At 41.4% G+C, this 118,370-nt stretch overlaps 1 protein-coding gene across 1 annotated transcript; it reads left to right on the top strand.

Moving 5' to 3' along the window:
* The first annotated feature begins 11,143 nt into the window (after positions 1 to 11,143).
* Positions 11,144 to 108,401, top strand: pcm1 (pericentriolar material 1). Its single transcript, XM_055635315.1, is given in 41 exon segments — positions 11,144 to 11,333; positions 12,262 to 12,375; positions 16,270 to 16,342; positions 16,345 to 16,514; positions 19,044 to 19,313; positions 24,972 to 25,142; positions 26,256 to 26,372; positions 26,612 to 26,785; positions 32,263 to 32,440; positions 33,712 to 33,821; positions 34,307 to 34,523; positions 35,833 to 36,028; positions 41,358 to 41,540; positions 41,844 to 42,028; positions 43,093 to 43,307; positions 43,433 to 43,578; positions 53,789 to 53,918; positions 54,801 to 54,935; positions 59,304 to 59,494; positions 61,928 to 62,179; positions 67,037 to 67,232; positions 67,941 to 68,086; positions 70,379 to 70,566; positions 71,383 to 71,560; positions 73,818 to 74,170; positions 77,288 to 77,449; positions 80,110 to 80,282; positions 80,363 to 80,497; positions 82,988 to 83,129; positions 83,275 to 83,397; positions 84,850 to 84,986; positions 89,354 to 89,488; positions 91,506 to 91,706; positions 92,325 to 92,384; positions 93,553 to 93,700; positions 95,074 to 95,228; positions 96,860 to 96,923; positions 97,049 to 97,275; positions 97,438 to 97,530; positions 101,036 to 101,153; positions 107,461 to 108,401. Coding segments are annotated over 40 exon segments (6,378 nt in total). The 5' UTR covers positions 11,144 to 11,333; positions 12,262 to 12,270; the 3' UTR covers positions 107,487 to 108,401.
* The last annotated feature ends 9,969 nt before the right edge of the window (positions 108,402 to 118,370 follow it).

The raw sequence follows: 118,370 nt of genomic DNA, 5'->3' as shown, positions 1-118,370 counted from the left end.
GTGGGCAATTATTAAGGATCCTTTAAACATTGTTTAAGAAGGTACTGCAGATGATAGACCTTTGACTAACTTCCTGTTATTTGGGGGTTTTGTAACTAAAGTTTGTGATCAATATAACCATAGCATGAGAAGTATTGTATTAGTGACAAGCATGCTTTGAATGGGTAGAGCTGTGATTAATATGTTAGACGTCATTGCTGCAACTCTGTATAAATATGTGACTATGTTTCCGAAATACTATAAAAATATGCTTTATGTCTTCATTCATTAGAGTGATGGCCTTGGAGGAGTTAAGTATCTGCTGTATGCTTGACCTTGTATCTCCTAGCACTCTCGCAGGCTAAATGATCAGTAAAGCTTGTGTTGGTTTTACCTAACTTATTGTAAGTTGTCTGTTTTAAGAAAATGAACCTTAACACATCCAATGTTTGGATGATTTTGTGGAGCCAGCTTGATATCTTTCATTCCTTAAGTACCCGTTTCTGTAGTGTCTCATGTAAAATGGGCAGGTCATGCTCTTCAAACACCCCTTTCCTTAATAGATCAAAGATTCATCTGATGTATTGAAGTCCAAGGTCCTGGCTCTTGAAATGAACATTCAAATAAAAGTTAAATGTTTTTGTTAGATATTTAACTTTATAGTAATTGTAAATGGTGTATTTAATGTGTTACCTCTTGCTATTTCAGCATTTTAACAATATCAAGTTAAATGCATGAGAAGCAGTACAACTAGCTTTACTTTGAAAATAACCTATTTTGTCAAGATATACATTGAAAAGTCAGTTTTACACAAAATATATCCGTCATTAAAGCTATAGTTTGGGAATTACACGGGTAAATAAATTGTTTGAGGTTAAAGCCTATGGAATATGTTTACACAGTACATAGGAGTCAGTATCCAGTGAGTACGTCCTATATGGGCCTGTCCCACTTAGGCGATTATTTCGACGATTGCCATTGTCGTAGCAGGTCACTGAAAAACCGGCGACTGGACCCCCCTACGACAATGTCTACGACAATGTCTACAATAACCTAGTCAACGTCAAGCCAAGACAAGCTACCGAAAACCGGCGACCCATTTGGACGTCCACCTACAACCACACCTACGACAAACTACGTCCACCTGCAACAAGCTACAACAAGGTAAGACAATTCAGTCGCCGGTACCTGTCATGGGTTGACGTAAGTTGAGGTAAGTATTGGATTTCACCGACGTCAGCGCCGGCGACAGCCTACGTCATCCTGGTGACAGCACCTAAGTCAGGCTATGAGCGTTGACGTCAAGCCCCCGGGCGCCGACTGTCGTCAATAAGTTTTGAACAATTCAAAATCCAGCGCCGACCAGATAAAAGGTACAACTCTTTGGGCGACTGAGGAAACCATACAGGCGACACCCCGGCGACCATGTGGCGATAGCCTAGTCGCCTGTAGTCGTCTAAAAAATCACCTAAATGTAGCGTTGTTACAAATTCCTGCCATCAGTGGCGCTCCAGATCTGCCCACTGCCTGTGCGTGCGACTCAAGAGGCTGTGGGAGGGGTGATTAAATTGCAGGTTTTTATTGGTTGTGGGAACGGGATTTGCTCATACGACAAGCTCATGAAGAAACTTTGTTCTGTTATCCCGTTCGCAATTTAAAAAAAAAAAGTTGCTGGTCTGTTGAATCCCAATCGCTGGATGAATGTTAGCCCTGACTTCAAAATCACGGATCGCAAGTTCAGGACAAAACAAAAGGTATGTACTGTAGGATGTTTATTTAACATCTTATCTAGTTTTTGGTGTAATTTCATTTAATCTGATGATGCGAAATATGACATTTAGGCCCCGTTATCAGCCTTGTCTTGCCTGCCGGCTGTGAGCATGAGTAAAATCATGGCGGCAGCCACAATCCGATCTCTGTATCATAATCCACAAACATCCATTCTCAAGATAATCAAATTCATTATTTTTTGCCCAATCATGTCATGAACATCTAAATTATCTATATTTTGTGTTATTGTCTATCCATGATCAATATTTTCCATACTAAATATCTGACTAAAAACTTCCACAGTACATTATGTACACAGTACATCAGTTTGTTATTTGGATACTTTGGCTATTTAAAAACATATTTTTAGCCTTTTCTTAAGAATGGGATAGATGTTTAGATCTAGTCATTGAATTTAGATGAATTTAATTGATTTGATGACACTGATGAATATGAATTTTTTGTTGCGTGTTTACTATTTGTTTTAACATTTAACTTGTGTTGGGCATTTTGTTGAATAAAATAATAAAACTGCAAATAATAACTTGTTTATACTCAATGCTGTTCAGTGTTTTTTTTTTTCTTTGCATTTTAAACAGATGCCTCCGAAGAAGAAATGCCTCCGAAGAAGAAATTGTCAATCCAAATGCCCAGCCTGGCATAGCTAGAGCTCACCTTGAAGTCAATTTCTGTCATGCCCGAGTCTAAGAGGGATCTTAAAAATGGACACATCTTGTACTTGTATACCTCGTTTCGAAAAAGTCAGTCTAAATGGGAAAGTAGTGGGCAGAAAAGCATGTCATGTATGGTTTGAAGAGCAAAAACTTGTAGTTTACAATGCCAAAATTGAAAGTAAAAACAAGGTGTACAGAGTTGCCTATTGGTCGCAGTCTGAGGATTATGATGATGATGCTGATTATGATATGCCAATGCACCAGCAAGCAGCTGATCTTCTCCATGAAGACTTGGTCTTTTTGCTAAAAATTGTAATTTCTTTACCTGTCTGTTACGGACTTACAGCATATAATACAATAATATTAAAGTTCTGATCTTGAGAATATCACATTTTTGAATTTTCAAGGTTGTCTGGGAGTTTATTACTGTAGATGGTTTATGCATGCAACCTATAATGTAGCTACCTCAACACCACTAACCACGCCCAGCCATACCAGTATAACTGTGATATCCTCCCCTTGTTCCTACCTCTTGGTTCCAGTACGCCTGAAGACTAGATGCAGTCAGTGCTGGGACGTGTGTGACATGTGCTTTAATAAAAGACTAAGTAACGGTCACAGTGTGTCAGACTTGACTCCTTTACAACATCGTGCACCGAAATGACCCAGATGCGGTCAAAGCTTCCCTCCTGCTGAACCTTGCCGGTCCCGACGCTATGAAACGAGCTCAGGCTTTCATCTACAATCCAGCGGTCCTGGATGACAACGACCAGGTCATCGAGCCGGCGGAATCTGCCAATGACCCGGTATGTCTCTTACGCAAGTTTGCGGAGATTTGTGACTTGCCCTCCAACCGCATATTGGAGCGGGCTAGATTTTTTACACGGAAGCAGCAGCCTGATGAGCCTGTTGAATGCTTTATCGCTGACCTGCGCTACCTTGCTCAGCGGTGTCGTTTCGAGACCATGCATGACCAGCTCACCAGAGATATCCTTGTCACCGGCATGCTCGATCAGAAGCTACATGCTGATCTACTGCAAAGACCAGACCTCACCCTGACTCAGGCAATGCATGCATGCCGTATTGCTGAAGTAGTTGCCCCGCCACATGGGCAGAGGGGATCTGACAACTGGGCTATTAATCTGACTGGTGTTGCCATGCCCTGTCACAAACAAGACAACTTTCGCCCTACGCCTCGGCCCATTCATGCTCCTCGGGTCCCGCTTGCCAAGAAGTGCCCCAACTGCAATTATGTCCACTCCATGCAGTCGCAGTGCCCAGCATTTGGCAAAGCTTGTAATTTCTGTAGGAAGATGAACCACTTTGCAGCTGCCTGTCGCTCCCGTGGGAACGTTCCCCCAGCTCCTATACAATTCTTAAACAACCTTCAGCAAGTTGATAATGAACTCGATTCCCAGTCTTCTGTCGACACTGCCCCCCCGACTCTGAGCCCAGCATTTCCATGGGAGATACTAGTGTTTACACTCTCGTTCATAGCCGATCTCGCCTCCCCGATCCTTCTGTGCTCATTACTGTCAACAACAAGTCCTTCTCCGCGAAGCTCGACACGGGGGCGAAGGTGAATGTTATGTTAACATCCCTATTCAAACAGATAAGAAATAATGAGCTGTTGACTGCTGATCGCTCTATATTGTGTGCTTATGGGGGAGAGGAGCTAACACCTGTGGGGAGGGCCACCTTCCATTGTGTGCTGCAGAAATCATCCCGTGACCTGTCGTTTTTTATTCTGGACTGTGACTGTGTAACTCTACTAAGCAATCAAGCCTGCCAGGATCTCGGTCTGGTGTCTTTCGACCGTATGGTCCACAAAGTGCGGGTGATGCTGAATCCACTCTCCGAGTACCCTGACCTCTTCGATGATAAGTTGGGGAAGCTGCCACTTGTATACAAGATCGCAACTGACCCCCTCGGTAGTGCCTGTGATCCGTGCCCCACACAGGGTGTCGTTTGCCATGAAGGGCAAGGTCGAAGCCATGCTGAAAAACATGGTTGACATGGGAGTGCTGGAAGCCGTCAGTGATCCCACCGAGTGGGTCTCCACCATGGTCGCCACCATGAAGAAGGGTAAGAACGAATTACGGGTGTGCATCAACGCCAAGGATTTGAATCTGGCAATAAAACATCCCCACTACCCTATGAGGACTGTAGAAGATGTTGCTGCCCAGGTCGGTCTGGCCACGGTGTTTTCCGTCCTTGATGCCAGGAGCTCGTTCTGGCAAATACCCCTAGACAAACGGTCCTCAGACTTAACCACTTTTGGCACTTCAGACTTAACCATCTTCGGAAGATACAAATTTTTGCGGATGCCGTTCGGCATCAACTCCGCTAGCGAAGTGTTTCAGCGCTCCATGGAGCAACTGTTTGCTGGTCTGCCGTGTGCCATTATAATTTATGGGAGAGATGCTGCTGAGCATGATTGCCACCCCTGACGGATTCTAGACCACGCTCGCCAGATCAACTTAAAGCTAACCCATCAAAATGCAGGTTCCTTGGAGCTGAGGTACCATATGTTGGTCACATATTCTCACGGCCCGCGGGCTGAAACCTGATCCGCAAAAGACAACGCTATCTCTGAGCTGCCTGCCCCGACAGATGTTACCAGCCTGCAGCGTTTCCTGGGCATGGTCAACTACTTGGGGAAGTTTATCCCCGACCTCAGCGAGTTGAGCGCACCCCTGAGGCAACTGACGAAAAAAGACATTGCCTGGTCCTGGTTTCCCCAACACCAGCAGGCTTTCCGATTTCCTCAAAACGCAGCTGATCAGCACGCCGACTCTCAAGTTCTTCGATCTGCAGCGTCCAATTGTGGTTACGTGCGACGCTTCCCGTTTTGGACTAGGTGCTGCCTGCCTGCAGCTCTATGATGATGGCTCGCTGCAGCCAATTTCCTATGCCTCGCGAACCATGACGGACACTGAGCAGCGCTATGCACAAATAGAGAAGGAGCTTCTGGCGGTTGTGTTCGCCTGCTCCAAGTTCAAGGACTTCCTTTTCGGTACCAGGTTCACTGTCGAGACGGATCATCAACCCTTGGTGACGATCCTCAACAAACCTATCCACATCGCTCCAGCCAGACTCCAGCGAATGATGCTACAGCTCCAGCGGTTCGACTTTCAGATCGTTTACAAGAGGGGCACTGAGATGCATGTGGCTGACGCGCTGTCCAGAGTCCCCCGGTCCTCCTGCGACAGACATCCCTACGAACAGGAGGATCTGCAGGTACTCAATGTCAACTTTGTTCCCTCTAAGCAGCTGCAGTGCCTGGTTGAGCACACTGCCAACGACCCCGACCTGCAACAGCTCGCAGCTGTCATCCAGCGCGGGTGGCCAAGCAAACGGACTTCGTTGCCTGCTGGTGTCCACCCTTTCTTTCTGGTTCGCGATGAACTGGTGCTCCGGGACGGGATAATCATCAAGGGTCACAAGGTGGTCGGCCCTGCCTCCCTGTACGACTCGTACTACACCGCTGCCCACATGGGGCACCCCGGAGCCGATGCCACTGTCTCACATGCCCAAGAACAATACTATTGGCCTGGCATGGCAAAGTACATTAAGGCCCGAGTAGCCTCCTGTCCTGATTGCAACACTCTTGCCCCACATCAGCAGCGCCAGCCGCTTCTGCAGCAGCCTGCCCCTGCCATGCCCTGGTCATCGCTGGCTGCGGACATATTTAAATGGCGTGGCAAGCAATATCTAGTGTTGGTCGATTCCTACTCGAACTGGTTCGAAGTAGACCTTCTCCCTGCTATCACCTCTGAAATGGTCATCAGTAAGCTGCGCCGACACTTCGCCACTTTTGAGTCCCCGGTCCGCTTGCAGACCGACAACGGCCGTCAATTCACCAGTGCAGAATTTAAAGCTTTCGCTGTGAAGTGGAACTTCACTCACTACACCAGCAGCCCTGAATACCCGCAGAGCAATGGCCTGGCTGAACGTGCCGTCCGCAGTGCCAAGAACTTGCTCGAGCAGTCTCGTCTCTCCAATGGTGACTTCTACCAGGGTCTGTTAAACCTTCGTAACATTTCCAGGGACACTACCATGCGATCCCCTGCCCAACGTCTGATGTCCCGCGTTCTTCGCCCACCGATGCCGATCGCCCAGCAATCCCTAGTGCCCAAGGTCCTCCAGCCTGCTGCCGTCCAGCAACGGATTGCTCAAAGGCATGAAGTACAGCGCCGCTCTCACGACAAGTCCTGCCGCCCTCTCTCACCACTACTGCCTGGCCAGGTCGTCCGCATTCAGACTGCCACCGGATTCTCCAGACTCGCAACCGTGGTTGGGGTGGACAATTCACCAAGATCCTACTTGGTGGACTTTGAAGGAACTATCTACCGCCGTAGTCGCCAGCACTTGTTGGCTGTCAACGAGCCTAAGCCTCATCCTGCGGCCCCATATGCTCCTCCGTTGCGTTTCGAGCCTCCCACTACTAATTACCCCTCGGCTCGCAGCATGCCCCGTTTAGTCCGTTTGCCGCGGTCTCCTCCGTCTGCTCTTCGGGGGTTCTCCTCCCCTGCCCGCTCTCCTCTTTCTCCCCCGACATCTACTCCTTCTACCCCGTCTCCTTCCCCTGGCTCGCCTGTGCCGGTCGGGTCTCCTTCCGCATTCCCGGCTGGGTCTCCGCCGGCTTTCTCCTTCCTGGCTGTTCCTGCTCCTCCTCCTCTTCTTTCGGGTGGGGAGGTGAGGGTGCCATGCGCACTCGCTCGGGTCGGATTGTCAAACCTCCTGTCCGTTACGGTGATTTCGTTTAGATTGCAGGTGTTGTATAACCACCCTGCCACTGTTATGACTTCAATTTTAAATTTCTAAGGGAAAGGATGTAGATGGTTTATGCATGCCACCTATAATGTAGCTACCTCAACACCACTGACCACGCCCAGCCATATCAGTATAACTGTGATATCCTCCCCTTGTTCCTCCCTCTTGGTTCCAGTACGCCTGAAAACTAGATGCAGTCAGTGCTGGGATGTCTGTGACGTGCTTTAATAAAAGACTAAGTAAAGGTCACAGTGTGTCAAACTTGACTCCTTTACAATTACTATTTCCGTCACAACGGTTAATTTTGTAATTAGTTGCTTAATTAGGTAATTAACTAATTATATACTTTAATTTCAGGTCATCCAAGTAAGATGTATCATGTTTCAGAATGCTTCGATCTATAATAACTGAAAATTTCACAGTTCTCTTAATTTTTAAAAAAGTGATGGGCTTTTATGTTAATTGACTGTCCTCGATCACAGCTTTTGTGTTAAGTCAATGGAAAAGCAATAGGGAACAAGATGCTAATTTCCCAGTATGAAAATGACCATAACGGTTTTAATACTGAAGATATGAAAGTGAACTAGGTATCAAATTAAAGTTCTTTTTATGCTTTATCTGATGGGATAAACTACAGGCTTGATTTTTAAAATCTCAAAATTCTGTAACATTCCTACTAAGTGGGACAGGCCCATAAGTTTGTTAGTTCAGCAGATGTGGTGTATCTGGACTTCCAGGAGGCTTTCAACAAGGTCCCACATAAGAGATTAGTATACAAACTTAAAGTACACGGCATTGGGGGTTCAGTATTGATGTGAATAGAGAACTGGCTGGCAAACAGGAAGCAAAGAGTAGGAGTAAACGGGTCCTTTTCACAATGGCAGGCAGTGACTAGTGGGGTACCGCAAGGCTCAGTGCTGGGACCCCAGCTATTTACAATATATATTAATGATCTGGATGAGGGAATTGAAGGCAATATCTCCAATTTGCGGATGACACTAAGCTGGGGGGCAGTGTTAGCTATGAGGAGGATGCTGGGAGACTGCAAGGTGACTTGGATAGGCTGGGTGAGTGGGCAAATGTTTGGCAGATGCAGTATAATGTGGATAAATGTGAGGTTATCCATTTTGGTGGCAAAAACAGGAAAGCAGACTATTATCTAAATGGTGGCCGACTAGGAAAAGGGGAGATGCAGCGAGACCTGGGTGTCATGGTACACCAGTCATTGAAAGTAGGCATGCAGGTGCAGCAGGCAGTGAAGAAAGCGAATGGTATGTTAGCTTTCATAGCAAAAGGATTTGAGTATAGGAGCAGGGAGGTTCTACTGCAGTTGTACAGGGTCTTGGTGAGACCACACCTGGAGTATTGCGTACAGTTTTGGTCTCCAAATCTGAGGAAGGACATTATTGCCATAGAGGGAGTGCAGAGAAGTTTCACCAGACTGATTCCTGGGATGTCAGGACTGTCTTATGAAGAAAGACTGGATAGACTTGGTTTATACTCTCTAGAATTTAGGAGATTGAGAGGGGATCTTATAGAAACTTACAAAATTCTTAAGGGGTTGGACAGGCTAGATGCAGGAAGATTGCTCCCGATGTTGGGGAAGTCCAGGACAAGGGGTCACAGCTTAAGGATAATTGGACAAAGTCAGCATGGATTTACGAAAGGTAAATCATGTCTGACGAATCTTATAGAATTTTTCGAGGATGTAACTAGTAGCGTGGATAGGGGAGAACCAGTGGATGTGGTGTATCTGGACTTCCAGAAGGCTTTCGACAAGGTCCCACATAAGAGATTAGTATACAAACTTAAAGCACAAGGCATTAGGGGTTCAGTATTGATGTGGATAGAGAACTGGCTGGCAAACAGGAAGCAAAGAGTAGGAGTAAACGGGTCCTTTTCACAATGGCAGGCAGTGACTAGTGGGGTACCCCAAGGCTCAGTACTGGGACCCCAGCTATTTACAATATATATTAATGATCTGGATGAGGGAATTGAAGGCAATATCTCCAAGTTTGCGGATGACATTAAGCTGGGGGGCAGTGTTAGCTGTGAGGAGGATGCTAGGAGACTGCAAGGTGACTTGGATAGGCTGGGTGAGTGGGCAAATGTTTGGCAGATGCAGTATAATGTAGATAAATGTGAGGTTATCCATTTTGGTGGCAAAAACGGGAAAGCAGACTATTATCTAAATGGTGGCCGATTGGGAAAGGGGGAGATGCAGCGTGACCTGGGTGTCATGGTACACCAGTCATTGAAGGTAGGCATGCAGGTGCAGCAGGCAGTAAAGAAAGCGAATGGTATGTTAGCTTTCATTGCAAAAGGATTTGAGTATAGGAGCAGGGAGGTTCTACTGCAGTTGTACAGGGTCTTGGTGAGACCACACCTGGAGTATTGCGTACAGTTTTGGTCTCCAAATCCGAGGAAGGACATTATTGCCATAGAGGTAGTGCAGAGACGGTTCACCAGACTGATTCCTGGGATGTCAGGACTGTCTTATGAAGAAAGACTGGATAGACTTGGTTTATACTCTCTAGAATTTAGGAGATTGAGAGGGGATCTTATAGAAACTTACAAAATTCTTAAGGGGTTGGACAGGCTAGATGCAGGAAGATTGTTCCCGATGTTGGGGAAGTCCAGGTCAAGGGGTCACAGCTTAAGGATAAGGGGGAAATCCTTTAAAACTGAGATGAGAAGAACTTTTTTCACACAGAGAGTGGTGAATCTCTGGAACTCTCTGCCACAGAGGGTAGTTGAGGCCAGTTCATTGGCTATATTTAAGAGGGAGTTAGATGTGGCCCTTGTGGCTAAGGGGATCAGGGGGTATGGAGAGAAGGCAGGTACGGGATACTGAGTTGGATGATCAGCCATGATCATATTGAATGGCGGCAAAGGCTCGAAGGGCCGAATGGCCTACTCCTGCACCTAATTTCTATGTTTCTATAAGGGGGAAACCCTTTAAAACCGAGATGAGAAGAACTTTTTTCACACAGAGTGGTGAATCTCTGGAACTCTCTGCCGCAGAGGGTAGTGGAGGCCAGTTCATTGGCTATAGGGTGATTTCACCAAAGTTAAAATGAGCGTAGATCCCCCCTCACGTGATCGAAAAATGTAACTGGAGGACATATGTCACTTCGGTACGTTAGTGAATGGGGAAACACGCACTTTTGCACCCGTTAAAAACATGGAAAAGGGACGATTTTTGAGCTGGAATTTTCTGTGCTAGTTGGGGTGACCGTGAAGCACAGTGACCTAAATTTTCAGGCAAAAAAAAGATAGAAAGTAAGGTAATGACAAGAGGGAACTGAAGGTGGAAAAACAGCGGAAGTGCTTAGCAGACATTTGCCGTGGAGATTTAAAGGTCCTATTATCGCGTTTCCTCGCTGAATTTCAGCTATGTTCTATGTTCTAGGAGCACAATTAGGCCATACGGCTCATCAAGTCTACTCCGTCATGGCCAAAGATATGAAGGTAGACAAAAATGCTGGAGAAACTCAGCGGGTGGAGCAGCATCTATGGAGCGAAGGAACTAGGTAACGTTTCGGGCCGAAACCCTTCTTCAGACTGGCCAAAGATATCTTTGGTCATGGCTGATCTGTTTCTCCCTCCTAACACCGTTGTCCTCTCTTCTCCCCATGACCCCTGACACCCGTACAAACCAAGAATCTACCTATCTTAAACATGTCTATTGACTTGGCCTCCGCGGCTTTAAAGCACTGTTACGAGGTATTTCGCCAGGAATGGAGCGACATTTACTGTAAACCGCCGCTGAGCTGAGCCGAGCCACCCGCTGACGGCGGCGCCATGGCGGCGAGTGAGTGGGTGCGCTGCTCTTTAATCTTTGCTTTGGAACGTTGCGCTGCACCAGCGGCCGGAAGGGGAAGGGGAACGCAGGCGCATTAAAACCTCGCGCATTATTTGCCGCCTGGCGGAGGCTGCTGATCGCGTTTGTTGTGTCTTTCGGCGCGTCACTTCCGGTCCCATCGCTATGGTTTCAGTAACGGCTCGCGACGGCTGCTCGGCGCTTCGCGGGAGAGTGCGGGAAAGGGCGCGAGCCGGGATTCCGTTGGCGAACCGCCGCCGATCCGCGCGGCCGCTCCGCTCCGGCTCCAGTGGGCGCCGTCTCCTCCCCGGGTGAGACAGACAGACAGACAGACAGACGGTCGGTGGGCCAGTCAGTCCGCCAGCCGCCTTCCCGTTCCCTGAGCCTGGCTGTGCGTATTTCTGCTCCCAGCCCAACCATACGTTGGGCCCGGCCCTCAACCGCTAGGTGTGTGTCCAGCCAGTGGCGGACTTGTGCTTGACCCGCCGGCCGGGTCTGCCTGTCGTCCCATTGCCGGTCAACATCCATCAGCATCTCCGGGGTTGGCCGGCCGGCCGGCGGCAACTCCCACCCTTCTCTTGGATCAGCCGGGGTTGGGGGCACTGGGTGAGGTGAGGTGAGGTCGCCCGCTGTCTGAACCCGTTTCCTAGCGCAGGAAACCATAAATGTTTCTTTTGGCTTTTGATTGTTGAATTCCAACGCTCGGTCCAGTCTCGGGATTAAAACTATATCACTTGCAGCAAATTGATAAGGTTGTAAAATTCTCATGTGATTTAGAAAATCATGTTATTATTTTGTTCATCTGTCAAACTAAATTATTTCTGTTTAACTAGTTGTAATGCATCTTTGCTAACTGTTTTGGCATTTTGATCTACGCATGAGAAGATTTAGTTTAGTTTTATTTAATTTGGGTTCTTTTGTACAGCATTTTCTTAATCTTGGCTGTGAACAGTTATGAACGGCTTTCACCACTGTTGTAGTCAAGGCAGCGTGGCAAACAACAAAGCAACTGAAATGTCTGACCAAGAGCAATAGTGCTTGAGCCATAAATATTGACAGATCTTTAAATACCAGCAGTATTTTACAACAGTCTGGAAGAATCATTTGCCCTATTATCAAAACTGCACCTACATTAAGGCAGAAGTGTGTGGGAATGTATGTCTCCAGATATTTTAGTTAAATAATAAAAATAGACTATGATCTTCAAGTGATGTAAAAACTTCAACTTTTTTTGTCTAGCATCTAAAGATGGCAACTGGTGGTACCCCATTGTTTGAGGAAAGCATTGAAGAACCAGACTTGGCCAACTGTACAGTGAACAATGGAGGTCTGGATGATCAGTTAAATAATCGGGTAGGATGACATTCTAGTTATTGTTGAGAGCATTGGTAATGTCAAACTAGTGATTTGGCATTTGGGGACACTGCTAGTGAAACGCTACGCTTATCTATATGCTTGGCATACCCTTTGAGGATTATGTAGGAACGGGCTATTAATTTGATAGCATAGAGATAAGCTAAACAAATATTTTGAATTCAGGGTAAAAACACATTTGTTCTTTACTTGTTTTCACTTGTGGGTAATGCACTATTTTTAGTGACATTTACAGAGCTTTGGAGGTGAAGGATGCTTTGTGGTAATAATTAGGAATTCTGTTTATTGCAGTCAATTTTATCAGCTTGATACACTGCACTTTCAATGGGAGGAAGGATTTGTGTACGATTTTTATATTTAACGAAGAAACCGAAAATGATAATGAAACCAGAAAATAATGATGTTCACATTAGACACTATCTGTCGAAAAAGAGATTGATTTAATACTCTTTCATAGAATCATAGAACTGTACAGAATTGGGAATGGGAGACTACAGAGGCTGAAATCTGGAGCCAATGGTGAACTTCTGGAATAACTCAGGAGGTCAAACAGCACCGGTGGAAACACGGGGATGGACAATGTTTTCGATCATGTACCTGCATCAGGACTGAGGAGGGGTTAGAGGGAAGACAATCTGTATGATAGGTGGGCACAGGCAAAAGGTGGAGGGGTGGGGGGGGGGGGGGGGGGGGGGGGGGATGGAGATCATTATGCAAATGGAACTGGGTGGGAGAGGGTAGAGACTGCAGTTGTTATTTGATGGCTAGAAACAGGTAGATGAGGGGGAGGGAGATAAGAAAGGTGAACCAATGGTGAGGAAACCCCTGTGGAAAGGTTTGTAGGTGATGGGGAGATAGAACCAAGTGGGGATGGTAGCAAATCTTGGTAATGAGGGTGACAGGAATGATGTAAGTGAACAAAAGGACAGAGAGAAAACTGGTGGGAGTGGGAAGGGAACACCCTGAAATTAGAAAACTCATTCTTCATACTATTCGATTATTGGCTACCCAAGCAGAATATGGTGTTGATTAGGATCTGTGGAGGCTCAGGGATGGTCCATATTTCAAGTCTAAATCTGGCATCAGTCTAGATCCTACATCAGGACTGAGAATGCACACAGAAGATAGCCAATATTAAGATCAGCGAGAGGGCTGAGACAAAGGCTGGTAGGTGATCGTTGAAGTCAGGGATGGTGGGCAAATGGAGTTAGGTGGGGGGGTGAAGGTTAAATATTTGGAATGATGGTACAACACAAAACAGATGATCTTGGAACAAATAAAGAAGATAGGTCCACTGTAACCAACTTAATAAATATCTGATATTATAGTCATTGATGAATTGAGTGGGCTGTTAATGTGCATAGTGCCATGCTGATGTGCCTTTCATTGCCCTTAATTTGAGCTTTCATTAGAACAATTTAGGAGTCATTCATTAGAACAATCAAGGATAGAAAGGTCAGATTGGGAGCAAAATGGCGAATCAAAAATTACAAATAATTGGGAAGTTTGCCATTTTTGTTACATATTGAATGGAGGTGTTTACCATTCATTCAATGGTAATGAATGACTGCATCCTATTTGTATGCAATCAATAGTTCAAAGTTTGCAAAACTTGGATATTTTAAACATAAGCGAGTTTGGTATTCCGATTGTGCATACCCAGGTTATAGGTCACTACAGATAAACATTGGAGGGTGCGTATCTGCTGTGTGTTATTTTTGGTTATCAGACCTTTGTTTCAGTGAGTGCTTTATGTTTTGTGCTTCTCCTTGGGGTCTCCGGCGCCGCCACTGGGCCATCCCTGTCCATCGTCCGGGTATCCCGTTCCCGTCCGGAGGCGGCCGGAGGTGTCGGGCCGGGCACGGGGGGCCTCGGTGCCGACTCCCAGGAGGGATGTTATCCGGTGGGCCGGGAACCGCAGACCGCGGCATTTCTCCCAGTCCAGTGGCCGTCGGTTTGCCTCCTCAATGTAGAGTGTTGTGATTCAGACGGCGAGGTCAAGTCAAGTCAAGTCAAGTTTATTTGTCACATACACATACGAGATGTGCAGTGAAATGAAAGTGGCAATGCTCGCGGATTTTTTGTGCAAAAGACAAACAACAAAACAACCAAACAAATTATAAACACAATCATAACACACATATTCTTTTACATAATAAATAATAGAAGGAAAAACGTTCTGTAGAGTTAGTCCCTGGTGAGATAGGCGTTTACAGTCCGAATTGCCTCTGGGAAGAAACTCCTTCTCAACCTCTCCGTTCTCACCGTATGGCAACGGAGGCGTTTGCCTGACCGTAGCAGCTGGAACAGTCCGTTGCAGGGGTGGAAGGGGTCTCTCATGATTTTGTTTGCTCTGGAGTAGTAGGTGTGGTAGTCATTGATGAATTGAGTGGGCTGTTAATGTGCCTAGTGCCATGCTGATGTGCCTTTCATTGCCCTTAATTTGAGCTTTCATTAAAACAATTTAGGAGTCTGATAGAAAGGTCAGATTGGGAGCAAAATGGAGAATCAAAATTACAAAGAATTGGGAAGTTTGCCATTTTGTTACATATTGAATGGAGGTGTTTACCATTCATTCAATGGTAATGAATGACTGCATCCTATTTGTATGCAGTCAATAGTTCAAAATAGTTCAGATTAAATATATTTTTACACATAAATCAAGAATAAAGATAAAGAATTTACATACAGTTTATGCAGTCAGCGTTTCATTCGCTTTTTCTTTATAGCCAGTGACCTTTGATAAATCCCATGATTCCTTGCGTTTTTCAGAATACCAAACTCTCTTATTGAGCTAGATGGCATCAGAGCGGCATGGGCCGAATAATGAAATGTCCAGGCATAAAATTCTGCATTGAATTGTACTTGATCTTTGCAATCCTGGGTCTTTTAATGTTGTTTTCTTCCCATCTTTCACCATTCTACCGCATTATCTCCCCTCCATCCTTTAAAATATTAACAGTAAATTTCTGTGTTATTCACCATTCGTTATGACAGATTTAGGCAAAAATATATAAAATAAATTGCACGTTGAAAAACCTGAAATAATAACAAACAACTGCTGGAAATATTCAGCAAACGTAGGAGAAACAGAGCTAACATTTCAGGTCAAAGTTTTTCAAATTCTGAGGTGGGGTAAGGTGGATAGGACAGATGGAATATTATGAATATGATCAGTTCAAAGTTGCCATGGGGAAGTAATGTGGTTACTAGATATGATGAGTATTTAGAAATTACACAATGACAGTTGGTTTGAGAGAACTTAACCCAGAAATGAAATGTAGGGAATCCAAGCATATTTAGACTTTGGAGAAACTGCTTAGAAACTGAGTCCACACCGACCAGCGATCACCCCGTAAGCTAGCACTATCCTACACACATGGGGCAATTTACAGTTTACAGAAGCCAATTAACCTCCAAACCTGTACGTCCTTCAATTGTGGGAGGAAACCGGAGCCCCATACCCGTGCGGTCACAGTCCATAGTCAGGCTCGAACCTGGGTCCCTGGTGCTGTAAGGCAGCATGTCTACTGCTGAGCCACTGTGCCTCCCCTCATAGGTAGACACTCATTCATTAATACAAGAAATTCATGAAGATTGCTTTTATTGAGCCTGTATTTCTTCACAGGGTTGGTAATTTTATGAGATTTATCAGAATTAAATTCAATTTACGAATGACACAAGAATAACCTGCTAATAAATTAATCCCCGATCAGACCTGTCGGGACATTGTAAGGCCTTTCGCCTTGAGTATTCAACACCCAAATTATGATATGGTTGCTTTGGTCCTGTATTTTCGATAAATGTGTGTGTTACAGAAGTAATACAAAGCCTTTGCCAACCAGTGTGGAACAATTATACTCTTCTTTATAGGATTGGTGTGTTCAGTTTAAGAAGGCCAACAAGTCATCTGAGAAGAACAAGAAAAGGTTAAGTGGAGGAAGTGAGAGCGACTTACAAATGACATTTCTCCTGAATCCTCGCCGGGTGTTGGGCGCCGAAGGACAAAAACCCCCAAGAGTTACCCTCCCACAAAGCATACTTATCGTTTCTCTGTCTCAGACTCTGCAGAGCTTGAGAGGCTGAAGCAGCGTATAAACTTCAGTGATTTAGATGAGGTAAGGTAGATTTGAACGATCAGTTAAATTACCCTTTTTAAGAATAATAAACAAGCAGTATTTTTCATCAAACTGGATTGCAAGATTTTTAATGCACAGAAAAGTGCTGGGCTTGAGCAATCGCTTGAGACCGTAATGAAGTAATACATGTGTTTTATGTTTAGAAAATAATCACTGTCCTAGTGCTCAAACTGTTTTTAAATACTGGCCTTTACAGCAAAATTCCTGAACCGCAAGAATTGAGTTGAAGTGAACAAATTGAAATATTGTGCACACCTGACAAACTGCAGACCACCTGAGAAAAGTGCTTCAGAAACTTCAGTTGCCCTTTTTCAATCAATCTCAACAGCTGTGCTGGGAATAGTATAGTTTGTATCTTATGGCAGAAGGCAGAAGTTTGGGGGTGGGGGGGGGAGAGATTGCATTTTAGGGTTTAACTTGTGAAGCTGTAATGTGTGCAGAATAACTTAAAATGGCACTGCAGGGACTGGCTTTTGAAAATTAGTTTTGTACAGCAAGAGATTCACATTAAGACAAGATAAGCACGTAGTTATGATAAAACAAATGCTCAAGAGCTGCTGCCAGGAAACTAGCTAGGGCAATGCCATCTAGGTCCATTAAAAAAAAATGTTTACATCTATGGATGAGGTATTTTGCATGTAAATTTTCAGTCTCTTGCCATCTCTCTGACTGAAAAGTAGGAAGGCATCGTCCATCTTTTTAAGAAATAAGTAATGCCAGTCACAGAAGCATACAGCATGGAAACAGGGCCTTCGGCCCAACGAGTCCACAATTACCATAGATCACCCATTCCGATTTATCCTATGTGATCCCACTTTCTTATTCATTCCCTACACACCAGGGGTGATTTTTAGCAGCTAATAAACCTACAACCCCTCATCTTTGGGATCTAGGTGGAAACCGTAGCACCTGGATGAAACCCACATGGTCACAGGAAAAACTTTCAAACTCCACACAGACAGCATCTGAGGTCAGGATTGAATCCGGCTCTCTGGTGTTGTGAGGCCTCTACCAGCCTCGCTACTGTGCTGTCTCATTACTTTCATAAGAACCAGAACAGGCTATTCAGAAGAGATCATGTATCCAGATTACATTTGCAGCTTTGCCCCATATTCCTTAATGTCTTTGGTATCAAAAATGTACTGAAGATAGTTAATTTGCCATTTGGTTAAGGGCATTCCAGACTTGCCTTCTCTGTAAAAAGCTCTTTATAACTATACTTCTGAAAGACTTGACTTGCAACTTTTAAACATGCAAGAGGATAACCTGTTGACTAATAATAATTGATATCTACCCTTTGGGTTCCCCTAATATCTAGTTTAAGTGGTCGTTCAAGCAATTAGATTTCATACATTTGACCCTTGGAATCCAGTTTTAATTTGGATAAATTTGTTGCGCAGCCCCCAAGTTGGTGTATAATCTCCCAATGCTACTCACGCGGTGTAACTGGGGGCTGAATAGTAGTAGAATAATGTTTACCTCTTGTTATCAAGTTTTGAAGTTCAGCAATCCATTTGATTATTTTTGTGTTTGTCCATAAAAATGTACACGGGTCTTCCATCTCCATCCCACACTCCAAAGTTTCTTTGCAATTCTACTTCCAATATTTGACCAACCTGGACATAATTTAATTTCCATTATAATTGTTAATTTGTTTAATGAATAGCTGAAATCAAATAGTTCCTTGCAAGCACCACATGTGTTTACTACAAATCTTACCACTTGCACTGGTAGCTCATTAGTTATATTTTGTCTCTTGCTGATTTTTGACAAAACCAAAACATTAAATAATTTATCTGAACTTCAGCTTTAGCCAATAGCCTCTTAAACCCAGACCGTCCGTCCTTTCAGCTTTGTGTTTTTGGTAGTCTGTGTTATAGAGATCATCCTTATCATTATGGTACATTTTAAAAATTAGTTCATGATAGAACTTAATTGAACCTATACATAGTTGAACCTTGGTTCTGATGTTCAAGACATTTTAGATTATGGAAAAATCAAGCTGTAACGTAGTGTACAAATACAGAATGCAGTAGTGTACAAATGCAATAGTGTACAAATGCAAAAACATACTGTCAACATAAAGTTCCAGAGGAGCCTCCTTTTTTTTGGCCTCCAGATCATTTTCATAATCTGCGCAGTGAATAAAATAGTGTTTGTATATTTCTAAACTTTGATCTTGAGTATTTTGCTGTAGTCTGACCCAACAGTCCACATGCAGAGATTTAGGAAGTGACAAGATAAATTACATTTTTTCCCCCTACATACAATGTCAGATTTGAGCAGGAAAGTTAGCCATGTAAATGTTTGTCTCTTTTATTTGGAGAGTACCTGATTTTTAATGTATTTAAAACTAAAATATTTCTTAATTATTGAGGTACTAGGATTTTGCAAACTTAGGTTTATTCTCTCACAAATTATCCAGGAAATTGATTGATCAAAGTAATGGAATGTCACTTTGAGTATGCATGAGTATTCCTTACACTAAACATTGTGATGTTTGATTAGAGGAGCATTGGGAGTGATTCTCATGGCAGAGCCATGGCTGCAAACAACAAACGTCCACCTGTTGAAAACAGAAAGCCATTCAACTTTCTTCAGCAGCAGATCAATAGCAACAAAAGCAAGGATCCTGATTTAAATCCACAGAGACAAGAAACCAAGTTTGCTGCTTCAGGAGGAGATTTGTTTGCATCTATAATAAACAGAGATTCGTTGCAAAGTGATCAGGTCTTACTTGGAGATATCAGAGGAGAATCTGAAATAGAGAGTAGTCAGGTGAGATTTAAATTTATTCCTTTATCATAACTTTTAATGGCTTAAATATGAGTAATGTTGTATGAAGGCTAATTCTGTAGGCGTTTGAAAACATTGTTAGCTTGCTTATCTGTGAAAATCTGTTGTGATTAACTGGTATAAATTACTATTATCCACTTTAGAATATAAAGCTGCTATGAAGCCATTGGTGTATACATTTGATATATTTCTGTAACTGATTTGTTGTAATAGGTTTGTGCAAATGTGTGAGGCATTGGCCCACAAATAATATTTCTAGGAAAACAGAAATCCTTTTAGGTTTGAAGTAGTTTCTAAGCAGTTGCACACCTTTCTGGCATTATCTTATCTGTTAATGTTCAATAATTCAAAGTCTAATTACATTGATTCAATCATTCTCATTTGTGTATTACATATTTTGTTGTTTTAATAGTTCCCATGCCTGAAAAAACATTGATAAAATGTTGAGTATCATAAAAAACATTGCCAGTAGACAATGCAGTATTTATACATTTCCTAACTTTTTATCAGCATTTTGCAAGAACTACAGTCTCCTTGTGATTCTGGGATACATTTGTTTTGCCCATTTGTCAGTTAAAGTACCAAATCCAGCAGCCAATTTGCACTCGGCTAGCTCTCACAAACAAAACCAGATAATTATCTAAGTGATGTTAGCAGATGGATTAGTTGAGAGATATAGATCAGAGTAAATTATTTTCAAATGCACAAATATGATGAGGTATAGCCACAAAGAAAAGCGTGGTTGTAGGTTTATTATTGTCACTCTACTGGGGTACGGTGAAAAGCTTTGTTTTGCAGCTATCCAAACAGATCCAAACAGGTTGTGTGGGTCGGATCAATAGCTGTTTCCGAACCAAGTGCTGTGAGGTTTCAGGCTTTTGAGTTTTAGGTTTATTATTGTCACTCTACTGAGGTACAGTGAAAAGATTTGTTTTGCAGCTATCCAAACAGATCGAATATACCATACATAAATGCAATCAAGTCAAACCCAAGTACAATAGATAGGGCAAAGGAGAAGGTAGTGAATCTGCCAGCACCCTAGCTTTTGGAAGGATAAGGGGAAAAAAGCTATTCCTGAGTCTGGGGGTACGTTCAATCTTCTGTACCTTTTGTACACAAGCAGGATGAAGGAATGACCGGCTTTGATTATGTCGGCTGCTTTCCCGAGGCACTTATGTAAGAATGCTGTTCATCGATTACAGCTCAGCATTCAACACCATTATTCCATCAAAACTGATCACCAAACTCGGTAACCTGGGCATCGACCCCTCCCTCTGCAACTGGATACTGGACTTTCTAACCAACAGACCCCAGTCTGTGAGGTTAGACAAGCACACCTCTTCAACCCTCACCCTGAACACCGGCGTTCCTCAGGGCTGTGTGCTGAGCCCCCTCCTCTTCTCCCTCTTCACCTATGACTGCACGCCTGTACATGGTACTAACACCATCATCAAGTATGCAGATGATACAACGGTGATTGGCCTCATCAGCAACAACGATGAGCTGCCCTACAGGGAGGAGGTCCAGCACTTAGCAGCATGGTGCGCTGACAACAACCTGGCCCTTAACTCCAAGAAGACCAAGGAGCTCATTGTAGACTTCAGGAAGTCCAGAGGCGGCACGCACACCCCCATCCACATTAACGGGACGGAGGTGGAACGTGTTTCTAGCTTCAGGTTCCTGGGAGTCAACATCTCCGATGACCTCTCTTGGACCCACAATACCTCTACTCTGATCAAGAAGGCTCATCAGCGTCTCTTCTTCCTGAGAAGACTGAAGAAGGTCCATCTGTCTCCTCAGATCCTGGTGAACTTCTACCGCTGCACCATCGAGAGCATCCTTACCAACTGCATCACAGTATGGTATGGCAACTGCTCTGTCTCCGACCGGAAGGCATTGCAGAGGGTGGTGAAAATTGCCCAACGCATCACCGGTTTCACGCTCCCCTCCATTGAGTCTGTCCAAAGCAAGCGCTGTCTGCGGAGGGCGCTCAGCATCGCCAAGGACTGCTCTCACCCCAACCATGGACTGTTTACCCTCCTACCATCCGGGAGGCGCTACAGGTCTCTCCGTTGCCGAACCAGCAGGTCGAGGAACAGCTTCTTTCCGGCCGCTGTCACTCTACTAAACAACGTACCTCGGTGACTGCCAATCACCCCCGGACACTTATTATTTATTTTTTTTAATTCAAAATCGTTTGCTATGTCGCTCTTCAAAGGAGATGCTAAATGCATTTCGTTGTCTCTGTACTGTACACTGACAATGACAATTAAAATTGAATCTGAATCTGAATCTGAATAATGTAGGTGGAGTGGGAAGCCTGGTCGGTGAGATGTTCTGCGCTACATCTACAACTCTACACTTTTATGCGGTCTTAGGCATTTTTTTGCAGTCTTCTCAAATGAAGCTGTGATGAACCCAACAATATGCACATTTGTAGAAGTTTGTAAGTTATTGGAGGCACTTCAGATTATCTCGGTCTCCTCAGGAATTAGAGACATTGTGCCTTTTTGGTTGTTGCATCAATGTGGTTGGTCTACAATAGATCATTGGCAATATTAATGCCTTATATTTATAAGAAAGTAAAAGTGCTGGTAGGCCTTCTTTGTAATTACATCTATGTCCTTGGCCTAGGACTGGTCATCTGAAATGTTGACACCCAGGAATTTGAAACTGCCAACTCTCTTCACCACCGACTAATCAACAGGAGCTGGCACATGACCTCCTGACTTGCTGTTACTGAAGTCATTGATAAGTTCCTTGGTTTTTTTGATGTTAAGTAAGAGGTGGTGGTGCAGCACCTCTAATCCAGATGTTCTCCCTCTCTCCTGTACACCGAGTCATCACCACCTGTGACAGTCAACAACAGTGGTGTTTATCAGCAAATTTGGAAATAGACTATTGGTGCAGGAGTAGGCCATTCGGCCCTTCGGCCTAGCACCGCCATTCAATGTGATCATCCCCAATCAGTACTCCGTTCCTGCCTTCTCCCCATATCCCCGACTGCTATTTTTAAGAGCCCTATCTAGCTCTCTCTTGAAAGCATCCAGAGAACCCGCCTCCACTGCCCTCTGATGGCATTGGATTTTTGCTTTGCAGTACTATCATGGAAGAAAAGAAAGCAGAAGAGGGGACTAAACGTGCAGTCTTGAGATGCACCTGTAATGATGGACAAGGGGGAGGGAGATGTTACTGATCTGCACTGATGTACGTCCGCGATGAAGTCAAGGATCTTGTTGCAAATGGAGATAGAGGCACAAGTTGTTGGAACTTGGCGATGAGCTTGGAGGAGATGATTCTTGGAGGAGATGATTGTTTTGCAGTTATCCAGATGGTCCAGAGCAGAGTGGAGAGCCAGTGAGTGACCTTTTGAGGCCCTGGGCTAATTGAAGTATATCCAGGTCATTGAGGCAGGAATTAATTTGTGCTGTAATCAAATTATCAAAGCAGTTTATTATTGTGGATATAAGTGCAACTGAATGGTAGTCATTGAGGCAGGTCACCATGCTTTTCTTGGGCATATTTTAGATGACCTTCTGTAGCAGGTGTGAACCTCAGATTGTTGAAGCGGGAGATTAAAGTTATCCTTGAATACTCCCGCCAGCTGGTCTGCACAGGTCTTCAGCAGTTGGCTAGTAAACATGAGGTTGGTTGTTGTTCTCCCTTTCAAAGTGTGCATAAAAGACATTGAGCTGGCCCAGAAATGATGTATCATTGCAAATTATGCTACTTGGTTTCAACTTAAAGGAAGTGATAGCATGCAAGTCCTGCTAGAGCTGTTGAGTTTCTGGCCGTGACTACAGTTTAATATGGAATTATCTTTGTGCTCATCGTGACTTGGACGTCATTCCTGGCTTTGTTTTCAGTTTAGTTTAGAGATACAGCGCCTTGGCCCACCGAGACCGTGCCGACCAGCCATTCCGTACACTAACATTATCCTACACACTAGGAACAATTTTCAATTTTTACAGAAGCTAAATGAACCAATAGACCTCTTGTACAACTACAAAAATGACCTAAACAACGCAACGATGGCCTCTCACACATTACCAGCCTTCTGTTTAATCCAGAGCTTCTAGTTGGTGAAAACTCAATGTTTTTGAAGGTACACACTTGTCCACACATTTGTCAATGAAATCAGTGATGACTGGCAAATTCATTCAGGCCCTCTTCAAATTCTTGAACATGGCCCAGTCCATCAATTCCACGTAAATCTGTAACTGCTTCGCTGCCTCTCCTGCTGTCCTCTTTGCTGTTGTCATACTCTTCGGTCTCTGTCTATACATGGGAAGAATAAGCACATTCAGGTTGTCAGATTTTCCAAAGTGTGGGAGAGGGATGGGAGCGATAGGTGTTCCTGATGGTGGTATAACAATGGTCGAATGTGTTGGGTCCTATGGTATTGGCCAAGACTTAAAGCTAACTTGGTTAAGTCCCCAGCGATGCTGAGGAAGCCGTTGGGATAAGACATTTATGCTGACTGATTGTGGGTCTCAATTCCCCAAGTACTAGCTTCATGTTTGCCTGTGATAAGGGTGACAGCGGCTAACTCTCTGGGTAGGAGAATAGTTGCCAATTAACCACCATTTGTTCCAGGTATCAATTGATAAGTTTATATGCATTCATCAACAAATGCAGAGCATTCTACATATGTCCTGTTCAATCTTTATTCCTCAATCAATAGCACTTAAAAAATGGCACTAAGTGCTTGAATAACTAACACTTAAAACAATGTTTCCTGGTTAGTTATCCAGAAACAAACTTACTTTTGCTAAATTTTGCAGGTTGCTTCTTTGCTGTTGTACTTTAATACTTTAAAAACTGAACATTTAAATGTTCGAAAGCATTTAATTTATTCTGATATGATTTGGGACATTCTCATTGCACAGTACTCCAGAAGTATTTTCTGTTCGTCAATCTTTTTTTCCAATTATTACTTTTGTCAGATATGATGTCATTTTAAAACCATGATTTTAGCTCTTGGGTTTTGGTGTGATAGAAAGAATAGAAAACAATTTTTAAATGCCGACAAACTAGTAAAAATTGGTATACTGAAGGGTTGTTGTTTCCCTCAGCTGGAGAGTCCAGAATTGGGGCATTGTCAACTCATTAGAGACTTTACTGAAAGGGTATCTATTTTTGTGGAAATTGGTATCTTGTTAAATATTTCCTGTGCCAAGGAATTTTGTTTGATTAATTGTTCAGTTGAGGGAACTTTTGAATGTCTGAGGGGCTCTAAGATTGACTTTTTTCTATTTGTTCTGATTAATTTGAGTTGCTTAAGGGCCTGTCCCACTTTCACGACCTAATTCACGACCTCTGCCGAGTTTGCCCTTGACTCGTACTCGCAGCATGGTCGGCACGAGGTCGTAGCAGGTCGTGATGCTAGTCGTAGGTACCCGTGGCATCAAGTCGGTCGGGGCGTATTTTCAACATGATGAAAAATGTCCACGACTAGAAAAAGGTTGTGATTTAGGTCGAAAGTGGGACTTGAATCTCTGCCATTCATGGTGACGGACACTAGACAAGGCAGCTAAAACAATTATCTAACATTGTAATGCATCTAGATGTGTTAATTGAATCCATAATAAAGCAGAAATTGTACAGAAAGTGGTTTCCATGTATTTGTTTTAATAATAGGTTGTGAGCAGACTTATCCAGATTCGGGATTACATCAACAAGGCTCGATGCATGCGGGAAGATCTAATGGAGAAAAATGAAAGATCTGCAAATGTTGAGCGTTTGACTCAGCTGATAGATCACTTAAAAGAACAAGAAAAGTCATACATGAAGTTTTTACAAAAAATGCTGGTATGTTTTGGAGCATGCACCTAACTATTATTTGCCGTAATAATAGGTCTTCTGGACTTGAGTACTCAATTTGCCTTTATGTACCATAAAATCCAGAACAGAGCATACATAGTCATACCATTTGTGTGCATCTCTTCTTGAGCCATTTCCTAGTATGGGTGCACTTCATTTCTCTTGTCTAAGTGAAATGATTTTCACTTGGATATGGTTGCCTTGCTTAAAAAAAAGATATCTGAACCAATGGTCTGGTGTACTGATATATTTTCTTGATTGTGGGGTAAATTTATGTTTGCTACTTTTACATTTGCTGAGCAATATATTGTGGCCAAATTCTTTAAATTCATAATGTGTGATTATAGCTGAATGGTTGAATTGAGAAACTTTTAAAATTGGTAATTAGATGAAAAATGGCAGTAAATAAACCCAAGAAAATGTCACAATTTATTGAGTCTGATAAATGGGAGCAGAGTTTGCAAGTAATGGGAAATCATGTTAAGGTAATATTGTAGTGCTCTATCTTTGGCTGAACCATTACTGAAGAGGTTTGAAATTCATAGAGATTTTCAAGGAATATTAAAATTAAGGATGAAAGGCAGAATTTTCATAGTGTTAATATGTCTACTGGAGCAGAGGACATTAGAGGATTCTGAGAGATCTTGATAAATATGAAATGATTTGTTGGAGATAAAAGAAAAGTACTACTTTGGTTGTTTACGATTGGCAGCGATGAATCTAAATTTAATGCCAATACTGACTTGTGAGAGGGATTAAAATAAATGTATTAGCTTGGATTGTTGGAACATGGAACACTGTACCACTATTTGTGGCTCAGGCAAAGATATGTTAAAAGAAGCATCAATTTACTATGCTTTTGTTGTTATTCAGAGAGCATTGGTTGAGAGAGTGGCACAAAGGCATTCTATTTCAACAAAACTGAGCCAGATAATTGATGAACAAATCCATTTAAAATGTTGCATTCCAGTGCTTCTTTTAGTTGACATTATGATTTTTTTCTTAGTTCCTTCAAAGCTGAAGTATTAAATGCATTTTTAAAGGACTGATTTGTTTCTAATAAGTTCTGTATCCACGGCTTTTTTTTTGTTGAATGTTCAGGCCCGGGAGAATGAGGAGGATGAAGTTGGCACAACTGACTCTGCTGTAGGATCTGGTTCTGTCGCCGATAGCACTTCGCTCAACCTAGATGTGCAGTCCGAAGCATCAGATGCAACGGTAAGATAATATAGCAGCAAATATCAAATTGAATACAGAATCTGTCTTTGTAAGTTGAGCTTTAAATCGTACAGATAGAAAAAGTTTAGGTACTGGCTTTTAAGTTTTGAGACGTTGTTGTGAATGTTATTTTTTTTAAAAGGGTATTAACGTTAGAGCAGAATTTGTTTAAAAGCTGTTTGTCTTGGGTATCATTGACATTTTAATCATAAATGTCTTAACTAAACTGTTTGATAAAGGAGGCATCTCGTAGTCTGAGAGTTCGGCCCCGCATTGAGGACAAGCTAGGAAATGCAGCACAGGGCTCTTCAATTACATCAACTCCAAAAGGGGATACTGACAGGCTTGGTCTGAATGACAGGAGAGTCTTTCATAGTGGGAGTAATGGCAAGGAGCATGGAATTTCCTCCAAGGTACCATTTCATTGCATAGTCCTTGAAAACTGTAATCTATTCAATTTCAATTCTGTGATCAAATTTACTTTTTGTAGTGTTTCATATTAGACTGATCCCATATTTCTTTGCTTATTTTGAATCTTGAAAGAATGCATGTTACTATATTATTTGAGTTAAGCATATTTAAGATTTCAATATTTTGTTAAGGAGGAATAATTTAGAACAGCTAAGGTTGTATCGTTCATATGATACGTGAAACCAATCATATGTATCTTTTATTTTGCAATTTTGTTTTGAACTGAGAAACCCATTAATTATTATTATTTATGTACAAGGACTTTTGTGCAAACCAGCATCTGCAGTTCCTTGCATCTACCAGTGATTATTAGGGCCTATTATCAACTCCAGGTCCAACCATAGCATCAATGCTAACCTTGAATTCTGTTAATAAAATATTAATTTGCTGTGTACTGCTTCGGGTACTATTCATTCCCCAGTTTTCCCTTTTGGCAACCGGTCTATTCGTATTAAATTTGTTCAGGAGAATCTGAATATACTGTAAAGTCTTGATCTGTGGCAGATATTCAGCTGTGACCTATAGTTACATGTTTTGATTGCCTGTGCAGTCCAAAGCTTATTGATAGACCCCATTGACATTTTGTTTGATTCTATCTTAAGAATAGCGTTTAAGTGTGTTAATGGATAGCATCCAAGTTGATTTTTAAATTATGTACTTGGCTACTTGAACCCCTTTTGTCAATCTCACAGACTTAATTTGGGACATCAGTTTTGGTATAATAGTGATAAGCACCAACTTGATTTTTGGTGTGTATATTAAAATTTGGACGTGTTGATCCTGTTTTGTACCACAACATTTTTTTAACATTAACGTAAATTTATCATTTGAGAGATGTATATGTTTGTGCAACAAATGCTGAAAGGATTTTTTTCCTGAACCGTAGAATTATACTGTTATAGCCTGAGGATTTTTTTTGTTTTTATAGAAAATTAGGTCGTAGGACTGAAGTTAGAAAATCTTCATTCCAGGTTATGAATCTTTGGAATTCCCTAACCAAGAGAGCATTGGGCACTCAATAATTCAAAACTGTATTATAGATTTTCACATATTGTAAAATTGGATTGCAGTGTTAATTCTGGAATGTAGAAGATGTGCCATGATTTGAATGGGAAGTGAGGATTGGAGGGCTCTATGGAGATTGTTTTTCTTCCTTACAAGGTACAGTTCTTTCTGAAGATGCGTGAAATTGCAATTAGTATAAATCTTAAAAACAAACAGAAAATACTCAGCAGGTCAAGCTGCAACTTCAAAAGAAATAACGGAGTTAACATTTCAGGTGGTAACATTTCAGGAGTTAACTTTGTCAGACCTGAAACATTAACACCATTCTTTGTGTTTTGCTTGAGAACTGACCAATGTACCAAAAACCGCTTTTACCTGTAATCCTTGAATTACAGGGCGTTAGGAAAATTTATGGTGGGGAGCACAGCAGTAATTTTGTTAATCTTGTCAGGTTTTCTTAGGATGTTCTTCACCACAACACAGAAGGCTGCTTCTTGGATTGAAGCTATAAGCAGAAGGGGTTGTTCATTCTGGATAATATATTTAATGACAGTTGAATGCACCAGAAGTGTCCTGACATCTGAACGCCATTTGTGAATTTTTTCTCTTGTTCCGTCACATTTATAATTCAGTATTGTAGTAATTTAATATTGTAATTGGAGCTTAGTTCAACTAACAAGTATAGTTGGAAGGTTTTCAAGCTTTGTGTCTGGGAAACGAAGATTATTTGTTAGAAACATCACCTATTCCTTTTCTCCAGAGATGTTGCCTGACCTGCTGAGTGACCAGCATTTCTGTCTATCTTCGGTATAAATCAGCATCTGCAGTTCCTTCCTACAGTAAAAATTATTTTCAGCACCGTCTGAAAAGTCTTCAAGAAAAGTAACATTATTTACTTAGCCTTTGGCTGATATTGATCTTGTAATGTTGCAGATCTGAAATTCCACATGGATTTTCCCGTTCAACTATACCTTTTCCTCTTTGAATTTCGTAACATTAGTTTTTCTGACTAAATTTACAATGATAAAAAGACAACATCTTGATGCATCAAAGAATCAACTTGATGCATTGTGCATGTGCCAAATTCCTTGTTCCTCACTTCCCTTTCTCTGTCCTCTTAGTTCTGTCACTTTTTTTTCCACCTTCAGTTTTTATTCCCTCTCCCCTTCGGAAAACATCACTAATTGTGCTTCTGACCCTTTTCGGGCAGGGCATTCTGGAGGTAAAAGAGATAACAATTTTCTGTGTTTGGAAACCCAACTTAAAAACCTCCCTTTGTGGTAATCACAAATCGGTTTACTCTGATTATGTATTTTGATTTATTTTGTGTTTATGTCTACAGTGCATTCAGAAAGTATTCAGACTCCTTAACTTTTTCCACATTTTGTTATGTTCCAGCCTTATTCTAAAATGGATTAAAAATTTTTTAATCATCAATCTACACACAATATCCCACAATGCACCAAGGCAAATTCATTGTATGTGAATACTTGGCCAATAAACTTACTTACTTAATTAAAAAAATAACAAAAATAGACGTTTAGAAATTTTTGCAAAGTAATTAAAAATAAATAACTGATATCATATTTACCTAAGTATTCAGACCCTTTACTCAGTACTTTGTTGAGGCACCTTTGGCAGCTATTACAGCCTCAAGTCTTCTTGGGTATGGTGCTATAAGCTTGGCTCACCTGTATTTGGATAATATCTCTCATTCTTCTCTGCAGATCCTCTCAAGCTCTGCGAGGTTGGATGGGGAGCGTCGATGTACAGCTATTTTCAGGTCCTTTCAGAGATGTTCGATCGGGTTCAAGTCCGGGCTCTGGCTGGGCCACTCAAGGACATTCACAGACTTGTCACGAAGCCACTCCTGCGTTGTCCTGGCTGTGTGCTTAGGGTTGTTGTCCTGTTGAAAGGTGAACCTCTGCCCCAGTCTGAGGTCCAGAAGGCTCTGGAGCAGGTTTTCATAAAGGATCTCTCCGTACTTTGCTCCGTTCATCTTTCGCTTGATCCTGATTAGTCTCCCAGTTCCTGCTGCTGAGAAACATCCCCACCGCATGATGCTGCCACCACCATGCTTCACTGTAGGTATGGTAATGGCCAGGTGATGAGCGGTGCCTGGTTTCCTCCAGACGTGGTGCTTGGTATTCAGGCCAAAGAGTTCAATCTTGGTTTCATCAGACCAGAGAATCTTGTTTCTCATGCCTTTTGGCAAACTCCAAGCGGGCTGTCATGTGTCTTTTACGGAGGAGTGGCTTCCGTCTGACCACTCTACCATAAAGGTCTGATTGGTGGAGTGCTGCAGATATAGTTGTCCTTCTGGAAGGTTCTCCCATCTCCACAGAGGAACTCTGGAGCTCTGTCAGAGTGACCATCGGGTTCTTGGTCACCTCCCTGACTAAGGCCCTTCTCCCCCAATTGCTCAGTTTGGCTGGCCGGTCAGCTCTATGAAGAGTCCTTCCCCAAATCTGTGTCTCTACACAATCCTGCCTCAGAGGTCTACAAACAATTCCTTTGTCTTCATGGCTTGGTTTCTGCTCTGATGTGCACTGTCAACTGTGGGGCCTTATATAGACAGCTGTGTGCCTTTCCAAATCATGTCCAATCAATTTAATTTACCACTGGTGGACTCCAATCAAGTTGTAGAAACCCCTTGAGGATAATCAATGGAAACAGGATGAGCCTAAGCTCAATTTTGAGTTTCATAGCAAAGGGTCTGAATACTTATGCAAATATGATATTTCAGTTATTTATTTTTAATTACTTTGCAAAAATTTCTAAACGCTAGTTTTCGCTTCTTCATTTTGGGGTATTGTGTGTAGATTGGTTTAAAAAAAGAATTGAATCCATTTTAAAATAAGGCTGTAATGTAACAAAATGTGGAAAAAGTGAAGGGGTCTGAATACTTTCTGAATGCACTGTATGTACCGAGAATGAAAAGGATTCTGTCAGAGAACACATTTGTATTCCTCTAAATTTTCAAGTCAAAGAGTGTTTTATTATCATACTAGACTCCCAACGCAAGATTCCACTATTCACCTGTTCCCCCAACGCAAGCCGTTCCCCCAGCGCAATATTGCACCACTCGCGCATAGCCCCCAACTGCGCAGGCGTGGCTCATTTCCTCTCATCCCCCAGCACTCCCTCCTCCTCCTCTTCACCCTACCTCTTCACCCTCCCTCTTCAATCCCTAGAGAGGGAGGGGGGGAGGTGGTCGAGACGGAGGGAAGGGGGAAGTGGCGAGGGGCAGAGAGGTAGGGGTAGAGTGGGTGGGAGGAGGGGGGTAGAGAGGGAGGGGGGTAGAGAGGGAGGATGGTAGAGAGGGAGGGTGGGAGTGAGGGTAGATAGGGAAGGGGTATCTCCCTTCTCCACCCCTCCCCATCTCCCTCCACACCCTCCCCCCAACTCCCTCCTCCACACCCTCCCCCCAACTCCCTCCACACCCTCCCTCCAACCCCACTCCCCACCCCATCTCCTTAAAATTGGACAATTTGTTTATATTGTCTCTTCTCAATCTTTGTTAAAATGCTACATTTCAGTGTTTTGCTTCTGCCGTGTTTGCTCATTTCAACATTTTTCAATCTTTTTCTGCATGTTACTGTCTGCCTTGATTTTTGTTTCTTTTCATGCTGAAGTCATGCACGATACTCTGATCTAGACCATTTAATATACACAGTGCTATCACTGAACTTGCATCACTGAACACAATGCTAACAGTGAACAAAGACATTTTAACAAAGAATAAGAAGAGACAATATAAATTAATGGTCCAAATCTCTATTATGGAGAATTGTTCTCAATTTTTCTACATTTAATTTTTATGTCCTTGCACTCTTTGAGATGTCTTAGGACATGTTTCCATCTTGAAGGCAGTATTAATGTCAACTTTGCTGCAGGCAAATTGGGAAGTGGAGTTAAAGTTTTGCACTCTGATCAGGTATGATCTTATCAATGGTGTGGTTGGCTTGAGGGGCTGAATGCCCTACTACTTTTTTTTTTCATTTTACCACCCAAGACCAGGAATCATCCAGAAGCAGAATATTTGGAGATTAAAAATGATGTAGACAATTCATTTTAGTTTGTTCTCCATGCATATGTTTAACTCAATAAAAGAAATGCATGGCCTGACCATTGCTGAAGCAGATAAAACAGCACCCATGCCATCTGTCCCTTCCAGTTTGATGTTTTGGAGTGTTTTGTCCTCTTTTTATTCCCTTCTCTTCATACACTCTGTCAGTAAAAATGTGCATTACAGTATAATGTAATGCTCAACAAATAATTAATGCAAATTTGAATTTGGATCTCCTAATTTTGATCAGTCTTCTGATAGATACAATGAATCATTGGTTAATGACTATTTTAACTGTCATGTAACATACCTTTTTAAGATAACTATTCACTTTTTGTTAAATAGGAAGGTGACCAGCATCAAGATACGAAAGAAGAGTTGGAAAATCTGAAAAAGCAACATGAGCTTTTGAAAAGAATGTTAGAACAGCAGGAACAGTTAAGGACTCTTCAAGGAAGACAGGCAGCACTTCTGGCACTGCAGCAGAAAGCAGAACAAACTGTTGCTGGAATGGATGATTCTGGTATACCTTAAACATTAGCTCAGCTACTTGTTCCATGTGGAAGTTTTCTTCCTTTTGTTCATGAGTTTGGTAAGGAGGGTGTATCTGACAAGAGGAAAGAGAAAGAAACCTATGACTTCAGCATTTTTTAGTTCTAGAGCCTGCCTGAATATGTTTAATTCTGTGGATTAATTGGTGTCACTTCAGAATTTAATTTGAGAACTGAAAATTGACATTTTGACGATTACATTTCTGTTTTGGAAAGTTAATGACATCCATCATTTAATCGTTTCTTGTCTGAGTTGTTGTCATTTGATGGAATAAATATTGTTTTTGGCTTATGATTTGTCAATCATAAAATTATTTTGTTCATTTTATTATGAACCACTGAAATATAAATAGTTTCCTTTTCCACTCAATTGTGTCTGAATCCACTCAATGAGATGTCCCAAATCTTCATGCTAATGATCACTACCCCAGGGCTTTGTGCCATGCTACGGCTGATAAATCATCAAAGCAATGGAATGGAACTACAAATGCTTCTATGTTTAGGGAAAAAAAAATGACTGAAGTAGAAATGTTTTTAAAGTATTGCTAACAAAAAGGACTCGCGTTTTTAATTTTAAATGACCTATGCATTTCTAATAAAATTGGAACAGACATGAGATTTTGAGGCATTAGAGAATTATTTTCGAACTTGTATTATTAAAAAAAAAACCATTAAGTGCTCGAGTAACTTAGCAGGTTAGGCAGCATCTCTGAAGGATGTGGCTAGGTGATGGTTTTTAGTTTGGACCATTTTTCAGTCACTCAGGCACGTATCCATGTCATCAAAGATGCTGTCTGACCCAATGAGGTGCTCCAGCACTTGTTTATTTTTGTAAACCGGCATCTGCATTTTCTTGTTTCTCGAGCAAGATATGCCTCTTTTCTACCAGGTTAGTGTCCAGATAATTAGTGATTTGTTGCAGCAGAAGCTGACTGCAATGCTTGTCATGTAACATAATGTCCCAGACATTATAAAGTGTCATCATTAAAGTTAGCACATCAATACGATTAATTGCCTTTTCCTTCACCCAAAATCTAAGCCTTTTAGTTTTCACTTTTCCAGAAGTGAAATCTCTCATCCTGATAATTTCATTGCTTTTGGACAGAGGTACAGGTTGCTCAATGATTTTCACATGTTATAGTACTTGGTAATGAAAGCTGATTTAAAATTAGAAGGAAGTTGCAACATAATTGTATATAATTTGTTAATAATGGAAATAAAATTCTCATTTTTGTTTTCTCAGTTGTAGCTGAAACAACTAGTAGTGTTTCAGGTCTAAGTATTACATCAGAACTCAATGAGGAACTAAATGACTTGATCCAACGATTCCACAACCAGCTGCAAAACTCACAGGTATTACAATGTGAAGAAGAATGCTTAGTGACTGAAGTATTGAATTGCACAAATTACACTCTGATTATCTTGTAATTTTCAATTACAATTTGTTGAAATAATATGAAAGAGGAAGAAGGGTGTGCAGGAAAGGAATGATTAAGGGGTGGTGAGCAGTGGTAGGTCTGGACAATACAGATGAGAGAATAAGATGAGATGGTATTAAGATCGAATGTGAAGGAGACATGAGAATGTATTAAATTAGTTGAGGAGAGGTAATAGAAGGCTGAGAAGAGACTGATCAGGAGTGATAAAGTACCAGATTTTTTTCCATTTCACCATCCCCCTGTCATTTGCACTCACTTTATACTAAATAAACGTCAAGGCAGTACACTTTTGATTTGCAGTATTAATAAACGTTGTCAGATCCTAGAAATTAAATAATTGGATTTTTTTTTAAACCCATTGTGAAGTTTTGAATCTGAGCAATGTATATTCCTTTGCAGCTTCAGTCTGTTCCAGACAACAGGAGACAAGCAGAAAGTCTATCACTGACACAAGAGGTTGTGAGGAGTCGAGATTCCTCAACTTCAGAACATCTGTCAGACCAAAAAGTGCAGCTGGTGAATAAGCTGCAAGTTTTACAAGGGAAGAAGGAGAGAATGGATAAACTTCTTGATGAGTTGCATTCATTAAGAGACCATCATGTCAACAACAGTTCGAGTGAGTATTAAGATTACAGTTTGGGAAATATGCAAGATGGTGATTTGATGTTACATTAAAAAGGCATAAAAATATGTTTGTGCTGGTATGTTTCCCCCATGTAAGTCAGCTTATAATCAACCAGCCACCAAATCTTGTTGGTAGTTACTCAGTGGACTACGGTGGTTTTAGCTGGAATTTTATGTGCATTAGTTCATTAGACAGTGGTAATTAGGCCTTAGAACAACATTACCCATGTTTTCATCACCCAATACCAATTCGGACTGGGTTAATTTAGGCTTTTTGACCCAAGCTCTTTAAATTTAACAGCTTCACCACTGTTATTCAATGATAATTGTCCCTCCCCAGTATATTTTAGCTTGGGAACATTGACCCCTGATTTTGCCCACTCACAGTTGATTGCCTTAATTCTGTTCTTGTTTGTGCGCTCCTCTTTCTAACCTTTGGTGAGTGCACCATCAGCTGGTAAATCCAACTAGGCTGCTTATCTTCCTGTTTTGCTTTGGGTGTACAGTAGAATCTTAGAATACAACACACAAAGCAGCCTTCACAAGTCTTTTGGAACTGCATGTGCAATTAGTTTCTCATGCACTTTACCTTGCAGGAGTTTCCAATTAAAACAATGGAGCAGCAGTTTTGCATGGTCCTTTTGACTTTTGATTATGCCATGTGGTGCTACTTCAAAGTTCATAATTTTTTTGATAATGTCTCTTGTCCTGCACTAAGCCTCTGTCTTTCTGCAGTCATTTTGAAAATTGATTTGGTTTAAAGTGTTTAAAATTTGCCCTTGAAATATTTTCTTCTGTGTGAGAGAACTATGCAATTCTATTTGTTATAAGATTAGATTAGATTAGATTCCTTTATTGTCATTCAGACCTTTCGATCTGAACGAAATTATGTAAGAAGTTTATCATTCTAATTGACAACTAGTTTCTGGTATTTTGACCAGTTTCTAGTCGTCAATTCCACCAGTAATCCCACCAGGATTTGTTAAAAAAAAACAAAAAAACCCTTACCTGTGTTCACCTATGACTGGCCAAGCTTTGTCCTCCCACCCCTGCAATCAGTCTGAAGAAGGGTCCTGACCTGAAACATCATCTATCCATGTTTTCCATGGATGCTGCATGACCCGATGAGTTACTCCAGCATCCTGTGTCTTACTGGCTTTCCAACTTATCCAGTCAAGTTACTGATTGTGATAAGGTTTCAAATTTTATTGTAACAACTTTATCATGAAGATATTAAGCTATGTACAGATAATCTTGTTGAATGACAATGTGTGGGTTTAAATATCAGTTTTGTTTTCCAGTTTCCACTAGTGCCCCTGGTGTGCCTGGCTCATCTCACAGAAGTGACGAAAGAGGTTCTGTTTGTGCACAAACAGATGCTGTTTCAGTGAACAGGGAACCCAACAGCTTGGCATCCTCGGTATGCGTTTTGGATTCCATTCCCTCACGGCATGATAGTGATGCAGAAGTTCAAGCTAATCCCAGGAAGAAATTAAGGTACAAATCAAAACTAAATGTAGTTGAAACCAACAGCTTGTTTTAAATATGGAATGGTTAGTGTTGTGTTCACGAAGTACTCTTGATAACGTGATGGGGTTGAATTTTGTCTCCAGAAGTAACTTATTAATTGCATCTTTTCCTTTTATGTCTTCATTTTTTTGTGTATTTGAGAGATAATATGTATCTCTCAGATAATAAGCATGGGACCCCAGCCCCACATTGAGGGTAAAGGCAATGAAGTTAAATCATTAAATATATAGTGCCTGGCTCTGGTAAGTGAGATTCAATTTGTGATATTTTACACTTAATGGTCTCTAGCTTTAACGTTCCAAGGCTGAAAAAAAAAATACCGGAAGGAGATGCATCGGAAAATTAAATGCTTTTCATGGCTTTGATGTTTCTTGGCTTGCACCATCCCTTTTCCAACTCCTTGACTGCAACATTTTAATTTTCAACCCCACTCCCAATCTCCAAAAGAGAATGTCACCATTCCGATGCTCTGAATATGATCATCCTTAGTTCATAAGCAACCAGTCAAAGAATCTTGATTGTCACAATGTTGCCAGCCATTCTTGGCCTTCTGAAACGTGCAGCCCGAATCCCTCTATGAAAATGTGGCCAGCTGCTAGGCTGAGAGATGAATGATGGATGACGCAATATTCCACCACTCACTCGTTCCCCCAAAGCAACCCGTTCCTCCTACGCAATATTCCAACACTCACCCATAGCCCCCAACTGCGCAGGCGCGGCTCATACACTCCCTCACCCTCTTCTCTCCCCTCTCCTCCTTCCCTCCTCCAGTCTCTCCCTCACCTCTCCCTCTCCTTTTCCCTACCCTCAGTCACTCCCTCCCTCACCTCACCCCATCGCACTCCCCCACTAAACACAATGTTTAAATAACATTTCTCCCCTACCCCGCTCCCTACCTCTCCTTACAACAATGTAAGAAATCTCTCATTGCACTGGATGGGGCTTATCCCATTGTGATGTCATTGTCGGGTGGACTGTTCACGTCAGCTTATGTAAATTAGATCCCATTGTGTTATTGTCGGGTGGAGGACTGTGAGACCCATTGCGACCTCATTGCTGCAAACTGCCAGAATCTCCCATTAACTGCCACAGCATCTGTCAAGTTATTATACCCAGTGGGGTTTTGTAAACTTTTAAATGTCAATAACTTGCAAAATATCACATCAATCTGAATGAAACATGGCACGAACGATCACAGGACAATGGTGAGTAAAGGTGGTGCAAAAATGTTAACTCTATCGTGTAATGATTTGGCATAGTTCCAGAATCACATGGGCAAAACCACATAGATGTGCAAACCCGCACAGTATTGATGTGGATAGAGAACTGGCTGGCAAACAGGAAGCAAAGAGTAGGAGTAAACGGGTCCTTTTCACAATGGCGGGCAGTGACTAGTGGGGTACCGCAAGGCTCAGTGCTGGGACCCCAGCTATTTACAATATATACTAATGATCTGGATGTGGGAATTGAAGGCAATATCTCCAAGTTTGCGGATGACACTAAGCTGGGGGGCAGTGTTAGCTGTGAGGAGGATGCTAGGAGACTGCAAGGTGACTTGGATAGGCTGGGTGAGTGGGCAAATGTTTGGCAGATGCAGTATAATGTGGATAAATGTGAGGTTATCCATTTTGGTGGCAAAAACAGGAAAGCAGACTATTATCTAAATGGTGGCCGATTAGGAAAAGGGGAGATGCAGCGAGACCTGGGTGTCATGGTACACCAGTCATTGAAAGTAGGCATGCAGGTGCAGCAGGCAGTGAAGAAAGCACATGGTTTGTTAGCTTTCATAGCAAAAGGATTTGAGTATAGGAGCAGGGAGGTTCTACTGCAGTTGTACAGGGTCTTGGTGAGACCACACCTGGAGTATTGCGTACAGTTTTGGTCTCCAAATCTGAGGAAGGACATTATTGCCATAGACGGAGTGCTGAGAAGGTTCACCAGACTGATTCCTGGGATGTCAGGACTGTCTTATGAAGAAAGACTGGATAGACTTGGTTTATACTCTTTAGAATTTAGGAGATTGAGAGGGGATCTTATAGAAACTTACAAAATTCTTAAGGGGTTGGACAGGCTAGATGCAGGAAGATTGTTCCCGATGTTGGGGAAGTCCAGGACAAGGGGTCACAGCTTAAGGATAAGGGGGAAATCCTTTAAAACCGAGATGAGAAAAACTTTTTTCACACAGAGGGTGGTGAATCTCTGGAACTCTCTGCCACAGAGGGTAGTTGAGGCCAGTTCATTGGCTATATTTAAGAGGGAGTTAGATGTGGCCCTTGTGGCTAAGGGGATCAGAGGGTATGGAGAGAAGGCAGGTACGGGATACTGAGTTGGATGATCAGCCCTGATCACATTGAATGGTGCTGCAGGCTCGAAGGGCCGAATGGCCTACTCCTGCACCTAATTTCTATGTTTCTAGATAAATACATAGAAACAAGATGAGAGATTTCGTAATACACTAGATTAAGTGGGACCCGTTGGGTCCCAGCTTCACATGGGAGGGCTGGTCCCCATCGCATTATTCCACCTCTCCACCAATTCCAATATTGGCGGTCAGTGGGGTGGGGGGACTTTCTGGAGCGCTAGCATGGGTGTTGTGCAGTGCCAACAATCCATTTCAAGTCAAGTCGATCCATTTCAAGCTCAGGGCAGGCCAAACAACTCATGGCATTGTCATTTAATTTCCAATTTTGCATTGCAGTTTCAAACACAGGCAGGGCAGGCCAAACGACTTGTAGCATTGTCATTTCATTTCCAATTTTGCATTGCAGTTTCAAGCACGGGCAGGGCTGGCCAAACAACTCATGGCGTTGTCATTAAGGGCTAACATTTATTACAAGTAGGTTACACAAAAAAGCTGAAGAAACTCAGCGGGTGCAGCAGCATCTATGGAGCGAAGGAAATGGGCAACGTTTCGGGCCGAAACATTTATTACAAGTACATGGCAGACACAGTCCAGTGGGTTCACAGCTTAGAATCACAGTTGAGGCCTCTCCCTCACGATCTTCCAGAGTGACTGACTCGCGTCCAGGCATCTGGGGTTTTATAGTCCTGCCCCGCCCCCCCGGAAGGGACGTTACCTTCATCATGGTGATTGACAGGCGAGAGGACCAATCAGCTGATCTAAAGATTTTTAAAACACTCATAACATTTTTATTTTTCATCGATCGGAAAAATCCTCGGGGCTGCCTCAGCGGAGGAGGACTAAGATGGCCAAAAATCGTTTTTTCTAAAATCAATATACAGCGCAGGCAGGAAGTGGTCAAAGATGAGACTTTTAGTTATATAGATACTAGACGAAGTAGGACCCATTGGGTCCCTGTCACACAGGAGGTCTGGTCTCCAAACACAACCCATTCTCCAAGGCAATATTCCACCACTCACCCGTTTCCCCAATGCAACCCGTTTCCCCAACGCAATATTCCACCACACCCATAGCCCCCAACTGCGCAGGGGCTGCTCATTTGGCCTTATTCAAAATTCAGTGTTCTGTGACTTTAAAATATTATAATAAAATGCACCCTCCCTCCATGCTGCCAGGAATATAAAATAAGGGATAGCAACATTGTAACTTGCAATTAAATTTCCTAGTGCTGGCAGCCTGGCATGACTGAGTGTACAGAGATTGCAACATTGTTGCATTGTGAAGTCATTGCTGCAGATATAGCTGCAGAGTGAAGATTTTTTTTCTCAAATCTTCTTTTTTAAATTAAAAATGTGAATTTACTTGTGAAATATAACATCAATATGAACGAAACTTGACACAGCCCACCACAGTACGATGGTGAGTAAGTGGTGAAAATTTGTTAGCTCTATCGTGTATCGTTTTGGCGTATTTTGAGGATCACATATAAGCAGATAAATAGATAGATAGATGGATAGATACAAACAGACAAACAAACAAACAAACAAGATGCGAGTTTTAGTAATAGACTAGACCGACTGGGACCCAACCCTGTCACACGTGAGGAGGCCTGGTCCTCCAAAGCAACCCGCTCCTCAAAGCAATATTGCACCACTAACCCGTAGCCCCCTCGGGAGGCATGGTCCCCCAACTCAACACATTGCTGAACGTAAGATTCCAGCACTCCCCATGCCTCCCCCAGCACTGGACTTTAAAAAAATTGCAATTGCACTTCCCCAATTGCAATACCAATTCAATCTCCCCCTCCTGTCCTGCCAGGACCTGGTGCAAGTGTATCAACATTGTTGCAAATGTCGGGTGGAGGACTGTGATATCCCATTCAGGTGAAGTGGTGAAAGCACAGGGTGTTCCTGTATTGCAACTTTGTATCAAAGTTTGTTGGAAGCTGGCAAGGAGGATTTTTACTGTAAAAGTCCTGTTAGTTGGCTTTTTAAACTTTGAAATATCAATAACGTGAAATGTATAATGTGAAGAAACTTGATACGAACGACCACGGGGAAAAGCTGAGTAAGAATCTGCAAACATTTTCGTGCTGCCGGGTACCATTTTGGCGTAGCTCCTGAGATCAGAGACAGACAAACAAGTCAAGATGGACAGATTTACATCCTATCTATGGATGGATGTGCAGATTTACATCCAATGGACGGATGGATGACAGTACAGATTTACATCCTATGGATGGATGATAGTACAGATTTACATCCTATGGATGGATGTACAGATTTACATCCTATGGATGATTGTACAGATTTACACCTATGGATGGATGGATGACAGTACATATTTACATCCTATGGATGGATGGATGATAGTACATATTTGCATCCCATGGATGGATGGATGATAGTACAGATTTACATCCTATGGATGGATGGATGATAGTACAGATTTACATCCTATGGATGGATGGATGATAGTACATATTTACATCCTATGGATGGATGATAGCACAGATTTACATCCAATGAATGGATGATAGTACAGATTTACATCCAATGGATGGAATGATCAGCATTTATTTACCTCTTCCACTGGAGGTGTCCTTGAATTGTGTCCTAATTGCAGCTGAGAAACTATGCAATCGACACGGGCTTTGAATCATTGTGGGTTTCTGGGAAATGCAAAAGAACAATTCACTGATTATCCTCTAATACTTCAATTTTGTTTTCCTGTGAGGTGACGAGGTTAACCCGAGTTTGTTACGCATCCTATCTTACACAAGCATTTCTTCATAGACTTTTAGAGAATGATTAGATGATTGATCAAGTGTCACATTCAATAATATTTCTCTTTAATTTTATTTTAGTTGTGAACAAGTTTACTCAGCAATATTAAAAAATATACCATAGTCATTATAAAATTATTTTCCTTTAGGAAACTGAAAGAAGTTCACAAGAGGTTAAATGAATTACGTGAATTAATTGATTACTACCAGCAGACTTCAGATATGATGACTGATGCTGTTAATGAAAATAAAAAAGAGGATGATGATGAGACTGAGGAAGAGTCTATGTACTACTCTGATCAGGAGAATCCAGAAACTGTCACAAACATCAGGTGGGGAGATATATGTATTCGGGTAAGTGCTGCTTAATAAGGTATTTTGAGGAAACTGCAGAAAAGAAGAATCACAAACAACATTGGATGCAGTATGGGTATAGATTTGTCCTTAGTCAAGAGTGTTAAATGTTTGAGAAAATCAGTTGCCAATTGTATTTGCTTTCCAAATGCTGTATTTCATTGAAGCTGGTGCAATAAATTACAATACTTATTGGCTTTGCCTTAAACTCGTATATAGATCTTAATATATTCCAGGCTTTGCTTGCATTGAAAATCTGAAACCTCTTGTCATTACTATAGATACCCACAAAGGGGTAATTGGACTGATATCAGCAGTACTTCCAGGATGGTGTCACAAAATGGAGCCAATAATTGCAATGGGAGACTGCTGAACACAGACTGCGAAATCAATAATAGGTCGACAAATGTACAGTCCTTGAATGTACTACCTCCATCAGATGAACCTCATCTAAGCTATGATGAATGTAAGTTCAGTTTTTAAACAAATGAGAAATTAATCTTTTGTCTTCACACGTAACAGCCATAACCTGCAGGCAGATATTTTTAAAACCCAAAGGCAGATAATTTAAAAACCCAAAACAAAGTGGCACATTGTGTTAAAGGCAAAAAGAACTGGAAAGTTAAAACCACTAAAGCTCGCAAGCTTAGCAGATCAGACAGTATCTCTGGACACAGAAGCAATGTTAAATTTGCCTTTTATTTATATTGGAAAAAGTTAAATATAATACAAACTTTAATAGTAGAAAACAAATTGGAAGGTGATAGTGAAGACCATGGGAGATTTGATGACACATAGTGGTTCTGTTGGCTGAACAATTGTGCAAAAGACTAGTGAATAACAACATTTAAGGTACAGGTCTTTTAATGAAAAATACTCAAAGTACTTAGCAAATCTGGAGATGTCTTTGGGGAGAGAAAATTGAATTCAAGTTACAAATTGATTATTGCTTATCATAGCTAGCCAATTCTGATACAAATGGGCTAGGCTGTTTATCTGATGTAGTTACATTCAATTGGTGCTCCTAAGTGTGCAATGTATTTCGTCTAAAAATAAGGTTTCCTGAGCTTAAATTGGGATTAGTTAGAACAGTTTTAAGACCATCAAACGGGGCTAAAGTAAGCTTGGAATGGAGTAATGACTGGCAACTAAAAGCTGAGGGCAATATTACAGAATGAACAGAAGTATTCTGTTATAAAGGTCAACAAATCTGTATTTGGTTTCTCCAATGTGCAGGAGATATATTAAGCAAGTGAATTGTTCTTCATTTGGAAGGAACATGTGTTGGTGGGAGTATTATGAAAGATTAACGAGGCACTTGAGGATACCTGTTTGTGGGAGGCTTGGAAATGTTTGTGTAATTTAAAAAAAATGATTGTTACTAAGAATAACAAACTATCTGAACATCTGTCTTTACAATTCGGAAATGTGAAATTCGGATCATTCGTGTTTTCTGTTTGTTTTGCTCTCAATATCTGTTATCATCAAAAAGTCATATTGATGTAATACAGCTGAAAAATTATTGTGCAGGTTCTCACTACAGCGATGAGAAAGATGAAGAGAAGAATGTTGATGAAACGCGGGAAGACGAGATCCAAGGGGAATGTGAAAGTACAATGTCTAGTCGCCGAAGTAGTTTTATGGGAGAAACGGAACAGGATTTTGAAATTCAACAAAAAATCAACAGATTAAATGCAGCTAAACAGAAGCTTAAGCAATTGCAGGAGCTTGTTGCCATGGTACAAGTAAGTAATTTTTATATTTAGTACATGAACAATGTTGGACATCTAACAGAGTTGAAAAGTCTTGTAATTTTTGTCTTCAACATAGATATAACGAAAATATTTAACTTTTTAACACTTATTTGTAGGAAGTCCCAGATGGAGTTGGTATTGATGTATCTAACTTTTCGGACTTATCGTTGACTGGAGATGACCAACACAGAGAGCACCCAAACAATACCAGAACAAATACATCTAAAGATTCGAGAGAATTGGCAGTGGATGAAAAAGAGAGGTAACTAGACCAGGTGCGGACCCGCTCGGCTCGTTCCCCAAGGCAATATTCCACCACTGACCCATAGCCCTGACTTGAGCAAGCACGGCTGACGGGTTCCCATTGTGACCCCAGAGATCCCCGTTGTGACGCAAGTTACGGCAACCCTCCCAGAACTATGCAGGCGCGGCCGGCAAGTGGGAGCGCGACTGCGACGCTTTAAAAGTTTAAAATGTCAATAACATGTAAAATATAAGATCAATGTGAACGCATCTCACTCTCCCTCTTCAGTCCCCATTCCCTTCCATTATAATCCCTCACCTCACCCTTTACCAACCCTCCCCTCATCCCCTCCCTCCCATCCCCTCCTCTCTCTTCCCCATCCCTGCTCCATTACCTTGCCATCCCTATTCCTACCCCTATCCTCCATTCCCCCTCATCCCCAGCACTCCCTCCTCTTCACCCTACCTCTTCTTTCCCATCTCCTCCTCCTCCACCCCTCCCCCCTCCCCACACTCTCCTTTCCCCTACCCTCAGTCACTTCCAACCTCCATAAACCCTCTCCCTACCCCATCCTCACACTCATTCCCCTGCTCCCCCACTCCTCATCTCCCCCACAATGAAAATAACAATTTTTTTTAATGAAATTCTCAATGAAAATTGCATTTTTTCTTTAATATAACCTAAACACAATGTTAGCTGTTAATGAAAACGGAATAATTTAATTAAAATCACGATTTTGTTTAATGTAAATTTGGGAACCCTCATTGTGACATCTAAGGCGGCTGACGGGCACGGCAAGTGGAAAAGTGGTTTGAAAAGTGTTTTTTGTAAAGTTTAAAATGTCAATATCTTGTAAAATATGCACATCGCAGGACAATGGTGAGTAAGGTGGGGCAAGAATTGTGGCACTATCGTGTACCGTTTTGGTGGAGTTTCTGGAACTCACGAACGCATACAAACAAACACGTTGATAGTTTTAGTAATATAACTAGACTAAGTGGGCCATGTTCACACAGGAGGGCTGGTCCCCCAACGCAATATTCCACCTCTCCACCAATTCCAATATTGTTGGCCGGGGAGGGAGGGGGGCTTTCTGGAGCGCTAGTATGGGTATTGTGGGCTGAAGAGACTATTTTCCAGAGGGCTAATATGAACATTGTGGGCCAAATGGATTCTTGGGGTGACAGCTTAGTCACTCAAGCCTGATGTGCTGGCAGCTCACTCATGGCTGGTGGGCAAGGCCACCAAATTGAATGCAGTTTCATACCACTTCAAGCAGGGTGCAAGACAACCAAATTGAAGTGCAGTTTCATATCATTTCAAGCAGGGTGCAAGGGCACCACATTCAAATGCAGTTTCATACCATTTCAAGCAGGGTGAAACCACCATAAAACCACACAAAACACATAAACACTACACTCGCAGTTCAGCAGCCATTCAGTGCGTTCAGTTGATTCACAGCTCAGAGTCGTGACCTCTCCCTCCCCCATCTTGCAGAGACTGAGTCACACCCACACTTCCGGGTTTATAATCCCTCCCACCAGAAGGGGCGTGGCCTTCATTGCATGATTGACAGGCAAGAGATTCTCAACATTTTTTTAAACATTAATAACACATTTATTTTTAATTGATGGGAAGAATCCTCTGCACCTGATGAGTGGAGGGGGACTGAGTAAGATGGCCAAAAATCACAGTCGTACGTGGTAGCGTTTTATCTAAAATCAATATACAATGCAAACCGGAAGTTGTCAAGTTACCACCACCAACAACCATTTGCAGTGCAGCATTTCAAAGCAGTTACCACCACCAACAGCCATTTGCAGTGCAGCATTTCAAAGCAGTTACCACCACTGTGATGTATGTGATATAATTAGCATATGTTATGTCTTGTGCAAGGGGACGCATGGGCTGGGGGAGACTCAAGGTGGCGTCCTGGAATAAAGAAGCTGTTAGTTTTCTCCAGTATCTGAATGTTCTTTTAAGTCAGTTCCAAGCACCCAAATACACAACAATTGGCGACGAGGATAAAAGAACAAAAAAGAAGGGCTGTCAAGAAAAAAAAGTTAAAAAGAAGAGGTTGTGTTTGGAAACAAAGTGGAACGGCACCAAGCAAAAAGATTTGGTGCCAAATGGTTTTGAATTGGCGCCAAAGAAAAGAAAGGGAAGCAAGAGCGCAAGGAAAACAAGTGGGGCAGTAAGTAAGTGTCACCGAAGAACGCAGCCGAAAGCTGGAAGCCTAACCAGCAGGACAGCGATGGTGTCAACTTACCTGGAACAATTTCCAGGGCTGTGCAACCACGGCAAAGGGGCAGAAGAGGCCCAGCAGCCGCCACCGACTTCGGGTGAGTTCCAGGGCCATGTACCGTGTAGGCCACGGACAAGTGTAGGCTACGGACAGGTCCGGAGAAGCCACCGACAAAAGAGGACCGTGTAGTCCACGGCAAGCCCCAGTAGCAGCCACAGACGTCGGGTGAGGGCCTAGTACCGTGAAGGCCCCAGACAGGTCCGGAGAAGCCACCGACGAAAGCCGAGTCTTCAGAGCGGCCAGGTCTTGGAGGATTGTTTCATTTCCAATGATATCACTGCAGAGGAGAAGAAGAGAGCATGGTTCATATTATGCTTAGGAAGAGAGGGTTATCAGACCTTACGTATGTTTCTGCAGCCAGCAAAGCCCACAGACAAAATGTACGAGGAGTGCATGGAGGCATTAATGGCTAATGTGTTGCCAAAACCTCCAAGGGCATCCAGTGGCAAGGAGCCTGAACTAAAGAGGGCAGGGAGTCCCTCACAGGACAAAAGTCAAGTGCAAAGTGACAAAAGTCAAATGCAAAGGGACATTGCCATCCAGAGTGCAACCCTAACTATTCAAGCTGCATTCAAGGGTATGAAGGTACGGAGAGAGATCCGGAACAAACAGAGGCAGCAACGATAATACAAGCAGCATTTAGAATGCACAGAGTATACTGTCCATACAGGGCAATGAGATTAGCAGCTATAATAGTACAAACCCATTATAGGGCACACCTTCAAATGGAAAGTGATCGTAAAACTTACATGAAGGTACGCAGCAGCGTTGTGCTGCTTCAAGCTGCCTACCGAGGAATGCTTGTTCGAAAGCAATTGCGGTACATGCACAAATCTGCCAAGATCATCGAAACATAGAAAATAGGTGCAGGAGGAGGCCATTCGGCCCTTCGAGCCAGCACCGCCATTCATTATGATCATGGCTGATCGTCCCCTATCAGTAACCCGTGCCTGCCTTCTCCCCATATCCCTTGACTCCACTAGCTCCTAGAGCTCTATCTAACTCTCTTAAATCCATCCAGTGATTTGACCTCCACTGCCCTCTGTGGCAGGGAATTCCATAAATTCACAACTCTCTGGGTGAAAAAGTTTTTTCTCACCTCAGTCTTAAATGACCCCCCCTTTATTCTAAGACTGGCCCCTGGTTCTGGACTCGCCCAGCATTGGGAACATTTTTCCTGCATCTAGCTTGTCCAGTCATTTTATAATTTTATATGTTTCTATAAGATCCCCCCTCATCCTTCTAAACTCCAGTGAATACAAGCCTAGTCTTTTCAATCTTTCCTCATATGACACTCCCGCCATCCCAGGGATCAATCTCGTGAACCTACGCTGTTCTGCCTCAATCACAAAGATGTCCTTCCTCAAATTAGGAGACCAAAACTGTACGCAATACTCCAGATGAGGTCTTACCAGAGGCCTATACAACTGCAGAAGCACCTCTCAAGTCAAGTATCCTTTATTGTCATTCAGACATTATCAGATGCATAAACAGTGTCAGTATTTCAAGAAACTACACTGGTCTGCTATTGCTGTACAGCAACGACACAGAGCTTGCCAGATAAGAGATGTCCAAGTGAGACATAATAGTTTGAGAAAAGCAGTGGTTTGTATTCGGGCCTTCTACCGTGGGATTAAATCCAGAGAATTGGTTGAGAAGATCAAGGCAGCATGTCAGTCTTAATGATGTGCATTACAAGAAAACATTTCTTGATGCAAAAGGCGGTTGTAGTCACTGTGCATGCGGTGGTTACCGATCAAGGGTACGCTACAGAGCTATGCGACAAGCAGTCATTTCGATCCAGAGATGGTACAAAGCATGCAAAATAGGGCATTCCCAGTTTGTGCAATATCAGTCAATGAGGTATGCAACCATTACCATTCAGACTGCCTACAAGGTTATGGTGGTTAGGCAGTGGGTTAAGCAAAAGAGGGCTACTGTAAAAGTTCAGTCAGCACTTTGTATGAGTTGGTATAGGAAAGACCTAAGGAGACAAATAGATGCATAACATATAAGGCTGAAACGATTCAAAAGGCTTAAACAATATAGGAAAGACTTCCTCAAACTGAATTATACATCAATTGTAGTGCAGTCTCACTACCATGCTTATGTAGTAAAAAAACTATATGGAGCGCAAATCAAAGCTACTGTTGTATTGCAAAGACAATATAGATCTCTTGAGGAATAACCAGAAAGGTGATTTAAGAAGACAAATATATGAACAACAAAAAAGGCTTAAACAATACAAAGAACAGTTAAATAAATGTGTGACAATGACCAAAAACCTGTTAATAGAAAAGTCTAAAGAAGAGGGGCTTGTCAGTCGAGACAAAAGTATGCAGGACCGATTGCGATTAGGACACTTCACTATAGTCCAGCATGGAGCTTCCTTCACTGAGCAATGGACATATGGTTATGCATTGCAGAATGTTATTAAACAACAAGAGCAGATAAATACGCAGTGCCAGGAAATTGAGGGACAAAGGAAGCTGCTAGAAAATGAATACCTGCAGTCATGTGTCAGATCCCACCGACAAATAAGGAACAGAAACACAGGAAAACAAAGCAAATGGAGCAGAGAAGGAAATGTTAACTTTAGAAGAATATCAGGAACAGGAAGAAATCTGCAAATTAGATTAGGACATTTCAAAAGGCAGAGATACAGGCAGAGCTAGAGCGATTAGAAAGTGTTCGCAATTTACACAGAAGGGAACGGAAAAGGATAACACATAGGGGTAATGTATTTGGTTTAAGGAAGATGAGTAGAATGAAAAATTATGTGCTAATTTTAGATACGATTATTACAATTATGTAATGTATGATGACTGTAAACATATAATTTTGCAACAGTGTGTTAATCAATTATATTTAACGTAATCAAAATGGTGTTATCCGCCTCTAAGTTAAAGGGGGAGCAGTGTGGTGTATATTTAAATGGTCATACCTGCTTCCAAGTTAAAGGGGGAGCAGTGTGGTGTATGTGATATAATTAGCATATGTTATGTCTTGTGCGAGGGGACGCATGCGCTGGGGGAGACTCAAGGTGGCGTCCTGGAATAAAGAAGCTTGTTAGTTTACTCCTGTATTTGAGTGTTATTTTAAGTCAATTCCAAGCACCAACAGCCATTTGCAGTGCAGCATTTCAACAACCACCAACAGCCATTTGCAGTGCAGCATTTCAAAGCGCACAACCACGCGACCAACTGGGACCCATTTGGGTCCTTGTCACACGGGAGGCCTGGTCCCCCAATGCAAACCGTTCCCGAACGCAATATTCCACCACTCACCCGTTTCCCCCAGATTCCAGCACTCGCCCATAGCCCCCAACTGTGCAGGGATGTATCCCCAGCACTGTCTGCCCCTCCTCTTGCTTCGATGACTTTATTAAAAAAAAATGCAATTGCTCCCTTCCTCTCCTGTTAAGCTAAATACTTGCTGAAAGGATGAGTGTTGCTCAATAGCAATTGCCCCCTCCCCCTCCTGTTCTGGTAAAAACTTGGTGGAAGGACTGAGTATTCCCAGATTGCAGCTTTGTTGCAAACTGGGCCAGCAAGGATTTAGGTGTTACATTTTTCTTAAACTTGAATTTTTTAATTAGAAAATTATGAATAACATGAAATCTATGTATCTATAAAACTCTGGGGCTATCCGTCCGGTTGCCGTCCGGATCCCTTTCTGCCTTTTGATTCGTGCCCGATACTCGCAGATGTCCAATCGGAATGGCCGATGCTCGCAGATGTCCAATCGGAATGGATCCATTTGCATGTACGGCTGCCGGCTGCATTTCTTCCTTTGATTCATTGCCACGCCCAATCCAGACGCTCAATCTCCGAGATCTTTTCCATTTGGGTAGAGATTTTGCTTTTCTTTCTAAGTATCCGCTCCTCATTACATTTCGTCGTGTTGAAGTACACGTTTTTAATCAAATCCTTCTCCCCCCCCCCCCCCCCCCTCCTCTGAACTTTTCACTGCTGCAGCAGGCAGGGGAGGTGCCATTGGATTTTTTTTTTAATCCACTGCTGAGGGAGGCAGGGCAGTGCTGCAATCTTACTTTTGAGAACGGCTTCAGTTCCATTGGAGGAGACGAGTGCATGGTGGAATATTGGGTTGGGGGATCACACCATTGGGGGAGCAGACCCAACGGGTCTGCACTTGGTCTAGCATAACATAAATGTGAACAAAACTTTATAGCAACGATCGCGGGACAGGCGAGTAAGGTGGTGCAAACAATGTATGCGCTATCCTGTACCGTTTTGGCTTGGGTCCCAGACCACATACATATGGAAACACAAGATGGAGATTTTAGTAAAATATTTTATATTCTATATATGCACAAGCACACACACGCACACTAACCTCCCCCCCCCCCCCCCCCCCCCCTTGATATTATATTGATATTATTAACTTGCTCCCTTTTTCCCCCATTCCCCGACCTATCCACACGCATAGAGGGAGGGGGGGCAGAGAGGGAGGGGGGGGAGGCAGAGAGGGAGTGGGGGGGAGGCAGAGGGAGTGGGGCGGGGGCAGAGAGGGAGGGGTGAGGGGGAGGAGGTACAGGGTGAGGGAGGGTAGGAAGGGAGCGAGACCCCACACCATCTTCCTCCTCATTTCTCTCATCATCCTCCTCACTCCTATTCACTGCCACTGCACCTACCCAGGTTGTACAGCAGCATAAAATCTTAAGTGAAGCTGCTCACTGCTTAGAAGGGAAAAATGTGAGTCGGAATATGTAAAAGTCTTATTGTTACTGCGTAGCGTTTTTGCGAAAATATAAAGACACGCAAAAACACACTACTGCCTCAGCAAGTCCATTTTAGACTCGCCTACAGTCCGTTTGTCTTTTCTGTTTTTTGTTTTCTCTTGTCCCGTTTTTACAGTATATTTCGGTTTATTTAGTTGTGTGTGTGTGGGGGGGGTGGGTGTAACATGTTTTTTGACTCTTCCTTTGGGGGGGAATGCGACCTTTCCTGCCGTATCCCCCGTCTCCATGTCCGTCTGCGCTGAGGCCTATCACGGAGCTGGCGGCCTCCAACTGCGACCGACCTCTAGGCTGCGGAGGCAGAGCCAGTACTTACCAACGCGAGGCTGGCCAACCGGGGCTGTGGTTGCGGTGCGACCCAACTTCCGACCCGACTTTGGAGCCTCGGAGGCTCAGCCGCGGGCCAGTGGACGACATCATCGGGATCTCGAGTTCTGTTTCCGGAGCTCCCGCAACTACAGCTGCGTCTGCTGGACTGGAGGGCGGCAGCTTTGACCGCCCCGGGCCGCGGAGTTTGAACCGGCCCGTTTGCGGAGCACGGATTCAACCGCGGGACATACCTACCATCACCCGGCGGGGTCACAACATCGGAGGCTTGGATTGCCTCAGCGCAGAGGGAGAGCAAGGAGGGAAGAGACAATGACTTTGGGACTTTAAACTGTGTTGAGTGTTTGTTATTTATTCTATGTTATGACTGCAGGCTAAACCATTTCGTTGCACTGAAAAGTGCAATGACAACAAATTGAATCAAATCAAAAATAGAATTGGAATTAGATTAGATTAGATTCCTTTATTGTCATTCTGTCATTTTAGTGCTCAGAGTTATGACTCTTTAGTTTAATCCTCAGTATTGATTATGCCAGCCTGGCTTATTTGGTTACACTCTTTTTGAGTTTGCAGTTAAAGTTTGTGAATTCGATTTGTGGATTAGTTTAACTTTTTGTTTTCAGTGCCAACACACCAATAAGCCAGAAACAAGGTCTGTATGTAGCAATGTTACAAAATTTTGAGATTTTTAAAATCAAGACTGCAATTTATCCCATCAGATAAAGCATAAAAAGAAGTTTAATTTGACACCTAATTCACTTTCATATCTTCAGTATTAAAAAAGTTATGGCCATTTTCATACTCTGAAATCAGCATCTTGTTCCCTATTGATTTTCCATTGACTTAACACAAAAGCTGTGATCGAGGACAGTCTAAAGCCCATAACTTTATTAAAAATTAAGAGAACTGAAAGAAATTTTCAGTTATTATAGATTGAAGCATTCTGAAACAAATACTAAACAATCTTACTTGGATGACCTGAAATTAAAGCATATAATTAGTTAGTTACCCAATTGTAGGTAATTCCAAAATTCAATTACTAGATCTAAACATCTATCAATTTCTTAAGGAAAGATTAACATTTTTAAATAGCCTGTGTCCAAAGAACATTCAGACAAGAATTCACAATAAAACATGATTTTTAAATCTCATTGACATTAATTTCTAGGCCAAATGGAAGGAATTTAGTGTTCAATTGCTGTAAATTAATGGCCATTTAAATCAGCTTTCGAGTGGGATCCTGTGGAACGCGCTGGTTTGGAACCCCTACATGCGTTGTCCCCTACATGAGATCCGTCCCGTTGGCGGCGGTCGTGGGTTTAGAGGATGATTTTTAATCTTAACAATTAAATAACCCAATTTAGTGTAAAAATACCTGCAGCGAATGAACCTCGCAGCGATTTTTCGTCAGCAACTAAGTAGGCTGAACAACCTCGATTTGAATAGCCGAGAGAAATTGGCGTTTAAAACCCGCCCCCCTCTCTAAGGCGCCAAAATCGCGCACACGGGCAGCGACAGATCTGCAGCGCAGCTGAAGGTAGGTTTTGCAACATACCTACTGTATGCAAAATGTTGCCTATCCATGTTCTCCAGAGATGCTAACTGACTTGCTGAATTACTCTAGCACTTTTTTTTTTGCAACCCAACATCTGCAGTTCCTTGTATATCCTTTTTAATTTGACAGTTGCTCTGGTGTAAAAATGAAAGAATGTTGCAATGTCCTGGATGGGGACATTAAACAGCAAATTATCTGGCTTCTCTCATACTTCAAATTGATTTCAATTTATTTTAGCTTTTTGTTTTGGTGTCTCCCAAGAACACCCTAAAAATGTTAGCAGGCAAGTTGAAATTGATTGTGTTATCTATTGCAAAACATTTGCATAGTGTTAATTTATTCCTGACTGATTCTGTGGTTTATAACAAATTTATAATCACCTGTTGTTCTGCAGACTTTATTGTCTCAACAACATCTAATATCAAGTCAAGTTTATTCGTCAAATACACATGCGAGATGTGCAGTGAAATGAAAAGTTGCAATGCTCGCGGACTTTGTGCAAAAAGACAAACAAACAACCAAACAAACTATGTATCAGGCTTTATGTATCAGGCTTTGTTTATAGCAATGTAATTTGATGGCTTAAGTGGGAGATGTACATGCAAAGTTGTAGCTATTCTATGTTGTTTCTCTTTGTCATCATTTAACTAAAATAAGTCTCTGGGTTGGCACTGACAACCTATTAAAAGGACAGCATTAATTGTAGTAGGTCAATGCAAGGCAGAAATATTTCACCACTGGATACTTTCTGATTCCAAGAGATACTGATAGTTATGTATGTGTTCTTCATTTAATATCGCGTCCAAAGAATAACACATTTTGAATCAAAAGTCAAAATAAATCAGTTTTATTTGCATTGAAAATTTAACCTTCCATTTTTTTTAAAACTCCAAAGCCATAAAAAATGCAACCAAATTGGTTATGCCAGCACAATTTATATTGAGATCGAGACGTGTCATTAAATGAATTTGCTGCTCCTTAAAACAAAACATGTTGTTTTGTCAAGAACATGTTGGATTGAACGATTAATACTTTAACAAACATTTAAATCTGCTATGATCCTTTTTACATATCTAAAAGTTTGTCTTTCTCCAGCAAACTAATAATGTTTCATTCAAGATTTTTTTTGTATAGAACATTTGTCTTCATATATTGGTTTTCTGTAATATGGCTTGGTTGTAGTTTTGTAAGTTTCTTAATGTTAGCATATTCGCCTGGTAGGTTTCCACATGGAAATTGTGGTACTAATAGATTTTTTTCTGAATGCTTATTTCTTTGATAGAGACAAGTTCTATGAAGCTAAATTTCAGCAACAGCAACATGAGTTGAAGCAGTTACAAGAGGAAAGAAGGCGCTTGATTGAAATTCAGGACAAGATTAAGCATCTGCAGAGATCATGCCCTCATTTACAGGTGGGGGGGTGGGGGGGCGCGGGGTGGGGGATTCCATTGATTTTGAATAGGGGAAATATTTTGTAATACACGTAAGACAAGAAATTTCAGAATAATGTTTGTGCTGCTTATGGTTCTTTATTTTGTTGTTAAACTTTAAAAATGTATCATATGAAACGAATATGTTATTTAAATCAAATTATTTGGTATCAATTATTAGTATATTTTTCATAATCCTACAATGTTGAAATAGGCTTTTAAACCCAACACATCATGCTAACCAAGATGCACCGTGTAAACTAGTCCCATTTGCCTGCGTTTGGCCCATATCCATCAATTTTTCCTGTCATGTTACTGTCCGAATGTCTTTTAATTGTTGTTATAGTACCTGTCTGGCATGTCGTTCCATATACCCACCATCATCTGTGTGAAAAGGTTGTCCTTGGGTTCCTATTAAATCTTTCCGCTCTCCTCTCGAACATATACCCATTTGATTCCCTTACTCTTGGAAAAATACTTTTTGCATTCACATTATTTACTTGCGTCATGATTTGATACACGTCCATAAGATCACCCTCAGCCTCCTGTGCTCTAAAGAATCAAGTCCTAGCCTGCCCATCCATTCAACAACTCGGGTCCTCGAGTTCTGGCAACATTGTCATTGTCATAAATCTTCCCTGCACTCTTTCCAGCTTAATGACGTCTTTCCTATAGCAGGATGACCAAAACTGAACACAATGCATTATCTCACTATCATATTACAAGATTTCATGCTTTACGAAAATAAACACACTCATTTTTTTGGCTTTAAGTATTCAATGCATGGTTTGCTGTGCCACAGATTCTGTTTATAGACTTGCTTAGTCCTCTATGTAATCGCACATCATGTTTGCTTACGTGCAGTTGCCAACATCAAGTGCAAAAAATTTATCGAAAATTCAAGTTCCCATTGTTACATCTACTCCTGCGGTTAGTGTCCAGGGTGCAACAGCAAAGGTATTGCCTGATCCAGTGGCAGCTCCACCTCCTGATAATGAGGTAATAGCTGTAAATTTGTACTTGTGTTTAAATATATAATTATTAGTAAATTATCTTTATGACTTGTTTTAAATGGAATAGTACAACAATTTGAATTTAATTCATATCATTGTGGCAATAAATCGTCCCAAGATATTTACAGGAAAACCGACAGCAAACTAGGATAAATGAGAAAATTTCTGTAAAAATGTTCAAATACTGGTTAATTTTGAGGCACATTTCAAGTTGATGGGGTTACGGAAAGCATCAAGTAAACATTTAAAATCCATTACAGGTGCACAACCTTTTATCCGAAAGCCTTGGGACCGGACACTTTTCGTAATTCAGAACTTTCGGAATATTTTTACGTAGATTTCAATGGCGCAGCAAGTGCTCGGGCAAGTCAGTTTGCGCCTACAGTTACTATGCTTCAATGTAGTTTTTTCTTGCAGAATAGGGAGGGTTAGGCTGGGATCATTCTCTGGATGATCTTAGTGCGGGAGACAAGTGTAGGAGAGGTGTACTGACTGTGTGGGCAGAACTTTGGAAGTGATTGCCCACCATTCTCAAAAGCCGCTGTGTCTCCCTGGCTGATCCGCTGCCCGATGGGCCGCTACGGCGACAAGTGGCAGTTCGCCCACAGCCCGAGCTGCGCCCCCTCATCCGCAACCCGGGTTCCTCCGGAGTTGGAGCGGGGTCACTAGAGTTGTTGCTGGCTTTGGGATCTCCGTTTGCAGAAACTGGGGGTCGGTGTCCCAAGGGCGGCTCGGGCTGTGGGCACTGCCACTTGTCGCTGTAGCGGCGCATCGAAAGCGGTCTGGTGGTCCTGAAGTCCAGGGGGGTACATTCAGGACCAACGAAACCCGCTGGCTACATCGACAAGTGGACTTCGCCCACAGTCCCTGTATCCGCAACCCGGGGTTTTTCTGGAGTTTAATGGTGTGCTTTTGAAAGCGATCTCCGTGCTTTCGGTGTCTCTCAATGTAATGACGTCTGTGGAATGGACTGGGAATTTGCATCTTAAAGCTAAACTGCAAAAACCCCACAGTTCCCAGGCTCTAATGTTTTCAGCTTCCTCATCCGCAACCTCAAGACCATGGACCTTGCACACCATTAATTGCTTTCCCTGCATCCTCTGGAGTTTCACGGGGCTGGGGCTGTGGCTGTGGGTCTTGGGATTGTTGGCAGTGGGCCTGGTGTCCCGTTGGTTGTCTTGACTGTCACTAGCTCCGACATTGTGTATCTTGCAATGGGCGAGGAGCTGGAGAGGGGAGGGAAGGGCTCACTGTGGCCGGGGAAGCAGAGGGTGTTTGAACGTGAAGGGATCGAAATCGTAAATTAAATTGTAAATTATTGGTCCGCGCAATTTTGTCACCTTTCTTTTATTGGGGATTTGTTACAATGATCGAGGATAGACCGGAGGTTTAGACATCTCTCGGGTCAGTCAATCATGAATGCTCAAGGACCGAAAAATTCCATTTCTAAGTTTTCGTTATTTGGAAACGATGTTTGAACAGCAAACATCAGGTTCACACAAGGAAACCCAGCAATTCACTGGATTTTGGGTTTTGGAAGATTGATGCAGGCTGAGCATTGAAGTGGCAAATAAGTGAACATTTTCAAGTCACGACACTTTAGATTCTTTGAAACCAGCAAGGATGTGTCATTACTATGTGAAAGGTGAGGTAAGATACATTCAGTCGAAACTTGGATGTGATTGTCCCTGTAGGAATTTTGTTAATGGTGTGTTTTGAAAGCGATTATTTTTCTCTCAATGTAATAAGTGTTTGAGATATGCATCTAAAGCTAAACTGAAAATCTGGCTCTAATGTTTTCAGCTTCCTTTTGAAACGTCATGGATTTAGTCCAGTTAATTGCTTTTGATATTTATTACTGGAGAAGTCCATGCAAGACGTGGTTGGTTTTGAAGAAGATTAGTTGGTTTCTTTCCTGGGAGAGACATCTTTCACATGAAATGCTTCCGTGGCATGAAATGTTGAAGCAAACAGGTTATGAAGTAGCAGTGTGCATATGAAGTTACAGATTTTAGGCCCATCTCAAATCTTACTTTAGATATCAAAGTTGAATACTTTGCGGAGATAATGTCAGTTTTAAAATGAAAGCGGAATAGTATTTAAGAAACATTGACTCAAGTTGACGAAGCGTCCAGAGATTTTTCATGAAGCATTTCGTATGAAGTAGGCCAAAAATGAAGCATTTATAATCCTTTCTGTGAAGGAATCTTTCCTCTTATAAAGACTGACATGCTGTCGCAGGATTTCATATGCTGAATCTTCACTGCACTTTGTCTCTCAAGTTGCCTGTCACTCTTGCATGCTAAATTGTAGGGACTTGTATACAAACCACCAGATTCCTTTAAGAATCAAAAGAATCAAAACTTGCCAATCTTTTTTTAAAACTCCCATTTTTCCACACCTTGTTTCCCAGTCAATCATTTTGTTCATGTTCTCACAAAGTCTGTGTCATCATTATATCCACATGATGTTCCATATCAGCTAAATCATTGATGTAGATGATGAATAGTTGGGTCTTGAGCACTGATCATTTTAGTTGAAGGATTGTTCATTTCTGCTACTTTTTCTTTCTTTTAATCAAGTTTAGTCAAGTTTAAAACTAATCCAGAATCTCAAAATTTTTGGAAGATGGCAACGGGAGCATAAATTATCTCTATAGCTGCTTCTCTGGGATGTAATTAGGTCCTTGGGGTATATGAATTTTCAAGCTTGACGAATATGAGCTTGGACATAGTGGGGTAAAACATGTTTCTGTGGCTGAAAGTGGTGGATTTTCATTCAATTCACCTTTTGCTTGATATCTAAAGTGAATATTGAATGAGAGACGAAGGTCTTTCAGAAGGCTTTTGACAAGGACCCACATAAGAGATTACTATACAAACTTAAAGCACACGGTATTGGGGGTTCAGTATTGATGTGGATAGAGAACTGGTTGGCAGACAGGAAGCAAAGAGTAGGAGTAAACGGGTCCTTTTCAGAATGGCAGGCAGTGACTAGTGGGGTACTGCAAGGCTCACTGCTGGGACCCCAGCTATTTACAATATATATTAATGATTTGGACGAGGGAATTGAATGCAACATCTCCAAGTTTGCGGATCACACGAAGCTGGGGGGCAGTGTTAGCTGTGAGGAGGATGCTAGGAGGCTGCAAGGTGACATGGATAGGCTGGGTGAGTGGGCAAATACGGCAGATGCAGTATAATGTGGATAAATGTGAGGTTATCCACTTTGGTGGCAAAAACAGGAAAGTAGACTATTATCTGAATGGTGGCCGATTAGGAAAAGGGGAGATGCGACGAGACCTGGGTGTCATGGTACACCAGTCATTGAAAGTAGGCATGCAGGTGCAGCAGGCAGTGTAGAAAGCGAATGGTATGTTAGCATTCATAGCAAAAGGATTTGAATATAGGAGCAGGGAGGTCTACTGCAGTTGTACAGGGTCTTGGTGAGACCACATCTGGAGTATTGCGTAGAGTTTTGGTCTTCTAATCTGAGGAAAGACATTCTTGACATAGTGGGAGTACAGAGAAGGTTCACCAGACTGATTCTTGGGATATCAGGACTTTCATAAGAGGAAAGATGGATAACTCAGCTTGTACTCGCTAGAATTTAGAAGATTGAGAGGGGATCTTATAGAAACTTACAAAATTCTTAAGAGGTTGGACAGGATAGATGCAGGAAGATTGTTCCCGATGTTGGGGAAGTCCAGAACAAGGGGTCACAGTTTAAGGGTAAGGGGGAAATCTTTTAGGACCGAGATGAGAAAAACATTTTTCACACAGAGAGTGGTGAATCTCTGGAATTCTCTGCCACATCTATAGCCAGTTCATTGGCTATATTTAATAGGGAGTTAGTTGTGGCCCTTGTGGCTAAAGGGATCAGGGGGTATGTATTAGAAGAACGTATGAAGTAGGCCATTTGTCTCCACCAAAGTCAATTGATTTTGTTTTCAATTAACTCAATGACGAAGCGTCCAGAATGAAGCATTTCAAAAATGTATAATCCTTTCTGTGAAGGAATCTTTCCTCTTATAAAGACTGACATGCTGTCGCAGGATTTCATATGCTGAATCTTCACTGCACTTTGTCTCTCAAGTTGCCTGTCACTCTTGCATGCTAAATTGTAGGGACAGGATACTGAGTTGGATGATCAGCCATGATCATATTAAATGGCGGTGCAGGCTCGAAGGGCCGAATGGCCTACTCCTGCACCTATTTTCTATGTTTCTATGATATCCTATATTGTGATATTGCTATATTGTGATGTAAATCAATTAATTTTTTTTAAGATCAGAATTAGTATTGTAGCCTTGTATTGAGTGACCACATGCATTTTTTTTTACAATCACAATTAGCTATGGTCAGAGATGCGTAGGCACCAAATTCTGCGAGAAGAATTACGTCAGAGAAGAAAACAGCTTGAAGCGTTAATGGCTGAGCATCAACGACAAAAAACAGTGACTGATAGCAACTCTGTTATAGATTCATCGGTCAAAAGTGAAGAGACTGAGACACATGGCACACAGCATCTCAGCAGAACTGAAAGGTTGGATCAGGATATTTTTATAAAATCAATGGATTGTTTGATCATTACTTCTAGTTTGATAATTATTTATTAATTATTGGATAATCTCTGCTGAACAACCAATGTTGTTACCAGCAAGACAAACTATATCATCAAAACTGTCTGTTTTGCTAATCTATACATAACTCTAACTGATATTGTTATCTTCCGGTTTGGCGGTCTTTCTATTTGTGCAAAAAACGGTTTGCGATAGCTCTACGATTTTTCGGCAGTTCACTCACCGTTTCTTGTGCTGTGAGTGCACCAAGTTTCGTTCCGATCAGTTGAATGCCGTAAAAGTTACCAAGGTTTAAAAATCTTAAAAACCGCGTGTGCGCAGATCGATCTCTTCTCCTGCCAGTTAGCGCCGCGTGGATTAGACTCTTCACCAGCCACTCCCCGAGACGGTCCGTGCCTTCCTGCACCATCGCGTCTTTACTGGAGCTAAGGATGGCTGGCAGAGGTTTCCAACCGGACTTTCGGAGGGACCCGAGCAGCCCAGCCCAGCCCCAAGCAGCCCGCCCCAAGCAGCCCAGCCTCGGAGACCCTGCCCACCCCAGCGTGGGAGACCCAGCCCAGAGTCGGCGATGTCACCATACGGAATGCGGAGACTGATCCCGGTGGAGGAGAACGACCAGCGCCCGCTGTGAGTCCCCATCGCACTGCCAATTCCAGCCACTAGCCCTCTAGTCCCCCTCACTGGCTCCTCCCCATCTCCCCCGTGATGACCCCCTCTCCCCACAGCTCTTCCCCCGTCTTTTCTCCGAGTTCACTTTTCCCCCCCCTGCCCACACACCCCTCTCCCCGCCCAACTACCCCCCCGCCCACACACCCCTCTCCCCTCCACACAACCCCCCCCTCACCCACACATCCCTACCCCCCTCAATCCCCCTCTGCCCACACACAGAGCTGCCAAGAAGTGCGGATTTTCTGTATTTTGTACGAAAATGCGATAGGAATACTGATGTACGATTTTGTGTTGTTAAATACGGATTTTAAACACGGAGTTCAGTTCAGTCCGAAGAAGGGTCTCGACCAGAAACTTCACCCATTCCTTCTCTCCAGAGTCGCTGCCTGCCCTGCTCCAGCTTTAAACAGATCGCTGTCAGTTTAACGCATAGAAATTTAAACAAAGAGCTGTCGGCTGGAGCATTGTGGGATCTAAATATAGCGCTACCAGCTGGAGCACTATAGGCTTTAAACATAGCGATATGGGCTTTACACAATGGCTTCTACTTCATCTGGAGCTAAAAGCAGGAAGCAGCCGCTCAAACAGCAGTAAACAAAGAGATGGCAATGAATGCGCTGTCAAGTAAGGTGCGTAGAAGACATGTTAATTGGTAGCAAAGTTACCACACCACCCCCAGCCCCCACAAACCCCCCCTGCCGCCACACACCCACTCCCGCCCACACACCCCCCCGCACCCCCTCAACCCTCCTCCACAACCCCCTCCCATAACCCCCCCCCCCCCCCCTCCCACCTCCCCCACGCCCCCTTCTGTTGACCTGGTGAAACTGCTGAAGTTCCCACAGCACATTGCCACAACCACCCTGAGGCCTGATATCCTCCTGGTCTCAGAGGCGACCAAAAAAATTGTCTTGTTGGAACCAGTGGGAGGACTGTCTGGAAGAGGCCCACGAGAGGAAGAAGACCAAGTACGAAGAGCTGGTCATAGACTGCCACAAGCAGGTCTGGAAGCCAAGGTGTATGTCCATCGAGGTTGGCTGCAGAGGTTTTGCAGGGCAATTGATCTACAAAGCCTTGAGCGCACTGGGCATCAACGGAATGGAGAGGTGAAGAGCCATCAAGAACACCACAGAGGCAGTGGGGAAAGCCTTGAGATGGCTCTGGATCAGGAGAGGAGGTCCATGGGAAGGAGCAAATGCCTCCTGAACACAAGTCGCGGTCTGATCAACCACGGCTGGGTCGCCTGGGTGAGGGTGTCTGATGTTGAAAGACCCGAAACACCCCATGACCCCAGGTTACATCACTGATGATGTGTTCAGGAGCATCAGTTTTTTTTTTTTAAATCAACCTAGGTTCTCAGGCTAAGTGAAGTTTTATTCCTGGTGCTTTAAAAAAAAATGTATCAATATGCTTCATTTAACATCTTTTGGGCATTTTAAAGCAATTTTAACTTGTGTGACGACGTTATTGCTTGAGTTATTGGTTTAGTTCAGAAGCAAATCCTAAAGCAGAAGAGCTGCAGAATTTATCCATTCTTTCATCTAATAACTCGGAAGACCTTGAAGTTTCAGAAAAAATAGCATTTATGCTTTGTACAGAATCTGTGGATAAATTGTGAAAATTGCAGGAAAGTAGTCTGCTTGCATAATTTTAATTTGGCTTTGAATTGAGATTTTCAAAGTTATAATTTAAACTCCAGTTAATCTTGAGACCATTAATATTTACAGGACGATGGCCACATGGGGTGGTTCTACCCAGGGTGTATTAGATTATGAGGAGGAGGAGGATGATGATGAGGATGATGAAGAGCTACATAATGATGCTGCTAATGAAGTTGATGAAGACGATGATGACTATCAATCTGAGGGGATTACACAACCAGAGGAAGTTCTTGAGACAAGTTCCCATGAAACATATACCATGTATCCCAATCGTAGCCAGATTCAAGGAATACACAATTCAAGAGAGAGCAAGAACAGGTTAGTTATAGTTGACTATGCTTCAACCAGTGCATATATTAAGAAAACACATTTTCACTGCAAATAACTAAGAGAATCTGGGTAGCAGACAAAACTGCTATTTGTTCTCTACCTACCACCTCCCAGCCTATGTTACCGTCTCCAACCTTCTGTCCCCACCCCCTATTTGCTACCCCTCCTCAGCTCTATTTATCTACTGCTTGCTAGCTCTTGCCCAGCTCTGCTGGCCACCTCTTCATATTGGGTATTTCTCCTCTGCTTTAATTTACTTAGTTTAGTCCAACGGGTTTGATTCAAAACATGGATTGCCCATTTCCTTTCACCAATGCTGCTGAGTTCCTCCATTTTTGCTTCACTTCTTGGGTTGCTGAGTTAATGCGGGCAGGTAGGCAGATAGAACATGGTCTTTTGTTAATAAAATCTGAAATGATGCAGTTGGAGAGAAAATACACCGAAATGTTCCATGAGAAATTTCCAAATAGATGATTTTCCACTTTTATTCAGGAAGAATGTATGGGGGAAAATTTGACCAATTATCTCCGCCAAAAGAGGAAGCCCTCCATTAGATGAAATCCAAACCTGACACACATTTATATAAATCATCAGGGCAGATTTTTGGGGTAGTATCCATGGCTCATACAGTTGCTTCGAAAATGACCTTTGTCTATGTCATTGGGTTTGAACAAAGGATCGTTTAGCATTGAGTAGATGTTTGCTGAGCTCCATTCACAACTTCCTGGGAACAAAGCACCCCATATTGCCCTTGATGCAAATAGGATGACATGAATTTTGATTAATGTGTGGGATGTAGTATTATAGACCACCTGTAAAGGCCACAATTATTATTTATGAAAAGAGCTAGCGAATATGCAAAATTCGCGATAATAGTATTATTATTAATTTTTCCACCATTAATTCTTTGGAGTTGTGGTTGGGAGAGGGTGTGGTGTGGTGCTCTCTTTCAGCGGAAAATTACACTCTGGTTACAGGACCACAGCAATAAATGTATATTTGAGAGAAAGTCCATCCCTGCTCAATTCATGCCTCTGGAATCTTTCTTAAAAGGATCGAGGTAAAATAAGTGATTTGGTTATGTCCCCATTTCTGAACACAGTAACCCACTACAACCTCAAGTGTGCAAACCTTTGAGTGCTGCAGTGTGTGTATTAGATACAAGGATACTCTCATTACTTTTTTGAGGAAATGCAGCATCCATTTTGACTCCTGAGAATCTATGACCTGACCATTCAATATGGAGAAGAAGCATTTTTGGCTTAATTTTGAGAAACCTTACAGTACACAGGCCCTGTAGAAGGGGTGAGTCACCTCTTAAACTACCTGTGCACCCACGCTGTTTTTCACCACCTTCCCCATCCATGAGAGAATCCTCAGTCTCATATTGACCCCAATGTAGTGGACGCGGAGCTGTCCATTAAGGAACGAGCCAGACACTAAGTTTGTCTGAAAATACGATTCTTTATTGCTACGCTAATTCTCACTCACCAACCACGTGCGCACGCGATTAACACCTTAAATACTACTCCGGGGCACCCGTGACCGCACCGTGACCCCTACCTCTCGTCACCGGGGCACGTGACCCCCCCCCCCAGAGCTGAAGGTTATGTATAGTGCATGGCCCACCACCAGGTGCCACCACATTACCCCCACCCCCCCCCCAGAACCGGAGGCACAAAAACGGTGGGCAGCCGATCAGGGCGGCCGGACTTCGTATGTACGTCCCCACGCAAAGGTTTATTTTCCGGTAAAGACGAATTAGATGGGACCCGAGACAACGGACGCCCTCGACGGCGAGGCTGGGCCACCTGGATTGGCTCGCTCAGGTCCCAATGGCCCGGCTTCAAGCGAGCCACCAACATGGTCTCCTGCCGACTCCTCCATGTTCAATACAAAAGTCGTGGGCCCGTGCCATAGCACCCAAATAGGACCATCGTAAGGGCGCTGTAAGGGTGACCTGTGGGCGTCGCGGCGGAGGAAGACCTACTGACAGTCCGCAAGAGCCGGAGGCACGTGAGATGAAGCGACACCATGCCGAGACGTTGGGACAGGAGACTGGGCGCCAACCCGCTCCCGCAGCCGGACCAATATGGAAGACGGTGACTCCTGGGGGCCGGCAGCAGTTTGGATAAACTCCCCGGGCATGGTTAGTGGAACGCCATAAACAAACTCGGCCGATGAAGTTTGCAAGTCCTCCTTAGGGGCTGTGCTGTTCCCTGGCAGGACCCACAGCAACTCGTCCATCCAATTGGGACCGGTGAGGTGAGTCTTCAAAGCGTCCTTAAGCTGGTGGTGGAAAACCTTCCACCCACCCATTCGACTGGGGGTGCTAGACCGTCGAGGGGTGGAGCTGAGCCCCCAACAGGCGAGCCATTGCAGACCACAACTTCGACGTGAATTGGGCACCCCGGTCGGACAAGATGTCCAGCGGTACCCTGAAACGGGCAACCCAATAGGCCACCAGGGCAAGTGCGCCGGACAGGGCTGAGGTGTCGGCAAGCGGGATGGCCACCGGGTGAAACGGCCCACCACCGTACGCAGGTGTGAAATGCCGCGGGACGGAGGCAGTGGCCGCACGATATCCACGTGGACGTGGTCGACATGTCGGCGAGGCACCGCAAAGTCTAGAACAGGCGCTCGGACGTGCTGCTGAACCTTCGATATTTGTCGGGGAATGCACGTCTGGGCCCAATGACCGACATGCTTCCGCAATCCGTGCCAAACTAATTTTGCAGCCACCGTTGCCCGGATGGATGGTTGGGCCAAACTATGAATGGCGTCGAACATCCGAGGACATACAGGCCATCGGAACAATAGGACGCGGCTGCCTCGTGGAGACTTCATATGGGACGGTGATGCCGGCGGAACCCAAAGGCACGTCCTCGAGCATCAGTCCTGTGATGGCAGTTCAGTATGCCCCATCTCCTCGTCCGCTAGCTGCGACGCCATCAAAGCGAAGTAATATATTCCCGGTGCCACGTCGAGAACAGCCGGGCGGGATAAGGCGTCCGCGACCAGGTTACTTTTCCCGGCGATGTGGCGGAGATAATGGTGAGTGGCGCTGCTGCCGAGCCGATCAAGGGTCGGCCACCTTGGCGAAGGCGAAAGTGAGGGGCTTATGGTCAGTAAATGCAACGAAGTCCCGGCCCTCCAGGAAATAACGTAAATGTCTAACCGCCAGGTATAAAGTGAGCAGCTCCCGTTGAACTTGCTGTATTTATGCTCCGCTGGGTTGTGTTGGCGGCTGAAAATGTCGAGAGAGCCACCAGTGACCGTCAACAAACTTCCAACACACCACCAACCGCAGAGTCCAAGGCATCCACAGTTAGTGCAGTGGGGGCATCGACCCGCGGATGTACCAGCATCGTCGCACGAGCCAACGCTTCTTTCGCCCCCTCGAAAGCCGCCACGGCAACATCGGTCCATTGCACGTCCCGCAGCTTGCCCGACAACAGTTGAAATAGAGGCCGCAGTATTCTAGCCATCGCCGGCACAAATTGGTGGTAAAACTTTCATCCCAACGGATTCCTGCAGAGTTTTCACTGTGGAAACATGGGGGATGACCTTCACCCTGCCTGGTAGAGGCACCGCACCGTGCTGTGTCACACAATGGCTCAAGAAGTCGATGGTCCGAACGCCGAACTGGCACTTATCCGGGTTTAATACCAACCCGAACTTGCTCAGGCACTAGCACAACAACCGGAGGTGGGCGCAATGTTCCTGCCACGAACGACTCGCCACCAGGATGTCGTCCAGATAAATGAAGATAAAATCGAGCCCCCGCCCCACAGTGTCCATCAGGCGTTGGAATGCCAGTGCGGCGCTCTTAAGGTTGAAGGACATACGCACAAATTCGAAGAGCCCGAAGTGGGTGATGATAGTGGGCTTGGGCACATCCTCCGGTCGCACGGGGATCTGATTGTACCCCTTGACCAGGTCGTTATTGGAGAAGAATTTAGCTCCAGCCAGATGGGCAGAGAAGTCCTGAATGTGTGGGACGGGGTACCGGTCTGCAATTGTGGCGTCATTCAGGCGGCAGTAGTCGCCACAAGGCAACCAGCCACCGGAAACCTTGGGCATCATGTGCAAAGGGGAACCCCATGGGCTGTTTGATCGCCAAACTATTCCCATTGATTCCATCTTTTGAAACTGCCTTCGCAAGCCGGCGTGAAGCGGTGGTCCCGAAGTGAGAATGTGATGCTGGACCCCATGCTTCAGGTTGATCAAGGCAAACTGAGGGGTCAGGATATTGTGCGTAGATATTGTCCACCGCCGCCACCGGGTTGCGAACTGGCACAACAGATGCAGCAGGGCGCAAAGAGATTGCTTCGAGCGTCGAAGCATGGACAAGGCGCTGTCCCCTCACATCCACCAATAGAGATTGCACCCGGAAAAATGGCCAGGAAAAATGGCAAGCGTCCGTATGGGACTGCCATTCACAGCAGTCAACAAGGGCCCCCGCTTACGTGTCCATCCCGGATGGGGGCACCACGCTGACCTCAGCCCCCCACATAAAACAAAGCTAAAGAACACTAAATTCTTAAAATTGGACTTCTGTTTGTTAGCAAATGGAATGGTGTGGCACTGAACACTGTCCATGAATAACGTATTTTTAAAAAGTAAATAATGGAAGGTTTTTCTTTTTCTCAATCTCTTCTCGGTTCTAAAACACTTTGTATTCAGTGGAGCACTTTTGTAGTCACTATTTTAATGTTGTAAAGACAGTTGATTTTGACATATACGTTTTCAAGTGTTACGTTTCTAGACTGTAGACTGACCTTTTTGCAACATGATTTTACTCCTGCACCTATTGCCTATTGTCTAATTGGATTGTTTCTGTAGATGGAGGGGTAAACAAAGATCTTCTGCAAAAAGCAAACAACAGAATGTTGGCGTGCGCCGACAGGAAAATATACGCTGGGCAGCTGATCTCTCCTATGTGGAAGAAAGGGAACACTGGCAAGAACAAGTTAATCAACTAACCAGGCAGTTAGAGTTCAGTACAAATATGTGTCAGAGCCTGATGCAGGACCAGCAAGTAAGAAATCTTTCTGTCAGATCATGTTTATCCATGAGTCGAGATAGACGCATCTACCAACTTGTCAGTGGGTTTAAAATATCATTTGGGGACTTGGGAGATGAGAGAATTAATATTTTTAATAGTTCAGAATCGGGGAAAAATAATTAAATTTTAGTAAACTGCCGGATGGTAGCACACGTTTGTAGAATGCGCAATTAGATAACTCGTGCTTCATTTCTACACTATATACTACAATATATTTTAGAGAGAGGATCCAAATAAGGGATATCTGTACAGCAGCAAAGCATTGCAGGACGTTCCTAAGCACCAAGCATTTGAAATATATAGATTTGCGTTTATTATTGTCATGTATACTGCGATACAGTGTAAAGCTTTGTTTTTCATGCTATCCAAGCAGATAAAAAAATACTATACTTAAATACAATCAAGGATGAAAAGTAATACGGAGATTTGTAGGAAGGGCCATTAGTCGAGCAAAATAATTATGATAAATTTAATCAAGGGAATGATGAAGCCAAGATTTGAGTCATTTGTGTCCTGAATGGAGAGCAAACTTTCAGTCCACCGGAATGTGACACTAATGTCTAAGAAGTTGATTGCTTTTCCGACTGATATTTGAGAGATTTAAAAAAAAAGTTATATGCATGATTGAAGGACGACATGTGCTGTTTTGTGTCACTAAGTAATATTTTTATTTCCGTCCAGGCACTTTCTTACCTTCTGCAGACATTTCTCACTGGCCCTTATAGTGTAATGCCTAGCAATGTTGGATCACCACAAGTTCATGTCATCATGCAGCAATTAAATCAGTGTTACTCACAGTTGGCTTGGCAACAGAACCATGTGCAAAGGTGATGTTCAACATGATTGATTTATTTATAATGAGGCATATTAGAATATGCAGTTAATATGCTCGTAATTTATGTTAAAACAATTCTGCTTAATAAATGAGCTGTTCACCCGTTCACCTTTAAGATATGCCCTCTAGTCTTTGACATTTCCACCCTGGGGAAAGGGTTATGACTGAATACCTTATCTATGCCTCTCATAATTGTATGTGCTTCAATCAGGTCTCCCCTCAATCACCGATGCTCCAAAGAAAACTGACTAAGTTTGTCCAAGTCTCTCCTTTTAGCTAGTACCCTCTAATTTAGGCAGCGATCTGGTAAATCTCTTTTGCACTTTTTTCAAAGCCTCCATATCCTTCCTGCAGTGGGGACCAGAACACCATATAATACTCCAACTGCGGCCCAACCAAAGTTTTATTACTCTGTAACAGGTCTCGTATACTTAATACAGCAACCGATGAAGGCTTCCAGACAACTTTCAGGGAGCTGTGGATTTGGACCACAAGACTCTGTACATCAGTGTTGTTAAGAGTCTAGTCATTCACTGTATACCTTCTTCGTACAAGCAACCTCGCAAAGTGTAACATCTCAGTCGCTCGGATTAAAATCCTTCTGCCATTTCTCCATCCCGATCTGTAATTGAACTATATACAATTTCAAAGTTTGCACTACCTAAAGCTGAAAGATATTTAGATTTATAGACTTTTTTTGTTGTGCTTCTTTGCTTATAATAATATATACAGTGCCCTCCATAATATTTGGGACAAAGATCCGTCATTTATTTATTTGCCTCTGCACTCCACAATTTGAGATTCGCAATAGAAAAAAAAAATCACATGCGGCTAAAGTGAACATTGTCAGATTTTATTAAAGGGTATTTGTATACATTTTGGTTTCACCATGTAGAAATTACAGCTGTGTTTATACATAGTCCCCCCATTTAAGGGCACCATAATGTTTGGGACACGTGGCTCCACAGGTGTTTGTAATTGCTCAGGTGTGTTTTTAATTGCCTTCTTAATGCAGGTATAAGAGAACTCTCAGTACCTAGTCTTTCCTCCAGTCTTTCCATCACCTTTGGAAACTTTTTTTTGCCGTTTATTGACATGAGGATCAAAGTTGAGCCAATGAAAGTCAAATAAGCCATTATGAGACTGAGAAACAAGAATAAAATTGTTAGAGACATCAGCCAAATTAGGCTAACAAAATCAACGGTTTGGAACATCATTAAGAAGAAAGAGAGCACTGGTGAGCTTACTAATCACAAAGGGACTGGCAGGCCAAGGTAGACCTCCACAGCTGATGACAGAAGAATTCTCTCGATAATAAAGAAAATACCCAAACACCTGTCTGACAGATCAGAAACACTCTTCAGGTCAGGTTTGGATTTGTCAATGACCACTGTCCGCAGAAGACTTCATGAACAGAAATACAGAGGCTACACTGCAAGATGCAAACCACTGGTTAGCTGCAAAAATAGGATGGCCAGGTTACAGTTTGCCAAGATGCACTTAAAAGAGCAACCACAGTTCTGGAAAAAGGTCTTGTGGACAGATGAGACGAAGATTAACTTACATCAGAGTGATGGCAAGAATAAAGTATGGAGGGGAGAAGGAACTGCCCAAGATCCAAAGCATACTACCTCATATGTGAAACACGGTGGTGGGGGTGTTATGGCCGGGGCATGTATGGTTGCTGAAGGTACTGGCGCACTTATCTTCATTGATGATAGAACTGTTGATGGTAGTAGCATAATGAATTCTGAAGTGTATAGACAAATCCTATCTGCTCAAGTTCAAACAAATGCCTTAAAGCTCATTGGCCGGTGGTTCATTGATCCCAAGACAATGATTCCAAACATACTGCTAAAGCAACAAAGGAGTTTTTCAAAGCTAGAAAATGGCCAAGCCAATCATTTGATCTGAACCCAATTGAGCATGCCTTTTATATGCTGAAGAGAAAACTGAAGGGGACTTGCCCCCAAAACAAGCATAATGCAGGCCTGGCAGAGCATCACCAGAGAAGACACCCAGCAACTGGTGATGTCCATGAATCACTGACTTCAAGCAGTCATTGCATGCAAATGATATGCAATAAAATACTAAACATGACCACTTTCATTTACATGACATTGCTGTGTCCCAAACATTATGGTGCCCTGAAATGGTGGGACTATGTATAAACACTATAAACACCATATTCAATTATGGAGGGCAATGTATCTTGAAAATAATCATGGTATAGACTGCATTCTTCTGGGTAAATGTTGAATATTTGCTTGTTTTATCCTGGTAGGCTCAGACAGATGCTGAATGACCTTCTGCATCAACAACAGCAAGACAAAAAGTCAGAAAATCGAAGAGACAGTAGTGTTCCACCTCCTTCCCCCAACAACTTAATCTTCCCACCATTTAACTTTCCTTCTCCATCCTTTAACCCACTAAACACTCCAAGATTTCCAAATTGTTCTTCTTTTGTTCATGGTAAGTGTTTGGTTATAGTTTAATGTATTGTCATGTGTACAGTGAAAATAATTTGCTGCGTGCTGTCCAGTCAGTGGAAAGACTATACATGATTAGAATCGAGTCATCCACAGTGTATAGATACAGGGTAAAGGAAATAACGTTTAGTGCAAGGTAAAGCCCGATTAAAGGTAGTCCGAAGGTTTCTGATCTGGTAGATCGTAGCTTCGGGCCGCTCTTGTTATTGACCAGATGGTTCCATTGCCTGAGAACAGCTGGGAAGAAAATCTCCTTGAATTAGTAGAAGTAATTGCTTTTATTTGAACTAAGCTAGTTAAAAAAAATTTAAAAAATGAACTGTCAAAGATTTCTTTCTGTGCAAAGAATGGACCAAAACATTGGTGGAAATGGTCTTACATGAAGGTTAAGAATGAAAGCAATTCTTGAAGGTACTAATCTGGAAATTGGAGTACCAATATTTTTGTGTGTTGTACTATTTGATTTCGAGCAAAAAGTGCAAAGACAAATAGTGGAAAATTGTGAGATCCGCAATTACTGCATTTTCCTTCTGTCTTCACTGTTTGCTCGTTACATGATTTGCCTAATTGGTCCAGCAGACAGCGTATGTGCGGGTGTTACTTGTACAGAAATCCACCTCTACTGTATTGTAATTCCTGCTGTTTCATCTCTGAGAGGAAACCTGAGATGGGTTACAGAGGAGGAATGCCCCCTGTCTTGGACAAAATATTTTGTCATGTCAGTGAGTGATCTTTTGTTTTGTTGCAACATCATAATTATTTTTTCATTAATTAATTTCTCTTTTTTCTTCAAAAATAGGTTTTAATGTTAATCCAATATTTCCTCCTGGGTTTAGTGATGCATCTCAAAATATTAGTGTCCAAAGCAATGATCAACAACCACATTTAAATGAACACAGCATTTCTGGAAAAACAGAGTACTTAGCTTTTCCAAAGCCATTTGAAAGTAACTCTCCAAAATGTAAAGATAACAAATGGTATGTATCATTGTTTGAAAAATATTGCATAAATTAATATCATGCATGCTTCTGCGTGTTCTTTTGGTGATGGTAGTAAAGAAAAAACCATTCCTGCAGTTTCCAAAAATGGAAATGTTATTGGAGAAATGTTGTGAAAAAAAGGACATAGACCTGCAGTTTCCAAAAATGGAAATGTTATTGGAGAAATGTTGTGACAATAAGGATATAGACAGGGTTGGGATGGGAATATGGAGTAAGAAGTCACTAACAAATAGGAACTTTCTTTGGAGTTTAAACTACATGGTCCAGGGGTTTGGCAGTAGAAAAGGGGCATGTTGTTCGGGCAAAAACTAATGTAAAAACAGAATTTAGCAGACAGGACAGGCAGGGGATTCGGGCTATTCTTGGAAAGTGAACCAATGTCACAAGAGACATGGAAGTATTAAGCAGGTGCAATTTGCAGATATCTCAACAGTTTCCATCGCAGGTTGCTAGTGATTTGGCTAGTGTGCTACTCGTTTGAGATAGTTGCGGAAACAGGCCCTTTGGTCCATCGAAGGGATTTAGGTCCTAGCAATATACACACTCGGGGCAAAAATAACCTGCAAACGTTGTGGGGGAAACCAGAGCAATACTGTTGAAAAACGCAGTACAAAATATTAGGATGGAAGACAGGACTGGCGGCAGGACTCACCGCTGCAGCAGGGCTATGTATTGCAAAGGCACGTGTGTCACATGGTGTGGGGGGACCAGATGGCAACAGGGGTGGAAAGCAGGGAGTTCTTTGGCGGCATGGTCCCGTTCCAGGACACCACACTGACCCGGACCCTTTATCGGCTCGTAAGAGATTAATCTTAGTCATTGCTATTTTCCTACCTACAGAACTATAATGCATGTCTGCTAAAGATATGAACATTCTAGCTTTTTAACATTCACAGAGTTTGTAAGAGTTATGAAAAAAATTGCTTCCGTGTGAGGTCACACGCATGACTCGCCATATTTGACCTCTAAACAAACGTCAGCATAACAAAAATTTCACTTGATAAACTTTGAAAAGAAATATGAATCATATATAGTACAAAATAATGTATCTGGAATGCTTTCAGAATCAAGAGATGTATTCTACAATTTTTCGTTTTTGTTTGTTCACACATGTGACTAAGAATTGGCCAGCAACAGAGAAAACAGAGGGGTTAAACTGCATATATTTTAATGCAAGAGGCTTAACGGGGAAGGCCAACAAACACTGGGCATGGATTGGCTGGGATATTGTAGCTACATCAAAAAAAAAAAAGCTAAGATGCTGCATGCGTGATAGGAGATACGAGTAAGAGAATGGTTGGGGTCCTTGAATATGTTGCCTGCTTTCCCGAGTAAATGTTATTTGGGGGGAGGGGGGAGTGCAAAGGGGAACTGGTTTACATGATGTACTGGGCTGCATCCACAACTCTGATTTATTGCGGTCTTGAACAGGGTCTCGACCCGAAATGTCACTCCATGGATGTTGCCTCACCCGCTGACTTTCGCCAGCATTATTGTCTACATCCTGACAAGATGCTTTCCATGGTGCATCCGTAGAAATTTGTAAGAGTCAGTGAAGACATTGGAATTGGAACAGAATTTGGAAGCGGGGGTCAAGAGTGTATGGGGAGTGTAACGCCCTGAGGAGAGACTGGATAGACCAAGTTTGGTTTCTTTGGAGCAGAGAAGACTTCAATGAGTCTGGCATACAAAGACTCCAGTACACAAAGATGAGATGTATAGTTAAAGCCGGAGACCGTGGGTTTAAAGAAGAGGAGATTTAGAGTGGATTTAAGGGTGGAGAGTGGTTGAAGTCTTGACTATAGTGCCCAGGGATGTGAGGAGTCAGATACTCTCTCATAATAACTGTTTATTGATGAATTATTGTAATGTAAAGGCAAATAAGTCTTATGCCCAAGTACTGGGAAGTAAGATAAGTAAGTATATGCGTACTTAATGGAAGCATGTACAGGGTGTTCTTAAGGGCCTGCTTCTGTTCTGTATGACAGACAATTGGTACAGTCATGTTTTTATAAATGGCAGAGCAGGCTGGAAGATCTGAGTAGCCTGTGACTGTTCCTAATTGGTATATTCTTATTCATCTACCTGTGTATTTATCCCTCCTTAGTTATGGACTTTAATTTGATCTAATTTTTAAGCCAATATATGTTACAAATTTGTTAATTAAGTCCTTTTTCACATCACATTGGATCGTTTAAAAAAATCTAACAGTTGATCTTTTTTTTAAATATAGGGCCCAGAAACAGGCTGGAGATGGAAGAGAGCAGAGCGAGATGGCATGGTTGAATGATACAAAAGATGGATTGATGCAATCACCTAGACAAGGGCAGCAACCTACTTCTCTATCACAAATGTGTGTAAACAATCCAAAGCAACAAACTCCAGGGAAAAATAGGAAGAATTTTGAAGAGGAATCCTTGGAAAGTTTTAGTAGTATGCCAGATCCAGTTGATCCGACAACTGTAACAAAAACATTTAAATCCAGAAAAGCCTCTGCACAGGCCAGTCTAGCATCAAAGGACAAAACTCCAAAAGGCAAAGGTAAAAAGGCCTTTCATCAGAAGAAACATCAAGAAATAAGTGAAGGTATTATGCTGTTGTTAGTTTCATAAGTACTATGTTTGTTGTTAGTAGTAGATGGATATCTTTTTCTGAATTATGGAGTAGAAAATCGAGTATATGCTTCGGCAGAGTCAAATCTCATGCATGTGTTAGAATGGACAATAACCAAGTCAAACGCCTTTTAGGTTTTAATAAAATTCTTTACATCTTTTGCATGTGTTTAACTCACAAGAGTAATTTTCGTGCCAGTTTACTTTATTGGTCCCCTTCCTATATTAGGTGGTCAAATATTTCATCTATCTTAGATGAGAGTGAAAGTGGTCTAATTTGTTTGAGAATGTAAATCCAGTAAGCTGGAGGAAAGAAACATCTTGCTTTGGGCTCCTCTCGCTTTCTTCAATTTAAAGGTGTCGCCATGAGCATTCCTATGGCTCCCAGTTCCTGCCTTTTGTTGGTCACATTAAACAGTCCTTGTTCCAAACATACATTGGCACCATCCCCCAACTCTTTCTCCGCCACATGGACTGCATCAGGGCTGCCTCCTGTACCCGAGTGGAACACGGTAATTTCATTAACTTTGCCGCTGTCTTCCACCCTACCCTCAAATGGACTGTTTCTGACACCTTTTTTTCAACGCCTTCAGCATGATCACACGACAAGCCAAGTCTTTCCACCCCCATCCCTTTCTGCAGAACCCACTCTCCACGACCCAAGCCACTTCCTCCCTAGGTACTTTCCACAGCAACCACAAGAGATGTGATACCTGTCCCTATACCTCCTCCCTCATATCCATTCAAGCCCAGCAATCCTTCCAGGTAAGACAGAGGTTCATATGTACCCCCTCTGACCTCATCTGCTGCATTTGTTGCTCCTGATGTGGCCACTTTTACATCGGCCATACCAAGCGTAGACTAAGTGACCATTTTGTCGAACACTCGTGGCACAGTTGCGTAGTGGTAGAGCTGCTACCTTACAGCATCAGAGACCTGGGCTCGATCGTTTGCCTTGGGTGCTGGCTGTACAGAATTTGTATGTTCTCCATGACAACGTGGGTTTTCCTCCATGTGCTCCGACTTTATCCCACTGTCCAAAAACATGCACTTTTGTAGGTTAATTGTGTAGTGACAATTCTAAATTGTCTGTAGTGTGTAGGATAGAACTAGTGTATGGGTGTTGGTCGGTGGGCCGAAGGGCTATTTTCACACTCTATCTCAAGACTAAACTAAACTTGTGCTCGGTCACCCATGGCCTACTGGATCTCTCTTTGCCAACCATTGTAACTCCCCTTCTCTTTCCCATTCTGCTCTTTCTGTGTTGGGTGTCCACCATTGCCAAAGTGAGGCCACATGCAAACTTGAGAAACAGCACCTTGAGTTAATCTTAGGAAGCTTACAACCCAACAGCATGAACATTGAATTGTCCAATTTTAGGTATCTAACCTGTAAACACTCTCAACCACCCCCCCCACCGCCACTTTTCCCAGTACACCAATTTTTCTCGTCCCCTTCACCTGTATTCCTTATTTGTGTTCACATCTCACGCATCTTTGTCATATTTCCTTCTCTCAATTTTTTTGCTTTTTCATCTCTGGCTTTTGTCCAAGCATACACAAATCAACACCCTCCCCCCTTCACTTGTATCTATGACTTGTCAGACTTTGATTCATCTTCACCTCTCTTCCAGCTTCCCCCCCACACACCACTACTGCAATGTCTGAAGAAGGGTCCCAACCCAAACATTACTTATCCATATTCTTCAAAGATGCCGCCTGACCGCTGTGTTAGAAACATAGAAACATAGAAATTAGGTGCAGGAGTAGGCCATTCGGCCCTTCGAGCCTGCACCGCCACATTTTCACATGATCATGGCTGCCAATCATGCCCAACTCAGTATCCCGTACCTGCAGTCTCCCAGCATCTCTCCATACCCTCTGATCCCCTTAGCCACAAGGGCCACATCTAACTCATCCATCTTAAATATAGCCAATGACCTGTGGCCTCAACTACCCTCTGTGGAGAGAGTTCCAGAGATTCACCACTCTCTGTGTGAAAAAAGTTCTTCTCATCTCGGTTTTAAAGGATTTCCCCCTTATCCTTAAGCTGTGACCCCTTGTCCTGGACTTCCCCAACATCAATTGGGAGCAATCTTCCTGCATCTAGCCTGTCCAACCCCTTAAGAATTTTGTAAGTTTCTATAAGATCCCCTCTCAATTTCCTAAATTCTAGAGAGTATAAACCAAGTCTATCCAGTCTTTCTTACCAGTGGGGTTACGTTTGCTACAGTCCTGACATCCCAGGAATCAGTCTGGTGAACCTTCTCTGCACTCCCTCTATGGCAATAATGTCCTTCCTCAGATTTGGAGACCAAAACTGTACGCAATACTCCAGGTGTGGTCTCACCAAGACCATGTGCAACTGCAGTAGAATCTCCCTGCTCCTATACTCAAATCCTTTTGCTATGAAAGCTAACATACCATTCGCTTTCTTCACTGCCTGCTGCACCTGCATGCCTACTTTCAATGACTGGTGTATCATGACACCCAGGTCTCGCTGCATCTCCCCTTTTCCTAGTCGGCCACCATTTCTATATTGTGTTATTCCAGCACTTTGTTTTTTTCTGTAAACCAGCATCTGTAGTTCACCGTGTCAACATCTAGCTTATATTGGTGATAACTATTATAAGAAAACAGCTCAAATCGTAGTAAATGCATCGTAGTAAAGCAATTTAAACAAAATTACGTAACAAAATAGCTGAATTCACTTAAGCTAGCGGTTATTTACCTTTTGTTTGTTTTAAGACGAACATTGATGCAGTGCAAAATAGTTTTATGAAATGAGAAGAGTCAAGCTTTGCAAATATTTATGTAAAAATTAGTGTTTTATAATTAGGTCAACATCAAATTCACTTGCAGATTTTAGCTACAGAAATTCCATATTATGGATGTTGACAGCAACCTAATTATCCCATAAAGAGAAAAATACCACTGATAGTTGCACAGTCCTATTAAACACCACCAAAACTAAATTTCAAAAGGCATAAATTACTGAGCCCAAATTCTATAAAAAATACTATATTGTGCCATTTATGTCTTAAAAAACACACGTTGCCTTTCATTGTTAAACGAGAGCATTTTTCTGTTAGGTTTTGAATCTGCAAGCATTTCCAGTGCTAGTGATTGTTGCAGAGAAAAAGTTTGTCACTCCACACAGACAGAAGAGATTTTGAAATCTAAAACCTCGAGTACAACCAAAGATGAATTGCAAGAAAAGTCAAAACAAAAGAAATCAGGTGATCTCTCCTCTGGTATGTTATTATGATAGGACATCTGGTATGGTTCATGTTTCTTTTATTCATATTTCTATATTCCCTATCTGTGTAAACCATTTTCTCGTGTATATAGTAAAATGAAACTCTTGGTGATATTTTTAATGATTATGACATATTATGACATATTAAAAATGATCAGTTTTGTTCAGTGTTCCCAGTTTAAAAATTCATTTTATTACGTGTCATGAGACCCTCTAGTTTGTTTCCCCTTCCCCCCAATGAAACAAGGATATTAATTAACAGATTAATTTAATTTGAAAAGTGGTAATACCCTTATGATTTTCCTTTCCCTTTTGCCGTTCACTTCATGCGTCCAAATATTACACTGTTGGGATGAGAAGTGGCCATATGGAACCTGTGAATTCAAATTTGCATCCAGTTAAGTTACAGTCCCCCAAGTTAAGTACACCAGCAAAGAATATTCTATCAAAAGAAAATTCATAAAATGGAGCTGGTGCTGCTTTTGTTTGGATTTCATTTCCTGTTTATTTTAAGCCAAAAGTTGGAGACCATTTTTTAAGGCACGATTGGGGCGGCATAGTGGCACAGGTGTAGAGTTGCAGCCTTACAGAGCCAGAGACTAGGATTTGATTCTGACCTCGGGTGCTGTGTCTGTATGTTCTTCCTGTAACCACATTGGTTTTCTGCGGGTGGTCTGGTTTCCTACCTCATTCCATAATCATACAGGTTTGTGGGTTAATTGGCTTTTGTAAATTATCCCTTGTGTGTAGGATAGTGTTAGTTTATGGGTGATTGCTGGTCAGCGTGGACTCGTTAAAGGCCCTTGTTCCATTACTGTATCACTAAAGTAAAGAATGCCAAATGAAATTGATTAAAGATGGAATAAAATATGGAAAATTAAATATGGAGTTATGGTTATATAAGATGAGGAAGACAGCAATACGACTTTGCATTTAAAAATGAAAATGGAAATCAGAGCTGCTCTTAGTTGAATTTTGTGAGCCTAGGCTTCTAATTTGCAAAAAGCAATATAGATTAAATATTACAATGTTAAAGAACTATATCCATTTGTAATTTTTTTCTGTTCAATAATTTGATATTTAACAGTAACTCCTTTCAGAGAGTGGCTATCCTTTCATGCAAAAAGTCAATTCTGTCGGCCTGATGATTCTATTCACGTTTGTCTAGACTAACTAAGATTTTATATTTGTCACGGTAATACTGAGGACAAATTTTAATTTTGCCATGTTATCAGTTAGTTGTCTTATTGCACTTCCTTCATACTAACATGTGTATCTAGCTAATTTGAAATATTTTAATTTGGCATCTGATTTATGCATGATGTGCATATGAAATTGAACTAACTAGGCACTTATTATAAAATTGGGGGGAAAGGTTAGCTTGAATGTTACTAGATGCTTGTTTGTATGCAGGTAGGAAATGTGTATTACCAGTGGTACACTTGGAAAGCGTTCCTTAATGAATATTCTAAAACAATAATAAAAACATTGTTTCCTGTTGCTGCACAATTTTCAAAATGAACACAGTTGAGGTTAATTTTGTGTGTGCATGTAATGTTTCTAGTTTTCTTTTGCTTCTACATCTCTTTCTGCACTGCAGTACTTTTTCCATTAAGTACATGGTATTTAGTATAAATTACTACCTGTCTGTCCCCCTTTCCTACAGCACACACAAGGGGAGCACTGCTCAAATCTACCAGAAATGCATGCAATGAAGCACCAGGTAATTTAACTTTTAAGCAAATAACTGACAAATGTAGCTGCTTTTGGCTGTGGTGTGTTCTGTTTTTGTTTGTCGTTAAGCTGTTTCCTAATAAGTTTGTTCAATGGATACATTTCAGCTCACATGAAAGCACTATTTTCTCTATAACAAGCTGTTCATTTTTAAAATGTGAGATGAAATTGATTTCTAATTTTGCTTGAAGTGTTTGAGAAAGTAACAAAATCAGCATTGGATACTGCCAATTCTTGGTATTAATTCTTGCTCCATTAAAACAATAATTAATTGTCTAAGATAAGGATGTCATTAACATAAACAACATTTATTGTCCATCCTTGATCATCCATGGTAATGAGCCACTGCCTTAACCCTCTGTAATATGTGTGGTGATGGGCTCACCACACATCACTGCGGTGAAGGTTCAGCAAATGGAAATGTAATTATGTCAACGCTAGTTATTGCAATAAATCTATCAGGTAATTTCAAGTTATTGAATTGTTTGAAGATGTGCACTTTCTCCACTGCTAAACATCTATTAATTAGCATTGAATACTAAACATACAGCTCAAGAGTAGACCGTTATTGAAAGGATTTTATTTGTTTGGGGAGAACAAAAATAGTTTTGGTTCTATGAATTTAAAGGGTACCAAAGACCTATTGAGAAGAAATGCTGCATTTGCTGGAAATCTTGAAATTTAAAAATCTGTAAATGTGTAATAGGGCATGAAGTATCTGAACTGACTATTCCAATGAAAGATCATTGATGGGAAAAATTAACTGTTTTGCTTTTTTTAAAAAATAGCAACCATTGGTTTCAAACTTCAAAATTTGAATGACAAAATTAGATATTGCTGATAACTTTGAACAATAGATTCTTTAATGTTTTTTATTTATTTTTAACTAATTCAGTGAAATTCTGATTACTCTTGTTGCAGAAACTGGTGGTGACTTTTCACTTTTTGAAGCTCTACGTGATAATATCTACTCTGAAGTAGCAACTTTAATTTCTCAGAATGAATCAAGGCCCCATTTTCTCATTGAGCTTTTCCATGAGCTTCAGTTACTTAATACTGATTATCTTCGCCAGCGGGCTCTCTATGTTTTACAGGTACAATATATTTAAATGATGAAGCCCATATTAGGATTGTAATACCCAATTATCTCTAAAAACAATGTTTTTCATTGCAGGATGTAGTAACACAACATCTTTCAGAGAAGAGCTGTAAAGGAGGAGGGCATGCATTATCACAGAGTTCACCTGTGTGGATGATATGCAATTCAGAACTGACTCCGAGTGAAAGTCTGGCCACAAGTGATGATGAGGTTAGTATTTTTCTCTGATGTACTGAGCCAGCTTTGCAAAGTTTGACAGAACTAAACAACATGATGTGGTGTTGGTTTCGAAAGGACTTTTCAAATTCTATGCTCAAATGTAGAAATCTGGCTCTGGATTACAGATATCAAAATTATATGGCAATGTGTTTTTTATTGAACCCCTTGGTGATGGTGAAAACATTTTTCAAAAATCTATATGAACTGTAGTAGTTTCATTTGGGCTTGACCACTGGATCTCTGTTTGCTTTGCCATTTAAAATAAGAATTCGAGAGCTGAAAGCCTCAACACAAAAATATGCAATTGTTAGTGAAATGTTTAAAATTGGAAATGTGTATCTGGCTCGAATTGAAGAAATACAGATCTTTACGGATTGCAGAACCTGCACAGTGAGTGGAAGGACCTGGGTGTGGATGAGTTTGAAAATAGGATTGGGAAATTTGATCTGTTCGATCAGTCAGCAGAAAATTTATGAGCAAACAGAATGTACAAATTAGGTTATAGGCAACAGATGGTTTAATTTATATAGAATTGTAAATGGGAAGCTTGTTCGTGAGCAATGGAATGATTAAATCAGGAAAGATGCTTTAAATCGTTCACGGTTGATACCATATTGTAGCAATGTTACAAAATTTTGAGATTTAAAAAATCAAGTCTGCAATTTATCCCATCAGATAAAGCATAAAAAGAAGTTTAATTTGACACCTAATTCACTTTCATATCTCAAGTAATAAAAAAGTTATGCCATTTTCATACTCGGAAATTAGCATCTTGTTCCACGCAGAGAGTGGTGAGTCTCTGGAACTCTTTGCCACAGAGGGTAGTTGAGGTCAGTTCATTGGCTATATTTAAGAGGGAGTTAGATGTGGCCCTTGTGGCTAAGGGGATCAGGGGGTATGGAGAGAAGGCAGGTACGGGATACTGAGTTGGATGATCAGCCATGATCATATTGAATGGCGGTGCAGGCTCGAAGGGCCGAATGGCCTACTCCTGCACCTAATTTCTATGTTTCTATGTTCCCTATCGATTTTCTATGGACATAACAAAAAAGCTGTGATCATGGACAGTCAAAAGCCCATAACCTTCTTAAAAATTAAGAGAACTGAATGAAATTTTCAGTTATCATAGATTGAACCATTCTGAAACAAATATAAAATAATCTTACTTGGATGACCTAAAATTAAAGCATATAATTAGTTAGTTACCCAATTGTAGCTAATTTCAAACTTCAATTACTAGATCTAAACATCTATCCATTTCTTAATAAATGATTAACATTTTTAAATAGCCTAAGTGTCCAAATAATATTCACAAATAATTCACAATAAAACATGATTTTAAAATCTCATTTACATCAATTTATAGGGCAAATGGAAAGAATTTAGTGTTCAATTACTGTAAATTAAAGTCCATTTTAAATCGGCTTTCTAGTGGGTTCCTGTGAACGCGCTGGTTTAGAACGTTCACATTGCGCTGGATTTGTGCCTTCAAATGCCCAGAAAAATACTGCGGGATATAAAGAGCCCAAAATGAACTACTCGCTATAGTAAACTTTGTATAAAGGGGTCTTAAGAAGCCCCTTTTAATGTAAAAATAAGGTACATCCCTTTAATTGTTTGCTTTATAAAACCCTGGGGCTGCGAGAGGTTGAGAGAGTGATTTTAAAACTATTATAACTATTATTCGAGGCCTATAAAACTAATAATACCTTTTGCGACGGGGTCTTTCAGCGATTTTTCGTTAATGATTTACTAGGCTGAACATCTTCGATTGGAACAGCCTAGTAAAAATCGCGTTTTAAACCCGCCCCCTCTAAACAGCGCCAAAATCACACACACGGGCTGGGGCAGATTTTCAACGACGATTCAGGTAGGTTTTGCAACATACCTACATATTGGGAAAAAATGAAGATCATCAACAGAAAATGTAATAAGGGAAAAACATGAATGAATAGAAGAAAATGTGGGAAACATAAATGGAAAGACAAGTTTGCAGAGACTAAAGGTGGCATATAATGATGCCATGAGAACACTGTTAAGGAAACCTAGATGGTGTAGTGCTAGTAACATGTTTGTGGCTGCACGAGTCAGTACTTTAGAAGCTATCCTAAGAAATCATATGTATAAATTCATCTGCAGGATAAAGGACTAAAAATGTAATTATTGTGGCCTTGTCAAACATAAGGTTTAGCACCACACGTTACGAATCCAGTTGTGGAGACACTGGTATCGTTGGCTCGTTGTAGGACATTGATCATTCTTTTTATTCTGGATTTTAATTCATGTATTGTGTTTTTTTTTAATTATATAATTTATGATGCTTTTATGTGGTTATATGTACTTTATGATGTTATGTTTATGTTTTTTAATATGCAATGCATTTTTATGTAATGTCCCTTGTCTGGACCTTGAGTCCGAAATAAAGTTTATTATTATTAGCTACAATATGGATATCTTTCATTTCTTTCTCGTAAAATGTAGGAGACATACGACAAGGCTATTGAGCAACAGACTCTTATAGAAATTCAACAGAGTGGAAATACAGAGTGCATAGAATCTTTGGATATTGCCAGTTCATTGTCTACTTCCTCTAATTTAGAACCATTTGCCAATGATGATCTAGGTACATTTATTTTCTTGCTTTTTATATAAATTTATCCAGATTTGTATTAATATCTTCATTTAAATATTTGTTTTAACTATATGTGCTAAAATAGATTATTTTCCCACTGAACCTATGTTACAACATGTGCTTTTTATGCACACAGGTAATACAGTCATACACTTAGACAAGGCTCTATCCCGGATAAAAGAGTATGAACGAATGAAATTTGATGTTGAAAATAATCAAATTACAGGTGGCTGCACCAATGCCATCGATTGTGCTGACGGTAATCTGGAAAAAAATTTATAATCAATATCGAATGAAAAATGTCATGCACTAATGTCTTATTTCATAAGTTAAGTTGACAGTTGGTAAATTACTAGAATTTAAAAAAGCTTTTTCAGCCAATGAATGAAAAATAAATGTTGATAATATGTTAGGTAGTATCTGCAGAAAGTGAAACAATTTCAAGTTAAAGACATTTTATTAGAACTGATGTTAGAAATCAAATGTTTAGAACATTAGATTGAGAACCTCTTGTCATGTGAGCATTTGGGGAATTATACAGCCCAATTTGACCTTTCTTGCTAAGGTGACAATACCAAAAGACAACTGTGAAGTTAGAGGACAAACCGTGCAATTTGACAAGTTCTGCAAATCCATAGCAGAAAATGTCTTTTTTTTTAAATAAATAAAAAATAAAAAAGCACAAAGGAAAAGGGAGTGAATGCCAGAGTTTGAGAAACGTACTGCTGAAAATTCAGCTGCTAATGTTGGAGTAATTAAGATGGAATTATATGCAAGAGGCCCGAAGTGGTGGAATGCAAAGTTAATTGATGTTTTTGGACTGTGGAGTGGAAATGAAAAGGGTAAAGTGATTTGAATGCGAGGATAGATAAAAATGCTGGAGAAACTCAGCGGATGAGGCAGCATCTATGGAGCGAAGGAAATAGGCGACGTTTCGGGTTGAGACCCTTCTTCAGACTGCGAGGATGTGAATTTGTCAATTGAGTTGTGAATGAATCCAGGGGTCCATGTGATTAACCACAAATATGTGTTTGTGAAGCTTGGTTCCAGGAGGGAGCTGCGAATCAGGTTTGTGAAGAATAAAGAAGAGCAGAAACGAGGAACTGCAGATGTTGGTTTACAAAAGAAGACGCAGAATGCTAGAGTAGCTCAGCTGCAGATGCTGCCTGACCCGCTGAGCTACTCCAGCACTCTGTCTTCTTGTGAAGAATAAAGATTGGAACCAGGAATCTGTTGGAATGTCCATTTCAAAGCAGACAAGCTGAGGTAGTATAACGAAGGGGTCATTAAGGAACAAAAACAGAATTGCTGAAAGGATTCTGCCAATCAAATAGCATCTGTAGAAATAAACCAGACAGTTTTTCAGGTCACTGCTACTTCCTCAGAACTTATTTTCTGTTCAGCAATGTTATGGAATTTAGAAGTAATGATCTAAACAACTTGTAATTGGAAACCCAGCTCAGTTAAGACTAATGGTAGGGCCATCTGACAATTTAAAGATGATGTGTGGGATTGAGTATGAAAGTGGTGAGATGTAATTATGCAAGCAGTCTGCACGTGTCTATATGAACATTGGTTCAGGGTTGTTACCTCAGGAAGCAAATAAAGCAGATTTTGTCCAGATATCATCTGAAAATAATTATTTAATTTGTATTGCTGTGTTTATTTGCAACTGCAGATCTAAGCTGTTTTATTTGCATTATTAATTCAGGTGGATTTGCAGCTGAAAACAGTTATGTAATGGATCACATTACTGATGCTTCTGACATTAATTGCCCCCGCATCGACACTCAACAACTGGACAAGCAAATAAAGGCCATCATGACAGAAGTAATTCCATTTCTGAAGGTGCGATGCAGGTGTTGCTGTCAGCAGTGAAAAAGCTGATATTAATAGTTCATTTGTTTACAGACCATCAATTTTACTTTTAAGCTGTTTTCGTCAAATTAGATATTTAGATGACACCCTTAAAATTGCATATTTGGAAATGATATAACTGTAAATATCGTATTTGTTAACCAAGAGAAGTATTGATTTTATGCAAGTGGTGAATCTCTGGAATTCTCTGCCGCAGAAGGTGGTTGAGGCCAGTTCGTTGGCTATATTTAGGAGGGAGTTAGATGTGGCCCTTGTGGCTGGGGGGATCGGGGGTATGGAGAGAAGGCAGGAACAGGATACTGAGTTGGATGATCAGCCATGATCATATTGAATGGCGGTGCAGGCTTGAAGGGCCGAATGGCCTACTCCTGCACCTATTTTCTATGTTTTCTATGCAGCATAATTTCTTACAAAAGTTCATTTATTTAACCTTCATGCATGATCAAGGCTTTGTTCAAATATAGTCTATTGTGATACACTTTTGGAGAATATATGTGAGCATTTGGCACGTGCCCTCCATAATGTTTGGGACAAAGACTCATTTATTTAATTGCCTCTGTACTCCACAATTTGAGATTTGTAAGAAAAAAATCACACGTGGTTGAAGTACACATTTTATTAAAGGGGATTTTTATACATTTTGGTTTCACCATGTAGAATTTACAGCTGTGTGTATACATAGTCCTGTCCCCCCCCCCACCATTTCAGGGCACCATATGTTTGGAACACATGGCTTCACAGGCCTTTATAATTGTTCAGGAGTGTTTAAATGCCTCCTTAATGCAGGTGTAAGAGAGCTTGCAGCACCTCGTCTTTTCTCCAGTCTTTCCATCACCTTTGGAAACTTTTATTGCTGTTTATCGACATGAGGACCAAAGTTGTGCAAATGAAAGTCAAACAAGCTATTATGAGACTGAGAAACAAGAATAAAACTGTTAGAGACATCAGCCAAATCTTAGGCTTACCAAAATCAACTGTTTGGAACATCATTAAGAAGAAAGAGAGCACTGGCGAATTTATTAAAAGCAAAGGGACAGGATACTGAGTTGGAATTTATTAAAAGCAAAGGGACTGGCAGGCCAAGGAAGACCTCCACAACTGATGACAGAAGAATTCTCTCTATAATTAATAAAAAATCCCCCAACGCCTGTCAAACAGATCAGAAACACTCTTCTGGAATCGGGTGTGGATTTATCAATGACCACTGTCCGCAGAAGACTTCATGAACAGAAATACAGAGACTACACTGCAAGATGCAAACCACTGGTTAGCCGCAAAAATAGGATGGCCAGGTTACAGTTTGCTAAGAAGTACTTAGAAGAGCAACCACAGTTCTGGAAAAAGATTTTGTGGACAGATGATACGAAGATTAACTTATATCAGAGTGATGGCAAGAGCAAAGTATGGAGAAGAGAAGGAAATGCCCAAGATCCAAAACACACCACCTCATTTGTGAAACACGGTGGTGAGGATGTTATTGCCTGGGCATGTATGGCTGCTGAAGGTACTCGCTCAATTATCTTCTTTGATGATACAACTGTTGATGGTAGTAGCATAATGAATTCTGAAGTGTATAGACACATCCTATCTGCTAATTTTCAAACAAATGCCTCAAAACTCACAAGCCGGCGGTTCATTCTACAGCAAGACAATGATTCCAAACATCTGATTCCAAAACAATGATTCCAAACGGTCTGAAGAAGGGTTTCGGCCCGAAACGTTGCCTATTTCCTTCGCTCCATAGATGCTGCTGCACCCGCTGAGTTTCTCCAGCTTTTTTGTGTAACCAATGATTCCAAACATACTGCTAAAGCAAGAATGTTTGGAGCTTTTTGAAGCTAAAAAATTGTCAATTCTTGAGTGGCCAAGTCAATCACCCGATCTGAACCCAATTGAGCATGCCTTTTATAAGCTGAAGAGAAAACTGAAGGAGACTAGCCCCCAAAACAAGCATAAGCTAAAGATGGCTGCAGTACAGGCCTGACAGAGCATCACCAGAGAAGACACCCAGCAACTGGTGATGTCCATGAATCGCAGACTTCAAGCAGACGTTGCATACAAAGGATATGCAACAAAATACTAAACATGACTACTTTCATTTACATGACTTTGCTGTGCCCCAAACATTATGGTGCCCTGAAATGGGGTGACTATGTATAAACACTGCTGTCATTTCTAAAATGTATAAAAATTGCCTTTATTAAAATCTGAGGCTGTGCACTTTAATCTCATGTGATTTTTAAAAAATATTACAAATCACAAATTGTGGAGTACAGAGGCAAATAAATGATGGGTCTTTGTCCCTAACATTATGGAAGGCACTGCAGGAGGCTTGATTTTCTAATGATAGGCAAGCTACCTTAGTGTGCAGAATTGCTCCCAGAAACACACTCCTGAGAGGAGGCTGGTTGCTGGAAGTTCATTGTTCAACTCAGGAAAATAACTCAATTACCTAAATGACCAGCTAATCTCACCTGGCGCTGATTGTTGGGTAAATCCTTCTTGAATAGAAACAATTCAAAAAAATATTCCTATGGAAAATTTTATATTTCCACACAATATTTTTTCAGCTCCCACTTTCTTGCCCGCTTAATTTCCCTTTTTTTTTGTATTCTCTGTGCTCTCAGCTTAATTTCCCATCCTGACAAGTGCTACCAGAAAATAGATTATACCAGCCCCCCTCATCAATGTGTCAATATTAAAGGTTTAAGGTTAGCTGTTGCTTCAGCAGTAATCCTTATGAAGTTGTCCAGAAACAGGCTGCCTGCTTGAAAATGACCCTTTTAGCCCCACTCACAGTTTACCAATATTTCACCAATCATCTGGCCATGGAATAGTAAACCCTTTTGTTTTGGAAAGCTGTACAATGTCTTATTTACTGCCTTTTGCAAATCTAAAGGAACAACATCTACTAAGGAGTCTGAAGAAGGGTTTTGGCCCGAAACGTTGCCTATTTCCTTCGCTCCATAGACGCTGAGTTTCTTCAGCATTTTTGCCTACATCTACTAAGGTTCCGTATCCTCTCTCCTAGATCTCAAAAAAATTAGAATGACAATCATTATTTATTATTTCAAAGCCTCATGATCAGGCAAACACAACATGGTTCTTGATTCTGTGTTCTGGGGCCTTAGCTAATTGATCTGTAGTTTACTATTTTCATCAATTATTGACAGTTAGATTTTCTATCTTTTGCCATATTAAGATTGTTTGGGCATTTTTAACCCTACTCATTTCAGTTTTTACCCTGATATACTATTTACCTTAGAAGTGATTTATTACAATCACTTTTCTGGCACGTTTTTATTTCAAATTTATTGTTATTTCTTCTTCCTCTATTTTGATGTTTCCAGCTTCTGCCACCAAGGGATCCATGTTTACTTGAGCTGCACTTTCTTATTATGTACTTGTTGAAGTCCAAACTATTTTTATCTACTTATTGCTAAGTTATACTCTAGCAACTTTGTCATTTGCTAATTTTTACAACTCTTCCAGTGCTCTTGTTTAACTTTCTTAGGCCACATTAAGCACTTTAGTTCTGCCACCAAACAATGACTCTTCACTTTTATCTGGCTGTCATGCGTCTACGTAAATTGTAAACTCACTTCATTTAGATAATTCCCTTACTCTCTGTGGTTTGATTCAATTTCTTCTTTCAGAATTTGACATTTCCTTCTTTCAATTATCACTCGCAGAATGAATCATTCACATTGGAAAAACGGATTGTAATTTTTTCATAATATTAACAATATCAACAAGTTAGCAACCTGTCATAGCCTGCACTTCATCTCCAAACATTATTACTTGGAGCCAGCATTATCATGCTGCTCTCTCTTGCCTTAAATCTCTTTCTTCTTTGAATTACTCTTTTCTCAATTATCTCAGATATTCCAATAGACTGACAAAGATGCTGAAGAAACAAATATAAATTGCTTTGACGGCAGTTTCTTAATTCCTTGAAATTGAGCTGCTCCTGTGGACTTGACCATGTAACGTCTGATTCTAGAAAGTTAATTTTTGCTGGTTAAAAAGTTGACCAGAATAAACCAATGTGGTTGTGAACAGAAGTGGACAGTGCACAGTGGGACAGGAAGGGAGTACATATTTTAAGAGGAAAACTACATAAACAGCAGGTTTTTTTGTCAGCTTGGATGGGGAAAAAAGAACATCTACAAAAGGTTAATTACTTATTTTTTGCCTTCATAGGCAGAATGGAGTGATATGGAAGAAGATAATGGGTTAGAAGGGAAAAGAATGAATCGCCAGTTGCAGCTGAACTATGCATGAACCTATTTATCAAAAGTATAAAAATATGTTCTACGTTTGGTTGATTCTTTTAGGAACACATGGATGATGTGTGCTCCCTACAGTTACTGACTACTATTGGCTGCATGGTGTTGGCACTTACACAACAGAATGATGAAAGCAAGGAATTTGTCAAGTTCTTTCATAAACAGCTTGGTGCCATACTTCAGGTTTGTACTGTACTGAATTTTTTGTTTATTTTTATACATGTGTATGTTAATTGGGTGTTTGGAGAATCGTACAGCATCAAAACAGGCCCTTTGGCACAATTTCTCCATTCCAACATAGTTTTAGGTTTATTGTTATGTCACGTGTACAGTTTGTTTTGCATGCTACCCAATCAGATAATATTATACATCGTCAAACTCAAGTACAATAGGAAGAGCAAATACATAGTCCAGAATATAGTTCTCAGCAATGTAGCGCACCAGTTGCATAGGTTCCCCATCTAAGCAAGTCCCATTTGCCTGCATTTGACCATATCCTTCTAAACCTTCCCTACCCATGTATTGTACCTGCCTCAACTATGAATTGCTTCAATATGATAAGATTTAACCTATTTGAAAGGGAGGTGAAATTGGATATGTCGTGTAAGAAGATACTGCAGATGCTGGTTTAAACCGAACATAGACACTAAAAGCTGAAGTAACTCAGCGGGACAGGCAGCATCTCTGGAGAGAAGGTATGGGTGTCGTTTAACACCTGAGCAAAGAGGACTACCGAGGCATGAGGGAGGAGCTGGCAAAGATTGACAGGTTAAGAGAGTGGGCAATGATGTGGCAGATGAAATTCACTATAACAAGGTGCAGAGTCATGCATTTGGCTAATAAGAATAATGGCATAAATTATTTTCTAAATGGAGAGAGAATCCAGTGATTGATGGTGAAAGGGACTTGGGAATGTTGGTGCAGGACTCCCAAAAAGTTCATTTGCAAGTTTAATCGTGGGTAAGGAAGGCAAATTCAATGCTAGCATTTATCTCGAGGACTGGAATATAAAAACAGACTTAATGCTGAGGCTCTATAAGGCACTGGTCAGGGCGTATTTGGAGTACTGTGAGCACATTTGGGCCCCATATCTGAGGAAGGATGTGTTGAGGAGAGGGTCCAGAAGAGGTTTACGAGAATGATTCCAGGATGAATGGGGGAAGGAGTTGACTGAAAGTATTCTGTGTGATTTGGTCAAGTCTTGCCATAAATTACAATGTGAAATGAGGAAGGATATGTGATTCAAATAGATGCATTAATGCAATGCGTATGGTTAAAAAATAGGCATAATTGCTAACTAAGTAGTGTCGTTTAGAAAATCTATAGAAAAGGCAGGGAAACTTAAAAAAATGAGAATCAGCAATATTGATAAAGACTTATTTCCGCTTGTAGCAAGACAGAATTTCAATAAAGTTGATCAGGACACGTGTTTAGATGTTAATATTTCTGAGTTTTTTTATATGAGCAGGCAAACATTTTGTTATAGATGTAATAAAGATTTGTTATCCCAGTTTATATTATCCACATGATGTGATGCTGCTACTGTACTGTTATTATAAAATCAACACTTTTACTTATCAGTATTGCTATTACTATAGTGTATTTTCGTAGGTTTTATATTTTTATGGCTTTCAATAGATTTCTGGCATGTTAGAAACATAGAAAATAGGCGCAGGAGGAGGCCATTCGGCCCTTCGAGCCAGCACCGCCATTCATTGATCATGGCTGATCGTCCCCAATCAATAACCCGTGCCTGCCTTCTCCCCATATCCCTTGATTCCACTAGCCCCTAGAGCTCTATCTAACTCTCTTAAATCCATCCAGTGATTTGGCCTCCACTGCCCTCTGGCAGAGAATTCCACAAATTCACAACTCTGGGTGAAAAAGTTTCTTCTCACCTCAGTCTTAAATGGCCTCCCCTTTATTCTGAGACTGTGGCTCCTGGTTCTGGACTCACCCAACATTGGGAACATTTTTCCTGCATCTAGCTTGTCCAGTCCTTTTATAATGTTATATGTTTCTGTAAGATCCCTCCTCGTCCTTCTAAACTCCAGTGAATACAAGCCCAATATGATGATATGAGGGAAAATGGTGCACCAGCATGTAAATGTGCCAGGATTTATTAAAATGTCTGAGGCGCTGTATTAGCTCATTCCTGTGGATCCATTCTGTAATTGAAGCTTTGACTTTGTCCAAATAGGACTCTCTGGCTAAGTTTGCTGGTCGTAAACTCAAGGAATGTGGGGAGGATTTGCTGGTTGAGATTTCAGAGATCCTATTCAATGAACTTGCATTCTTTAGACTCATGCAAGACCTAGATAACAGTAGTGTGGCAGCAAAACAAAGATGCAAAAGAAGACTGAAAGAAGTGGCATCTTTTAAACATCGTTATACAACAGAGGTATGGTAATATGTTTGATACAAAGTTTTACAAATATTGTCTTAATTTGCGATTGTAAATTTTGTTGACTCTTTGGAGCAATTTTAACAAAAACAATATTTTTTGTCGACTGTCATGGTGATGCAGCAATTAATGCTGATGCCTCAATTTCTAAGCAACTGGGTGCAGCCTGACATGTGCTGACAGGTTAATTAGCTACTATAAATTACCCTATAATGAACATGAGTGGCAGAAGAATCAATGGTGAGTTGGGAAGTATAAAAATTAAAAATTATGACTGGCGGAATTGCTCTGCTAGGAGCTGGCCTAGACCTAATGGACTGATAGACTGCCTCCTGTGTCATGCTTAAATAAAAACTTCTGAATAGTAATACGATTGTAAAACAGACTGCTGTGAACTGACAACATTGGAATATTGAGGAAGTTCATTATGAGATGCAACTTCTGCAATTTCTTCAATGCTACAGTTGAATTTTCAGGATTGTTTTGTAAATGTGAGAATATATCCTGTTGCTGGAAATTACTTGCACCAAGCATGTGAAGGACAGATTAGTCAATTGGGAGTTTGATGATCAAATTATTTAATGCATTCTTGTTCTGAAATTTCTTACTAAATAGGAGAAGGCACATTTCAAAGAGGATGATTCCTCTGCAGAAGAGCTTGAAGATGAAGACAAAGTAAGTATGAATGTTTTCCAAGACAATGGGAGGTCTGGATAGATTCTGCAATTGCTCTGTTGCTCTACTATTTTATGGGTTTTTTTTAACTGAGTTTCGTTGAAATAATAAATTCATGTCAGGTCATTGCATTTTCACAAATTGCTTCGTTTACCTGTTTTTCTCCCAAGCTACCATGAAATAATACACAAAGTTTATTTTGGAAGTTTTTGCTTAAAATTATTTCTTACGTCTTTAACGTTATTCCAGGTTTATATGCTCCCAGTTTATGTTTATTTTAACCATATAACCATATAACAATTACAGCACGGAAACAGGCCATCTCGGCCTTACAAGTCCGTGCCGAACAACTTTTTTTCCCTTAGTCCCACCTGCCTGCACTCATACCATAACCCTCCATTCCCTTCTCATCCATATGCCTATCCAATTTATTTTTAAATGATACCAACGAACCTGCCTCCACCACTTCCACTGGAAGCTCATTCCACACCGCTACCACTCTCTGAGTAAAGAAGTTCCCCCTCATGTTACCCCTAAACTTCTGTCCCTTAATTCTGAAGTCATGTCCTCTTGTTTGAATCTTCCCTATTCTCAAAGGGAAAAGCTTGTCCACATCAACTCTGTCTATCCCTCTCATCATTTTAAAGACCTCTATCGTCCCCCCTTAACCTTCTGCGCTCCAGAGAATAAAGACCTAACTTATTTAAACTATCTCTGTAACTTAGTTGTTGAAACCCAGGCAACATTCTAGTAAATCTCCTCTGTACTCTCTCTATTTTGTTGACATCCTTCCTATAATTGGGCGACCAAAATTGTACACCATACTCCAGATTTGGTCTCACCAATGCCTTGTACAATTTTAACATTACATGCCAACTTCTATACTCAATGCTCTGATTTATAAAGGCTAGCATACCAAAAGCTTTCTTTCCACCCTATCTATATGAGATTCCACCTTCAAGGAACTATGCACGGTTATTCCCAGATCCCTCTGTTCAACTGTATTCTTCAATGCCCTACCATTTACCATGTACGTCCTATTTTGATTTGTCCTGCCAAGGTGTAGCACCTCACATTTATCAGCATTAAACTCCATCTGCCATCTTTCAGCCCATTTTTCCAAATGGTCTAAATCACTCATTTTGTTCTAATTATTTTTATTTTGTAGGATAAGGATGAAAGTGAGATTGCTATTGCAGATAATCTCAAAGCAAATGAATCTGTTGAAGCCGAGAAGTTAATGAAAAGTGGATTGTCGGACAGAGAGGATGATGATGCTGAAAGTGAACTCATGACTGCTAAATGCGTCTCCATCAGTAAGAAATTTTGTGGCTGGGCTTATGGAATTTTAAAACATTTTTTGTATGATTTGCATAACATTGAAATATTAAATTCTTTGTATGAGAAATCTATGTGTTATTCTACAGATGCCTTAGAAATTTGTGCTTTGTGTACAAATGATATTTCCCCCTTCCAATTGAAATTTAATCTATCAAAGAATTGAAATAAAAAATTCTGTGATTGAGTCAAACAGCACAAAAACAGATCCTTTGGGACAACATTTGTGAAAGGGAGATCTTGCCTGACAAACCTGTTGGAATTATTTGAGGAAGTAAATAGCATGATAGAGAAACAATAGTCAGAGGATGTGGTTTACCAGGATTTTCAGGTGGCCTTGGATAAGGTACCGCACGTGAGGCTGCTAAAAAAGATGAGAGGTCATGGTATCAGGGGGAAGATACCAACATTGATAGCAGGTTGGTTGGATGGCAGACGGCAAAGTGGCAATAAAGTGGGCTTTTTATGGTTGGCTGCCAGTGACTAGCGGTGTTCCGCAGGGGTCATTGCTGGGGTCGCCACTCTTAACACTGTTGTCCACTTAACATCCTTATCATTTGGATGAGGGGATTGAAGGCTCTGTGGTCAAGTTTGAAGATGATACGAAGGTGGGTAGGGGGCCAGGTTGTCTAGAGAAAACAGGGACACTGCATAAGGACTTAGACAGATTGGGAGATTGGGCAAATAAGTGGCAGATGGAATACAGTGTAGCAAAGTGTGGAGTAATGCATTTTGGTAGTAGGAATAAGCGTATAAACTATTTTCTAAATGGAAAGAGAATTCAGAAACCAAAGGAGAGCACCCGTAGTCAGGATCGAACCCGGATCTCTGGCGCTGTGTCACCGTTCTGCCCTATTTGGAGTTTTTGATTCATTGAAAGATACACCATGGAAACTGGCCCTTCGGCCCATCAAGTCTATGCCGATCATGAATCACCCATTCACACTAATTCTGTGCTATCCCACTTTCACATTCACTCTCTGCACACAAGGGGCAGTTAACCTCCAAACTTGCATGTCTTTGGGATGTGGGAGGAAACTGGAGCACCTGGAGGAAACCTATGTAGTCAGGGAGAACATGCAAACTCCACACAGACAACACCCAAGGGCAGGGTGGAACCCAGTTCTCTGGCACAGTGAGGCAGCAGCTCTACCAGCTGCACCACTGCCGCCCAATTCAACAAAAATTACATCCTTGAATAGAACCCAAAAAAGTCTGAATCTGATTGACTAAGCTTCAAAACTTGCATGGCTCTGGCCATGATTAATAAATGACAAAGTAAAAAAATTATCAAATGTGTTTTCAATTTAAAAAGACAAATGACAATATTCTTGTTTATTGGAACCATTAGGTCTTTCAAAAGCTGAAACTCAAGCATTAACAAATTATGGAAGTGGCGAGGATGAGAATGAAGATGAAATAGAGGACTTTGATGCCTGCAATATTGATGTGCAGACATCTCTGCAGGCTAATATTGAAATTGCAGATGAAAATGATCATGAACAGGTAATATTTGAGATGATGACCAGTGTTGGCTGGTTTATGCAGTTCTGAGGTGCTTTTAAAATGTCTACTTTGACAACAACTGCTGAGGTTTAGTGATTTTCATGTGGGACGATGTCCCTAGACAATTTTAATTTGTTAATATGAAATGGAATTGAATCACTTATTTTCCATGTTGGTTCAGAGTTACAGTACATTATCATATAGCATTCAAGGCAATTTGTTTGGCCTCTTTATTTTAAACTTTGACTTTATTTGTCTGTAGCATGTTAATATTATGCATGTTAGCCTGTTAATATAACTTAATTCCATTGCGGTCATGTTCGTAATTTTAATTGACAGCCCTATTTGAAATGTTGACTATTAGAGCTTTAATAGACAAGAGGTGCAGGAGTAGGCCATTTGGCCTTCGAGCCAGCACCGCCATTCACTGTGATCATGGCTGATCATCCACAATCAGTACCCCGTTCCTGCCTTCTCCTCATATTCCTTAACTCTGCTATCTTTAAGAGCTCTATCTAACTCTCAAAAGCAAGAATGTCCTTCCTCAAATTTGGAGACCAAAACAGCACACAATACTCCAGGTGGTCTCACTAGGGCCCCGCACAACTGTAGAAGGACCTCTTTGCTCCTACACTCAACTCCTCTTGTTATGAAGACCAACATGCCATTAGCTTGCTTCACTGCCTACTGGACCTGCATGCTTACTTTCAATGACTAATGAACAAGAACACCCAGATCATGTTGTACTTCCCCTTTTCCTGATTTATCAATGTCATCCTGTGGATAAAGGTATTGTATTATTATTAATTAGGGTCCACATAATTTGATCTTGGGCCGCATGGGTCCTTTTTTCCAAATAAAGTTTAACATCTTTTTATACTGTTCTTTGTTACATTTTCTTTTTGTTGGGTGCATTGCCAGGTTATGTTTTATGGCTGCTCAATTTTTCAAACTTTCATCCCATTTAATGCCAAAGTTTTGCTTTATGTAATTGCTCTTTTTCCTGGACTGCAGCTTTTATGCACCAACTTTGTTGCAAACCGTTGAGAAATGTTATGTCACAAGCAACCTCCTCCCATCATACTGTCTGTTGCCAAGATGGAACATCTGTATTCAAAAGCTCATGTTTTCCGTCATTGAGTTTTGCCTTAAAACCAATTATATCTGTGTCAGTGTTCTATCTTCACTGAAAATAAAAGTAATGTAAAAATATATTACTGGTCAAGAAAGGAGAGAAAATAAATAGCTCATTGAGATTTAGTTTTGGAGATTGTTGAAGACATTGTCAGTATGTAGGCTCATGAAGCTGTTTCCTTGGGCTGAAGATTCTGAATAAAATATTAACCTTCTAAAATTGAATAGTAAACAATTGTTTATGCATGGGATTGTAAAATAGCAAGGTTATTCTTTATTTTAAATGTCTTTACTCAATGTCTTGTCATTGAGAGAAGCAGAATGTGGCAGCAACAGAATTGAAGAGTAAGGAGTTTGGGAAGGAAAATGAATGAAGTACTGGATCGCCATGATCTTATGGAATAGCAGAGCAGGCTGAAGGGCCAGACTACTCTCTGCCACTAAGTTCGAAAATTCTGCATTGTGCTTATTATCAAACAGAACTTTTCTCTTTATAGGATCTTCTTACCAAAACCAGCCAGGGTGATGTGGTTAATCAAATCGAGGACACAGTCGCCACAGGTAGAATAAGCTTTGATATGATTTTTATTTAAAAATCAACAAACAGTGAAATTTGACCATATTGTATTTATCTTAATATTGGATTAGGTAGCTAAATCAATTCGCATTTTATATTTATTTTGTAGGTGAAAATGAATGCGGCAAAACTGCAAATCTTCCTTTTAAATCTTCGGCAGTATCAAATCAAATATTCAGCGAAGACACCAAGAGTTCAAAGCTGCCCTTACCTTTAAGTGAATATGCTCCAGGAACATCGATGCAGATGGAATTAGAAAATGACCTGGAAGGATCACCGGACAGTTCATTGGCTGCCAGCCCTGACACAGAGTCTCCTGTATTAGTTAATGATTATGTAAGCAGATCAAAGTATATTCTTTGCATCTCCATTGGCCATAAGTACTGCTTACTGATTTGTTCATTCATTCCCAAATATGTTTGCTATTTTAACTGCAAAATCTGTCAGAGATATCTGGAAAAGTAAAATTGTGCAATTTATTTCCTTTTTTACTAACAGGAGGCTGGATCTGGCAATCTGAGTCAAAAATCAGATGAAGATGACTTTGTTAAAGTAGAAAACCTGCCTCCAAGACTCGCTGTGCTTTCTGAGGTAAACTACTGGGTGTTTATGGCATAGAAACAGATCATTCACTGTAACAGGTTCAATTGCTATTTATGTCCTAAATAAAGTCATCTCCTCCTGCCCTGTTGGCATATTCTATTGTGCTTTTCGAACAGCTTCAATACATTTGTACTAATTGCCCCAACTGCACCTCGATTGAATTCACATTCTAATAATTCTGAGAAAAGTACGTTTCTTTGAATTTCTTTTTGCGTTTATTCGTGTCTATCTTGCCTTTGAGGTCATAATTCTTGTCTCTTACACGTGGAAACATAACATCTACCCGAGCAAACTCTTGTAATATTTAAGCCTGAAGAAGGGTCTCGACCCGAAACATTGCCTATTTCCTTCGCTCCATAGATGCTGTCTCACCTGCTGAGTTTCTCCAGCATTTATGTCTACATTAGATAAGCCTCAGTATTTTTTCTAGAGAAATGGTCTTCTCTTGTTTTATCCAGGAGATTATATTTATCAGGAAAGAATTTTGAATGTTTTTGTGTGAATTGTTTCTTAAAATGGAGGGGGCAAACTTCCAAGGTAGTCTAACTATGATTTTGTACTAGTGATTACGGTTTCTGCTCTTCAGTTCTTATCTGTCAAGAAATTTAACTTGTAGTTTGCTTTTTTAATTTTCTGATTAACCTGTGTTGCTGTTTTTATATTTGTGCATCTGTTTGCTTATAGTTGTGTACTTAATTTGGAAGGAAAAAAATAGAGGCAAAATAGAGGAACATGTTTCCTGCCTCTAGCAATACTCCAGGTGTGGTCTCACTAGGGCCCTGTACAACTGTAGAATGACCTCTTTGCTCCTATACTCAACTCTTGTTATGAAGGCCAACATGCCATTAGCTTTCTTCATTGCCTGCTGTACCTGCATGCTTACTTTCAGTGACTGATAAACAAGGACCCCCAAATCTCTTTGTACTTCCCCTTTTCACAACTTGACACCATTAAGATATTAATCTGCCTTCCTGTTTTTACCACCAAAGTGGATAACCTCACATTTATCCACATTAAATTTCATCCACCACGCATCCGCTCACTCACCCAACCTGTTCAGGTTACCCTGCATCCTCATAGCATCCTCTTCATAGTTCACACTGCCACTCAGCTTTGTGTATTCTGCAAATTTGCTAATGTTACTTTGAATCCCTTCAAATCTAAATCATTGATGTATATTGTAAATAGCTGTGGTCCCAGCACCGAGCCTTGTGGTACCCCACTAGTCACTGCCTGCCATTCTGAAAGGGACCCGTTAATCCCTACTAATCTGCCAACCAATTTTCTATCCATGTCAGTATCTTACCCCCAATACCATGTGCTCTAATTTTGCCCACTAATCTCCTATGTGGGACCATATCAAATGCTTTCTGAAAGTCCAGGTACACTACATCCACTGGCTCTCCCTTGTCCATTTTCCTCTTAAAAAAATTCTAGAAGATTAGTCAAGCATGATTTCCCCCTCGTAAATCCATGCTGACTCGGACCAATTCTGTTACTGCTATCCAAATGTGCCGTTATTTCATCTTTTATAATTGACTCCAGCATATTCCCCACCACCAATGTCAGGCTAACTGGTCCATGATTCCCTGTTTTCTCGCTCCCGTCTTTCTTAAAAAGTGGGACAACATTAGCTACCCACAGGAACTGATCCTGAATCTATAGAACATCGGAAAATGATCACCAATGCATTCATGATTTCTAGAGATACTCCCTTAACTACCCTGAGATGCAGACCATCAGGCCCTGGGGATTTATCAGCCTTCAGTCCCATCAGTCTACCCAACACCTTTTCTGTCTAATGTGAATTTCCTTCAGTTCCTCCGACACACTAGATCCTATGGCCACTAGCATATCAGGGAAATTGTTTGCGTCTTAGTGAAGATGGATCCAAAGTACCTGTTCAACTCTTCTGCCATTTCCTTGTTCCCCATAATAAATTCACCTATTTCAGTCTTCAAGGGTCGAACTTTGGTCTGGACTAATTTTTTCCTCTTCACATACCTAAAGAAGCTTTTACTAACCTCGTTTATACTCTTAGCTAGCTTACCTTTGTACCTCATCTTTTCTCCCCGTATTGCCTTTTTAGTTATCTTCTGTTGCTCTTTAAAAGTTTCCCAATCCTCTGGCTTCCTGCTTATCTTTGCCATGTTATACTTCTCTTTTATTTTTACACTCCTCGACTTCCTTTGCCAACCACAGTTGCTCCTTACTCCCGTTCGAATCTTTCTTCCTCTTTGGAATGAACTGATCCTGCACCTTCTGTATTATTCCGAGAACTACCTGCCATTGTTGTTCCACTGTCATCCCTGCTAGGGTATCTTACTGTCAACTGTGACCAGCTCCTCCCTCATGGCACCATAGTTCCCTTTATTCAAATGTAATACTGACAATTCTGATTTTCCCTTCACCCTCTCACATTGTAGATTAAAAATGATCATATTATGGTCACTATCTCCTAATAGCTCCTTTACCTCGAGTTCCCTTATCAAATCCGGTTCATTACACAACACTAAATCCAGAATTGCTTTTTTCCTGGTAGGCTCCAGTACAAGCTGCTGCAAGAATTAATCACGGAGGCACTCCACAAACTCCCTTTCTTGGGGTCCAGCACCAACCTGATTTTCCCAGTCAACCTGCATGTTGAAATCTCCCATAACAACCGTAGCATTACCTTTGCGACATGCCAATTTTAACCCGATTCAACTTGCACCCTATACCCAGGCTAATGTTTTGGGGGCCTGTAGATAACTCCAAATAGGGTTGTTTTACCCTTACAATTCCTCAGTTTTATCCATACTGACTCTACATCTCCTGGCTCTGTCACCCCTCGCAAGGGACTGAATTTCATTCCTCACCAACAGAGCTACCCCATCCCCTCTGCCCACCTGTCTGTCTTTTCGATAGGATGTATACCCTTCATTATTATTCAGCTCCAAGCTCTGGTCCTCTTGCAGCCGTGTCTCTGTAATTCCCACAACATCATACTTGCCAATTTCTAACTGAGCCTCAAGCTCATCTACTTTATTTCTTATACTTCGTGCATTCATATATAATACTTTTAATCCATTACCCCCTTCACCCTTCACATCGATTCCAATTTCACTTGGCCATACTCTCCTATCCCTTCCTGAGCTTTCTGCCCTGTTAATTCTGGTGTATTTCTTAACTTTTCTTTTACTTTCTTTCCCTTTAACTCCATCCATATATCTCCAGTTTGTCTCCTCCCATAAAATACTCCTCTGCATGCGTTTGGAGTAGATTGGTGCTTGTTAGTTGTCACTGACTCGGTGGGATGAATTACTTGATTTAAAGGATTTGTTTCTATGCTATATTACTCTGACACTATTTATCACATCACATGTCCATAAGTTAGCCTCAGTCCAATTATGGAAAATTTACAATTTTCTCAATATGTACTCATTTACAGACATTCCATTCAGATAAGAAAATGGCAATAATTCACAATAATCTTTTTGTCCAATCTGCGCAGGTTGAATTGATGAAGAGAATTTCTGAAGAGGAACAAAATAATAATTTAACCAGCATGCTGCTAGACGAAGATGGAGCAAAAGAGCTTGCTGGCAGCGTAGACACTCTAAAAGAGCCAGGTATGTGTGAGATTATAGCTGACTTGCAGTTTTCTGGCATTTTGTTGGTTAATCATCTGTTGTATTCCAGATGTTTTATCTGTTTGATTTGCATTCCTGTTTAATTTATTATACAACTTGTAAAGAAGAGGAGTAGCAATTACAAAATATGAGGGCAGATTTTATAGAATGTAATATGTAGAATAAATCAGGGTTAGATGATTTTAAAAGATCTCAATGGTTAAAATCAACTTTTAGAAAACTTCTCTCTGTCCTCAATTTAATTCTAGAAATTATATTTTTTCTATTCACTACGGTTAAAAAGTAGTGTTTCCAGTTTTTTACTCTGCTTTTTGCACAGACGCTACATTTTAAAGAATATGATTGGAGCATAGCCAATGTTGCTTGTGTAAGGAGAGATGACCCAGATGAGCCTCATCAGTAGTAGGAAAGCTCTTGGAGAGGATTTTTTAGAATAGGATTTACTCGCATTTGTGAAATAATGGGATACTTGGGGACAGTCAGCTATTGTTCACAATGAGGATGGGTCAGTGGTTGTGGTCTACATGGATTTTAGTCAGGCCTGCTACGAGGGACTTTATCAATTGCCTATCTAGAAGATTAAGCCACAGTGCTGGAGTAACACAGCAGATCAGGCAGCATCTTTGCAGAACATGGACATGTTATCCATGTTCTACAGAGATGTCACCTGACCTACTGAGTTACTTGAGCATTCTAATCCTTTTTTCGTAAATCAGCATCTGCAGTTCCTTGTTTCTATGGAAGATGACGATGCAGGTGATCCACAGCGGCTAGGTAGTTTGGATTCAGATCTGGCATGTGCGTGCGTGCGTATTTTTATATGTATGCGTGTGTGTTTATTTATATATGTATATTTATTTATATATATGTGTGTGTTTATTTATATATGTATATTTTGTGTATTTATATGTATATTTGTGAATTTATATGTATATTTGTGTATTATATGTATACATATTTATATGTATATTTATTTATTTGTATGTATATTTATATGTATACATATTTATTTATATGTATGTATATATCTATGTATATTTGTGTGTGTGTGTATTTATATATATCAACGGTTATAAATATAAATGGGTTGGTGAACAAGGATGGCTGTTAAAGGACATGGCGAGATATTGATCAGTTACAGATAAGGGAAGATAAATAACAGGTAAGGTTTAATCCTAGCAAGTGTGAGGTATTGTCCTTTGAAAGGTTAAATGTAAGGGGAAAGTTTGCAGTTAATAGGAAGACCCATAACATCATTGATGTAGAGAGGGATTCATAGCTCCCTGAAAGTGGCAGCTGAGGTGGATAGACTGGTAAAGAAGCAATATGGTATGCTTTGCTTTATTGGTCATAGCATAGAGTATCTGAGTAGGAAAGTTATGTTGCAGCTGTAAAACTTTGGTTAAACTGCATTTCGTACCTCAACTTTTCTCCCCGTATTTTTAGTTATCTTCTGGTGCTCCTTAAACTTTACCCAATCCTCAGGCTTCCCGTTCATCTTTGCTATGTTGTACTTCTTCTCTTTTATTTTTATACTGTCCCTGACTTCCCTTGTCAGCCACGGTCGTCCCTTACTCCCTTTGGCATCTTTCTTCCTCTTTGGAATGAACTAATCCTGGACCTTCTGTATTATTCCCAGAAATACCTGCCATTGTTGTTCCATTGTCATCCTTGCCAGGATATCTTTCCAGTCAACCTTGGCCAGCTCCTCCCTCATGACTCCATAGCCTCCTTTGTTCAACTGTAATACTGACACCTCCGATTTACCCTTCTCCCTCTCAAATTGTAGATTAAAACATCGTATTATGGTCACTACCTCCTAATGGCTCATTAACCAAATTCCCTTACCAAATCCGGTTCATTACACAACACTAAATCCAGAATTGCCTTCTCCCTGGTAGACTTCAGTACAAGCTGTTCTAAGATGCTATCACGGAGGCACTCCACAAACTCCCTTTCTTGGGGTCCAGTACCAACCTGATTTTCCCAGTCTACCTGCATGTTGAAATCTCCCATAACAACCGTAGCATTCCCTTTACGACATGCCAATTTTAACTCTTGGTTCAACTTGCACCCTATATCCAGGCTACTGTTTGGGGGCCTGTAGATAAGTCCCATTAGGGTATTTTCACCCTTACAATTCCTTAGTTCTATCCATACTGATTCCACATCTCCTGTTTAAATGCAAGGGATTGAATTTCATTCCTCACATACAGAGCAGCCCCACCCCCTCTGCCCACCTGTCTGTCTTTTCGATAAGATGTATACCCTTGAATATTCAGTGTCCAGCCCTGGGCCCTCTTGCCGCCATGTCTCTGTAATTCCCACAACATCATATCTGCCAATTTCTAACTGAGCCTCAAACTCGTCCACTTTATTTCTTATACTTCGCGCATTCATATATATCACTTTGACTTTGGTATTCACCTCCCTCTCACTCCGGTCCCTATTGGCACTGACCTTACACTCTTATCCCCTCTCGAACTTTCCTTCCCATTAATTTGGGAGTCTTTTGAAACTTTTCCTGTACTCACTTCCCCAGGGAGGCAACAGACCATCCTCGATTCTCGCCTGCCGCCACAGAATCTCCAGTCCGCACCTCGGACAATGGCGTCACCCACCACTATAGCTCTGCCCGACATTGGTATCGCCAGTCGAGTCTCATCGCTAGGATTGGAGCCACCGCATGGACTGGAAGCGTCCACTGCCCCGACAGCTCCCAAGAGGGCATACCTGTTTTCATTAGACACAGCCGCCTGGGTCCCCTGCACTCCACGTTTACTCCACTTTCTCTTAGTCACCCACCTTGGTTCTTCCTGTATCCTTGGCGACACAACCTCACTGTAGGCCCTGTCCAGGAAACTCGTTTTCCCGGATGATCCTGAGGTCATCAAGTTGCTTCACCAGTGCCCCAACACAGTCTTTCAGGAGCTGAACTTGGACGCACTTACCACATTTGTAGCAGCCAGAGGCACCTCCCACATCCTGCAAGCATCACACTGAATCATCTTACCCGTCATGTGTTCACCGCGTCCCGTCCTCACCAACTTTTGGCATAGTCTCCTCTCCTCAGCCTCCTCGCCCAAGACTCTCGAGCAAAAGACTTGCATTTTTCTCACAAGGCACTTCTTGAGCCAAAGACTCGCGCTTCCCTCACATGGCCGCTTCCCACACGAGACCGCTTCCCGACTGGCCGCTCCCTTAGAGCAACCTTGCTTATATTGGCTGATAAAATGCCTAATTCGCCAATTTCCGAATCACATTTCTCAGTTTTAAACTGTCTTTCCCTCTGACTTTCCCACTTTCAAGCCAATAGTCTCTTCTCTCTACTTCTGCTTGCTGCTTCTCCGAGCTCCATGTAAGGACTGGGCTGCAATGAGTCGAGTCGTACACACGTCAAGATACAACATATTTATTAAAGTCCACTTACAGCATTGGTCTGCAGGACATTACAGCAACTAGCAGCTTTGTGTGCTCTGAATTGTAGTGGTGCCAGGCTGCTTAGGCAATCATTGGGAACATTCGATACCTTCATTACTGAGAACTGGTCCTGTTTAGAGGGCTGTTGTTCGCTGGTTTTGCGTGGGTCCCTTGATAGCTGTGTCTTGAGATCCCTGGTGTTGATGCAGATATTGATTTCCTCCTTGTTTTTCTTCGTTGCAACCACCATGGTGGAAACCCAGTCAGATGGGTCAGTAACTTCAGCAATGACACCCAGGGAGACCATCCGCTTGAACTCATTGTGTACTCTGTCACGCATGGCATAAAGAACACGATGTGGTGCTCGAACCACTGGAGTGACTTTGGGATCAAAGGCGATGTTGTACTTGAGGGGCAGCTTGCCAAGCTCATCATTAAACAGTTCTCTATATTGAGAGAGTATTTGATGAGTGGAGCCCTCAGCGAGAAAGAGTTGATGGACAGTGCGACCAAAGTAGACTAGGCCTAGATCGTGGCATGCATTGATACCAAGCAGAGTTTCAGAATCCCCCTTGATGATATAAAACTTTAGGGTATAAGACTGCGAGTCTATGATGCAGTTTAAATCAGTTTGTACAAGTGGGTGTAGAACATCACCCCCGTAGGCCCAAAGCGTGGCCGAGGCCTTTTCAACATGTTCAGCATTACGTTTTTTTTTTTTTTAACTCAGATAACAAGATGACATTGCAATTCGTGCCGTATCAATCTTTGCGATCACAGGCTTGATATTCACAAACATGGTTACCTCAGGGTCAAGTTGCTCGTTAGAGGAAGGGAGGAGAGAGTGGATGGCTGAACTCTTATCTTCATTTTCCGTAACTAGCAGCTACTCAGACTGAATTACGTAAGCAAGATCTTGGTAATATAAATCGCATATTAGGTGGAGCAACTACTAACAAGCACTACAATTGGTTAGTAGGAAATAACCAATTTACATGGGTTAGGATTTGCTTTTGACTCTTTTTAAACTGTCTTTCCCTCTGACTCGCCTTCTTTCCCACGGACTTTCAAGCCAATAGTATCCTCTCTTTGCTTCTGCTTGCTGTTTCTCCGAGCTCCACGTAAGGACTGAGCTAGGACTGACTTTTGCGCTCTTTTTAAACTGTCTTTCCCTCTGACTAATCTTCTTTCCCCTGACTCTGCTATCTTAATAGCTCTATCTAACTCTATCTTGAAAGCATCCAGAGAACCGGCCACTACCGCCTTCTGATGCAGAAAAATTCCACACTCACAACTCTCTGTGTGAAAAGGTTTTTCCTCATCTTCATTCTAAATGGCTTGTCCCTTATTCTTAAACTGTGGCCTCTGGTTCTGGACTCCCCCAACATCGGGAACATATTTCCTGCCTCTAGCGTGTCCAAACCCTTAATAATCTTATATGCTTCAATACGATCCCCTCTCAACATTCTAAATTCCAGAGTATACAAGCCCAGCTGCTCCATTCTATCAACAAATGACAGTCCCGCCATCCCGAGAACTAACCTTGTGAACCTACGCTGCACTCCCTCAATAGCAAGAATGTCCTTCCTCAAATTAGGGGACCAAAACTGCACACAATACTCCAGGTGTGGTCTCACTAGTGCCCTGTACAACTGCAGAAGGACTTCTTTCCTCCTATACTCAACTCCTCTTGTTATGAAGGCCATCATACCATTTGCTTTCTTCACTGCCTGCTGTACCTGCATGCTTACTTTCAGTGACTGATGAACAAGGACCCCCAGTTCCTGTTGTACAGAAGTATATAAAATTATGAGAGGCATTGATCGAGTAAACAGTCGGAACATGTCTTTCTGGGTGGAAATGTCAAAGGCTCAAGGGCATAGCTTTAAGATTAGAGAGCGAAAGTTCAAAGGAGATGTGAGGGCTAAGTTTTTACACAAAGAGTGATCGATGCTTGGAATGGGCAGGTGTGGTGGAAGAAGCTGATATAATAGTAGTGTGGAAGAAGCCATTGGAAAGGGATATAGATCCATAGGAAATGGACGAATATGGATCACGTGCAGGCAGAGGAGATTAGTTTAACTTGGCATTGTGATCGGGACAGACATGAGCCCCAAAGGCCTTATTTCTGTGTCGTATTGTTCAATGTTCTTGAAACTAGAAACAGAATTCAGACTTTAGAGATGCAGGGTGGAAACAGCCTCTTCGGCCCACACCGTCAGCACTGACCAGGGATACCTAACGCCATCCTAAGGATAATTTTACAATTTTTACGGAAGTCAATTAACCTACAAACCAGTGTGTCTTTGGGGATGTGGAAGGAAACTGGAGTACCTGGAGAAAATCCAGGCGATCACAGGAAGAATGTACAAAGTCTGTAGAGACAGTATCTCTGGTAAGGATCGAATCCCAGTCTCTGGCGCTGTAAGGCAACAACGCTACCGCTGCGCCACTGTGCTGTCCTGAACTGACTACATAATTCTAGAGGAGTGGAATATTGGAGTCCAGGAGTAATATTTTCTGGTTACTCTCCTCAATTTCATTGCAACAAAATGCAAGTTAAAATATATTTTCATGTATTAAAATGTAAATATGTTCTTTGTTTTAGTGACATTCTAGTTTTGTCCTGAACATGCTTACCGCTGTTCACTGCAGCTACATAGTTCGCACAATATGTCAGGATTGTCCTTCAGCTTTATTTTATACCAACATCATACATCTGCACTTGCATCAGAAGTCTTTAGTGGCTGGTGGTGAGGAAAATTCTTAAACTGAATTCGAAAATTAAATAGGATGTGCGTTTTGCTCCCTATTTATTATGTGTACAATGTCACTAATTTTAACTTGTTTTCCTCCTTTCTTATAGAAAATGGCGGAGCTCGAAGTGCATGACTGACGACTTACTGATGTTCATCATGATCTTGTTTTTGTTTGGAATAAGTTAATGAAATTTGATTCTTGTTGAATGCTGAAATTGTTGTTTGTTTTCATTTGGTCTTTCAGTAGAAATATTGTCCATTTTAAATTGGTCAGTCTAACCAGGCTCTCTTGGTCTACATTTAGTATAAGTTGCAACACATCTCAGTAACTTAAATAATTTTATCTCTGAATCGGCTGTACTCTAATTTTTCAATTTGTAATAACAAGACCGTGTAATTCTCTTTTATACTGAAATATATCCACTTTTATAATGAGAGGCTTTGATTCCAGCACTACTATATTTTGTCACCAACAAGTGCATCACTACCTTCTAAGACTTATTATGATTTACCTAAACTGTAATTCTGTTTAACCTATCATCGTACTATATCAACTATCAGCCTATTTAAAATAAAGTTTAAATGTGCTTGTTCAAGGTGGAGCATTTTTTGTGACTACTGTATGTGCAAATTGTATTGATTTGGACAACCAGTACAGATTGCAGTAATTGTTATTTTCTGATTTGAGGTCCAATTCAAAGTGAACACAAAATACTGAATGGACAATGAAAGTGATATTTTAAATTCACCGATTTATCTATTGTAGCTAAACTCCCTCAGGTGAGACTATGCTACTGTTTGTCCACCATTTTTGCCTGTAAATTTGATTTGTCATTGGAAAGTAGTTTACATAAGTTGCTTGTGACAATACATTTGTGAATTAGAAAGCCACGGAGCTTACATATGTTGTAGATAAAAATTCCTTCTGACTTGGACACTGAATTACTGATTTTAGACATATGGTTTGTTTTCTGCTTTCATATTCAAGCATAGAAATGAATTATGTACAGGCATAGGGATTGGTATTAAATGGAACTACAAACACTGATTTACTGTTATTGTACTTTAATTTTTTTGAAATGTTCACCCTGTCTGAATTTAAGCCTACCCAGAACATCAATGCCAAAAGTTTCCTTCCACAGCTGGGTGTTAGTGCTACAGTTACCTAGTTGCTATCATTGGAAAACCAAAGTTTAGATGGTATTTCAAGCAGTTTTGTATTATTTCATTGTAAGTTGCATGTAAACAAAATTCACTTCACACTTCCATATACCATTAAGGTTCATAACTAACAAAAATGCATTTGATATATTGGCATTGCTGATGAATGCTTTCTCAGTTGTCATTAAAGAAGCTCAAGCCTTGATAACATGCACCCTTCTACGATGTTTTTATCTCAGAAGTTGGCATAAAATATGAATTAGTTTGTGTTTAAAGCATTGTGTACGTAATCTTACCAAGTGTTTTGGGCGGTGTATCGTTAATATAATCTAAATAAGTGTAATTGTTTGCTTGGGTACACTGGAAAAACAATATAACTGAAAATAATTGCAGTTTCTTAAAGACAAAATTAAATTATTTCACAATCCTTTGTTCTTTGAAATTTTGTAAAAAAAATTGCTATATGACAATGACAAACAAAATGTCTACAGCATGCAGAACTACACTCAAGTTGAGTTGCTATTAACTCTGAGAACTGCCTGAAGGTAATCAGGAGTGACACTCGAAGTGAAAGAATTTACATTAATTTAGATAATTTGTTTTTCACACTATAAATTTAGAATAGATGCACTATTTCTGCTCGTGCCGGCACAAAAACATTTTTGTAGAATTAGATATACCCAGTTGGATTTCTGTGGTTTGCTTTCAATTTATTTTTTTGACAGGCGTGTTGCTGTATGCAGCAATCCTTTCTGAATTTTTAATGTACAATTTTAATGTTTACTATGCAATTTCAAAATAAAATAAGGTCAGTACTGTGCCATAACATTCAAGCTTGTGCAGTTTAAGAGTGAAGTTCTGCACTCTAGCTCCTTGAGCAAACTCCATTAACTATAACAGTTGAGATAGGTTGGGGGATGGTTATGACGCAATTAATGTTCTCTAGATCACTCAAGTTGGAGGTTTTTTTTTAAAACTCTGATGGTGCTCCCACCTATGAATCTTGGTTTAAATGCAATATTAATAGAAAAGATAGTGCTAGAGACCCGGGATCGATCCAGATTACGGGTGCTGTCTGTTCGTCCTCCCTGAGGGTTTTCTCCCACACTCCAAAGACATACAGGTTAATTGGCTCGGTGTAGGTGTAAAATTGTTCCTAGTGGGTGCGGGATATAGGCTGTGGGCCGAGCATCAAAAATGTGTCTAGAAATCAGTTTTCGTGACTCAAGTCACCAAACTACATGAAATTTTCCACAGATTTAGATGAAATATAATTGAGAAGGATGCCATAACTCGTCATTGCCAAACGTTGCACATTAATTAATTAAACCAATTAGAAAATGAGATCGGGAAAATAAGCTCCATCTAGTGGCCAATGCCCGTATTACATCATGGGCAGCCTATTTCCGTGTTTTATGTGTATATATATATATATATATATATATATATATATATATATATTTATATATATATATATATATATATATATGTATATATATATATATATGTGTAGATATATATATATATATATATATATATGTGTAGATATATAATCTCATTTCTTAGGTCTGCATGAACTTCAATTCATAATGTCAATCTCTTCTTAATGTCAATGAGACTGACTGTAATTTACTGCCATAGATAAGACTTCAAGTGCAGGAGCAGAGGGTGCAGAATAGCTAGAAAGAAACATCTCATAGTCATTAAGTCTGCATGGACGTCAATTCATAAAATTTCAACCTCTTCTTAATGTTAATACATTTTGTTAATTAATAATAATTAATAAATTAATTAATAATTGTTAATAAATAATGTTAATTAATCAGAATAAAATTCCACCTCCAGTTTAAATTCCATTTGGAATATTTTGGAGGACCAAGAAACCAAGAAGAATGTTAATGAGAATAACAATAAGTTACTACCATAGAAAAACTAGTTCAAGTTCACATATCACCAATTCATTTCTACAGAAACATCAACCATGTCTGACCATTTCGCACTGCAATGGAAACCTATAAAGTGCGATCCATATCCCTCCGTTTTTCTCCCGTTGTCGGTGTCTGAAAACGGCCGCTACAGAAGGCACTATCGGCGTGAATCGGCCGCTTATTAATTGAGACCGCGGCTTCACTTTACCGCGGGTACCTAGGCCCCGCGATCGAAGCACTTTTTCCCGATAAGTTATCGCAGGCAGCGCCGAGATTAGCTGTTAAAGACTTATTAATCTACAACAAGCTGGCATTAGTGACAATGTTTAATTGACTGTGTTATGGATACATATAGTTTAGGCCCTCAACTTCATGAATGAATGAAAGTGAATGAATAAGGTATGAATGAATGGAGTAAGTGAATGAATGAATTTATTCACATTATAAAAGGGTGCAATTAAATTAATTAAAGTCCATACAGATAGATTTTCATAAATTCAGACCTTAGATCTTACGGTGGCGCCATGCTGGACTAGCAGTCGCAACTTTTAGCTCCGCTGCTGTAAAATCGCGATTTTTTTGTGTTAAAATCGGCTCTGGAGGTCGGGACCATATAACCATATAACAATTACAGCACGGAAACAGGCCATCTCGGCCCTACAAGTTCGTGCCGAACAACTTTTTTTTAGTCCCACCTTAGTCCCACCTGCCTGCACTCATACCATAACCCTCCATTCTCTTCTCATCCATATGCCTATCCAAATTATTTTTAAATGATACCAATGGACCTGCCTCCACCACTTCCACTGGAAGCTCATTCCACACCGCTACCACTCTCTGAGTAAAGAAGTTCCCCCTCATGTTACCCCTAAACTTCTGTCCCTTAATTCTGAAGTCATGTCCTCTTGTTTGAATCTTCCCTATTCTCAAAGTGAAAAGCTTGTCCACATCAACTCGGTCTATCCCTCTCATCATTTTAAAGACCTCTATCAAGTCCCCCCTTAACCTTCTGCGCTCCAGAGAATAAAGCCCTAACTTATTCAACCTTTCTCTGTAACTTAGTTGTTGAAACCCAGGCAACATTCTAGTAAATCTCCTCTGTACTCTCTCTATTTTGTTGACATCCTTCCTATAATTGGGCGACCAAAATTGTACACCATACTCCAGATTTGGTCTCACCAATGCCTTGTACAATTTTAACATTACATCCCAGCTTCTGTACTCAATGCTCTGATTTATAAAGGCTAGCATACCAAAAGCTTTCTTTACCACCCCATCTATATGAGATTCCACCTTCAAGGAAATATGCACGGTTATTCCCAGATCCCTCTGTTCAACTGTATTCTTCAATTCCCTAGCATTTACCATGTACGTCCTATTTTGATTTGTCTTGCCAAGGTGTAGCACCTCACATTTATCAGCATTAAACTCCATCTGCCATCTTTCAGCCCATTTTTCCAAATGGCCTAAATCACTCTGTAGACTTTGGAAATCCTCTTCATTATCCCACAACCCCTATCTTGGTAACATCTGCATACTTACTAATCCAATTTACCACCCCTTCATCCAGATCATTGATGTACATGACAAACAACAAAGGACCCAACACAGATCCCTGAGGCACCCCACTAGTCACCTGCCTCCAACCCGACAAACAGCCATCCACCATTACCCTCTGGCTTCTCCCATTCAGCCACTGTTGAATCCATCTTGCTATTCCTGCATTTATACCCAACAGTTTAACCTTCTTAACCAACCTTCCATGAGGAACCTTGTCAAAGGCCTTACTAAAGTCCATATAGACAACATCCACTGCTTTACCCTTGTCAATTTCCCTAGTAACCTCTTCAAAAAATTCAAGAAGATTAGTCAAACATGACCTTCCAGGCACAAATCCATGTTGACTGTTCCTAATCAGACCCTGTTTATCCAGATGCTTATATATATTATCTCTAAGTATCTTTTCCATTAATTTGCCCACCACTGGTCAAAACAGGTCTATAATTGCTAGGTTTACTCTTAGAACCTTTTTAAACAATGGAACAACATGCGCAGTACGCCAATCCTCGGGGACTATTCCCTTTCTAATGACATTTGAAATATTTCTGTCATAGCCCCGGCTATTTCTACACTAACTTCCCTCAATGTCCTAGGGAATATCCTGTCAGGACCTGGAGACTTATCCACTTTTATATTTTTCAAAAGTGTCAGTACTTCTTTTACTTTGAAACTCATAGTATCCATAGCTACTCTACTCGTTTCCCTTACCTCACATAATTCAATATCCTTCTCCTTGGTGAATACCGAAGAAAATAAATTGTTCAATATCTCCCCCATCTCTTTTGGCTCTGCAGATAGCTGCCCACTCTGTCTCCAATGGACCAATTTTATCCCTCGTTATCCTTTTGCTATTAATATAGCTGTAGAAACCCTTTGGATTTACTTTCACCTTACTTGCCAAAGCAACCTCATATCTTCTTTTAGCTTTTCTAATTTCTTTCTTAAGATTCTTTTTACATTCCTTATACTCCACAAGCACCTCATTTACTTCATGCTGCCTATAATTATTGTAGATCTCCCTCTTTTTCCGAACAAGATGTCCAATTTCCCTTGAAAACCAGGGCTCTTTCCAATTTTTACTGTTTCCTTTCAACCGAACAGGAACATAAAGATTCGGTACTCTTAAAATTTCCCCTTTAAATGTCCTCCATTTCTCTTCTACATCTTTCCCATAAAACAATATGTCCCAGTTCACTCCTTTTAAATCATCTCGCATCTCATCAAAGTTAGCCTTTCTCCAATCAAAAATCTCAACCCTAGGTCCAGTTCTGACCTCCATAATTATATTGAAACTAATGGTATTGTGATCACTGGACCCGAAGTGCTCCCCAACGCATACCTCCGCCACCTGTCCCGTCTCATTTCCTAACAGGAGGTCCAGCACTGCCCCTCCTCTAGTAGGTACCTCTATGTATTGCTGCAAAAAACTATTCTGCACACATTTTACAAACTCCAAACCATCCAGCCCATTTACAGAATGTGTTTCCCAGTCTATGTGTGGAAAGTTGAAATCTCCCATAATCACTACCTTGTGCTTACTACTAATATCTGCTATCTCCTTACATATTTGCTCTTCCAATTCTCGTTCCCCATTTGGCGGTCTAATACACCCCTATAAGTGTTGTTCCCACTTCTCAGTTCCACCCAAATAGCCTCCCGAGATGAGCCCTCCAATCTATCCTGCCAAAGCACTGCTGTAATATCTTCCCTAACTAGCAATGCAACACCTCCTCCTCTTGCCCCTCCAATTCTATCACACCTGAAGCAACGAAATCCTGGAATATTTAGTTTCCAGTCACAGCCCTCCTGCAACCATGTTTCACTGATCGCCACAACATCATACTTCCAGGTGTCTATCCAGACTCTAAGCTCATCCACCTTTCTTACAATGCTCCTAGCATTTTGTCTGTGTTTCTGTGTAGTTTTTGTTATTTTATGTTGGGGCGTGTGTGTGGGGGGGTGGGGGTGGGGGTGGGGTACAGGGGGGGGGGGAAACTTTTTGAATCTCTCCCTGCACTGAGACCCGTCCTTTTCTCGTCGGGTCTCAGTCGTCGTTGAGGCCGTAACGAGGAGCGGCCTCCAACAGGAAGAAGCCGGGGACTCAGGTGTCGACTCACCCCACCGTCCCGGAGCTGGCCGGGTCCGGAGCGGTGGAGGAGCGCTGCTGCTGCTGATGCTGCTGCTGCTGCTGCTGCTGCTGCTGCCCGGAGAGTCGGAGGCTCTCTACAGGTCTGTGGGACTCCGGCCGAGCCCACGGCTCCCTAGGGGGGGGGGGGGCGCTTTTTCGGGGCTTCTGCTCGGCGGCGACTTCTCCTGCCCGAGTTGCGGGGTCGAAGAGCTCCTGGAGCGGGGCCTGACACCGCTGCCCCGCGCGGCTGGAATGGCCGCGGACTCTGCGAGCGCACACCGGGGGCACCAACACCAAGACCCGGTGTGCGACCTCGCACCACCCGGCGTGGCTTTAATGGCCGCGGGACAATCGCCATTGCCAGCCGGGGGCTATGACTTTGACTCTGACATCGGGGGGGGGGGAGAGTGCAGTGGAGAGAGAAGTTTATTTGGCCTCCATCACAGTTATGTGATGGATGTTTATGTTAAATGTAATTATGTTGTGTCTGGGGTCTATTTGTGTGTTATGTATGGCTGCAGAAACGGCATTTCGTTTGGACCTCCAGGGGTCCAAATGACAAATAAATTGATTCTGATTCTGATTCTGATTCTGAAAATATGCACATTTAAGAAACCCCCCGTCTCTTCTCTGTTTATTTCCTTCTTTTTCTTTCTCCTCTTGTGTCCGAGTGCTTCCCTTTTCTGCTTCCTGCGTCCCATTCTGTCTACTAGCTTTCTCTATTTGAGTCCCTCGCCCCAACCATTCTAGTTTAAAGTCTCCCCAGTGGCCTTTGCAAATTTCCCCGCCAGGATATTGGTCCCCCTCGGGTTCAAGTGCAACCCATCCTTTCTGTACAGGTCCCACCTTCCCCAAAAAAGTCCCAATGATCCAGAAACTTGAATCCCTGCCCTCTGCACCAGTCTTTCAGCCACGCATTTATCCTCCACCTCGCTCCATTCCTACTCTCACTGTTGCATGGTACAGGCAGTAATCCTGAGATTGTTACCTTTTTGGTCCTTTTCCTTAACTCTCCTCCCAACTCCCTAAATCCTCCCTTCAGGACCTCTTCCCTTTTTTTACCCATGTCATTTGTACCTATATGTACCACGACCTCAGGCTCCTCTCCCTCTGATTTCAGGATATCTTGGATGCGTTGAGACACGTCCGAGACCTTGGCACCAGGGAGGCAGACCACCATCCTGGTCTCCCGACTGCGTCCACAGAATCGCCTATCCGACCCCCTAACAGAGTCCCCAATTACTATTGCCCTCTTTTTTTCCCTACCTTTCGGAGCAACAGGGCCGGTCTCTGTGCTGAAAACCCAGAAAACTGAAGAACACACCACTGAAGTGGATTCTGGAATGGCTACAAGAGCCAAGACTGAGATGGCTACTAAGGAGAAAAATGAAATGGAGGACATAAAGAACTCGGTAAGAGAACTGAGAAAGGATATTGAGGCTGGAAACTCAAAAATGATGGAAAATATTTATGTTAAATTGATGGAAAATATGTCGAACATCAATGCTGATAATCAAAAAGTTACTGACTGGATTGGCATTATACAAAAATGAATTGAGGATGTGCAAGAAGAGCTAACGGGGAGAATTAATAAAGGGGAAGAAGAATCTACGAAGAAGTTTGAGGCTGTGCATGTAATTGTTTCTTCACATGTAACTGCAATAAAAGACATGGAAACAATTGTTGAACAAATGGCTGAAGATATGCAGGGAATGAAGCTAGAAATAGACAGCCTCAAGAGTCAACTGGCGAAAGTCTCAGATAAATGTCTTGATCTCGAAGCTCACTCAAGACCCCAAAATTTACGAATACTGGGAGTAACAGAAGGGGCAGAGGGAAACAACGCCCGTGAGTTCACTGCCAACTTAATCAAACATGTACTCAATTTACCTGTGGAACCGGAAATTGAAGTGGCACATCGTATACCCAGATTTAAGCCAAGATCACAAGCAGATCCAGCCCACCCACGACAGATCATAGTCAAGCTTCGGGACATTTCAGCACTTGAAGAGCTGATGAAAAAAATTAAATACGGAGTGAAGATGACGTTTGGAAACTACTCTATCAAACTCCCCCGGGATTATCCCTATGAGATCGTGCAAAAGAGAAGAAAGTTCTCACAGACAAGACGGATTCTCCATGGAGTTAAAGATGTCAGATGTGGCGTTTTTTATCCGGCCAGGATGCGCATTACTTTCAAGGGAAAAGAGAAAACTTTCACTAATTTGGACGCATCTTATAAATATGCCCAAGAGATTGTGGCAGAAACAGAAGATTAATCAAGGCAGCGGGACGATATGGACAAATTCTTTCCTTTTATTACTTCACAGAGAACACCTGAAGATAAGGGAAGAAACACCATTCTCTAAAAGTTTAAAATGGAAGAGCATTCCACCTGCGCTGGTCTAGACACCTTATCTCCTTTGGACGCTTTAGAATTCAACTCAAGGACATTCTTTGTTGAAAATGAAGGAAAGACTGATAAGCAACGCAGAGACGAACAGCAGAGCCAAATGTGGAAAACATCACACGGACAAATGGCGGTTTAAGATATTAAAATAGCTTTACAAAATATAAAGAATTAACAATAATTAACAATACTAATATAGAAATATAAATGGAAACTAACCTGAACTATATAATTGGCAAAATGTAATAATGTGTTAAAAAGACTGACTAGCTCGTGTATAGAGCGAGACAATTAAGCAGGGATAAAGAAATAATAAATAACAAATTTTAGAATTAAAGTAGATAATACTGAAAGTTTAAGTGCTATGTAGTTCGTGTGGGGAAGGGAGGAGACTCGGGCACCTGGCATAATTCCAGGAGCCTGATTCTGGTTAATCCTTGCAGCTAACAGCTTACTATTATCAAAGGTATAACTAAATATAAATAATTAGTATATGAAAGTGTCAGATAAATTTCACTGTAGCTGAACACAAGATCTGATAAGTCTGAATGAAATCTCGCTCTCGCTCTCTCTCTCTCTCTCTCGCTCTCTCTCTCTCTCTCTCTGCAGCTCTCTCTCTCTGCAGCTCTCTCTCTCTGTCTCTCTCTATCTAGGTCTCTCTCTATCTAGGTCTCTCTCTCTCTATCTAGGTCTCTCTCTCTGTATCTAGGTCTCTCTCTCTCTATCTAGGTCTCTCTCTCTCTATAGATATCTCTCTCTCTATATAGATATCTCTATATATATCTCTCTCTATAGATATCTCTATATAGATCTCTCTATATATATAGATCTCTCTCTATATAGATATCTATATAGTTATCTCTCTATATAGTTATCTCTCTATATAGATCTCTATATAGATAGCTCTCTCTATATAGATCTCTCTCTCTCTATAGATCTCTCTCTCTATATAGATATATCTCTATATAGATCTCTTTCTCTATATAAATATCTCTATATAGATCTCTCTCTATAGATATCTCTCTATATAGATCTCTCTCTCTCTATAGATATCTCTCTCTATATAGATATCTCTATATAGATCTCTTTCTCTACATAAATATCTCTATATAGATCTCTCTCTCTATATAGATCTCTCTCTCTCTATATAGATCTCTCTCTCTCTATATATCTCTCTATATAGATCTCTTTCTCTATATAAATATCTCTATATAGATCTCTCTCTATATAGATCTCTCTCTCTATAGATATCTCTCTATATAGATATCTCTCTATATAGTTCTCTCTATATATATATAGATATCTCTCTATATAGATATCTCTATATAGATATCTCTATATAGATATCTCTATATAGATATCTCTCTCTTCTCTCTCTCTCTCTCTCTCTCTCTCTCTCTCTCTCTCTCTCTCTCTCTCTCTCTCTCTCTCTCTCTATCTCTCTCTCTCTCTCTCTCTCTCTCTCTCTCTCTCTCTCTCTCTCTCTCTGTAGATCTCTCTCTCTCTCTCTCTGTCTCTCGCTCTCTCTATAGATCTCTCTTTCTCTCTATAGACCTCTCTCTATAGATCTCTCTCTCTCTCTCTCTAGATCTCTCTATATAGATCTCTCTCTATATAGATCTCTCTCTCTCTAGATCTCTCTCTCTATAGATCTCTCTCTCTCTATATCTCTCTCTCTCTCTCTCTATAGATCTCTCTCTCTATCTATCTCTCTCTCTCTAGATCTCTCTCTCTCTATATATCTCTCTCTCTCTATAGATCTCTCTCTCTCTCTCTCTCTATAGATCTCTCTAGGATAGATCTCTCTATCTCTCTCTCTATAGATATCTC

This window comes from Leucoraja erinacea, chromosome 1, assembly GCF_028641065.1.
Source record: "Leucoraja erinacea ecotype New England chromosome 1, Leri_hhj_1, whole genome shotgun sequence".
Lineage (NCBI taxonomy): Eukaryota > Metazoa > Chordata > Chondrichthyes > Rajiformes > Rajidae > Leucoraja > Leucoraja erinaceus.
This window is presented reverse-complemented; position numbering and strand designations above follow the sequence as displayed.